This window comes from Hippoglossus hippoglossus, chromosome 6 (genome assembly GCF_009819705.1).
Source record: "Hippoglossus hippoglossus isolate fHipHip1 chromosome 6, fHipHip1.pri, whole genome shotgun sequence".
In the NCBI taxonomy this organism is placed as follows: domain Eukaryota; kingdom Metazoa; phylum Chordata; class Actinopteri; order Pleuronectiformes; family Pleuronectidae; genus Hippoglossus; species Hippoglossus hippoglossus.
In genome coordinates, this window is record NC_047156.1 from 24345507 (window position 1) to 24462383 (window position 116877).

Consider the following 116877-nt stretch of genomic DNA (forward strand, 5'->3'; position numbering starts at 1 on the left):
ATTCCCAAAGTAGAAATAAAGGGTTCATTATAATGTAATAAAAACACAACAGATTCTTACTTTCAGGTTAGCGTACAATAATGAAAACCTGATTGCCTATGATTATTATATTCCATTTCTACCTACCAATCATCCTGAATACTACATAGTGGACCTTTAGTACCCCAAACTCATCCTAATTAGTGGTGTCATACAGCAGTCCCATTGACAAGGTCACATCGCCCCGGCAACACTTCACGGGAGGACAATGCTGACAATAATGTCGAGGCTTATCAGAGCAGCATCAGGAGATAAAAAATCCACCGAGAGAGAAAACAACTATTTTCAGAAGATTACAGCCTTAGGGAGAAAGGGGGAGAAAGGGGTGGTGGGAGGGAGTGTAGGTGTGTTAAGGTCCATGTCCTGCTCCGTCAGCATCAGCACTTTGAGTCTGAACTTTGCCACAGCGTCTCTCTCTCTCTCTCTCTCGCTCTCTCTCTCTCTCTCTCTCTCTCTCTCTCTCTCTCTCTCTCTCGCTCTCTCTCTCTCTCCACTGCAGGTATCTTTTTTTGGATGGATACTTTCCCTCCTTTGAAAAAAAAATCTTCATCCACAAGACCTTTGTTTTACAAAGTATCACTGTCCAGACGAGAACACTCAAACTACCATGCCGGGCCAGTCTGTGGCGCTAAAGTCTACATCAATTATCCATCAAGTAACAGAGAAGAACATTGTGAGCATGCTTGGTGTGTTAAATCTCCTGTCAAGCAGTATATAGCCATCATGGTTTTTGTTTCTGGCACATGCTCATGACAACGTTATAGAGCCTCAAAAGCTCTGACAGAGAAACAATAACTGACATCAGGGTTGACGTCTATATTGTTTGTTTCTAGTTTTCTAACAATAGTTCGTTCTGGTTTCTTTAAACTGTAACCACATGTTTAAAAGGAGGGCAATGAAAGTTCATCTAAGTTGGAGGACTATTCGTCACTTAGTTTCACATGATTGGAAAAAGTGCAATTCGATTTTTGTTTTTGACCTGGGAAACTTTTGATTATCAGCATTTACAGTAAAAGTTCAAATCTGTTCAGAGAGAAACTGAACTCCAAACTAAATAAACTGGGACTTACATCAAACCAAGGAGCAGGTGTGATTGTTGGCAAAGCTCATGTGGTTTCACAAGAACAGCAGTTTATCATTTGTAGAGCATTTTTTAGGGAAGGCCATTTCTTTCCCTTTCTCTGTGAGACTAATGCACACAAGTGGCAGACCAGACCACTGTAATACTGTCTGGTCATACAAACAAAAAACAATAAATCAATGAATCGAGAATTCTGCTGCATGAGTGCTGACTAAGAGCAAAAAGAGAGCAAACATTACACCTAAAGTCTTTACACCCTTTAGCTCCTCCACTGATATTTATCAAAGTAAAAAATACAGGTACAAAATTCATTTAGATGTTAAAGTTGGCTCAATGTTGCTAATCTGGAAACTAGGGCATTCATGATTACTGCACTTTAGTACTTGTCAACTATTACAAACAAGTGCTTTTTTACCGACCCTGTGTGTGTGTGTGTGTGTGTGTGTGTGTGTGTGTGTGTGTGTGTGTGTGTGTGTGTGTGTGTGTGTGTGTGTGTGTGTGTGTGTGTGTGAGAGAGACAGGAAAGGAGGGGTTGGGTAATGCTCCGTATAGCTCTACAAGCATAGGCTATAAGATTTTGGTAAAATATTTTTCCGACTTGAAACAGCAAGTTTGTAGTTAAGAGGTTTTGTCAGTTCTGACAACAAACATGGCGACGTGTCTTATGTTTGTGTCATGTAGCTATTGGCTACACTGCCCCACAATTTCCGTTGATACAGCTCAGTTCTGTCTGTTTGGTCTGTGTCGGTAAGCTTTCAGAAGATGTACACAAACATGGATGCGAATGCAAAGTACGCAGAGAAGGCTCCGTCTGTTTCCTCGTAGACATCTCACGTTTGGCATAAATCAGCCTTTACTGATTGTAAATGGACAGGATCCCGTTCATTTAAAGTCTCTTTTTTTTTTCAGAAACTTTTTTACTCACTGCAAACTCTCTCTCCTGTGTGGTTTCTGCCTCTGGTTTCCTCCAGGCTTCTCTTTATTTCATTTCTCTGAAGGTGTCTTTGTCTCTGAGGTTTGTCTCTGTCTGCTCTGTTTTCTGGTGGACTGCATCGATTGATTCATTATTGATCAGTCAGATTCAGGCAGGTTGGGTCCCTCTAAAGTGCTTTGAAACTGATAACTTTACTTCTACAGTGAGAATGAGTGATACTTCTGCCTGCACATGATGTATGTTTGAGTTATGACTCTGACAGGCGGGGAAGCGTTCAACATCAAACTGCTGATGGTTACAGCAGTTTGGACGAACAAGACAAGATACCTCAACAACGAGTGTTCAGAAAAGTTCCAAAATATCCAGATCTCATTTCTGCCTTTTAGAGGACGGCCCTTCAGGTTTGAATGACTTTATGAATTCCATGCTTCACCAATCTCAAACAAAACGTATATCTTAACTAGTTATTTTAAATGTGTTTTCTCTTTGTGTTGGTTTTGCATCTGTTGCCATGTTTTTGTGTATCTTTGTGGCATCTTTACTTCTTTATTTTTCACTTTGTGTCTCTTTTGGTGTTGCAGATTTTTGTAGGTAATAAACATCTCTTTGTAATCATTTCATCTTTGTAGTTGTTTTGCACATATGTATTGGGTTGTTATGCCTCTGCGCTGGGGACAACCAGTGGCCATAGGCATGTTTTCAGGTTGTGCACCCGTCCCATTCTTGTGAACACATGATATCTCAAGAATGCTGCAAATTTGGTACAAAAGTTCATTTAGACTTAAGGATACGAATTCAGTGATCAAAGGTCAAGATCCTGGTGATCTCACGTAACATGTTTTTGGTATTGTTTTAGGAACACCTTGAGGGAGTTTCTTTATATTCTCTTGTACAAGCGTTCAGTTTGACAAAATGATGAACTATTTACATTTTGGTGGTCAAAGGTCAAGGTCACGGTGGCCTCCAAACATGTTTTTGGGCTCGTGAACATTATTTCTCACATCTGCTTGCAGGGAATTTCTTCAAATATTGACCAGTGGTCACTTGGACTTGGATTAACTGTTTAGATTTCAGTGGTCAAAGGTAAATGTCACAGTGACCTCATGTTAGTCTGGAAAAATAATGTATGTTGACTGAAACTGCTCTGGTTCGTGGAAGCATATAACCACATGGTTCTAGTTGTTTCTTTAGCTGTTCTTTCTTTGTCTTTGTAATTCTCTGTTATCTCTTTTTTGTTGTTTTGCACTTTTTTGTATCTTGTTTTGCTTCTCTTTGCAGTTGTCATGTTGTTCCATTGACATTTTTGCTTCTGAGGAACAACAAACCTTCAGAAGTCAATTACATTTGTGTATTTGCATCAATGATTACGGTTAATATTCTCCTCACTCTGGCTCCCAGGATCAGCTCTTCACTCATCAGGTTTTATGAGCGTAATTAACTGTGCTGTCAATCATCATTTATCACACTGAAGATACAGAGGCTCCTGTTTGATCTGCTGATTTGCCTGAGTCAACACAAGCTCCAGCAACAATTCTGTATTATTGATCAGGACCCGGTGTTTCCTCCTGTGAGCGGTGGCTCTCTCTAATATCAGATCAATGTGTTTGCTATAGTTGCTCAGCGGCAGCAGTGGTCAAACTCTTGCATTCCAACTTTCCTCCTCTGAAGGTAGTGTCTGTATTTTGGATGCAGTGGATGTTGGTGCAGATCTGCAGCCTTAGTGATGAAAGACAAAGAAAGAGTCACTGTAATCCTGATTTGATCAAATATGTCCATCAGGGGTTTATTGCAGAGCTATAACAGAATAATAACTGTAATGACCTGAAAAAACATGATGACTAAACTGTCTTGTCAATCTCAATCTATCAGGATGAGAGGTGGGACTGATTCACTGGAATAAAGCTAAACTACAGCAGCCCACGTTATCACACCCAGCCTTTTTAAATGCTGAAATTTCATAAAGTAACCACCTAACCTGGCAACCCTCTTCACAATACATCACATTCTGGGAGAATGGAACACATTTCTTCTAAGATTCACATGTTAATAGACACAAATGTTGGTTCACCTAAAATATGAGACTGTGCGTTCCCTGTTCCCGGGTCAATAATTCATAATCTGCTGTTTGATTCATGCTCTGCAGAGCTGGAGGAAGTCAAGTGTTTAATGGCTCACTTTCGTTCACTCGCCGGGGAAACCTGACGCCCTCGAGGGTGCAGTGTCAGAGAGATGATGTGTCTGGTGTGTAGGACTAGTTTTTCATGTCAGCACTGCTGTTTACGCCTGTTAATGTCACATCAAACATTGGTGAGACACAAAGGACGATGGGAGGGTAATTGGGTTTCTGTCGGTACCCAGATCAACTACAAGTGACAGGATAGTGATGTGTTGACGTCGTCTGCACCTGTCAGCAATCTGTCAGGTGATGTTTGATTGACAGGTGGTATTTAGAAACATTCATCTGACCTCATACCCTGTGTCTATGCTGCAGAAATGTTGTAGAAAGTGGTGCTATTTCGTCTCACAGCTTCTGAAGACGTTAACAGCTTAAACATCATCAGAAGCCACGAGTCGCCATCTGCCACTGACTCAGAGCGGTTGCTGCTGAAAGGTTAAGATCTGCATGAACCCCTTTCCCCATGTCTCAGCCAATCACAGATGTCCAGCTGACAGGTCATCAGCTGTCGTCATGTTGTCATGATGGCAGCCATGCACGGAGTGCCACCTGCCGTCGGCGCCACAGTTTGAGACAAGTAGACGCAGACTCACACAGTGGTGTGTATGTCTGCTTGAAGAGAAGAATAACAGCATAATTTGTTCCAGTAAAAGCCCCAATACAACACAATCTGTGTACGTTCAAGTTACATTCCCCTTAAATGTTAAGTTTTTGTATGGTGGAGTTTAGGGTGGATGGATTGATCAGCAAAGCACTGGACATTTCCTGTTTTAAATCAGTAGCCATGGAAACACAACCAGTAGACAATTTGTCGGGGGATGAGGGGGAATGCCATCCGCTTCTGATCCAAATGAACTAAAGTTCATCCTCATTGGTCTGTTGTGGCTGAGGGGTAGAGTGGTCGACCTCCAACCAGAAGGTCGGCGGCTTGATCCCACCTGCATGCCGAGGTGTCCTTGGGCAAGATACTGAACCCCAAATGGCCCCTTATAGAAAAAAGTGCTGCCCATAGATGCACTGTATGAATGTGTGTGTGAATGGGTGAATGGCAAAACTGTACTGTAAAGCGTGTTGAGTGGTCATCAAGACTAGAAAAGCTCTGTATAGATACAGACCATTTACCATTTACCATAACCCGCCAATTCTGCCATCCCCCTGGTAAAAACTAATAAACCACCTACTGCACAAAACTGTAACCCCCTTACGACACAACTCATCTAACCCTAACTATTTAGTTTTATTATTTTTATTTCATTTTATTCTATCTAGATTCATTTTTCAGTGATAATACGAAACGGTTATGAACGGCCGGCTGATTGGGAAATCAAATCAGAATTATCATGAAAACACACACACACAAGCGCATGTATGACCTATATTGAACACATCTTATGCACAACACCTCTGTTGTGAATCACACATGTCATAACGTAACTTCCTCACAGAAAGCCTATTGAAAAAGACCACAGAGGCAATACTGTGATAACAGTCCTAAATACAGTAAGTGGCTGCAGAACTGTTACAACCTAATGCTTGAATGGGAAAAGCAACAAACTTAAGTACTGACTGAACAGAAACAGTCAGAATCTGTGCTGAACATCTTGGCAGTATGATGGTGCTGATTGCTTTGGCTGCTGTATTAACTACTGAAATGCATTGGATCTGACATGTGATTGCTCAGCTGAGACAAGTCAGTGACTACAGTAAAGTGAGTCCTAATTTACACCCTCAACTCAGGACTATATAGCTGTGGTTAAAACTCAGTGTAAAACTAGGACTAAACCTACTAAAACCAAGGTTAAAACCCTGCTACAATGGAGTTTTAATGTAGTAATTAACCACAATGACTTGTTCCAGGAATAAGACACACCATTAACACCACTGGAGATTATGGGGCAGAGCAGGATAACCACACACATAGCTGACAAATCACAAACAGCACAGTGAAAATGTGTAAAATGACATCTCCTTAACTCTGACACATTTCACTGCAGAATATAAATGCTAGACAAATGAAACAAAGCAACAAAGAGGTAATAACATGTTGGCACAGTGACAAATCCGATATCCACACCAGCTTTCGTGGCTGTGTAGTTGTTCCCTCCTCGTTCTCCACAGACAGTTTGTTAGATGGAGCGATATAAGCCTGACAGTGGCTGCAGATGATCCTCGTCATCCAGTCAGCAGCAGGAAACATATCACTTTTATGAGGAGGGGGGCATTAATACAACTGCTATTCAGGGATTTATGGGTCCATCCTGCAGCGGCTGTTTGTGCCAGCAGGTAGTAAAACGCACCACGGTGTAATACCCTGCATGGGATGTTTAACAGCAGGCTGTAAAAGCCTGGACATGTTTGGGACACTTTGTTTCTGTTGTCCATCTCACGGATGACCGAGTGGAGCTTTTCAAGTCCACATGTGTTATTCATGTACAAGTTAAAAAATACTTCTTTATCCTGAATCAAGCTAGCTTCTAAAATAGACTACCAACATTTTAGGTGAGATGGAATGGTCTGTAAGAGGAATGTATTATATAGCGTTTTTCTAGTCTTGATGACCAGTCCTGTACAGTACAGTTTTCCATCCACCCATTCGCACACACATACAGTGCATATGTGAAGCAAGCAATAAATGGGGGAGACTGGGATCAAACCACTGACTCGCTTGTTAGTGCCACAGCTTGTTATTTTAAACATAACATTTATATTTATAACAATTTCTCACAAATCCATCAGAAACGTTGCAGGTTTAGTGTCGAACTTCATTCCTTTGTTCATCAAAAGATAACTTTTGCTTCTATTTCTACCACTCATTTTCTTTTTTGAAGTGAGCAGGCTAACCAGCGGTCCCCGGCCTACAGCCAGCCGGTGCATTGTCTTTCTGATAAATTGTAGCGTCCAGTCTGCAGTGAAGAAGTAGCTCAGAGAATGTATTATAACTTGACCTGTTCAAATAACACATTGACACCTCTTTCTAATATTTGTATTATAAGGAAGAGCAAAAAAAAAAGGATCAGGTGTGAAAGGCATCTATATCATTTTTAAATCAAGTTAATCATAAAAATATCTGTTGGGTTTAAAGTTTCTGAAATATCTATTTTCTATTCTTGTTTTTTATTTTCAGCTGATGAGTTTCCAGCATCTGTCCCCATGGCTGAAATAACCTCCAAAAAAAAGACTTTGTGAATATATTATCATGGGTTTCATATTGATTTTGCACTTTAAACACGTTCAGATTTTACACACTGAAAGAAAACAATTGTCAGATCTGTTGATAATTGAAATAATAGTGTATTTGGTTGCTGACTCACAGTTCTCCTATGATGGAGTTAGGTGACCTTGGCTGAGGTTTTGTTTATGTTGCTTTGGAGAAAAAGTGAAGCAATTTCATAAAACCCAATTTTACAAGAAATGAGCTCAACAACAGTTTGGTATTTAAAAGTAGATTTTGACAGCAGGTCTCTGGACTGGGCTACAAGATGAAGAATATAATATTCTACTTCACTGATGAGATCCTTTAAACAAATGTGTGATTAATCCAGTTTTGTACATTCTCTCATAATATGGCATGAGCATTTTCTGGCCCCTCTGCAATTGGCCTATTTGTCAGGTTGGTAATCTGGCACAGCAGCAGAGTGTTTACTCTGACTCAGGTAAATATCTGTTGCTCAGGGACTGCCAGAGGTAACTTGGATGTGATTGGTGCAGGCCCACTGAGGACGTGATCCAGAGACTCCCCTGAGCACATTTACAGCTGCAGATGCCCGCAGGGTCCGACTGCAGCGCAGATCGATGCGTCTTAGTTAGATGGAAGATGCTCTGTGATGGGTGTGTGTATCGATTCACAGGAGCCAATTATCTTATCATCATCATCTCTCTTTTCATGACTTCTGCAGTGTGTCTGAATACAAACTTGTATCTGTGCTTAGATCTGAAGATACAACCTAACCGAACTGAGACTAATGCCCGAGTCACACTATATGCATGAGCACCGTGTGTGCATCGGGCGGAACGTCTTGCTTTTTATTTCGGCAGCCATATTATCAGGTTAGAGCCGAGAGTGACGCGTGTCTCAGGCGTGTTTCCTGCATGTGACAACAGTTCTCCACGTGCAGGATGCGGTTCAGACCAAAATAGACAGGGAAAATGATGTTTCACCACAGTGTCTCTGTCTATCTGTCAAATATGTAACAAACATTAATATTTGCCACAGTTCCTGTATCAGCTATCCGAGATACACACGCACCCAGTGTAGCTCAGCCGTAAAAGTCTGTAGCTGCTCTGTGAAGCTGCATTCGGGGGGTGGGTTCACATTCACATGGTAATGACCCGTTCTGTATCAAAATATGGAGTCTAGAAAGTACTTCAGATGGTCTGATGAACTGTTAGACTGTATATTTCAAACAGGTCATTACAGATTGAATATGAGCTTTCCCCCCACATTCGAATATATGTGCAGAATTCCAACATCCATTGGGCTCAGGGAGGAAGTTCATCTGATCCAGTTGTTGGTCCAGCTTCATGCCCTCTTGACCTATCAGTAGAGTAAGCCAGTGATGATTTGCTGTTTTGCTATGAAAATTCAAATACATTCAAAGAAATTGTGTGTCATGTCAAATTTGTTCAAACTTGATTTTTGGAAAAACTGACAGCCTTAGAATGAATTAGATTGAACACATTTTTAAACCAGTTGTAACTGAGTTCTACCTTTATTGGACTGGGGTTTGACCAGGCTAGTTTAGACTAAAACATAACTGTGTTTAGGCCTGATTAGACAAGGTCAAAGTAGATTTATAACAAAGTTAGCCTGGGTTTAGGTCATAGCAGACTATTGTAGTTCTGTTTTTCCAGAGTTTAACCCACAACAGTATCTGCTTTGGGAAGTTCTGCTGTTTAAAACTCTCCAGTTTGGAGGAATTTGAATTTCCTCAGTGAACGAATCAATACTTACGATAAAATAAGATTCTGTGGAAGTCTGTAGGTAAGGCTGTCATATGGAATGAATTTATTTCTCCAGCACAGTGATGTTTTAACCACACACACACACACACACACACACACATACACACACACACACACACACACACACACACACACACACACACACACACACACACACACACACACACATTGAAGTGTAGGCCAGTGTGATCAAGCCATCAGATTACATCTCTCCTTCACCACGCTTACTTACCTGGTGTGTTCAGCTTCCTGATCTTCATCGGGATTCTCTCTCTGATGAATAACTTTTGGCGATGTGAATGTTAATCATCTGACTAATCCCTTAAAATGAGTTTTCAACCCTTGTCCCTTGCTGGTGAATGTACCCCTGCAGTGTTCAGCATCACTGTCCTCCAGAGCTTTTCTCCTTTTCATTTCTAAGCGTGTTCCCTCTCAGCTCCTCCTCTCCTCTTTCTCTAAGTCTCTTCTCTCTGTGCTGTCTGTTGTTTCTCCACTCTGCTCGGCCCTATGCACTTCACACGTTCACTGATGGCAGACTGAGATCATACCATCAGTTCAAATGATGATGACAAGTTTTTTAATTTAATAAAAATGAACAATACTGTATTTAATAGTTCAATCTGTACAATTTCAAGGTGTACTTTTTTTTTCACTGGAAACAACTATGAAATCTCAATTACAGTATGGTTTGATTTAGAGAGGCTCCCTATTATGGAATGCTTTGCCATCTCATATTCTGAATTAAATTTGCAACCTGCACAATTAAAGTTATTAAAGGTGTGTTCAGCTCTTTGCAATGTTTTCCCTATTGGCTATCATTATGTGGCAGAATGGTGTTTTGCGCTATTGATTACTAGGCTTTATCAGCCAATCACAAGTACATGGACAGGATTTAACCTGGTGCTTTGTTGTAGGTGGTAGTACGGCTGCGCACCGCAGGCCCCCTCTCCTCCTCCCTCCCCTCTAATGGATGCTACTGAGTAATCGGTATGTAACCCGCTGTGGTACCAGTTTTACTGTGGTTCCACTATTGTATTTAACTTAAGGTTCAAGATCCTAGGGACTGTGAGCCTGGGTAGGCGTTTGGCTGCTTCATTGGTGAAGCAGCGTTTGGTCTTTATCACACGCTGCAAGAGCGCTGCTTCAGTCCCGATTCATCTCTTCAACTGCAGATGTCTTCCTTTAAAACCAAACCTCATATGTTATCAGGGAGCTTAGAAAACAGACTCATGGTTTACTCCAATGAGTGACTGCGCACTGAGCCAGAAACAATAAATTCAGAAGTGGAAAAGAAACTGATCCAATAAATCACAGTGTTGAACATGAAGTGTTTTCTTATGTTTTTGATGCCACACTTCAATCACAGCTGAGCCTTGAAGAAACTTTTGGACAGCAGAGGTGTTTTATTGCAAGTGAAGGATGTGGCATCTCCACGCAGCACAGATGTCACCATGAACACTCCTGATGTCAACGCTGGTCTCCACTGCTACGCCTTCACTTTCTGCCTGGACACCCACGCCAGCTGTCACCGCCTCACCGATGTCCATCACACCTGGCAGAGATATTATTGTTCTAACGTAGGTGGGGAGAGAGAGAGAGAGAGTCTCTGTGATGATAAATGAGCCCTTTTGATCAGAGGAAAACAGAAGGGAAAACTTGGGTGTCAGACACTTTAAACATGGAAGATTCGGAAAGAGGTTTTATACTTAAACTGCAGAAGCACAATGCTAAACATCATAATTATCAACTTTCACTTCATAAACAGGGTAGCATCTCTTTAAATACCACCAGAAGTATCATCTAGCTGTATCATCGAGTATCAAGCAGCTCTCATGTGAGCTTCAGTGAACCGGCTTGGTTTTCCACATACACATTATTCACATTATCACATGATTTTATTACATTACACAAGTCTACAGCAGCTCTCTCTCTTTGGGTGGAGCAGTGGTCTGCTAGAAATGTACTTCTATGCCAGTTTGGCCCTTTCCATAAAATCCTAGACAAAAAAAAACAGCACTGGCTGAGAAAGATAAGAAAAAAAGTTGGACATTTTATCAAACTGGTGCCTCATTCTGAAACTGAATTGTTTCTCAGTGGAGACTGAGGAGCCGCAGTGGACAACAAGTACTCCTTATAAATTAGTGCTAATAGCTCACTATTTATATCAGACTAATGTGACATAATGAGCTATGCCCTCAATTACAGCATGTGTCATTATGTAATTGGATGTTCCTCGTTTCATTTCATTCAGAGACACAGAGAGAGGAGAGCTCGGTCTGCAGGATGAAAAATGATCAAAGTTTAAACAATCGCCTGAAGAAATCCAAGTTTCACACACAGAGAGAAACAATTACTCTGCTCAGAGAACTGAAGCGCCAACACAAACATCCATTCAGTTTCTACACTTTGTACACATTTACTGTGATAAGTTCAATTTAATAGTTACATTTAGACCTTAGACAGTATATAAAGATGGATGACATGACAGCTCACTAAAAGTGAAGCCAAATCATGTTGATCCACCCCTATAGTGCTGGTTACAGTACAGTAAACCCTGTCTCCTCCATGTTAGCAGATGGGACATGGACCACTCAAAAATGTGAAAGTACCCGTCAAATCTCAAAGATGCCTTCTGGAATTTTTAAGTAGTTCTCATCACACTGATGTTTGTTCAAGTGTTTTTCTGGGAAGTTGGTTTTAAATAGTATGCAGTGCTATAAACACAAGAGGAAATGTCATGAGTGACTGATTCATGACTGGTCGACTGCGTGTATCAGCAGGACCTTGATACCAAGACCAGTACTGCACAGACTGCAAATAATGTTATCAGCACAAGATGGCAGCACCCGTACTCAGGATATTTCAGCTTCATTTTTGTACAACCTGATTTATTGTGCTTTCATGTTCACGACCAGGAAAATACAAACCATCTCAAGTAAACAAGCAAACAACAACAAAGTCTGCAAAAATGTTGGTCAATGGGTTGCCAGGTTGCTGACATCGTCACGTGTAAACCAATGAACATCATTTTACAATCAGTAATTAGTAGCTGATGATGTGAACTTGTCACTTGCAAACTTTATGACCATCTCACAACACTAATTATAAGTCAACACATACATTTTTATGATGTTGAATACATTAATTGTAAGTCGCTTTGGATAAAAGCGTGCGCCAAATGACATGTAATGACATGTAATGTAATGTAATGATTAATTTGCACTCATTTAAAATTATTTATTTGACACTTATCCTTTCTCTTTGCTCTTCGTTACTATGCAAATACTGGACGGTGTTGTTTAAAAGCCCTAAATACAAACATTTAAATACAACTTTTTGTTTACACTGTCCATGTTTTGTCCACATTCTGACTTCAAAGTACATGAACACAAGGAAGTCTGAACAACGACTTCACAACTCTGGAACTGGGACCATCAGAGGAGCGTATAGTCCATCTTTATAGTCAATGGTTTAGACACTCACAAGGTAATGGTTATGGAAGATGGTTTAAAACAGAAAAAGTTAACTTTGACCTATTTGTGATGTTGAATCTCACCCCTCAGCACTGATCATGTCTGTGGTAAAAGTTGAGTTATCTCAAGATTGATAATAACTCTGACATTGAAGACCCCCAACCCTGCCACTCAGCACCCAATGCGCATTCAAGTCTATGAAAAAAATGAGAAGGACACTCAGTACAGTTCATATCACAACCAACAGTCCCCTTGTGAAACCACATTTAAATTCACTGGATCACCAGAACCATGGATTACTCTCTGAGAAATCAATAATCAACCAATCGTTGCACAATCCTGCTGACAAACAAACAAACACACAGATGAAATCATAACTTAATAATACCATAAGGCCAGTTTTCAGCCATAGGAAACAGCTGAAAGAAGCAATGTACTATTTATTCTGACAGAAACATCTCTACAGTCAGGCTAAAGTCCAGTCTGATTACAGCATCCTTCACCGACCAGCTCAAATCCCTCTGCAGCTTTCCCCACCACGCCAGATACAGCTGCCGACTGAGATCAGCTCCGTCAGATCGTCTTCCAGCTGACAGCAGAGACCAAGAAGATCAGACTCAGAGAGACGCTGGTCTGACTCCCAGTGTGGCCCGTCTGAACCTCCAAATCTGGATTCAAACAGTCTGCAGGTTCAGACAGGGAGGACATCACACTGAAATCCAACAAGAACAAACTGATGAGTCTTCACTCTCCACAGTGACACGATGCTCACCATCATTATCAGCAGTTAGCTCTCTGCCACTGTTAACAACACACTATACAGATCGATAAGAATGAATGCAGGAGGATATTTCCATAAGAGGGAGACTGATGAGCTCCGGCATACAGCACTTAGGGAGGAGAGAACAAACAAGCAAACTGAATTCTGAAGTCTTGAAGGACATCGAACAGTCCGGTTCTGAGGGTTGAACAACTGAAAATGTTTTCTCTCCAAAGCAAGACTGGGAACATGATCCGTACTCTCAGTTAATACATCTAATGTGTTTTTGTTTCAGCAGTTCAGCCAATCAGAGTCTACTGGACCAAATCACAACGCAGATTTTGATGCCTCATTTCGGTGCCTTCAGCTCTGTACTGAAATAGTTGCCCTGTTTACAGGCAACATAACATATGCACGTGACTAGTTAACATTACACTTAACTCTAGTGGAAACACAATCTCTTCATGGAGGCCACAGATGTGAGCATTTACGGTTTAATTTTAAGTTATTGTGCAGAGGAAGCAGGCAAATGTGAAGCGGATGAAGAGTAGGAGAAGAATGAAGATAAGGATGTAGTACAAGTATGTGGATGCAGAGTGTGAGCCAGGAGTGGTGGGATCGTGACGTAAACGACTTCAATCAGATAGATTTGATCCAAAATCTCAGGATGTCAACATTTTGCCCGTCCCTTCGCATAATTATGAGGAATGTTGATCTAAAGTGACGTAAAAGTAGCATTAAATTCTGATTCAGGTCCCATGGCTGTTCAGACTGAGGTCGCATTACAAAAAATCTGATCTGTATCTGATTTAGAACCACATATGAAATTGTCACATAGGCCACAAAAGGGGGGAAAAACTTGGGCCTGTTGTGTGAAAAGGTCCCACTACAGCCATGCATGTGTTCCCATGTGCAGCCATGTTGACCTGTAAACTTTGATTCAGTATCTTTTATCCTCATGCAGGTTATTTGGTTGCAAAATTTGAGTGTTTGTGTTAAATTTCAAAGGAGACCAGGCTTCTGACTAATTAAAGAGGCTGATCAAAAAATGTAATATTTATATTGCATACATTCCGTTTGGGACGATGCACAAAAAGATATCAGAGGCCATATTCACAAATGACCACAAAGTTAAAAGTTTCCTCTAAATGGCTGAGTCAGAACAAACTCCTAAAAATGTCTGGCCTGTGTTTTTAGGTCTAAGAGGAACTCGCACTAAAGCCGGAAAGGCTGTGGCTGTCTAATAATAACCAATCCAAAAACAGTTGAGATGACAGTTTGCACTACTCTATGCAGCTTGGACCCAAATACAGTTTGATGATCTCCAGAGTTCCAACTAAAACATGTGCTCGTCAGACCCTTCATGCTTCATTCAACAGTTGAGGAAACGTGCATTAAGGTGTAGTTTCAAGGTCATTGATGGATCATAGGAGCTATTTATCTGTAGAATTAAATCACATCCCAGTATGAGGTTATTTTTAATGACTGGAAAATATGGTGGAATTTATTTTTATTTAACATCCGGCGCTCCTGAAGGCCAGAGCTGTTTTTTTTTTCTTTTTTTTCTGTCAAGTAAGATATATTTATATAGTATATTAAAAACAACAGGAGTTGAACCAAAGTGCTTTACAAACCTGGAAAGAAAAAGACAATTCAAGTATGAATAGAAAGACAGTCAAAACAGTTTGACAGGAAGTTGCAATAAAAGACACATTAATATAGCAACAGAGATATTTGTATTTTTTATAATTTATAGAAGGTTCCTCATTTTTTAAAGCATTTTCATTCAATGTTGAAATTCTACAAGAGAATCCAAGAAAAAATCGGTCCCTGTTTGTATGTTTGCTTGTTTGTTTGTCTAATTTTGGCGTCTTGGAGGCAGCAAGAAACAAGCCAACGTCGGCTGCATCCTCCAACGGTCGGCTGAACCGAAATGAGACATTCTGGTCCACCTACTGCGTCAACCAGCTGTCCCGTCGTTACAGCCATCGCCTAGAAACAAACCTAGGGACGCAAATGTTCTTCGGTTGATTCAAAATGTTGAAAATCAGTTTTCTTAACACGTGTATGTGGCTTTCTAGAGTACTTACATTTAAAAATAAATTCTCCTGATGTTTTCACCTCACTTTTTGTTGCCATTACCTCTTTGAAACAGTTCGTCACTAAGTCCCAATGAATCATGGGACGAAGGATGCTGCCCCTGAATTGGGACACAGCTATAGTCACAGTTTTATGTTAATATTGGAAATTTGCTAATTTACACCTTCATCAGGTATTCAGTAACTTGGAGAAACCTCAGGCAGAACCAGACTCAGTGTAATAAGACATTGTGTCTCTGGTGTCAGTCCATTGTTCCCTCTCTTTTAGCCGATTTGTCTTTTTGCTTATTTGTTTTAAAAAGTCTTGCATTGCTATGTGGGGAGGGATTCAGGGAAATTGACGACACCTCATGCCGATTTCTCTGCTAATCAACCCTTCAGACACAATAGTTAAAAACAGTTAAAAAAATGAAACTATACATTTCATTTTAAATTCTTTCCTGTCCTCTGAACATTGTGCGGGTTTTGATTTTGGCTCTCTTTGTCTCCGTGCCAGTCCTGTTCGTTCCACACATGAATTATAAATCTGAGTCGAAACATGTTTTGACTCCTCTACGGTTCTCAAAGCCTCCAGCTCTCAGAGTCAATGACGGAGGGTAAAGAGCTGAGAGGCACTGAGTCATCAGAGCCTGAACGTCCTGCTCTTCTCCTGTTCCTCCTCCTGGACCTCCTGTCTCCTTCCATCAAGTCGTCCTGGGCTGGAACGGATGATCTGATGCAGGAAAGCTCTCACACTCACAACCGTCCATCTCTCAACAGGAAGCTATAAAAGTATCTCCTGGCCTTTCAGGTATGATGAGATGATGGGGGTCAATGGTGTTTTTTTTTTTTAAATGTGATGCAACTTTAATAGAATGTTTTGAATACATATTAGTCTTTCTTTATTTAAGATATTAATTGAATTTCTATGAATAATATGCTTTTTCTTATTCATTTTCTTTGTATTTCTTCATAATACTTTTTTAATAATGGTAATATTGAGCTTGACATGCATAAAGCAATGTGAATTAAGCTTTTTTAAAGCTGCCTTTAAGTGCATCAGGAAATGTAATGTCGTGTTTAAAGCGTCTTCACAGCACAGAGACAGAACACAAGGTGTCACACAGTACGAACAGTTCAAGGTGCTTATTTTCTGATCAAAGGTGGCACGAGGATGAGAGGAGGAAGAGGAGAGCGAGGAGGGAAGGCAGGAGAACCGGAGAGTGAATCCTGGAGGCACAAAGAGAAACACTCTGAGCGGACACGAGTAAAGACACGGGGAAAAACTCTCAATCCACTATTCAGATCGGCCAAGAACGGGCGACTACCACTGTAGCGCCGAAAACGAACTGGCGATGACTGGGAGCAGGGCAGATATCCTGCAGGTATTGAGTGGATGAGCTGCAGGTGAGGCGCTGGGCCGCAGGTGAGGCGGTGAGCTGCAGGTGAGCTGCTGGGCTGCGGGTGAGGCGCTGGGCTGCAGGTGAGGTGCTGGGCTGCAGGTGAGGCGCTGGGCTGCAGGTGAGGCGCTGAGCTGCAGGTGAGGCGCTGGGCTGCAGGTGAGGCGCTGGGCTGCAGGTGAGGCGCTGAGCTGCAGGCGAGGCGCTGGGCTGCAGGTGAGGCGCTGGGCTGCAGGTGAGGCGCTGAGCTGCAGGTGAGGCGCTGGGCTGCAGGTGAGGCGCTGGGCTGCAGGTGAGGCGGTGAGCTGCAGGTGAGGCGCTGGGCTGCAGGTGAGGCGCTGGGCTGCAGGTGAGGCGCTGGGCTGCAGGTGAGGCGCTGGGCTGCAGGTGAGGCGCTGGGCTGCAGGTGAGGCGCTGAGCTGCAGGTGAGGCGCTGGGCTGCAGGTGAGGCGCTGGGCTGCAGGTGAGGCGCTGAGCTGCAGGTGAGGCGCTGGGCTGCAGGTGAGGCGCTGGGCTGCAGGTGAGGCGCTGGGCTGCAGGTGAGGCGGTGAGCTGCAGGTGAGGCGCTGGGCTGCAGGTGAGGCGCTGGGCTGCAGGTGAGGTGCTGGGCTGCAGGTGAGGCGCTGAGCTGCAGGTGAGGCGCTGAGCTGCAGGTGAGGCGCTGGGCTGCAGGTGAGGCGCTGGGCTGCAGGTGAGGCGCTGAGCTGCAGGTGAGGCGCTGAGCTGCAGGTGAGGCGCTGGGCTGCAGGTGAGGCGCTGAGCTGCAGGTGAGGCGCTGAGCTGGCCGTGCCTCTGCACAGCCATCAGAGGGAGATGGCACACACCTGCAGAGAGGAGAAACACAAGGGGAAGGGGAAAAACACTGGGTGGGGCACAGAGGAGCTGTGACATGTCATTTCTAAATAGCAAATTATAAAACAGGAGTCAGTGAATATGAAGTTAAAGTTAATAGTTACTAAAGTTAAAGCAAATTACACTGGAATGTGATTTAATTCATATTAAATTAGACACAAGCATTTAAACACAGCATAGATATTGAGCATTTATTCCAATAGTTTATTTGTTTGGTCAGATCACAATACATGTTTTAAAATAAAAATGTTTCTTTGTGTGTTTCATGTAACATGCATTTTTCAGCATTATTGGGAGTAATTGCTTTCAATGCTCGAGTCTCTTTTCACAATTTGGCAGACATTTGTGGTCTGCAGAGGATGAATCCAACTGACTCTGTGGATCCCCTTAATTTTCCTCTAGCGCCACCATGAGCATCACAATTGTCTGCTTCTCTTGGAAAAGAGGACACAAGGAAAGTCAATGAACACTAAACCCAAATGCCAGACTTCAAGGCTTTTATTTTGTGTGTGTGTGTGTGTGTGTGTGTGTGTGTGTGTGTGTGTGTGTGTGTGTGTGTGTGTGTGTGTGTGTGTGTGTGTGTGTGTGTGTGTGTGTGTGTGTGTGTGTGTGTGTGTGTGTGTGTGTGTGTGAGACTATGCACGACACAAGACATCACAGAGATGTGGTGAGGCTGAGGTAGCTGCCCAGACAAACAAGGTCAGAGGTCATCACACGACTAAAAAAAATGCTGTGGTGGAATCTGCTGAGTCTTGCACTCCCTGTCTAACCTTTGATCTCGAGCATCCTCCAATCACACCCCTTCTCTTCCTCTCTCTGCAGTCACACTGAATCACTGATGCACCAGTTGGGACTGGTTTATGATGAAAGACCCATTCAAAACCACAGAGACCCATGGTCTGCAAAATATCTAAAAAAGAGACACATACCAGCCAAAGAGACACAAACAAAAAATACAAAACCACTACGTCTTACAAAAACACAAAATGTCCAAAAGGCGAACAAATAATTAAACTCAAGAACCACGGAGATGCAGCATAAGGAGGAATAAAGGGGTGGGGGGCCTTTTACCTCTGTGGGGTGTGATGTTCTCATATTTGTTGTCTCTTTAAAGTCCTCATAAATCCTGATCCAGATGATGTTCCTGTTTTCCCTCTTTCTTTTTATATTTATTTTTCACATCTTTTTGTCTGGTGCTTTGTAAGTTCTTAGGTATGAAATTCATTTTATAATCGTCACTGTCTTGTTATCATTTCTCTTATTATTTTCACTGCGTCTTCGTCCCTTTGCCTGTGACCAAACTGTCGCAGCTGCAACATCTTGTCAACTAGAAACTCTCCTTCATCAAGGTCATCCCAAAAACTCGCTGCCATCATCATCATTAACAGAACTGCTTCGTTTTCCAGAAACAAAAACAGCCTCGTCTGCGTAAATATAACACGACATTAAACTTCAACGGCTGAGCCCTTTACACATGCACACACTCACATCCACACACCCTTTTCCTCTGGCGGTTAGCAGTTAATAAATACAGGAAATGAGCAGAGAGAGCTCATTAATATCAGTGAAGGTGAGCAGCTAACTGCTGCTGCTGTTTATATGGGAAATGAATGGAGAGAAATGACCGGAGCTATTGCTAATGCTAACACACACACACATACACACACACACACACGAACAGCGAGAGAGAGAGAGAGAGAGAGAGAGAGAGAGAGAGAGAGAGAGAGAGAGAGAGAGAGAGAGAGAGAGAGAGAGAGACTTCTTCTCTTTTCCTTTTAGGACCTCTGTCAACAGAAAACCAAAGTGTGTGTGTGTGTGTGTGTGTGTGTGTGTGTGTGTGTGTGTGTGTGTGTGTGTGTGTGTGTGTGTGTCCGTGTGTGTGTGTGTCCGTGTGTCTGTGTCCGTGTGTCTATGTGTCTGTGTGACCTTGAATGGACTAATTATTTATATGGAGGACACAGGGGGAGAGCACATTTTTCTGCCTCTAATGATTCATAAACAATTTTAACAGGATCAACTCCATCAGGACCCTAATTAGTCTGTGTGACACACACACACACACAGAGAGAGAGAGAGAGAGAGAGAGAGAGAGAGAGAGAGAGAGAGAGAGAATTCTGTTATATTATGGTGGACATTATCATGTAACACCACCTGTTGTCATATTATATGTACTGTAAGAGTGCATTTTTGGGTCACTGTAGTGAATGAAGTGAAATAAAATAAAAAGTCTGTATTTACACTACAGAGTGTTATTTTGATAAACATTAGTACTCAAACCAACAGTAATCCAGTAAAAATACGATAAAAAAATAACGTTGTTTCTAGTCTGGTCTGAACCACAGCACCAGTGTCAGTTATAACACTCTGTGTATGTGGAGGTGCTGATCCGCACTGAGCCGGACTGATCCAGGATAAGTCTGGATGTATTTTCTGTACCTCAGCTTTGATCTGCCTCCTCCCTATCTGAGAGCGTTTCACCATGACTGAGCAGCGAGGACAAGGACGAATTTAAACCACCGTATTTCATCAAAGTATTGTCATATTCAGGCACAAAGAGCAATTTACTGATGTGCTGAGTCTTCATTGTATTTATTGTTATTTTTTTGTTATATCTTTTTTTGCTGTTTTTAAATGTGACGTTTCCTGCCATGGTGGGACAATAGGGTTCTAATGTGTTCTATAGATAAAATATGATATAATTTGCTCTATTCAACATATCTTTCACACAGCTATGGCAGCTTCATTAACATTATTTTTGCTTTCAACACCTGCTACAGCCCTGCTTTTTCAAAATAGTGTGCTAAAAATTTAAAGATTAAGCACGTACAATATATAATAAGTGCAAAATGATATGCAAAAAACCCACAATATTTGAGTAATAACTAAATGTGTTTAGGTTGGCTTCTTTAAATGTCACCAGCTGTGGTGCTTTGACCTAAATGTTAATAAGTTGTTACAATCTTAATTTTGTGTGTTAGCATGCTAGCATTAGCACAAAGTTTAGTGGAGGCTGATGGGAATATAATAATAATAATAATAATAATAATAATAATAATAATAATAATAATAATAGTAATAATAATAATAAACATTATTTATACAGCACTTTTTAAGAACAGAGTTTACAAAGTGCTTTAACAGCAAAGCAAGAAAAGTTATTATAAGAAAAATAACAATCAGCTGGATGCAATGTGACAAGGAGGCAAGACAACCATGTTTAGGTGGTCGGAACCAAGGTAATGCTCAAATTAAATTAATAAATATAAAGCTATTTCACATGAAAACTTGAACATGTTAGTAATATGACAATACAAATAAAGAAACAAGTAAAATAAAAGGTGAAAAGAAAATGATGAAAAAAAAACACAGTAAAAACCCAACATGATCGAGTCGTAGTTAAATCAGACATGTCTGTAATAATAGCAGAGGTCTGAACTCTGTATGAGTATTTAAACAGCAGAGATCACAACCAGGAAGCTAGACAAATTACTTACAAGACAACGTTTGTGGGAACCGAATTCTATTCCAGGACAACAATAAGAAATGTAGCAGACTGGTGAGAGCCATAGTCACAATAAAAACATTACCCACACCACACAAAGGGACTCTACACAGACAGAGGTTATTGACCTTGATGTACAGGCTCAAGGTCACCTGCTCAGACACCTGTTCCCTACAAAACACAACTCTGTACTGTCAATATGTTGTTTCTCACAGTAAATGTAAAACACATTTTTCTGTCACAAACTAAATATGAGCTGAGTTGTTTCAAACCTGCTGGAGAAGTCTGATTTAGATTTAAACCATTTACCATTTGTTATTTGTTGTCAAATACAAGTTCTGGGTAATTCCTTCCTCACTGTCTGAAATAAGAATACTTAATATATAACTCATGTTTGACTTTATAACTCATGTTCAACTTGATATATAACTCAAGTTCATCTCTTCATCTATTTTTGTTTTATCTGTTTTGTTTTATTTCTGAGTATATGAGCTGGCTTTTCTATGTTTTGTCTATACTGAACTTTTTTAGTTTGGGAAGCAGCCTCTAACTCTGTCTTTGAAAGGCGCTATAGAAATAACGTTTTATTATTATTAATGAAAATAAAAGGGGCGGAATGTATGTCATCATACCAGTGTATAATTGCTGCATTATATAACCATACAAATATAAAATACGATTTTTTTATATATCATACATGGGTTCCATCATTCTATTGTCCCTAAAATTCCTCCTGACAGATCTGTAGTGTAAAGGTTCTGTGTCTATTGATGAAGCTCAGATAAGTGTCCGCAGGTAGGAGCAGGTGAACGAGACACCGCTGGAAGACAATCAGGACAATCAGAGGGTGGGCGGAGCCAAACTTCAGTGCCTTAAAACAGCCTTCTGCAGAAGTGAGTGTTTCAAACAAAGACAACGCAGTGAACGTTAGACACCACAACATGATGTCAACCATCAAAGTACTTCTCTGGCTGTTCTGCGGAGCAACAGCTCGTGGCTTAAACAGGAACATTCAATCTGCAAACCTGAGATCACCTCAACCAGTAGGTAGGTCTGATCCACATCACAGCGGTCACTACTACGATCAGCATATTCTTGTCTGATGAAGACTTCTGGAAGTGTCTTGTCTCCTCTGAAAGAAACTGCATGCTAAGTGTTACGTTTTGGCTTTAGACTGAATGTGTGTCTTCAGCATCAACATTCAACAGCAGATCAGATTATTTAGGGAACATGTTGAAAAATTTAAACTTTTCTTGATGAACTAATTGTAGTGGAAAAATAATTAAGTGTGGTTGAAACCATTTTTGTAGTTGAAAAGTAAGTTTTATGACCTGTATCTAAATACATATATAACCTGTCTAAATACTTTATGACCTGAACTGTTTATGGTCTGAATTGTGTGTGTGTGACCTGAAAACTCTAAGACCATTTTATCACTTATTTACTCTCCAAAGAATTGAATTTATGTCTGCTCTATCTCCAAAGGAAACGTATGTAAATCAGTTCTGTTTTGATTCCTCTCTCAAACTGCGCCTACTGAACCAGTCTGAACTGGCTCTGACAAACAGCCTTAGTTCTCCTTTTATAAGGTCCTTACATTTTCACTCTGAGATCCCTGTGACTCTCTGTGTTGATCCTTTCTGCAGAAAGCCTCTATTAAACTACACAAAGACAAATTTGGTGTTCCAGCCTCTTGTATTTCCAGATTTCCATCCCACTAATGTTAATTAAAACTATTGATAATATCATCCACCATCTTAGCTGTTAAACAAGAGCAGCAGTCTTTCCATGAACCGTTGACTTGGAGGTTTCCAGACCCACCAGCTGAAGAGGAGTCTCAGTACCCTCCAGATTTTGAGCTGAAGACTCCAACTGCAGTGAACTCCATCAGCGCCACCTGCGGGGCGGAGTCTGTGTGGGTGGAGGTCAAGAAAGATCTGATGGGGATCGGTAAACCTGTCTTGACTGCAGACGTCTCGCTGGGAGGGTGTCCTGCCACAGGGGAGGATCCTAACACTCAAGTCCTGGTGTTTGAATCTGAGCTGCATGGATGTGGCAGCCAGCTACTGGTGAGATCTTGCAATCACACTTTCACTTCAACTAGACATGGCATTTTTATTCAGGCTCAAATCAATCTTGAATTATGGTGAGATCCAACTGAAACTGTTTTTTAATTTATTTTTTATGAATGGCTTGTGAAAAAGCATAAATCATCCTTGCGCTGGTTGTAACAGTGCAACTATGTAATTGATGCTGTTCCAATCAACCACAAGGGGCATCAATTGGCTCAGTTCCTACATGAGATGCAGTTGCACCTCTCTTGTGCTTTATGAAAAGTGGGTGAAGGTTAATATTTTGTAACATAAATAAAACTTTAAAGTTGCTAAAATTAGCACTTACTTAAATCCAGCTCTTTAGAGAATACAGAGATTTCAAATCACTAAGTTGTTTTGAATGCATGCATGCAGCTCAATTTGCTCAATGTCCTGTCCCATTATTATCTTTGCTTCAATTGTGATATTTTTCGAACAAAAATGCACAGAACACTTTCAAAGCACAACACAATTTAAGGCTTGCATAGGAACATTTTATTTGGAGCACAAAATCACAACATTCATTATCTCATGGCGCTTGTAGTAAAGTCAAACTTGCAGTAATATGGAGAAGCCCAATAGTTCCTACAACGAGCAAACACTTGGTGAATGTGAAGAGAAATGCCATATTACATCTATAATATCAGATTACTGCTGTAATGAGTGACTTAAGGTCCACATTTGGCTCTGTAAATTGGTCCATAACTCTCTGGTAGATTTGCTACAATGAAACTCTGTTTGCTCTTCAGGGCAACATGGGTGATCTTGTGCTAAAAATCTGACTGTAAAGCTCCCGGGCAACGAGTCAACATCCAAAAACTAGAAGCTAAACAAGGCTAAATGCTCAGTTTAGTACTTTTCTCTTTGGGTTTTTGTGAACTGATGTTTCATTATTTGTACAGTATCGGTCTCATTTTCTTTTGTTTCTTACCTGCAAAGGGACAACGGATGTAGATTAACATTCTTAGTAGATTCATATTTACATTTTGTATTTTAAAGTGTTCTGTCCCTATCAAATAAAATAGCGCTACACAGTTGGAAATAATTTACTGTTGGTTCACCCCGCCTGTATTTCAGATGTCGGAGGACTCGTTCATCTACGTCTTCACACTGATCTACACCCCCAGTCCTCTGGGGGACACTCCAATCGTCCGAACCAGAGACGTCTCAGTCAACATCCAGTGTCACTACCAGAGGTCAGACTGGAACCAACCATGGAGGCTCTGTTGTTTCGACCATCTCAGTGTCTGTTCCATTGAAATGTTTATTGATGTATAAACAAACTGTATTTAGATGATTGCTGTTAATGTATTTAGGAAGCATGCCGTGAGCACTGGGATGATGAAGCCGACCTGGAATCCATTTAGTGACACTAAATCTGCTGAGGAAAATCTCTACTTCTCCCTTAAACTCATGACTGGTGGGTGTTTGTTCATACTCTATTCTCTACTCGATGATCTCAAAGTGTTCTTGCAGTATCCCTTTTTTTATTTTTATTAATTTTTTTAACATGCAAGGATTAAAGGTTCAGTGTGTAGAATTAACTGACTTGTAGTGGTGAAGTTGCATGTTGCCCTCATCTCCCCCCCCCCCTAACATGAAGAAGAACCTGTGGTTACCTTCAGTTGTCATAAAAACTCAAAAGGTGCTTAGTTTGTCCAGTCTGGGCTACTGTTAAAAAAAAACATGGCAGCCTCTGTAGAGGGGACCCTCTCCCAATGTAAATATAAAGAGCCCCTTTTTATAGGGTCAAGAAAACAACAATTTAGATGAAACGCACTAGTGAAAACATCAGTAGGATTATGTTATATTCAATTTCTGCAAATGGATCAATTAAAATCTACATCTTACACATTGAACCTTTAAAACATCCCATAGCTCTGCCCGATTTTTCTTTCAGATGACTGGCAGTACCCTCGTCCATCCAATCAGTTCCTGCTGGGAGACATGATGAAGTTTAAAGTTTCAGTAAAACAGTTTCACCACGTCCCTCTCCGAGTGTTTGTGGACAGCTGTGTGGCCACCGTGGTACCAAACATCGACACCGTCCCTCGATACCTCTTCATGGGAAACAAAGGGTCAGTTCACTTTGCTGGTGATTTTTAAATCGTTCTTTATATCTCTCATTCTGCTTTTCTTGTGACATTCAGGTGTCTATCTTGTCCTGTGTTGCGTTCAGGTGTCTGTTTGATGGTCAGCTGACCAGCTCCAACTCTAAGTTCCTACCTCAGACTTACAGCGACGAACTGCAGTTTGAGGTTGAGGCCTTCAAGTTCCAGCAGGACCACAGTGGCGTGGTGAGACTCAAACTCTACATTTTGCACTTTTAACATGGCCTTTTTAAAAATCAGAGATTGAAACCCTCTTTGTCTGCAGATCTACATCACCTGCAGTCTGAAAGCCACGGCTGCTACTGCAGCTGTTGATGCAACCAACAAGGCCTGTTCGTTCTCCAACAGGTGAGACGCAGAAAATGCAACTCTCATATAACCTCTTCATCCTTAGTTGGTTTAAGTAATTATTTTCTTTAATTCTTACTTTTACTTTGGTCTGCCAATTGACCACTGAAAATTGCATCCTTTAGATTTTCAGTTGTAGTTCCTGTCAAACTGATGAAACCATTTGCTTATTTCCCTAGACTTGCAGGGTCAGAAATATTAAAGACGGCTTCATTAGTTTCTTGTTGATCACCAAACCAGATGGTATTATCTTAAATTACTAGCTTTTGATTGACAGGTGGTCAGAGGCCAGTGGCATTAATCAAGCCTGTTCATGCTGTGATGCGGACTGTGGGACAGGAGGCCAGAGTCAGCTGTCCAGAGGAGGTGAGTGGACAGGTGGGGTGCATGAGAAACCCTGACCTGTTTCCCTTTTTTCCTTTTTTTTAAAAACAAATTTTTATTCACTTCACTTGTGCAGAAGTGAATCAACATCTCAAAACAGAATTTGTAGTTTTAAGTATCACACCATCCACCTCACAAGTCAGCTGCACTCTTGAGCAGGACATTGTGTATGCAGTTTCTAATGTTTTTTAAGTTTCACCTTATCCCTTTATGTAATAAAGGTTATAATTGCATAGACAGTATATTATTCAATCCTTTACAAATTTGACTGATTTAAAAGTTTTTTTTTTTTTTTAAGATGGCATAACTGCACTTAAATTTTACCAAATGTGAAAGCTTCCCCCTTAATTGCTAGCTTTTCAATTTAAGAGATGGCTTTTGCACCATGCAAATTCAAACCTTAACATATTAGCCAATAATTGCTACAGTAGAGTTGTCATGTTTGTGTTGCAGATCCTGTGTTGGAACAGGAAACGGCTGTTGGCCCGATCGTAGTGAAGGACAAACCTCTTCGCTGAGAAATAAAAAGTAACTTGAATGAAGTGACTATTAAAGCTTTTTATCTCTGGAGACCTGAGATATTTTGTTATCAGATGGAACAGAATCAAACTTTAAGGTACAATGGGATTCCAAGATGTAACTGATGCTGCAGCCAAGTTTGCTGGTATTTATACAAATGGCACAGTTAAAGGTTCAGTGTGAAAGGGATTTATTGGCAACCATTTTATATAACATAATCCTAGTGAGGTCTTCACTAGTGTTTATCTAAATTTTAGTAAGGGGTGTTCAGCTGCAACTTCACTACTAGATGTCACTAAATTCTACACACGGAACCTTAAGGGTCACTGCATCAAATAATTATCTTGGGTGATTTTCTGCCTGTGAATGCTACAGTAAATTTAGCCATTGGTGTTTATGGCTGCGGTTGAAAAGTAAACTCAATTACTATTTCTTGACCCAGGTGGTAAATGTCCTGAGGTCGAAGCTGTAAGAGTTTTGCAAAAGGGGACCAGTGCACGAAATGCAACTACACTTGCACCTTTTTTTACTAGCTTAACAATAGATGTGTACTACAGTGACAACTCTGTGCTGTACAGCTATCCAAGAAATGTTTCCTGTCCTAAAAGTGTTTCCAGTTTATACAAGGGGAAAATTTAATCTTCAGTTACTCTATTGTTTAAAAAAAAATACTCCTGTTGAACTATGAGGAATATATGTGGAGACAATCTTCAGTCAGCAATAGTTCTGTATCATGTTAGAGTAAAACTGCTGTTTTTAGTTTTTTTTTTTTTTATTTTTTAAATTGATGTCTCTCTGCCCAGATGCAACTACGATTGTTACATCTCTTTTAAATGTTGCTGCTGCAATGACTTGTGGGATGGCATTTTCTTTCCTTAATAGCCCAAAGGTTGGTCCAGCGTTTCCTATGAGAGGAGATGGGAAGCATTGACACTCTGGTCCTTATTAAAAACATCTCTTATGGTGGCTGCTAAAAATACTTCCTGGTCATTTAACTCACTCAAACCTTCCTAAGCAAAATGGACTATTCATATGCCCCCCTCAGTGCAGGGACAGCTGCTCTGCACCTCCACCATCCATTTTAGATAACACCTGAGTGGACACAGCTGGAGAGGCTGTGTCACGATGTATCATGGACGGGACTGTTCTATATAACCCCCCCCCCCCCCCCCCCCCCCCCTCTCTCTCTCTCTGACGAGCTGCCTCATCTCCTTCACCACGGCGTAAGAGTCGCAGGTTGCAGCATCCATCACAGGCTGGAGAGGAGCTTCCTGTCTGCTTTGATCCGTCTCTGCTCCCTGTCTCCCCAGGGAGCTCAGGATGACCTCAGACTGGAGGTCACAGGGTCAGCCTGAACATCAAGGTCTTTACAATAAGTGTCTTCATCCAGAGCACAGTGATGGTATTTTATTTTTTTTACCATTACATCATTAATAGCAGGAAATACCTGAGTCCTTGCCTCCTACTTTTGAAACCTTATTCCAACTGCAGTGCCCCCTTTGGCAGAAGAATCTATTAATCAGCAATAATTCATGTCCGCAGTGGTCGATGTGCTGACCGTCAATTTAAACTACAGAGACAAAGTGAAGCTTAGAAAAGTCTTTATGATCTGGAACCTGTGGATGATGATCATGTGAGATCAGTTTAGTGATGAGAGGTTCTGGTTCATGAGGTGACTGGCAGGTTGATCGTGTGTTGTGTAAATCAGACCTCAGTGTAAGATGTACTAAATGTATTGCCATGCACTGTAAAAGATGAAAGTGATGTGATATAAATGAGTATTTGGTGCTGAGACCCCTTCTGATGTCATCAAGTTTGAAAGGGGGTGTGGCCGCATGGTAAAAGAAACCCATGGGGTCTATACACTGGTGGTGGTTGATACGATCTAGGAAGTGTTGAGGATCTGGTGAGCCGTGAATTACTGAAATGACAGCTGACAGTGACAGAGAGGAGAACAGATTTAAAGTTTGACAGCAACGACGTGGTTGGCTGATTGAAATTGTGGCAAAATCTGATTGGATGCTGTAAACAGTCATCTGATTAGAAGTGTGAAATTGGCTTGTGAATGAATAAGACAAAGCGAAAGACTTCCTGGCTGAAGCTTTCTGGACTCTGTGGTGTTCAGCTTGACATCTGCCGGGTCTCCTCAGGTATTTGCTGACTTTTTGAAGGAACTAGTCCATCTGAGGTTCAGGTGAGACAGTTACCTGTCAGGAACACCTGTCTGTCGACCTGGTCAATATTAAATGACGGAGAGCTCTGATCTTTTGACCAGGTCGTTGATTTCCTATCACTGCCCCGCAACATTACAACACTACTGTATCAAACCACCTCGAAATCTGCTCAGCATTCATCAGAGATTCAAAATGGGGATCCAGTTTAATGAGCACAAGGCCGCACAGACAAACAGGCCGAATGTCAAGAGGTTTTTTTTCTCCTTGAAGGCAGGAAATTGCTTTTCAAACAATGCAGCAGCACAGAGCGAGCCTCCTGAAAGTCAGAGTTTAAATTAATTTTATTCAGACAAAATCCAGTTTCAATTATCTGCCACCAACACCACACTAATCATCAATAACAGGTTTGAAATAAAAAAAAATATTCAGCTGCCCTCATACTGAACCTGGATACTCAGGCATCATTGAGCCGTTCCCTGCCTCCTGGACACAAAAAATAGTTGGATTTAATTAAAAGGGACACAAGTGAAGACTGAGACGTGACTTTCAGCTCCAGGTAAATTGGGAATTTATGATTTCAGGTGTTCAAGGGTCAAGCTGTTTGAGCTGAGGTCGAACAACTTCAAATGATTTGAAACACTCAAAGAAAATTCTTAAAGCATAATCTACATGCACACACACAGAGCGAGAGATAGAGCAGTGTGTGCAGCAGCAGCGCCCCCTGCTGTCTTAGGTTAAAGCCTCCCAATGAGAGGCGCTAGCAAACACAACACATCATATACATGTAGAACCAACCTGTCACAGAAATGTCTTTAAAAACTGCAGTGATGATCAGAACAACTTTCAGTTTGTCAGTGCATCTAAAAGACACATACATGTTATGGTTTTCTTTAAAAAAGATAAATAGGAAGAATTTTGTTTAAGTAATATTCCACATTAAAGTAAAATGTAGTAAATGCACTGAAGTTAAACCAAAAAACACTGATTGGTTCTTTGTACCACAAGCTAGTTGTTTTTGATTCATGCTTTTACTTTTCAGGTATATATTTCCAGTGTTGGATAATGACGGATGGAGAACGGTAGTTTCCATCTTTTAAGAAATTAATAAACTGAGCCCTTGAAATTTTGAAGGAGCTTTACAGAGAAAGGAGAAGTCACTTGTATTATAAAACAAATCAAAATAGATAATTAACCATGACAAATTAAAGCAACTTAATATTGACATTATGAATGGAGTGCCAAACACAGTTCAAAAACACTGAAGGTAGAGATGGGATTTAGAGGAAAGAGAGAATCTTAAATCAATAGAAATAATGAAAATTGCATGGCAATGCATCTAATAATTGTTGAGATATTTCTGTCAGAACATTTCATTTAGCTGACACTTTTATCCAAAGCGACTTACAGTAATTGCATTCAACTGTGAGGGTACAAACCCAGAACAACAACAATCAAGTAAGTACAATTTGCTTCAAAAAAGCCAAACGACAAGTGCTACATGTAAGTGCCATATAAGTGCAACTATATATATATATATATATATTTTTTTTTTTTTACCAAACAGACCATAACAAAAGTGGTGGAGCAACAACACTCATATCAAAACTGAACTCTCAATCATCAAATGGTGAAAGTAACATTTATGAATTGTGCTTCCACTTTAGTCAGAGTGCTTCGATTAAACCCTGCTGGTATTTCACATTATTATGAATACAGTATAGTCGACCATTGGTAATTATTTAAAAAGGGACCTTTTTAAAAACTGCTGCATGTTTTTGCACTTAATGTGATCAGGTCCTTCCCCTGATCACGAGGTTAGTCAGGTCAGATGCAACATATTTCTGATGCCTACTAGTGCTTGAAGAGTGGGGTGAATCATTTTTGCAGTACGTTATGTTGTCATGTGTGATTGTGAAATGAGTACAAAGAGGGAAAGATGCAAACATTTCATACTGATGATTATTCTGACAGTTTATATAAATCAACTGAACCTGTCAACGAAAATATTCCAGCTGTGTGGTCAAAATGCACATTTTATATGGCTAAAACATATTTCCTTTCAGAAACACTGTGAAAAAAAAACATATCAGTATCAAGTACAGATATCTTACCTGAAACTGGTGATATAGTTTATTGTAAAAGAATAACGCACGTTAGCTGAGAAGCCACTTTTCTCGTTAACAGTGGTGAAAGAAATACTCAGATCCCAAGTCACATCCACACATTCACCCTCATTGGGGTTGTTACCAGGGCCGTTGATGCCACTGCCATTTGGCTGAGTTAGATTTGCAGTGTGCAAAAGCTTAAACCCAGGGTTGATAATCCTGGAAAAGAGCAGGCTAAGCTTTGAAAAAATGCAACCGATACATTCCAATCCCCCCCTTCGACCCTCTCGTTCAAGCTACGCCCCCGAAACACATGAACCTTCACTGACTAACAACTGCTGGAAGCCAACTTTTCCAAGAGTCGGTCGCAAACGTCTGACTCTCGCCTCTGCTTCAGCACGGAAATACCCCGTGCGCACCGAGAGCAGGGGCATGGTGGGTTGATACGGCAGCCATCAGTCATTCCTTCATTAAGTGCTCACCAGTAACTTAAATTGTATTGGATTTGGTTGTTTGTTTACCCGTGAAACTGAGTAGATAATGGGGGAAATGTCCCTTTACATAACAGAATATTCCACCCAGTCAGTTAGAACCGATGCAGCATCGTGGATGAGATGAGAATAGTTACAACTCCGGTAAAAGTAATCCGAGTTTTCTGGCAGCGCCTGAACGCGCCACGTGGCCCCTCCTACATCCGGTAAGAAACCGCTATCTGTCAGACAAAAACGTCCCGAGCTGAGCTCCGCTACACGGACTCTCTCCTCAGAGGTCACCGCTGCGAGGAAGAGGCTCCTGCTTATCCCCCATTTGGAGCCTTTCAGTCCGGACACACAGCACAGGACATGTCCGGCCAGAGGTAACCCTCCCCCGGGCTGCTGCTGCCTCCCCAGCCGGCTGAAGGACGAGGCAGGACGGACAGACGCAGATGGAGAGGCCGCGCAGGCTGCTGCTGCTGTCCGAGCTCCGCGTCAGAAACGCCGCGTACGATGTGAGTCTGAGCCGGTCCCTGCTCACCTGGAAGAGACGGATCTCCAGCCCGGTGTACCACCCGTTCAGACCCTGTAAGACCCGGATAAAGATAACATGTCTGTCCGCTGCGTGTGTGTGTGTCTCTATCCCCTCTGTCGTGAACGCACCGCTACATCCTGCGTGGTAAACAAAGGGCAGAGAGGAGACAGAGGGACATGTTGGACATAAAGATAATACACATTAGTGGACAGGACAGAGGGGCATGATGCGGTCTGACCTGGGACAATAAGTGAGACATGACATGACACAAGTCCTTACATCCAGTGTGACACTCGATCTGTGGAGGTCAGAGTGAGCCTGCAGGCACACAAACCAACCCTGATTCATTTTATAGAGAAGTGTAGAGAAGAATCACATTCACTTCCCCTTCAGCATGTATCACAGAGTCTCACATTTCATGTAGAAATGTGCTGAATATTGTTCCTGCTGTGGACTGTAGCAGAAATACTAGTGAAAACCGTGTGGTATAGGGAGACAGTTGTAAGGAAGATCAAATACTTTTTATATTAATGGTTAATCCATCCACTCTAATCTGAGACCAGCACACCACTAATGATTTCAACTAATTCTGTCACCTTGTGGATGTTACTTTTGGTTGTTTTGTGGGGCACCTCTGTGGTGGGTTGGTTTAGAATTCACACCATGTTATTACATAGATTCTCGTGACAATCTCTGAACAAACATTCTTTTCCACAAATGACAACAGTCAAATGACAGGGAGAGCACAAGGTGAATTTCATTCAGAAATTCTCATTATGATGCAGTAAAATCTTAACACAGAGACATGAAACACACGTTTTTTACATTCAGTGTGACTTCCACTTTCTGAGGATATTATTGTATATGAATAAACATTAATAGATCTGATTGGAAATCATAGCAAAAAGACTTTTGACTGCAGAATTTGCCTGGGAGTCATTCATTTTTTAGTTGTCACAGTTTTTTTTAACAGAATTAAATAAACAAAAGAAACAGAAAGTCCTGTTTACATCCCTGAAGCCCCCAAATTATAGGAGCTGTAGTTCTGAAGTTTTTGACTTGTAAATATTTGTTGATTGACTCAGGAGAAGGCTGCAGTTCTTATTTCAGTTTTTCAGATTCTTATTAAGACATCTGAGAAAAGTGTATATATATATATATATATATATATATATCGACAAAGTACTATAAGTGAACAAGATGTGGAGGGTAAATGAGAAGAAAACAGGACTTTCACTCAGGAAACTGGGGTTCAACTTCTGCTGATTGCCAGACACAACACTTTAAAATTGAGTACGAACAGGGAAGTGAGTAGGACAGCAGGTTGAAGAGAACAGGTTAGGGCTGGACGAGATGGCCCAAAATCATATCAAGATATATATATATATATATATATATATATATTCCTATCAGTCGATATCGATAATTATTATAATAAAAGTGACATTATTTTTTCTCCTGGTATTTAAGTTTTAAGACTCATATTTACTCCTTAGTGAAGGTTGTGGTTTTAAACTCTTTGTTTGCAGAAAATGACACTTGATAAACAACAAAAGGTCAAATAAATCTGACTTAGATTAGATCAATGCAATTTTTTAAAATATTTCAATAATTATTGATATGGTCGAAAATAGGGCTGGGCCACAAAACAATATCATCACCTGTTTTAACCTTTTAGGTGAATTACAGAAAGTGCCTCATGTTAAATTTTGAAATGGTGAAATAGTCTGGTTTTGCACCTGTCCTGAGTATTGGTCGTCCCTCCATCTTTTTTATTTTTATGAAAGCATCCATCTGTCTGCTGCTGTGTCTCAGTCCTCAGTCACACAGTTGAGCTGTGGCAGGATACACTTGCTATATGAATATTCAAAACAGCAGAGCAACAAGGTTTTAATTTCAAATGAGACCCTGGCTGTTATGATTTCACTGTGACCTGCAGCTGAATTCATCCTAAACTGATCCAGAATCAGACATTGACCCTATACTGCTCTGTGTTTTCATAGCTTTTGTGAAGCTATTGGATCGGATGTTTCCATGATTCTTACTGTGATATGCACCTGGGAGTTGTAGTTTACTTCTCTCTCTCCCCTTTTTTATCCCGACAGTCTTGTTGTAGGCTTACCTAATGAGTTTGTCAATAAGCAATATATTTACTGATACAGTCGATCATCTTTGAAGTCGTAAAGTTTTAAATTGTATTTATGTAGCGCTTTCCTAGTCTTGATGATTATAGTGATAGTCTTGGGGTTCAAACTGCCGACCTTCTGGTTAGTGGATGACCCGCTTGTCCCACTCTATCTCCTGAGCCACAGCCACCCTTGTGTTGACATGAACCAGACTGTTGCTGCAGGAAACTCAGTGCAGTGATGGTTGTCAGCAGCTTGAAGCTTCTTCTGTCCGACTCAGTGTTGCAGCTCATCACAGTCCAGCTGTTCATCATCCGCATACATAACTTTGTGTTTTCATCGACTATACAGCTTCACAAAACTGAAGCCCAAACTGATTGATCGCCCCCTGGTGGCTGACTGATATATGGTCAAGTGTTTTTTTCCAAAAAGTCTGGTTTTAATTTATTTGATTCTATTGAAAAATGGGCTGAGAATACATGATTGACAGCTTAGACTGACTCAGGACTAGCTGTGTGTCGGTGGTACCTCGATATTGTGGCTCCACTTTTAGCCTCATGTATGTGCAGTGGGAGGAAGTGGAGGCATGTTGTCCGTCTTTATATATAGTCAGTGTTCAGTAGTGCAGAGGATCATGTGATCATGCATATTAATCATAGTACACAAGCGCAAGTATCAATGCTGTCAAGTTGTTTTAAAGCAGAAGGAACAACATGTGAATGAAGGATATCTCTGTAGTCGAGCACAGACACGATGGTCGACTGTACAACTAGACACACATGCTTTATTGTAATATAACATCACAAACATCTTGAGTTTATTTGAGAAATTCCCAGACATTCGTAAGGCTGGCCAATTTCAACGCTGCTCAGTGCTTTTTACACCAAAATGAGCAGGTATACGCACGTTTTTTTTAAACGCAGGTAAATCCTCTAAAAGGGTGTTTGATTCATGTCCCATTGCCAGAGAAGGAGTTTGTCGTTCTGTTTTTATTCCCCTGGTGTGTCATGTTCGACATTATAACACACCGAAAACTGAGGCGCACTCTCACCTCGCTGCCAAATTAGCGCGTTCACCTGGATGTCACTGCCGATCGGTGCTGGAGCCGATTTAAAAACCTGTGTCCACTGCAGGGTCATTTGAACCGAGAGTAAATGCTGATTGAATGCAAATGTCATCGCAGCGCAGGTCACATTTCCTTGTTCCGTCTCACGTGTTTTAGTTTCCCTCTGGTCGTCTCTGTGGAAACAGGAGCAGGATTTCACTCCAGAAAGTTGATCGGGTTCCCTCCCACGTCTTATGTAAGACACCAATGCATCTGTGAACATATGATACAGATACAGGAGTCAGATGGCCGACATGGAACTGAAGGTGTCATCAACACCTGGAGTATGATTTACATTTGTAATGTCAATGTGGCCTGAGGATTCACAGCAACATGTTTGAGTTGAGTGATTGTGAGGAGAATAATAGAGCTTCTTTTGAAACACAGCAAGGCTTTTATATTTGCATTGTAATCATATGTAATTATCATCATCAATTTCAAGGAATCTGTAGTTGGCAACACAAATCTCACCACTAATGTAAGGAAGTGACGCAGTTAAGTAACTAACAGGAGCAGCTGTGGTAGTGATCTTCTGATTTCCCTACGTTAAGCTGTAATCTTCAAAACAATCACTCAGTCCACTTCTCATTTGGTTATAGATCAATTATTTCAGTTCATGTCTTTCATGGCTTTGAACCTTCTGCATCACAGTGACCATGTGATTTTGTTTTGGTCTCAATGACTTCAAACCCGAAAGTTAATCTGCTGTCTGATGTATTCATTCCCTGCCAAGAAGTATTCATTCCCTGCCAAGAAGCTCTGAAATCTGATGCACAAGAGGCAGCTGCAGGATTATAATGTTAACAAAGTGTGTGTGTGTGTGTGTGTGTGTGTGTGTGTGTGTGTGTGTGTGTGTGTGTGTGTGTGTGTGTGTGTGTGTGTGTGTGTGTGTGTGTGTGTGTGTGTGTGTGTGTGTGTGTGTGTGTGTGTGTGTGTGTTGTTCAGCTGTACATCACAGTGTGTCAGTGTCAGAGATCATCTCTGTCAGAGAGGAAGAGGAGGAAAACAGCAGCAGACGAAGAGACGATGGCAGCTGGAGGAAGATCAAAGAGAGAGACGGAAAGGACTGCAGGCAGACCTTCACAGGTAAACACATCTGGAAACATACTAACACATCAGGAAACATATGCACACCTGGAAACACATTGAACTCATCTGGACACGCATTAAACTCAATTAGAGACATATTAAACACATTAAAACACTGAGAACACATCTGGAATTACAGTAAACACATCTGGAAACCCATGTAGAAACATTAAACATATCTGGAATCGCACTTGGTAACTCTCCTGAAAATCACAATAAGTAAACATGGTGACACATTCAGCAAATCCGGAAACACACCTGTAAATATGTGGAAGCATCATATCGTACCTGGAAACACACTTAGAAATCCTTTAACACAGTGGAAATATCTGGAAAAACACTTGTAAATGCATCACGTTAAACATACCGTGTTTACATGTGTCCGCAACACAAAGAACATGTGGACCCGTCATGAAGCACAATAGACAGACATGGAAACACATTGAACTCAGCTGAAAAAGCTTCTTGAAACAAACCTAGACACTCAGTCTGGAAAAAAACGTCTGTAAATAGACCAAACAAAGCTGCTGTTTGTTCACTCTGTGGCTCTTAGTACTTTCTGAGTACGGACTGAAAGAGGCAGCATCAATTCTGCAAAATATCCATATTATTGTAACGTTGTGATGTTTGGTTTTGACTTTTTTGTGTGTGTGCTTTTTGGCTTCCAGTGTTATATGTGGAGAGGTGTCAGCAGCACCGCTGGCGGTGCGCTGAGGTCACCTTCACGTGTTCAGATGGGGCACTGTGTCAACGCTGGGTCAGCAGCATCAGAGAGCAGCTCGCCTCTATCAGTACGACACTACATCAACAGTAACGCACACTGACTAACACACACCGACTAAAAGTTCGATCACACATACGGATTCAGAAATCTGTAAAGAAAAGAAAAGTTCATTGAGAGTAAATTGAGGTTTTCCGCCCAATCTCTTTGTATCCGTATGTGTGAATGTGCAGTAACACACACATGATTGTTCCTAGAAACTGTCAGTAACGTAGTTGTTGTTTACAGCCACCAGACCCAAACACCTGCTGGTCTACATCAACCCTTATGGGGGGAAGCGACAGGGCAAACGCATCTATGAGCAGAAGGTCGTCCCGCTGTTTGCTGAGGCCGGCGTCTCCACGGATGTCATCGGTAAGTCCTGCATTTCCTCTACGACTTCCTGGGTCAGGGATTCTACATCTTAACATGTTGTATCTGTTTGTTGGTTGCTATAGTGACAGAGTACGCCAATCATGCGAGGGATCACCTGAGGACAGAGGCGGAGCTGAAGAAGTATGATGGGTGAGTGTCCTGCAGCTTAGTTCCTACACAAAACACAGTTCAAAATATAAATTAGGATTCCCATGTATCCTGGAAAACCTTAAACCTGTTAAGTAATTGTTCTTTAGTTAAAGCAGAGAGAATATAATTATACCTTCTATTTGTATAGACCTTTTCAAAACAGTTTGCAAAGTGCTTTGCCTAAATTAAAAAATACAATACATGTATATTATAGAAGAAGAAATAGTAAAGTCAATGCTAATGTTTTTAAATGCTCTGAACTCCCCATCGAGTTATTTGATTTCTCCCCAAACTATGTCAGGTTTGTGAAGACAGGGCCATTTACAATATTTGCGAATATAAATCGTACAAAGTCCAATAATGTCACTGTTGAAATGTAACCGGACAACCAGGAAGTGTAAATTATTACATTTATAGAGTTAAAGAGTAACAAAGGTTTTAGAGGAGACTTCCATATTGAGGAACATGTTAGTGAAGCAGTGTAATCCCTGTCTGACACACCAGCCCCCTCCATGAAAATGTTTCTTAAAAACATTGTGAACCCTGCCATTTTATCACAGAACACGAAGCAATAGAGCGTAACAGTGCCCGCCCACTTTTAGAATGGCTGTGGTTGTATAAGTAAATTTCCCATTAATTCTCCAATGACATTTAAAGACTTAAAGAGTTTTAAAACAGCTACGAGATGAATCAAGAACATAAAACATTTGATTCGGAGCAAAAAACATCGGTAAATGGAAAAAAGGTAAAGGTACGAGACTGTGAACATAATTACTTTGAGAGTGAAGGAACTATGCATCCCATAAAAAAAACTGCAGCACTGCAGTTAGAAATAGAAATAATGATTACTCTGTGGTAAATGTGATGTAATGCTGAACCATCCGACTTTAGCTGACATGATTTGAATGGTTATGTTAAACATTTCCATGGCAACAGTGAGCCCCACAGGGTAGTGTAGTACTTCTCCTTGACATACAGAACATTTTCTTAAAGTGCAGTTGATATATATGAACGTGTGGCTTCTACAGCAGCATATAAAAATGTGTCAGTCTTGTAGTTTGTGGTAAATCTACCTTGGATGAAAATATTGTGGCTGATAATCAAAATCTCAATTCAGAAAATGAATAAGATTTGAACCAGGCTGTTGAGCTCTCTTGTGAGATGCATAATAAAAGCCCCACAGAGAACACATCCCTCTGGCTGCTGTTTCACTGCCAAATCTATACACTTTAAAGTCTGATTACTCACAGAAATGATTTTTCACCCTTTAATGGAATTGCATTTTACACTGATGATAATTTTTGTTTCACTTTTTTAATCTCCTAACATTTTACTCTGACCCTGGCTCAGTGTGGTGTGCGTTGGAGGGGACGGCATGTTCAGCGAGATCACCCACGGGCTGATCTTGAGGACGCAGATCGACGGTGGCGTAGATCCAAACTGTGCGGATGAGGCGCTGCTTCCCTGCTCACTTCGCATCGGAATCATTCCTGCAGGTCAGAAACAAATGATACGTTTGATTGGAATAAAAATCCCCATCCTTCTGTTCAGACGCCACCTTTAGTCGTAGTATAAGAGCAATAAGAGGATGAAGAGTTGAAAGGTCCTTGAGGGAGTTGTAGAGGTGTTTGGTGCACGGAGGATGCTCCTATGGTCTCTGAGTGAAATGACGTAACCTGTTGCATCATCTGTGTTGCGATGGTCACCTGCAGTTTAGCCCTCTGTAAGTTAGTTTTGGTCTTTTTTTTATGACTTTCTCTGCTGTTATGTTGGACGAGTTTTGTGTAGCTCCGCTATGAGGGTGCATTCAGACCTCAACTTAGCGCTGACCACTAGAGATCGAATCACTCAGGATGGATGTTAATACCAGGTCTGAACAGGGTCTCCGACTCCTCATTTTGTCAACATGTAAAGTTGCACAAATCAAGTCAAGTTAAACAGATGTAATAATAGTGTGTCACTGTTTATACACACAAAGACAGTATAAAAATGTCAAAACTTCAAAAACTGCTCATTCACGTATTTATTTAAACTCTTTTTCTGCTTTTTACTGTGAAAGGCTGATGTACGTACGCTGATGTAAATGAGTGAAAATATAAATAGTTAACGTTTTTAAAAAATCTCTGTGGTTTACAGACATAAATGTGTCACAGCCCCACATCACTTTACTCAGCCTGTCTCCACATCAAATATAAATAAAGATGGCGCCATTAATAATACATGCTCTGTGTACTTACAGATGAATAGACAGTCTCCAGTTGGCCTTTACCATGTTTGAACACTGATATGATTTAAATAGCCAATCAGAGAGCTTGATTCTCTGTTACCGGGATATAAATGCAGGCTGTGATTGTGGCCTCATGTCTCTGTCTCTGTGTCTCTGTCTCTGTGAGTGTGTGAGTGTGTGAGTGAGTGAGTGTGGCTTGGTGCTGCAGTTGTGTTGTTGCGTAAAATGCACATTAAAAGCTCAGTTTTATAACCCTGGATGAGACCCTCTTGCACTTGAAGGCAGAATGAGGAGAGTTTTCGTACTGATCAAAGGTCATATGAGGTATCCATCGGATCAATAGGTTAATGTGTACAAGTCTCTTTTTATAGATGTGCAAGAGACTTCAGAGATCATCATGAGACATCTGTGAAAATGAAACTCTTAAAAAGCATCAATGTATACATGTATTTCAACAGACAGACTAATGACAAAATCATCTGACTTTTTGCTCACAGTATCTCAGAATTTGAATTATTATTTTACAGTTTTTTAATTGTGTGATTAAATTATTAGAAATTAAGAACATATAAAGAAAAGTAAATTCTGAGATTTCAAGATTATTGTTTTAATATTACGGGAAGAAAGTTGTAATTAAACAAGATTATAAAAAGGTGAAAATATTAGAAGAACAAAGTCGTAATTTTACGAGACATTTTAAGAAAAGAGTTCTTCTGGGTCCAATATTTTGATGACCAACGTCATTCTTTACAAAAGAGGCAATTTCCTCCAAGTCTGTGTGGTTCTTTCTTTGGAATAGACAGTTTCTTGCATTATTTTTAATTTGGTGCTCATGTGAGAAAGATTAAGTATTTTACTATTTGTGAAACGTATAGTATAGTGTAATTCAACAAGATGCTCCACATTTAGTCTAATATAATGACTTTATTCTAGTAATTTTAAAACTTTACCCTTGTAGATATACGACTCCGATTTGTATCACTGTAAGTGACCCAAATACTGCGTCATAGACTTTGAGTTATCCACAGATCATAATGATTCCTCAATAACCTGCTGTTCTCATCAAAGATCATAATTATTCACACATTCTCTCATTATATCTGTTATGTTGGTAAAACTCCTGATCGAGCAAAGTGCCAATAAACTGCACGTTTGCAGGTTTGGGCTTATGTTGGAAAAACAGCGATTAAGCTTAAAACAGCTTAAAAAAACAACGACGGATCTAATCTGTCGAACTCAGTTATCAATACATGAAGAAGAGTTGATCATTGTCCAGGTCTGGCCGGGGCTCCATAACAGTGCAGTGTTGTTTGCTCTGTATTCTGTTATCATCATCTTCATTGTTTCCTCTGTGTTTGTTCCAGGTTCAACGGACTGTATCTGCTTCGCCACTGTGGGCACCAACGACCCCGTGACCTCTGCTCTGCACATCATAGTGGGTCAGTGACAACTTCAACTGTAGCATGAATCAATTCTGCACCACACAGGTTATTTAACAGGGTGCACACAAAACTAATGTGGAGGTTCAAGCTCAGAGGATTGTCCTGCAGTGATGAAACTTAGCGTAAAAAAAAATAAGGTAAAAATAAGAACAAGAACGTTTTGCTCTAATTCATCATTTTATCTTGATAGAAGATAAATTATCAATTCGCCGATTTTTTTGTTGTTGTTGATATATCTGTAACTCTAGAATTGCTACCCCCTGTAATAAACACACAGATAAACAATATGTGAACGCTTTTGATAAATATTTTGCTACGATTGCACATTCAAATGCTATGTATCGACATGTTCCTCGCAAATAGCTTTTACTAATTTGCACAACTTGTATTTAAAGTGGAACAAATACTCAAGTAGTCTATCAAGTAAAACAGTCAATGATCCTTCTGGTTCTCCAATGTGAGAAGTGACACTGCTTTGGTAAAACTGTTAAAATACTAATTAATAGTAAAAAATACCAATTGATTATGAAGATACAAAAAGCTTAGTATTGATTTAATATTGGTCTTTATTTATAATATGTCAATACCTAATTATCTCACCCACAGGTTATCCAAATTACATCCTATTTTAAACATGACAGAGTTGGTTCAGATTCTATATCAAGATGCTATAAATGTTTTCTTCTTCTGTTTTCAGAAGTTTTTTTTTGTTTTTTGGAGCATATCAGTTTGCCCTTCAATACAGTCATTTATAAAATGTTTAAAATGTTCTGAAAATTGTCCGACGCTGCCATCTAGTGTTATTTCAGAGAACATGCTCTGAACATTACACTTGCTGCACTATCTGAAGGCCTTAGAGCCCACATTGTTCTGGGTCAGTGCTGGTGCGGTTCTGAGGGGGCTCCGGTGTAGCTGCTTGCAGGACTAGTTTAAAAAAATATATATAATTCCAGGTTGATTTGTTGATTGTGTGTTTGCTTACGTGTTGTGTGTACAGGAGACTCTCAGCCCATGGACGTATGCTCAGTTCACCACAACAACACATTCCTGCGATACTCCGTCTCCCTGCTGGGATACGGTTTCTATGGTGACTTGCTAACTGACAGTGAGAGGAAGAGATGGATGGGGCCGGCCAGATATGACTTATCAGGTAGACACACAACAAGCTCTGTACAAACAGATTTCCCCTCAACCTCTTCACGTGCCCAACACTTAACAGTGTAACGCTGAGGCTGAAGGTAAATCTGACTGGCTACTGGTTTGTATGGCAGTACTATGAAAGCCATAGGGCCCGCTCAGTAGATCAGACATCATTACCTCTATGCCTTTTTAAACTAAACACTTTCCCTTTTTGAACATAGGACAAGATGGAGAATACGTAATGTACGTTCTGCCGCACTAATTATTGCCTACCACCAGGGGATGTTAGTTGGATGTTAGTGACCACCAGCGGATGTTAGGGACATATCTTCAGTTGTGTAGCTAATACTTATTAGCCATGCAATTATGATTCTTCTAATTACACATTGTTATCTCTAATTAAAAACATGATTTTCTTTTGCTGAAAAACATACAGGGCAGGTATTTCTTCTTAGTCCTGATTGTTCAGTTCTTTCTCTCAGTCCTTAAAAGCTCCAAACAGTGTTGGAGCAGCATTTACTGTACACATGGCCATTTGAAATTCATTTTGAAAATAAACTTTATAGTGCATGTGGGGCTGTTCTCCAGAATCAATATCAGAACTTCACTTCAAAGTTATGTTGTCATGTTTAGGCACTGAGCACCTGATTTCATCCTGAACCTCACAAATGACAAAAACAGAATTGCTACAGGACAGGACAGCAATAAATGCATTGTGTCTGTATGTAAGAGAGAGTGAGATTGTTTCTTTTTGTATGAACAGACAGCGTAGTTACAAAGAATAATATTGATACTGATACATCCTCAATCATATGTATTTTTGTAATGGACTGGTATGATGTTGACACCTGCAGGTCTGAAAATGTTCCTGACTCATCATTATTACGAAGGAACAGTGTCCTACCTGCCTGCCAGAGGCATCATGGGAACGCCACGAGACGCGGCCAGGTGTCTATCAGGGTAAGGGTTAGAGAGAGACGCTATACAGGTGTTACACCGTGTTTGAAAATCGAAATAATCAACATTCTCTGATGTTTAATTTGAACTCCGGCTGGACTCATTTATGTCTGGTTCAAGTTAGCTAGCAGAGGTGAACAGATCAGTTCAATTGTTTAGTTTATGTTAAGACAATCACCGAGTTTAGCAGCCAAGGTTTGGTCAATTTACGTAACCGTTTAGTTTAGAAACAAACTCAGTTTGGTCCTAGTTTGCTTAAGTGTCAGGTTAGCTGCTAAAACATTAAGCTTCAGGTCAGTTAAGCAACTGAAATAGTTTGGTTAAGATAAGCTGACAGTTCAGTTTAGCAGTTAAAATTGTGAGAGAAAGTTATCAAATGTTTCAGTTTAGTCCTGTTCAGGTAATCTAACAGTTGGATCTAGACACCAATCCTTTCTGGTTCACTTCAGTCAAGCTGATGCCAAGTTCACGCACAGCTAACTGCTCTGCATAGCAATGGTTCACTTAAGCAGTTTGAGGATTAGAGTCAGGTGTATGACACTTGCATTAAGTCAAGTCATTTAAGGTTCCTGTTACCTGATCTGATTATTGTTGTTTTTCTTTTCTTCTTTTAATTACGTCTGTGTGTCTGTGAATATCCAGCTGTGAGGTTTGTCAGCACAACGGGCAGCAACTTTCAGAAACATCTGAGAGGCACGAGATGGATGAAGCATCAGATAGTGGTGAGTCTAACAGCTAAATATATGTTAGTAAGACAATAAGGCAGAGATACCTGTAAAGAGAGAGAGAGAAAGAAAGAGAGAGACTATGGGTGGAAAAAGACAAATAGTTAGTGACATGTAGTAAAATAAATAAATGAATGTGGGTACAGAGAGACGGGGAGAAGTGCTCAGTGCATGATGGGAGTTCCCCCAGCAGTCTAGGCCTATAGCAGCATAACTAAGGGATGGTTCAGGACTCACCTCATCCAGCCCTAACTATAGGCTTTATCAAAAAGGACGTTTTAAGTTTAACCTTAAATGTAGAGGGTTAGGGTTAGGGTTAGGGTTATGGTGTCTGCCTCCCGAACCCAGACTGGGAGCTGGTTCCACAGGAGAGGAGCCTGGTAGCTGAGGGCTCTACCTCCCAGTCTGCTCTTACAGACTCTTGGAACCACAAGAGAGCCTGTGTTTTGGGAGCGAAGTGATCTATTTGGATAGTATGGTGTTATGAGCCATCAATAATTCAAATGTTGTCTGGTTTTCATTCATATATTTATGCATTTCAGAAGATATTTATAATATATTTGGAAAATCAAAGTGGTCTGTGACTAGAGCCCAGGGGTATACCACAGCATGGTCATTTGCACAAGAAACAACTATGGGTTCTGGTACTTTACATGATGCTGAATGTTTCATGATATGGTCATTGTATTTTACAACTGTGTTGTGAATATCAACATTATGACAACAACAACAGTGAGAAAGGTCAAAGATGTCTTTTTTTGTGGGGGGTTGTTGTTCCAGAGAGTGACGGTGAGTGGAAGATGATCCGAGGGAAGTTTCTGGCTATAAATGCTGCCAGTATGAGCTGTGCTTGTCCTCGCAGCCCCAAGGGCCTCTCACCTGCCGCTCACCTAGCTGACGGCACCACCGACCTCATTCTGGTCCGAAAATGTTCCCACTTTGATTTTCTCAGACACCTTCTGCGACACACCAGCAAAGATGACCAGGTACAGCTGAGAGCAAGATAATAAATCTGTTTGGGCTGCTACAAGTGATTATGTTAATTTGTGAATTACTTTCTCAACTAACCGATGGTTTGTCCTCAAATTGTCAGAATGAATTGAAAAATGCTCTTTAGTCTTTTCATTTACCAGCCTTTCAAGGTGGTGACTTTTGATTTCTTGTTTCATCAGACCAAAAGACCAAATTCGAGATTGTTTATCTAATATAACATAGAAAAGCAGAAAATTCCCACAGTTACAAGAGTGAATAACTTTTTTTGTTGCTTGATAAGTGATAAAAAAAGTTCAATCAACTAATCACTACAGTAAAATATCACAGTCCACGGAAGACTGACTCTTAGTTTTCTCACTAACACCAATCTGAGTGAGATCACGGCACCTGGCATAGTTGCACCTGTTTCCTCCAGATCTCCCTCATGGTCTCCTCCTTCCCTCGTTTCACACAGTTTGACTTGACCTTTGTCGAGGTCCACCGAGTGCGGCGTTTCCGCTTCACGCCTCGTCACTGCCAGAGCGACTCTGACCTGGAGCTGGACCTGCAAGAGCATGGCAAACGCCAGATCTTCAGCCAGATCTGCCGAGACCACCCGGCTTGCAGCTGTGCCCCCGCCTACAGCAGCTGGAACTGCGATGGCGAGATCCTGACCCACACGGCCATCGACGTTAGGTACCACAATGCTGCGTGATTTTATGACTTAGCTGTTTTCAAATATTGCAGCCCAGTTTGGATTTCATTTTAAGATACGTATTCCTTTCTTTTTTCCCCCAGAGTGCACTGCCAGTTGATCAAGCTGTTTGCACGAGGGATCGAAGAACAGGCAGTGTTCGAGGAGCTCACCAACCCCTGTGCAATATAGACCTGTACCCCAATTTTCCCCCATCAGACACTGGAGTCTTCTCTCTGTTTCCAGCCATCGCCTATGTTACTGCTGCAGGCATCGTCATCGCATCCTTCACCAGGAGACTCAACAGGATTTTGTATGACGTATGACAATGTAACTTCCTGGGTTTAATAATGTCCAAAATGAGTTTCCTTAAATCGCCCTGATCTGCTTTATATGTATCCCCCTTGGAAGTAGCAGCTGCTTTTAGAAATCAATCACAAAATTATAGACCCTGTGGAGAGAAAAGTTTCACCCTTAGAGTTTGGATTAGTTGTGGGCGACACTGTTGGTGTCTTGTTGTGACAGCTGAGTGGTTGCTGGGTGTCTGACACCTCAATCTTGTGGCCGCTTTAACTCTGACTTGTCTTGATCTTGTCACTTTTTGTATCAGGACTTGTGTTGAGTTTTGTGGACTCTGACTTTTCTTGGTGTCACTGGTGTTTTGACTCTGATTCGTCTCCGTCTGACCAGTAACAGTCTTTTGTGTTGAGGAGGGTGTCTGGTAGATGTAAGGGGTTTTGACTCTGACTTCAACTTGTTTGGACGTAGCTTTGACTTGTCCAGGACAAATTCTCTGCATTGTTGTAGAACTGAAGTAACATCTCCATCTAAAAAGTTATTTTCTGTTATCTCCGATTCACCTTGTACCTGTGATTGTTTTGTCTTTGACATGTCTTAATCTTGACTACCAGTTACTCTCAATTGTAACTGCAATCTTGACTTGGACTTGACCCCTATTTGGACTTGACTCTGAACCTTTTTGACTTGGACTTGTCTTGAGCTTGACTTAAATTGCCTGTTCATTCATTTCTAGATTTGTCTTTTTTGGTGCTGTAGTCTCGTCTTGATTGTGATCTGTTTTTTTATCATCTCAGATGTGTCTCTGCCTTGAGTGTGTTTCGACTCGTACTCGACTCTGACTTGTCTCTGACTCAACTTGTGAGTCAGTGGTCTTGACTGCAGCTCTTCTGCCATACAACTGGGTTAGAAACTTCATCTTATTTGCACTTTTAAATAGTTTCAATAATTTTTCAACCAAAACCAATTCCTGAATTTGGAATTATCTGTAACATGTTTGAAGGATGCCAGACACCTGCCAGTCATTCCCAGGGTCAAATTATCCCTATAGGTCAAGGGTTGATTCACAAAGTAGAACCCATGCACATGGTCAGTACTCGAAGGGAAAAGTAATTCTGACATGTGATTTATTTTTCTCTAACAGTCACTGTCTGTTTTTCAGCTGTGTGAAGGTTTCTGTTACATTTGATTTCAAAAACACATCCATTAGTGTTGTGTTTGTGTTTCCATCATTTCTCAGGAAACGATCTGAGCCCAGTTGTAGCTATCAAGTTGTATTTTTACATTTATGAATTACCAATAGTGTAGAAAAAGAAAATTTGGGAAAGTGTAACTTTCATCAAAACAAAAGTAGTCAGTCAAGCTGGTTGTGGCTGAGGATGCTGTACAGCGCACACATGAATGTTTTCAATCGTTTTGCTTGATATGCAAATCACTTCAGTCAGTTGGTGCAAACACAACAACACGTCATCGTGAAAGTTTCCTGCTTTAACACCAAACAAACTGTGCAGATAATCTTCATAGTCTTTGAAATGAGCTGAAATTGTAGCTGTAGCTTTAATTCTGAACTGGTCAGTGGGTTCATTTTTTTCTTCATAAAACCTCAAGATAATCACATGAACCTTCCAAGAATCAGGAGTAATGATTCAACAAACAAGACAAATATGTTTTTGCAAACAAATTGCTTCAGAGCAATTTTACCTCCTTTTTCAAAAACAATGTATTTGCTTTGTGTGATGTTCCTACACTACATGGCCAAATGTATCAATCCATAGCTGCATCCCAAATGTACTGTATGTTTTCAGGGCTTATAGACCAGTCAAGTTCTTCCACACCAAACTGGGACAATTATTTTCCTATAAATTCTGTCTTGTGCATGAGTTTTCTATTCTGAATGCCAATCTTTTGATCCCCACTCCAGTCCAGTAGGTGGCAGTAATGTAGCTGTAAGCTGGTCTGCCAACTGGCATTAAACCAAGAAACAGAAGTATTCAGGCGAAACAGGGAATTGGAAAAACAAAATTGACAAAAAGTTGGAAGAACACTCGTCTTGCTTAGAATATATTGGTGTGCTGTAGATTTCCCTTCATCTGAACTTAAGGGCCCAAACCAAGAAATAGACCAAAAGAAAACTAAAGCAGTGGTTCTGAATTTCTGGGGTTTTGTTCTGATATTTTTTATGTGAACTGCATCACAACTTTACAATTAAATTATTCAAATATAACAATCTGATTTAAATTACTTGCATGCAATAGACATTTGCAGCCTATGTAAGGGATCAGTCAATATACTTTTGGCCATGTGGTCCACACTCCAAAAAGGAAACTGCTTGTTTATAAATGAGTCAATCCAAATGAAGGTTACACATTTTATTGTATTAGGTTCACAATGATGAATCATTCAAAAATATAAATTATGTTTTTTTGGAATTAATATGATGGTTTCTATTTGATATATCTGGATCTTTGTTTTGTAAAATAGTTTAAACTTTGAGGACAAATCAGACTGGATGTTGGGTATCTGCACTGGACTTGCTGAGTAGAAGCTGTTTCTTTGTATTTCTGTTAGTTGTTCATTTGTTGAACAGCAGTCTTTTTTCCTGCCTGCTGATGTTGAGCTGGACTCAAACTGACGGAGGAGAGGACCTGTAGCAGCTCACGGTGCTTTTCAAAACTCTGATCAATCACGTTTTAGCTTTGTCCTGATTTTAATCTGACCAAATACCAGCTAGGGTTCGGTGATGTAGCTGTTTGTCTGTAACAGTTGTCTACAGGTCTTCACAGGCTCAATATGTTGGACCCAGTACAAAGCAGACCCGTGGAAAAACAATGTTATTTTTACTTAAGAACAGACCTGATCCAAAAAGCTTCAGGACAGTCAAAACTGGTCTTAAATAGAGGCAAGGATGATTATACCTGATCAAAAATGCCAACAGAGTAAACACCAGCATTGGCAGCAGCATGATGCTCCACTACAACAATAACACAATGCCCTCACAGACATGATGAGCCAGACTGAAGTCTCAGTTAGAGCCTGGACCTGTGAAGACCTGTAGCTCAGCTCTTTCTCTTATGTTGATTCATCTTTTCAATTCTGTGTTCGGATGAACAATCACTCTAGATGTTAAAACTTACCACTTGTGTGCTACCTGAAGATGCATGACTGAGGTGACGTTTTTATCAGGAGAAGATTGAATATCTTCTTCATATTTAGCCTGCTGAAATGATTAATAAAACAAGTTTGTGTTACAGTAGTATCATAGAATTAATCTCCGATTTGGCGTGAATAGAGGTACATTCATTTTCATGTTTTCATGAAAATGTTGGTGCTTGAAGCTCACAGTGCTAAACACGTGGCATACTGTAGCTGGTGATTACAGTACAGCTAACATGCTATTTAGCCGGGAACATGTCGGCCCATAGTCAGCCATAATATCCCACTTATCTAGCTCAATAGACAGTAGCTAATGTATGTTACTGTTCAGCCAGAATATTTAGCTGGCTTGCTACTAGCTAATGTTGCATTTACAAATTATACCTGGAGACCAAAAGGCTCAGACACAACAGAAAATGGCGTAATGAAATTCCTTTTTGCGCCTCTAAGAAATATGCAGTGCTACATGCTAGGTTACGTGGCGAGGTCTCGCAAGTGAACTGTTGTATCTTGCAAGCTAATGGCTACCTCCCTGCTAGCATTTTCGTCTAGTAGTTATTAATTTCATTCAATAAAAAGTTGTTTAAAAGGGGAGAAAGCGCTGTCAACTTATCAAAAATAAATTCAAGTCTCGTAACTGATTGTAAGCCATGTTTGTGTTTATTCTCTAGCCAAGGTGGTTAAATCAAACTGAATGACCCTGAGTTGAAGCTAAAATACAAAAATCCTGCAAATGTAATGGTTTAAAGGGATAGTTTACCCAAAATGAAAAATTATATCATTATCTACTCACATCTATGCCGATGGAGGGGTGGGTGAAGTGTTTGAGCCCACTGTTTCAGGGGTAAACAGTGTAGCAGCCAAATCCAACACAATTGAAGTAATTGGTGACAACTTCTTCAGAACAGTTTTGTGGACTCAAACACTTCACCCACCCCTCCACTGGCATAGTGGTGAGTAGATAATGATTGAATTTTCATTTTTCTGTAAACTATCCCTTTAAGGTTTGATTTTATTTTTTTATATTGGATCCTGTTTTGTCCCACTTCTCAAGAATCAGTGACCAACATTTACCAACTGGTCAGTTCAAAGTTGGATGAACTGGAAATTCCAATATGATGCTAAAAGAACAAAAACATTTGAAAACCGTTTTCTTTTTCCTTACATTTTTTGACTTGCTTTCATCCCAGTTAGCAGCTGGCACGATAGGCTGCTTATTAGTATCATGAACTGCTCTGACTGTACACCGTGCTGCACCTCTTTAGTTAAACCACTACAGCGCAGGGTTTTATGATTCCATAAGGTCAACATAATTAAGACGGTTTGAATGTTGTCACTGAACTCAATTCAATTCAACTTTTCAACTTTATTGCAGACACAAAGCTCCATGTTTTTAACACATTTAGCAGCTAATAAATAAGAAAATTAGATTATTGTGAAGACAGTATTCAGAAACAAGAGGAATACCTTGTGTCACTCTGTCGAGGCTCAGTTAAGGCCATTATGATGACATTTGTAGAATCAGTTTATCGACAAATACATTTGTACATAAAATTCCTCAAGACCGCATGAAAAGAATGAGCCTCACAGGCCAATGGAAGCAATTCTCGTACATTCTAATCACTAACAAGTAAATCCACTGATTGGAGAGAGAAGCAATAAGCAAACTTATCACTAGATAAATCCTGTCACTTCATACAGAAGCTCTGGTCCAGAGAACCCCCTGGGCCTGTTTAGTAATCCATCAGTAATCCATTCACGATCCTCTCTTCCCTTAGTACAGCTGACCAATCAGGCTGCGAAGTGAGTGAGAGGGTCAGATAGTCAGTCTGGGAAAGGTATACACACTAATACAACTCCCAACCACAGCAAGGTGTCAGGGAGGGGCTTCCTCCTGCTTTCCGACATGTGCAGTTCTCGTCGAGTATGATGTCCCTTGAACTTTTTATTCAGTCTCGTTGTCACTCCACACAGAACTGGTCATGGTGTCCAGCATCACCCCCTTGTTCATGCACTATCAGTTAAGAATGAATCTAAGCCAAAGCTTTTAGGTCAGTGATGGAGCAAACAAGAGCACAAAGGACACAGTCATAAAACAATACAAATGTGAGGATCAGTACTCTGCACTGATTACAGCTTATTAAGGAAGTCAGATAACATTAAAATTTCAGGAAGAGAACAAACTGACGCAGCGGCTGGAAAATCTGACTCCAAACTGAGCATGTTGACACTGTAAATACTCAAAACAATAAAATCTGGTCTGTTGGAGGGTCGATACCTGGGGTACAAAAGGAGATAGCGCGGACCGTGACACCCATCTGCAGGTCTGATCTGGTCCCTGAGCAGGATCTGTCCAGGGGAGTCTCTTCACACTAGAACTGCCAACAGGTCAAATTTACCCGCAGTGTTTGAAATGTACATAACTAGTGTAGTGGAAAATTCAACTGACCAGTGTCTAAGGTATTGGAAATCCCCCTGACCAGGTGTCTAACTGCTGTGATACTGTCTACCTGACAGGATGGAACCCTTATTTGGTGGTGTCTCACTGCTATGACCTTGATCAACAGGGTGCATGCCCTTATTTGGTGATGCTTTTCTTCCAACTGCTACAGCGGACGGACAGACACAGATGATCTCATGTCTTTCATGTCTTTTTTCATATTATGTTTTATGAAACACCTCTTTGTATAAGTTCTGGCTTTTGTGAACTTGCGGCCAGTTCCATTTTGAGCACCCATGCTTGTTGTGTAACCTCTGCAGAGCTTACTATTATAAAGACTCAAAGGCAACTCCAGTCTGAGAATTTCATTATTTCAAATCTCAAGATGAATTTCCATCACAAACTTGGCGTCGCGAACAGGATGGCAAATCCCTGTCTGATAAGAGAGTAGAAGCTATTGTTAACATGCCTAAACCCTTGACGAAGAAACAACTCATGTCATTCATCGTAGAACGTTCATTCCTGACTTTGCTCTTCTTGAAGCCCCTTAGGTGCTCTGTACCATGGCAAATCACTCACTCCTCACGAACGTGTCGTTTGGACTCCAGAGGCAGACAAGGCATTTGTCACACTGAAGAAGACGCTGCAGCAATCTCCCACTCTTGCTCTCCCTAACCCTGACAAACCTTTTGTTCAGGCTGTGGATGAGAGAGACCGCTGCATGACTTCTGTCCTCCTTCAGTCTCATGGTGACAAATATCGCCCTGTCGCCTACTTCTCCGCCAAACTTCATCCGGTGGCAGCTGGCCTTCCACGTTGTTTGCGTGCAGTGGCCGCCTGTGAAAAAACTGTCCTTGCCTCACGAGACATAGTAGGTTACTCTGACTTGACACTCCTTGTTCCTCATGCTGTGTCTCTCATTCTTACAGAACAGAAGACCTCACATCTTTCTGCTGCTCGCTGGTTGAGGTATCACACTGTTCTTCTTGACATGCCCAACATCACAGTGAAACGCTGTTCAACTTTGAACCCAGCCACACTTCTTCCGCTTCCGGATGACGGGGAAGAACACAACTGTGTGGCTGAACTTCAAGTCCAGTGTTCCCCACGACCTGACCTCTCTGACGAACCTCTTTCTAACTCTGACTTGATTCTGTATGTCGATGGGTCCGCCTCACGTGACCCTGTCTCTGGTACTAACTGTGTTGGTTTTTCTGTTTGTTCAGATAACGAAGTTCTCCTCTCGAGTTCTCTTCCTCATCACCTCTCAGCACAGGCAGCAGAGCTCATCGCACTCATGGAAGCATGCAAATTGGCTACTGGTAAAACACTCACAGTCTACACTGACTCCAGATATGCGTTCGGTGTAACTCATGATTTTGGCGCCCTTTGGCAACACAGAAACTTCCTCACATCTTCTGGTAAAAAGATAGCACACCACGGTCTCATCACAGATCTTCTGTCTGCCATTTTGCATTGTTAAGAGACATTATTCCACGATGGGGAATTCCTAGCAGAATTTCCAGTGACAATGGCAGACACTTCGTAAACGAAGCTGTCAAACAACTCGGTTCTCATCTAACTATGGATGTGAAAACACACTGTGCATATCATCCAGCCAGTGGTGGAGCTGTGGAACAAGAGAACGGCACACTCAAAACTAAACTTGCAAAGTGCTGTGAAGGCACAGGTCTTGCATCGACAAAAGTCCTGCCTCTGGTGCTGATGTACATGAGGATGAGAAAATGAACCCCACATTGGTGTGGATCCTCCGTCTTCTCCGCTTCCATCCACAGACTTGTGTGATCATGATATGTTGTCCTATTGCTCTAACCTGACTTCTTCTCTTTCAGCACCCGTGCTTGTTGTGTAACCTCTGCAGAGCTTACTATTATAAAGACTCAAAGGCAACTCCAGTCTGAGAATTTCATTATTTCAAATCTCAAGATGAATTTCCATCACACTATCTTTTAATGAAATATTGAAGACCCCCAGTTTTTGACTTTTCCTAAAATTGTGTTGTGTTTCGATCCTATTGTTAAATATAGTCAAGATAAATCCACATTAAAAACACAGGCATTTATACCTATAACAGCCACTGGGTAAAATTTCCCCCTATACAAAAATAAGATATAAAATGAATCTATAATCTCTGTCTCTCAAGGTGGCAGGCACAGAGGGCCCGTTGCAGTATCTTATAACATGCTGCATTTTGCTGCCATCAATGCTTGCTGTACCGGAGCTGCATGCGTGACAACGTCCCTAGAAGAGATTCATGCTTCAGCTGGCCCAAGAGCTGGATGGCACCGCGCGTGTCCCTGTCTCTGAGGAGAAGGACCTGCATGGTGAAGGCACAATGCAAACAAAATAAAACCTTCGCCAAGTGCCTGAAGTGCAGGAAAGCGGTCCGTGGAAAGTGTGAAGGCAAGGTGCTGAATGTCTGTTCTGAGTGTGTTTGAGGGACACGTAGCCATAATCGATGTTCCAATGTAGCCTTTTCACAATTCATGTGTAAAAAAAAAAAAAAAGAATGATTAATCAATTATCAATTATCAATCAAGTATCTGTTTTTTTTTTAGAGACACGTAGCATATAATCAATGTTCAAATGTTCAAATATAGCCTTTTTCGTTCATTGTGTGTAAATAATCAATTATCAATTAACTAAAAATGTTTGTTTTGTCCAGTTTATTGTTTTTAGGCTTTTTTGCCTTTTTGGTTGTTGCTTGGGACACCTGAACGCACCGTGGTCTCTGTCAGGGCTGGATTCTGCAGATCATTTGCTTGAGGCCAGACTCTGGTCAACACACATAAAACTAATAAACATTCACATTGCAGAAATGAATGAGCTCTTTCTCTGTGGAGCTTAGGGGCAAACATTAACAGGACCCTCAAAGCTGCTGTAGTCAACATTTGATATAATGGATACTGTTCAGCAGCAAACAGCAGATACAGTTAGATGGTGAACATAGCAAAGCATTTAGCAGCTAAAGAGCAACATTTTCCTCAGGAGATGGTGGAAACCAAAAACAGAGCTAAAAGCAAATTCATCAGGTGGGCACAAACAGTACTCCAAACAAACATTTGCATCGCTCTGTAACTGCAAATGTTCACAGCAACAACTTTAAAGATGGTTGATATCATTGGGTAGTCTGCCCCCAAAGGGTAAATGGTCTGTATTTGTATAGCGCTTTTCTAGTCTTGATTAACTTTACTTACATTTATGGGGGAAACTCCACTCTGTCTTTAAGAATTACATAATGCTATCATATCAATATCTTTCCACTCTGCATTTGCAAGAGCACAAAATAAAATATACCAGTGGCATTCCTTGAAAAAAAAAATATATATCAATAGGCCTACTAATCCACAGAAAACCTTCTACACACATTCCAATGTCATCATAGTGTCTGGTTTACCCACCCTCCTTGTTAATGGCATACAGTATCTGCCCATGGTGGCTTTCTGCATATCCCTCTGGATGTCATCTCCTTCGACGTCCTGTAAACACAAACACACACTGTAGTTTATATTGACTCAATCCCACCGTCCTGCTGTAAATACTCACTACAGCATCATGTGGATTCACTACAGCATCATGTAGATTCCATAACAAATGCAAATTGTTTGTTTAATCAAACCTATAGTGAAAAGCTGTTCCAGGAAATGAAAAGAGCATTATTACAAAATGAAATGTATATATTTATGCTGTTTTTAAATAATTATATCTTCAGTAGGAACCAATGAACTTGGGACTGAGAGCCACAAGTCAGAAATGTTTGCGAGTAGAGCTTAATCATATTAAAATATGATCTGGATTCACACCAATTGGAAAGATTTTGCTGCATTTTAAACGGAGACTACAGCTGCATCACAACAAGTGCTCCTACCTTCTTCCTGTAGTGGAAAATAAATAAGTGTGGTTGAAACCTATTTTGTAGTTGAAAAGTAACTTTTTGTATACCTGTCTGAGACTTTTATGACCTGAACTGTTTGTGACCTGAAACTTATATGACCTGTCTAATACCTTTATGACCTTTCTATTACTTATTGACTGTCCAAGAACTTAATTTGCGTCTGCTTTATCTTCAAAGGAAACATATGCAAATCAGTTTCCTGTGTCTTAATTCCTGTCTCAGACAAACAGCCTTAGTTCTCCTATATAAGATCCTTGTATTTGACTGTTCTCCATCAACACTCTGAGATCCCTGTGACTCTCTGTGTTGATCCTTTCTGCAGAATAAAACTATTAAAGTACACAAAAAAACAAATTTGGTGTTCCAGCCTCTTGTATTTTCAGATTTCCATCACATTCCTCAACCAATGACAGCAGAATCCGGCAGTGAGAGAAAACCTACAGACATTCTGTTTTTGTGTCGGAGCCCCACCTCGATGTTAGTGTTAACTGCACTAAGTGTGTGACACCCTGTACCTGACACGCACTGTTATTGTTGTCCACGATTACAGTGCAGTGTAAAAAAGCCCTGCTGCCCTTAAGGTTGACACCTCTTGTCCTGACTGATTCTGGTCGCTAAACGTGTAGTTTGTGTAAATACAGAGGCTGCATTTTGTCTACAGTTAATGCTAATGTTTTTGGTGGCTAATAACTTTTTGAGAGCAGTGGTTTAGCATGGCAAAACTTCTGAAGCAGCAGTGAAGGGAGTGGTGTTTTTCTTTGTCAATTATCTTTCTTTGTTCTCCAGAATCAGTAAGTCCACCTTTAACCAACCATTACCATTAACCAACTGAATAGCAACATGTCCACATGCTGTGAGGTCCAGTCTGGTGAACATCTGTAGTTCTCAGGCGGGGAGTTCCAGGGGGCTCTGAGTGCAAAAGTCTGGTCCCCTTTAGTTTTGAGCGAGGACTTAAGAACTACCTTGATCTTCATATGGTACAGGACCGGTACATTTAAGTGTATTTGGCAATTTGTAGTTATATGTACCTCTTGCAAGATTCCCAGATGTTTTGCAAGCGTTTGTCCCAAAACACCTCCCCTCATCTGGAATAGGGACGTCAGGTGGGGTAAACCGCGCCATGAACGTTTTCGAGAGGGACTGTTGTGATCTGCTGGAATTCAGCATTTATCTGACACACACACACAACATGAATAACTGCTGTGAAGTAATAAATTATTGCAAGAAATGTATTTGTTTCGAATTTATTGTCATCTTGTGTATGTTTAAGTCTTCACAGTTACAAACTGTGGGAAAATGTTCTTTTCTCTGACACATGGATCACTGTTTCTTTGTCTAAAATCATTCATCAGTCCAAGTCTCATGTTTTCTTGGCTTCATCTGTTTGCAAGCAGTGAGTGAAGGAAAAAATTTGACTTCAGCCTTTTTAGGTTTGTTTACATTTTTGGCTGGGAGGCATTCGTCCCGAGATTTGTTTTTCAAAGCTTCTGGACAGCCAATGGCTCGCATCTTTCTCCTGTAATTAGCCATTTTGTATTTTTGGCTAATCATCCAGCCAAGGTAACCAGTGGCAGTTGGTTCCTTCAAACAGGTGAATTTTTTGATTTTTACGTGATTTACTAAGTGGATTACAAATCTCAAAAATGTCAACATACAAATTCAATAACACTTGCAACTCACCTCCTGGTAAAAAAAAAAGATTAATCCTTGAAAAACAAACCTTCTAGACATGACTCATGTTTCACCTCTTCTCCTCTACCCTCAGATATGAGATTATTCTCTAATGCTTTGTTAACAATGTGTCACAGCTCCTCTGTGTTCCCCAGTTTCTCTCTCCCTTCCCTTCTCTCTCTCTCCTCTGCAGGTGTGTGTATCCCCCCTGATGACTACATATGTTCAATGGCAGATTTAATTTGTATTGCCATTAGCCAGAACAAAAGATCCAAAACCGCTACTAACAAGAAGCTAGAACATGAAGAAAGTGTCTGTGTACTAGTTCTTTTTTAAACATTATGAAAACAGCTCTTCTCTATGAATTATATAATGACAAAGTCCCGCTTCTTGTCCCCCTGTGTCGTTTGTCCAGAAGTGCTTTGAAATAGTTAATGGCTACCATTTCGTTTTAAGTATCACTGACAACGAGCTCCAGTCTGTGTGCACAGCAGTTGCCATCCTATAATGTGGGGGTACAACCCCTTTAGCCTGCTCATGACCCCACTTTTACAGCCAAACATCACTGACTCACCATCACATGTAACACCAACAAGGCACTTGGTGAAAAAGTCCTCATTTAGATCTACCCTCTTTAATGCAGACAGCAAACTTTGCACAATGCCAGCAGAACATTTTTAATTGTTTAATCCAAGTCTACAAGAAGATTGTCTCCATTGCTTATAGCGGAAATCTCACATCCAGTGAAAGAAGCCTCTTCGTTTAGACCACTTGACCGTCTAACATCCGCACATTGCTTTATCATCATGTATTTCAGAAGAGATGTGCTGCTGAATATTGTAACATGCAATATTCAAATGCAGAATGTCCACACGATTTATCTGCTGTCAATCAATCTCAAAATAATAACTTTATTTGTTTAGCACTTATCTAAACAAGGTTACAAAGTACTTCACCATAAATCCATGGCAACAAGATGAATGAACTCAAATTAAAGGTATTCAATTCTGTTAAATTTTAAGGGCCACTTCATAACTTAATAAGGTCATGACCTTAAAATGTATAGAGAAACGCAACAGTTCCCACAATTAGCAGTGCTTTGGCGACTGTGGAAAGAAAAGGCTCCCTCATTAACTGAGAGAAACCTCTAGCAGAACCAGACTCAGTGTGGGCGGCCATCTGCCTCGACCGGTTGCGGTGAGCGGAGAAAAATGGGGAAGAGAAAAGAGGTTGGTGGAAAAGAGGGGAGAGAAGAGAGAGAGAGATGAGAGAGACCAGGAACAATTGTGTTACCATTACATTTCAGCTCTGTCAGACTGGTTGTTATAATTGTGGTGGGGGCACCGAGTGGGTTAATTAGGTTTGCACAACACTGCCACCAGGGGTGCGCTGGCAGGTGGCTATAGTTTCAACGTCCTTCTCTGAACACTCATCAATTACACAAGTTCTTACTGATAACAGGCAGTAAATGTAGTGTGCGTGCCACAGAACAGGAGCCTGGCAGGGTAGAGAGTCACTTCAGCCACATACCTGTATAACCAGCAGAGGGTGAGGCTAAAGGTTCTGACTGGCCACTGGCTTTTATGGCAGTGCTATGAAAGCCATGTGCTCAGTAGATCATCAGACATCATTACCTATATGCCTTTTTTTAAACTAAACTCCTACTCTCATAGGCAGCAGAGTCACACTTAAGAAAATTACATAAAATGTGGTTGCATAAAAGTAAGATCAAATGAAATAAAGAAGTTAAAACCAGAATTACAAATCGCTAATTCTTTCCTATAAAAATATGTTTTGAGCAGTGATTTAAAGGTAGTAGTTAATGAGTTGGCGAGTGTTACGCGATGTGTGATATGAGACCTACGGTTTGTTTTAGTTCAAATATGAGCAGCAGCATTTTGAACAAACTGCAAACGAGTTACTTAGGTTTGACTAAGGCCTGTATGAAGGGCGTTGCGATGGTACAGATGCTTTTCTAAGTCAGGTAGCGATAGAACTGATTTAATTTTGGAAATATTTTGTAGATGGAAGTACTAGGATTTAATGATTTCATTAACTTGTGTTTTAAAATTCAGTTGGGAATCGAATATGACACCTAGATTTTTAGCTGTTGTTTTAATATTGCTTGCCAGGGGACTGAGAAATGATAGGAGTTTGCCTGCTAGTTGATCGGAACCCTGTATGCGGGCCTGTGCCTCTTAGCTTCCTTGTGTTCCCCTTACCTGTCTCTTTACTACAGCAATGTGTTCCTTGGTTCGACCATGTTCCATCTTTGTCTGAAAGGCCCTCTGCTGTTGCCTCACATCTGAGGCAGTAGAGCTAATGGTGCCTGTCACAGATTCTTTGGCTATAGCTTCATGCCCATAGCTTTCTCAGGACCAAGTTAACCTGACGTAAACTTGTTCCGCCTATATGATGAACAAGTCCCTTTCTCTTTGCATAACAATCCTATTATCACCAGTAGAGGTGAAATGGAATTTTCATGTGAATGCCGGACTCTAAATGGGAGAAAATAATTCCTTCGGGTGGGAGATGGCCGGTTGGTCAAGCATATGTGCAGTTGCCAGGTCCCGGCTCTTGGGACCTTAAAGCACCATTCAAGCGACAGCTTTTAAAGTTGGTAGAGAAGAAGAAGACGGAAGGGAGGCACATAACAAACCTAATAAAGCACCTTACTGCTTGTGTGATCCCCATGGGGAGACAATTGATGACGGGTTTGAATCTAGAGTATGAAACTGAAACTGTTATTTATTGTTAAATAATTGTAGATAGGTTAGGTTTTATTTGTTATGTGATTTTGTTATTTAAATTTGTTAAGAGTTTTGCATTTATTTACATTTGTAGGATACTTGAAGTAGTAACTTGTAGGAAACTGCTAATATGTTAGATTTGAACTTCCAATTGGTCTTGCAATAAAAAAGCTGTTCTTATTATTGACTATTGCTTTGTGCTTTTTAATTAATTAATTAATTTAGCAGTAATAAGCTACCAAGCTCCTCTCCTGTGGAATCATCTCCTACTTTCAGTTCAGGAGGCAGACACCCTCTCTATGTTTAAGAGTAGGCTTAAAAGCTTTCTTTTTGAAAAAAGCTTAGTTAGAACTGGTTCAGGTTTGTCTTGGACCTGCTCTTAGCTATGCTGCTATAGGTCTAGAATGTCGGGGAACACATGACACACGGATCTTCTCTTTCAAGCTTCTCCTTCCTCTTCTCCCTCCTTATCACATTAAAGAAATGAATGTCTCATCAATACATGTTACTGACTTGACTTCTTCCTCTGAGTCCCTTTGCCTTATCGTCCGCAGATCCAGGGCCGCGGCAGTGGCCACACCGTGGATTATAATAGTGAATCGCGAATCAGAGATCGTGATCGTAATGGCGGATCCTGTATCATGCTGGCTGATCGTGATAGTAATGGCAGATCCTGTATCATGTTGGCATCTGATAGTGGTGGTAGACCATGATCGAGGTGGCAGCTGATGGTGGCAGCTGATGGTGGATCCTGAATCATGACGATGGAATCCACACTGAATCATGACGATGGATTGTGGATTATAGTGGCATCCGATCGTGATATGGTGGATCCTGATCGTGGTGGCTGCTGATCGTGGACTATGATTACAAATAGACTGCTTGATATACAATATGTCTACACAGATATTGTACTATTACTGACAATATTTCCTCAATTCATTTACTTTCCATTATGCTAAAAAAATATTTTTCTGTTGTCTGCCATTACATGTGACATCTATTGCATTTCTGTCCGTCCTGGGAGAGGGATCCCTCCTCACATGTGGCTCTCTCTGAGGTTTCTACGTTCTTTTCCCGAGTTTTTCCTTACTCTTGTTTAGGGTTAAGGGCAGAGGATGTCACACCTTGTTAAAGCCCTATGAGACAAATTGTGATTTGTGAATTATGGGCTATACAAATAAAATTTGATTCATTGAAATAATAACCGAAAAAAGCCAAACAATACCCAACCCTACTCTCTGATGCATTTCACTCATTCTGAGATGCTTTCTAGTTCACCACACTTACGAGGAGTGGTTATCTGAGTTACTGAGTTCCTTTCTGTATATATGTGTTGTGTTTCTTGCCAGACATAAATATGAATCAGTACACAACCTCAGAAAATTATTTGGTTAGATGATAGAAAATTGAATGCTATCATCTCTCTCTTTATAATTTTTAAACATGATATATAAAACCAATCAAATGAAAGTTAAAAAAATTGCCTACAAACGATCCTATACGACTTCCCAGCAGATTGTTTGTTGTGGTTTTATGACGGGGAAAAGTCCACAGCAGTCATAAATCCGAGCAGATAAGCAGAGGACAGAGACGGGGGAAGATTAGTTCAGACAGGACGGACGGAGACATGGCCGTTGTTCAGCCACATTTAACTGTGAGGACGTCCTTCATCTTAATACTTCTGAGCCTGCTCCAAATGTCCAGCGGGAACTGTGAGTACTGAACTCAGCTGCTTGAGTTTGTTTTATCAGACTGATGGTGTCACTTGACAAACTATAATGGGCTCAATAACCATCTGCTAACAAGCACTTCTGGTACAGTTGTATAACTACTCACACTGTGTAAATATAGATATAAAAAAAGCAGAGAAGGAAATATGGATATGGAGGACAAAAGGGAGAGGAGTGTTGATGTTCAATATGGAAGTGCAAATTTTGATTATTTATCTGATCTATGGATTTATTTAATCACTTTCATCACAGAGAGAGGCTTTTGTTAGCCTCACAGGTAACACCCTACTTTAAGTCTCCCTATTTGGCAATTACAAGTATATGTAGGTTTAATAAAGAAACACAGAATAATGCGCTTTTAAGCGGATAAAAATGGGGCTTAGCCTCAAGTGCTGTGACGTCACCTGTAGCGAGAACCAGCCACCGAAGGTGATTGTGAGTTTTATGATGACTCCCAGTCAGCACTAACTGCTATGTTGTAACTATAGTTTCATATTAACTTACTACCTAATAGTGTGTGGGGCTACATTTGTACGGACACCAGAACTGAAATACTTCAGTAACACTGAACACGAGCCTGTGATTTACAGTGTAATTATGTCACATGAATCAACTGATAAAGTAAACCCTGATTCTTCCTGTTTTCTATAATGAAAGAGCTGTGAAATCCAACAAGACAATGGTGTAAATATCCAGCATTTTAGTGGAAAAGAGAGATTCAATTCTAATTTTTGTATTTTATAAATACTCAACACTGAGGCACACTGCCACACAAAATTTAAGTTGGGGGAAAATGGTTGTTATTCATTGTTATTCTGTACAAATAATAAAGTTACTAGGGAAAATATGCCTGAGTAGGCAAAAGCTGTTCGGGAAGACAACGGTTTAAAAATGTAATATATCATCAAAATAAATCCGCCTTCATATTGCTGTGTCATAAACACCCTCCATGTTACATTGGATTGTTTAATTTGTGTTTCCTCTCACTTAGCCCAACTCCTAGCCAAATGTTGATCTTCATACCTCTGAACCAGTGGTCACCAACCTTTTCGAGCCCAAGATCACTTTTTAATTCCAAACGTAAGCCGAGAGCTACCACCCTTTTATCTTCCAAAAAAACCACTTAGGAGGGTCATATTTATTATTTTTTGCAATTTCTGTTAAAGGCTGAATGTACAAGAAATAAATATACACAAAGAGAGGCAGTTGTGCAACTTTTTCTATTCAATGACAATATTCAAATTAATATCAATTCATATTTACAATGCAAAATATGTAGCTTCTCAGTTCCACAACATGTTCTGCAGAGGAGCTGCTACTGCAGCACAATGTTTTTACATATAGGCTTTGATTTGAATATGGCCACAAATATGATTATTGCCTTGTATGAAAGAAGTCCCTTGTACTCAAATAAATACCAGTACTACACAGTATGAAGCCGTGCATCTTTCCGCTCCTGCAAATATTTCACAATAAAAAAACCTTTTTAAACAAGGGAATGGATATCATTAACAAACTCTGGAGTGCTTTTATTTTGAAAAGGCTTACAGAAAGTGTTGCAACCATTTGTTTGTGACATAAATTCATCAGATAAGCATTAAAACTCAGGTGAAAGATCATCTTCTCTGTTTATTCTGCTGTGAACCACAATGTTAATCTGTTTATGACACAAATGTATTTACAACACTTTCCGAACACGTTTCAAAGTAAAAGCACTCCAGCGTTTCACCTTCTGAATCCACTCATTTGTTCCAACGGGGCTTTGTTTGTTATCGACAGACCGAAAGATGCGCATCTTCATACCGTAGAGTCCTGACATCTAGTCTCGTACATAATCCGACTTGTATTGAAGGAAATGCAGGAGATAAACCAGCAGCTCAGACGCCAGTAGCGGACACAGCGCGTGTGAAAAACAGACAACGGACACACAGACAACCGACACACAGCTGATCTGCGGCGCGACTACAGACAGTGAGTCCAGAGAGTTCGGGGACAGACAGTGAAGACTGTGAGATCGACCGGTAGATCGCGATCGACGGGTTGGCGACCACTGTTCCACATTGTGCCGCTTTGCCGTCGCAACAGTTGCCCCGCAAATGAGACACACACATTTTTCTTTCACTGTCGTAAAAAATAACTCTTCCTCCCAATCATTATGAAAATAGTATGTTTTCTTTCGCTTCTCTGCCATGTTTTCTTTAGTTTGGGGGTAAAAACCACATCTAGCTCGCCATCGTTGCTGCTCCCGCTAGCTTGTCTCAGCATAGAGTGAGATGGCGGTTTGACTTTTTTTTTTATTTCAAATTTCAGTTTTTCTTTTTTTTCTTCATTTTTTTCTTTTTTTTTCTTTTTCTATTTTTAATTTAGAGCATGCCTTGCGGGCGACTCGCGGGGTCCCTGCGGGCGACCAGGTGCCCACGGGCACCGTGTTGGCTACCCCTGCTCTGAACAATAGTTCTGGTTTTACCTCCACTAGCACAACATGGATATTCTCTTTTCTAGAAGACAATATCCAATTTCTCAGAAGATGGCAGTGATATGTATTGGACTTTTGAGACATAAATAATGTTTGTTGCTATGCAGAGGAGAAACAGAGCAGAACAGAGGTTTTCATGAATTATTGGGCAAATATTGACAGTATAGTTTGAAGGTGTAAAACTGGCGTCAACTTGACTTTTCCCTCTCAGATCATGTTTTTCTTCCCTTCATACAGTCTCCCTCTGTGGTTGGATTTAGGGATCAGAGGTATTGTTAGCTGCCGTATAATTATGGTATATGGAATATGGTGAGGGTCAGTTAAGGTTGAGTATTGCAGAAAAACAAAAATCTTTATTATACTATTATACTTATTCTTATAAAAAAAAGTGTCAGGAAAACGTTTTGCTAAATTCCTAAACAGTCAGTTTCTGTCACAAACAACCGGTCGCTCCAACAGAGATTCTCATCTTAAGTGAACAAAGCCTAAAATCACACCTTTGGCAAATCTGCGTGTAAGTTACTTGAAAGGTGCACTCAATTTTTCCTAAACAGCAAGTCACTGAGACTTTTAAAACAGTTTCCAAAGCACTTATTCCACCAGTACTGATGCTGGGATATGTAATGTTGCTTCAGTACATGTAGGTCTGGTCCAAGTGTTTAATACTGTCGAGTTTTGGGTTGTTATTCTGATCCATGGACTGGATAAGCATCCATTTTGTAATCTGCTTTTGGAGAAGAAAGAAACTTTCCTGGCCTTTACTTAATGTTATGACAGCTACGTTGTGCTTCTCTCCCAACAGTCTGTTCTGCTCCTATACCTGTGCAATTTGCAGAAAACAACAAAGTGGATGATGTTGTGACAACGATAACTGTGCAACCAGGGGTCACCCTGGCGCTCACGCCCCCCTCCAACAACCTATTCAAGCTCAGAGGAAACCAGCTGTTAGCTGCAATGGTGTTTGACTATGAGGTACTGCAGATCATGACTAAAAGTGCCAACAAGTTCCAAACCCATACCTCTGTTTACATCCTAAAACCTGTGAAAGACACTGACTCTTAAGCATGAAGCTTGTTTTGTTTGCAGACTGAGAAAAGACAAACAGCACGGATCACCTGCACTGTGACAGCTTCAGGCATTGAGGTAAAACTCCATATACTCTACACATGTTAAAGCAACAATATGTACGTTTTACTGAGCACAGCGCCCTCTGCAGCCACAGGTGGTGATAAACCTCTGCGATGCTTATCAGTGAAGACCCATGATAAGAGCAGGTTTGTTAATTCACCCTGACCATCACTTGACAGGCATACAGCCAGAGGGGAACATCCTGAATGGACCTGGTTGTCTTTTATTACAGAAAAAAATCATGGCTATCATGAATACATCAAGTATTCCTTAGATGGCTTTTTGTAATGAATGGGCAGAAAACGGCTGAAAGGCCACATGTTCCCCACCACTGTATATGTTCTTGAAAAACTTGTAGAGGTGCTTGAGGAGAATCCCCTGGGATGTAGAGTTCATGGCGGTTGCCCAGGTTCTAGAGGTTCAGGAGAGTAGGTTCTTTAGGGGGTTTTGTATGGAGGATTTGTGCAGATGCTTGAGGAGAGTATACAGTTTTTTTTAAAAGGAGTTTGAGGAACCTGTACAGGTCTTTCATAAAACTATGATAGTGTGAGAGGACGTCCTCTTTGTGCCTGTAGCAATTTGCAGGTTTTAGCAAATGTTAGAGGTTCTTAATGATGTTTTGGGGTTTTTGTTTTTTCCCACAATGCTGCACAGGTTAAACAAACAAAAACATGTGATATTATTTCACAGATTCAGGCTATTGATGCAGTTTAAAATGAATGTCTTTTTTTTTCTCAGGAAAAACTCGATATTTTGGTACTTCTGGAAAATGTGAATGATAACGCTCCAGTCTTTGACCAAAGCCTCTACCGAGTCAATGTCAGTGAGGTAAGAGTCTGATAATTGTTGTATAAAATTGTAGATTTGGGGTTTACTTGTATTTTCTCTGTTGTTTGGTTAATCCAGATTAAATTAAATGTCACACTATGTGTAGTTTTCTATCTTTATTTAAGAAAAGCAACATATTATTATTACTTACGTAAAATTATTAAAGAAGGTTTTTCAACTTTTTAAAGAAGCAAGATATTTTCTGTCTGTTTTTATCCCAGATGTCCCCTGTAGGAACAACAGTTGGTCATTTTGCTGCCACAGACCTAGACCAACACAACGAGCTCTTCTACACTCTGACATCTGAATCTGTAAGACCTCGTGATTTTGTCTCGTAAAATTTGTTTTTAGGACATAGCTTAGCACAAAGACTGGAAGTAGGGGTAAGATGCTAGTTCAAGGTGCGTATCTGAACGTTTTTATTGTCCTATGTGATTTCAGCAAAACAGCTTTGAACTGAAGTCATCCACCACCCCAGACCTCGTCATCAAGTCGCCTCTCGACTATGATACAGTCAAAAATGAAAAATTGGTGTTGTGCGCTCAGGTGAGTCTTTTTCACTTCTGGTTCTAAACACAGATTTCTTTCTTCCATATAAATTGAATCAAATATTGCTCTCAGTGTTATTCTCAGGCAGATATATTCTCTTCAAAATCAGTAAAGACCTCAAATGAATATGGGGCATCAGTGGTTGAGCAGGCTGCAGGGTTCGGTCCCGAGCTCTTTCTATCTTACGTCCCTGTGAATGTGATATATTAGGACTGCCAGTAGGGAATTTCATTACATCTGGTACAATTCACTTGGACTCATTGATTAACTGATTAGATCTCGATGGTCAAAGGTCAATGTTTTTGGCCTCTTGAATGTGATATCTCAAGACTGTCTGAGATATCACACATTTGGACTCAAAGCTGAAGTGATTACATTTCAGTGCTTAAAGGTCACAGGGACCTCATATGAATTTAGAAAAAGAAATCTAGAAATAAGTAAACAGAAACTGCACTGGCTGGCGGAGGCATACAACCTCAGTGCAGTAATTATAGTTATTGTTTGAGTACAGACCCTTTTATAAACAGTGCAGAGTGAAGTAAGAAAACTTTGTGTTTATCCTTCCCGTTTTTTCTGCAAAGAAGATTATAAAGTCATAAAATGAAATTGAAAAAAAATATAATAAATGTATATATTTTTATATTGTCATGTAATAATCATATCTCCATCATTGTTTTTTTTTCAGGACACACCATTGACAACATCAGATAACAGAACCTCTTTCACTGCCACCACCACCATCATGGTCACCATCTTAGATGCGGACAACAGGCCACCGTGGTTCCAGCCATGCACCAAGCACGAGATAGGGGCAGCTGTGATCTGCCAGAGTGCTGGATACACTGGCAGTGTTATCATAAATGAACAAGAGGTGTGCATCCAAAAAATCCTGTGCAGATACTGAACCATATCCACAAGCTCCATGTTTGTGCTTTGCTGGACTGTCCTGTGGGCGACCACGTCTAAAGTCAAAGTGTTTCTACTTGTTCTAAATCTCCAAACTGGAGAACAAAGAAAAAAACCCATCCAGCCTTCTCCTGGTTTCTTCCCACTGTGACCCTGATGTATGGTGGCCCTGAAAGCTCATTGCACAGAAACACAAGAAAGCAATGACAAGCATCAGAGGGGCAATGCACGCCCCGTGCAAGTACTTTGTATACCCCAAAACAGGCAATGGTAACTTTTTAATAGTGTAATAATGATAGATTTTCTCACATTGTGAAAATTAATTGGTTAATCTAGATAACCTGTAGATCGTGTCTCTAATCTCATTGGTTGCTAAAGTATTACTACACAATACGTTGTCATTTTCTGACATGATGGTATCACTCCTATCATATAGTCATAATTATTTCTTAATCTATATAAGCTTTAGGTCATATTTATAATCCTATAGGATTCAGGAATACCTCAAAAAATCTGATTGTAAACTTAGAATGACTTAATTGTCTTTTAGACGTCTTCATGACGTCACTTATCATATGACATCATGTGATTTGGAATCATTTTCTCTCTAACCCAAAGGTTCCTTTGAATGTATGTATTTTTGTTGACCTTGACTTTGACCTTTGACTGATGAGCTACAAAGTTAATCAGGGTAATGCGTTAAAAAGTACCAGATGTTTTTAAAGAGACACAAAATACAGCTGGTGTGTTTTCTAATTTTAAGGCTAGATCCTTTTTTGTTTGTTTTTAAAACTACGAATTCACAGTGTCAGAAGTATGCTTAAACAGACAGTTTTAAAATTGTTCTGTGAAAATGCAAACATTTTTGAAAAAAGGATAAAAAGGAGTACAATGGTTGGGGTTCAGGGATGCTTCCCTTTGTACTCTTATCTCTCCGCCAATTTTCTTTTGTCAATGAGGCAAGTGCAATACATGATGGTATATATTGCTCAGTAAGTGACCATTGGTTCTACACTGCTTTTCAAGAAGCTTCTGAAAACAACTGATGTGAGACAATCTGACAAACACTATCTGGAGGGAAATGTGTCCTTAAGCCTCTAACTCTTTTTTCACAACTACCAACCCTCTGTTAGACACATGATGATGATGAGAGTGTTTTCTCCACTGCAGAACGGAGCATTACCACTGAAACCAGGACCACTCTATGCCATTGATGGAGACACCGGGATAAATGAGGAGATGAAATACTCATTTCTTAGTGGTGAGCATCTTGATTAAAACATACAGAATACATAACTTGTTGATTATTGGCAGCTCAGTGTTTTTTGTGTTTTAGGAAACGAAGAGAATCTGTTTGAGATCAACGCAAACACAGGGAACATCACCATGTTGAAGCCGGCCAAAGCTTTGGATACAATCAATCTGAGAGTGCTGGTAACAACTCAACTTTCACATGATTGTATCCAGTACATTCTGGACATGTTGTCTGTGTCTTGAATGTATGTCGATTTATATTTTCATCAGTCTCACATCTCTAGAGAGCAGTATGTTCAAACCCTTTTGAGGATTTACTTTGTAGATAATCAATAGGATGCATTATAAGTTTTTTTTCTCTTTACTGACCTTCTCTTTACTGACATACTGATTTCATGTTCAGATTTTGTAAGGCTCTTATTTTGTTACTGTGACATATTTCCTGCACTCCAGCTTCAGCTCCTCTCCTCCCGCTGACACCTAAGTTCCCATAAAATACAGAGGTGGGGGAAATAGGGCGCAATCTATTTCATTTTTTGGTTGCAAGCAAAAGTGTTCCTATCATTGTTGTGGAAAATCTTCTGGTCAATGGTCAACTCATCAGTGAAGAAAGAGTTCAGGAGCCCGTTGATGACTTATGCTGAAATATTTATTGAAGCTTGGCCAAGGAGAAAATCAGAATTCATCAATACAACAACTGTGCATGATGTCCTCTCATATTCTGAAGTCTCCTTTCCTGCAGTCACACTTTAAACCCTCACAGACATTTAGTCTATGGGTCTGCTAGTTCCTAAACAATCGTCTAGGGATTATATTTTGAAAGTTTTATTCTAAAAAGTAACTATATCTGCCAGAAAAATGTACTGCAGTAAAAATGTTTCCTTGAAGCAGACATATAAATTAACATAAAATAGATATACTCCAGAAAAGTACAAGTACCTAAATATTGTACTTAAGTACAACTGATGTTGTGTTTCTCTCTGCCAGGCTGCCCAGAGCAAGAACGGTAATCAGGTTGCCACCACCACTGTCAGTGTTCAGGTGAAGAGCCGCCACCCTCCAGAGTTTCAGAAGCCTCTGTACGAGGGGGTCGTCAGTTCAGTGGGCTCCATGGCCATGGACGGGGATAAGCCGCTGTACATCCACGCTACAGATGCAGACCACAATGGGGTAAAACAAGACTCCAGACTCAATAAAAGAAAAGAAAAAGCCAAACTAATCTAAAAAGTTTGAAGCTTCGCAGTGGTGAAAAAACTGATGCATCGGTAAAAGTAACGTAAACAACGAAGTGCTATGGAAAGAGACTAAGTAAAATAAAAATGACATACAGGATGTGTGACTTAAACCTTTGACTATCTGAGGAATCTGTCAACTACAACCTACTTCAAATGAATACATGGGACAAACATTTATCTCCATCATACTTCTAACATCATCTTTATTTATCTGAGGTTTGACTTCTGTTATCTTGTGGGATCCTGTCCCTCTGTAAATACGTAATGGCGCCTGACTGGAAAATTGGTGCCTAGAACTCCAAATATTCACAGAATATCTTTAAACAATCTTCTGGAGATGTGTTTGGATTTAGAAAAATGGCTTGAGTCATCCAGTTTGTGAAATAAGACAATTCTGGATCAAATTTAGATTTTTTTTAAGGTTTCTATCTTGTAATAGTCACTGTACATACATAGGTAGGTTGCGTTTTTTGTAGCCTGCGATACTAACTTTTCCAGGATTGCCAACCTTAGCTTTAAATGTATGAGTGGGGGGTTGATGGTTTGATGACCTTTGCGAGTGTACCTAATGTGCAGAACTAACCTTTTCATTTCGGTTCAAACAGAATCCAAATCCTAACATCGTGTACACCATTAATGGGAGCAGTGATTTCTCTATCATTAACGGCTATTTATTCATGACTAAGGATCTCCAAGCCACCACATTATCCCTACAAGTAAGTTCAAAATCTAATAAAGGTTAATGCAACTGAATGATTATTTTCTGGGTATTTTCTTATTAAGCACCTGTTTTCCTCTTTGTACGTCCAGGTGGTCGCAACAGACGAGTCAAACGATCAATTTGATACAGCTCAGCTCAATGTGCAGGTGAAATCAGGTAGGAAGCAAACCCTCAAAGACGACTCTAACAAATAACACAACTATGAGGTTTAATAGTAATTTAGCTGCATCTCAATCATATCACATATCATATCACAGTGATGGATCTAATATTTTCCTAAATCAGGGGCAAAAAAGTGGCCACAATTTAATCAGAGGAGCCAATTATATGTCCAACATCCAATGTGGATTCCTCATCAGTAATGTGTACATTACAGCACACATTCCTAAAGCCACACATCATTGAACATATTTTGAAAATGGTTCCTTGTTCAAGGACAATGTGGACTTCAAAAAAGCTTAGAAAATAAAAAATGTCACATCTATTGTTAGTATTGTTAGTAAGTGACAAGTTAATTAAAAAAAAAGACTGCTGACAGGACAGAGGCTCTTCAGGGGCTGATCAGATTTTATATAGGGCCAGTCCCCCCCTTGCCCTGACCCAGGATCTGCCCCTTCTCCAGTTGTTAGGAGTAAAGTGTTTGGCAGCACCTTTCTTTCCCGAAGAAACAAATGATTCATCAGGTGGATCCTTTACAGCCCAACCTATCCCAGAATTCATTGCGCTTCAGTGACGAACCATTTTTCAAAGAGGTAATGGTGCAGGCAAGCGACAAGACATCTGATGCCTGAGTATCATGTACTAAGTACATGAACATTAACTCAACCAAACAGCTAACTATACACGTGTAAAAAAGGACACAGCCACTGAATTGAGACCCAGTTAGTCTGTGCCTACTTACGCAGTTGCACAATGCTCATACACTATGCATGTCACACAAACAGAGGGTCTGTTCAGGCACAAAGTGAAAGTGTTTCTTCTGCAGAAAAGAGTTAATAGCCATTTTAAAGAGAATGGGAAACAGCGCTGTAATTTCTTTATTGTACGCTGCACCCAAAACACACCCATGATAAATTAAGAGACTGAGTAAAACCCTGTGAACCATATTTAGCGGTTCAAATGTAATGGTTCAAACTACCTCTGCCTACCATCCCCCCCTCTCCCTTCATCTCTGTTAGACATGTTGTACATTGTATAAATACTTTAAACATATATACCTCTCCATTTATGTTAGACATTGTCTTCTAATGTTGTTGATGTGCTCTGTTACACACAAAATCTATTGCACCTCTGTCTGTCCTGGGACTCTCTTGCAACTCTCTTTTTTTCCCTGTTGAAATGTTTTTTGTTAGTTTTTCCTCAGTCTTGCTGAAGGTTAAGGGCAGAGGATGTCTCACCTTGTTGAGCCCTATGAGGCAAATTGTGATTTGTTCATATGGGTGAAACAAATCAAATATCAGTGGTACAGTGGTTGGTACTGTCATTTAACAGCAAGTAGATTCCTGGTTTGAATGACCAGTGAATGACTGTTTGTCTCTGGCCCTGCGATATGCCAAGCTCAGGCGGAGAGATTCCTTTATTTATTTTTTTTCTTTAACATTTCAAGATGTAGTCGTTTTTCAACATTTCCGTTGATTTCTCACAGAATAATTCATGTACCTTGATGTCAATATGCCAAATGATATGAACTGCATTAGTTTAGTTTCTCTTTGCTCTTAATGTGTGCAAAGTTTTGAAAGAAAAGGTTGAATTCCTGCACACTGTCAGCACTAATTTTACTAGAGACAACATTTTGGTTGTAACACTTTAGGTGTCATCCAAAGGGAACCTATTGAACATACAGTATATAGCGTAGTTGATGTGTAATGTTTCATTATGAAGAAGCAGCCAGTCTTGTAGGCTTGAGTGTGTGGGATTCATCACTGTTGAATGTGTGCAGCCGTGAGTAAGTATACGTGTGGTAAAGTTGATATTTTATTCCTTTTTATGCATGCTTTGATCAATTATGGCTTGCAGGTTGAGCTGCCATCAAACAAAAACGTAGGCAATCCATTGGCTGCTCTTAGCCAGTTTCAGAAAAGTCCTCCATCAGTCAGGTTTGAGCAAATACAAATAAATCGAGGCGAAAATTCACATTTTCCATTTCCAGTCTGAAGCAGAAACCTGGGACAAAGGGTGAAACCACTAAGTTTCAAAGTGTGCTCTTCTCCCAGGTCTCACCACCACCAGTTTCCCTTTGAGCACCACAAACATTATGACCACAACGCCCATAGGGGAATCCACCACCTCCAGCAAGACCACTGAGGATGTTGTGTCCACCACCAAACCAAATGTGACCACTGACAGCAGCATCTCAACTACCATCCCCAGTACCAGTGCAAGCATAATCTCCACCACACACCCTAGTATTTCCACTGCCACCGAAGGCAGCGTTTCAACCACTAAAGCCAGTATGACCACTGAAGGAAGCGTTTCAACCACTAAAGCCAGTATGACCACTGAAGGAAGCGTTTCAACCACTAAAGCCAGTATGACCACTGAAGGAAGCGTTTCAACCACTAAAGCCAGTATGACCACTGAAGGAAGCGTCTCCACTGCCAGCACAGCTCATCCTCCCACAGGTGGTTACAGTAGCTTCTCCTTCAAATCAAATATTGTCCTTCTGGAGAAAATTGTACCTAGCAAGTTATCAGCCAGTAACAAATATCAACACATATGAAAGTTGTTCCAGGCAACCAAGACAGAGGATACAATAATCCACCTTAAAATTCATGTAAAGAAACAATGTTTTATTGACATTCAAAGCAACCACCTACAGAGATTTGTTATGCAATTATAGCAGTTAGTTTTGAAAAGGAGGAGGACATACCCCCCAAATAACTAAAAACCTCAAAATGGGTTTATTCCTAACTTTATCGAAAAGTGTGATCTTTTACTTTGAGTGCAGGACTTGATTTCACGTTCTGATTGTGTAATGCTCTTGCTCAAAATCCTGCGCATGCACTCAAAAAGCCCCTGCTTGTGCTCAAACTGTGAGCCTAGTCGCTTGGACAGATTTCCTGCACTCCAGCTTCAATTCTTTGCTTTGCCCTTACAATGCTTTTGTGGACGTCTCTTTCTGTCTGTCTTTCTCTCTTCTAATGCATGTGTGCTGTGGATAAGTTCGTTTTTTCAGATTGTCAATTTGTTTTGGTACATTTCGCACGTTATTTTTGAAAAGGTGTTTGATTTACAAAATGCTAGTAGAGCCGATCAAAGTGTTATCAGGAAATCATTCTGCTAAATGTGAGTAGTTATTAGCAAATCAACTGTCAGCTTTGTTCTTAGATGGCCAACTGTACCTTGAACACTACTACAGCAATGTTTGGTTAGTCTGTACCCTACAAATTACTTAGCTACTAGACTCACTGGAGTTAGCCATTCGCATCAACAAAACTATAATTATGAACACTTGAATAGTAACTAAACAATGTAGTAGTAGGACCACTTAAATAAAATAAAAAAATGATTTAGTAAATTTATGAGAATAAAGTCAGAAATTGTCATTTTAGAGGGAGAATATCAGAAGATCAGTCCGTCACCTGTGTTAAAATGAGAAGTGAGGAACTTCTTGTAGTAGTAAGTACAAGTTGGACAAATAAAAAAAAAAATCTATTTTCAAATTAGCTCCACATCATCATTTGTATCAGGACTTGTGTAAACTGTCTATCCTAAAGGATCTAGGAGTAAAACTCCGGCAAGCACGGATTCTCCTTGCTTGGATTCTACTTCGTTTCTTAAGAATATAATATTTGTTCTATTTTTCATTGAATCACTAATATTACAAAATATTTTCAAAATCTCAATTGGCTTTTTTCACTTTTTGGCAAACTACAAATACGAAACACAACAAAAGACGCAAACTTAGGCTGTTTATCCCAACAAAGGTGGGTATCCCACAAGTAATTACTCCAGATGAGGTGTTTTTCCTTTTTCTTCTATTTCACATCGATATTTCAGTTTACTTCTAGTCTGATCTTGTTCAAAGAGGTTAAATATCCAATCAGTTTGACCAAAGGATTTAATGTTTAAATCTCTTTCTTTGGAAAGTTTACAATCCCTCAACCTTTTTCCTGACTAATTATGGCTGTAAAATATAGTCCTGACTTGTCATTTGCTACTCTTTTAACAAGATGAAGATTGCAGTCACATTAAAGATGCATCACCAATGTGAGTTTCAGATATAAGCATTTTTCATTGACAACTTTATAAAGTGACATTTGTTCTTGCAGTTATCATAGTGAGCACAGGCAGCTATGGGCAGGAGGACATGATAGCCCTCGGTGTGACACTGGGTGTCCTGCTGCTTGTCTGTCTGGTGGTCATTGGTGTGCTCAGCCATCGCATGAGGAAAGGCAAAGCAGACTGGAAGAAGATCTACGAAGTCAGCGTGTTTCGAAGCTCTGTGAGTTCAAAGTTCATAATAAGGCTATGTACACGCAAAGAAACATGTTCCAAACTTCCAGACTCATCCCTGCTCGTGTTTAAAGATAATGTACAATTAAGAGATACATGTTGTAATTTGATCACAGCAAACTTTTGTATTTTTACCAGAGGTCAATAAAGAGACATACAGTATATCTAATTACCATTCCGGATTCAGTCGGCCTTCTTTTCTCTTGGACGATCTTTAGGACTAAATTTCTAAACGATTTCTTGACCTTTCCTTTAGCAGTCTCATCTTCACTGTGCTGCTAAGACTGCTAAGCTAAATCATCAGGATGTTGAACTTGACTTCACGAAGCCTCAAAACTACTCCACTAGAAATTGTCTTGAGTTGAGATTGTTTAGCCAAATCAGTTCAGCAGAGGAGCTGCTACTGCAGCACAATGTTTTTTCATAGGCTTTGCCTTGAAAATGGCAATTTATTCCCTTGTATAAGAGTAGTCCTGTGTACTCAGATAAATACCAGTACTATACAGTATGAAGCCGTGCATCATATTTCACATAAAACAAAACTTTTAAACAAAAGAATGGATTTGGTCAACAGAAATGCTGGGGTGCTTTTATTTTGAAACGCCTACAGAAAGTGTTGCAACCATTTATGTTTGTAACATAAATTCATCTGATTAACATTAAAACTCCGGTTAAAGATATTTTTCTCTGTTTATTCTACTGTCAATCACAATGTTTATCTGTCTATGACACAAACATACGTATTTCCAACACTTCCCGAACCCATTTCAAAGTAAAAGCACTCCAGCGTTTCAATTTCTGAATCCATTTATTTGCTCTAACTGGGCTTTTAATGTTATGGACAGACCGGAAGATGCACGTCTTCCTACCGTAGAGTCCTGACATTTAGTTTAGTACATAATCCAACATGTATTGAAGGAAATAAAGTAGATAAATCAGCAGCTCCGCCACCAGTAGCGGGCACAGAGCATCCGACACACAGCGCAACTGCAGTCAGTGAGTCCAGAGAGTGAGGGATCGACGGTAAAGACTGTCGATATCGACCAGTAGATCACGATCGACGGGTTGGCGACCACTGCCATAGAGGCTAATTCATTGTCTGATAATATATCCGATGAGCTCTGAGATTGGGATCAATCAATGTGGCTATGTCTCAGGTGGTTCTGCAGGTTGAACATGACTTTGGTGGTTTGTCCCAGATTTAAACTAGTTACCTTGTTCTTTAACTGTTTTCTCTCCCTGATTGTATTGTCCTTCCAAAGCTGGGTCAAAGTTCAGGTGGTCTGAAGAAGGGTGTCCAATACACCAATGAGGCCTTCCAGAACGATGAAGATGGAGGAAGCACAGGCTCTAGTGGCCCACAAGGGGGAGTGAGCACGGAGGCCATTGTTAGGTCTTCACTGCCACTGCACGCCCTCCTGCCAGATGATACCAATGAGGCGGGCTTAGACACGGCCGAAAATGAGAAGGTGAAACCCATCCTGACCAAGGAGAGGCGCATTGAGGAGGGATACAAGGCAGTTTGGTTTAAGGAGGACATCGACCCCAATGCCAAGGAGGAGGTGGTGATTATCCCAGACAGAAGAGAGGATGACAGTGATGAGGAAGACGAACCTGACAACAAAACCCCAAAAGTCAATTTTGATGAGACAGATCTGGACAGCGGACTTGGGGTAAAGATGGGGGATCGGCCAGATGACTCAGATGATGATGAAGCAATGACCTCAGATCTGTGAGAGGAGACGGATGACAGGGACGTAGCAGGAACCGCCTATAATAAAAATATGATGATTCATCAGCTGCTAACGCCCTTATCACTAATGACAGAGGACCATAGAAATAGAATCCGGACTGTAGACACCTTATGTGGCGAGATAAAGAAGCTTAGTAATGTCTCAGAGTTCTTAATTTATGTCTTAAGTTTCAAAGTAAATTGAACCTTATCCAGCCTTAATTTTTTTGTATAAATACTTAATTAATTGATGTAATGTAACCTGATAAAGATGCTATATAATTGTAATTGAGGAGTTTGAAGCAGTTGAAATCAATGTTTACCAGAGCTACCTGTTCACATGGGGGGAAGCTGTAAAAGGAAATGCTTGCGGAAAATCTGTGATTCTGGCTGTGTAGTGCTGATAAATGAATACATCATGTAAAGAATTAAAAAACTTCTCAGCTACAAACAGCAGGTGTTTAAAAAGAGAGACATATGATCTGCTTGTACTGTCTAGGACAATAAAACAATTTCTGCTGATACTGAAGACTATAAAACATTATAAAAGAAATAAACAGAACTTCTAGTACATAGTTCACAGCAGTTATCACAAATGTTTGTCAGAGGTCTCACTCAAATACACATCTTGAACTTAAAGAACACAAAACTAATGTAAATAAGTGTTTATGTTTGGCCCGAAACATTGTATAGTAATAATTTTAAAAAAATAAACTGATGAAAAATGTGGTTTGAATTTCATGATTTGTAAGTTTTTGCGTTGAGTTGTTAATAACTGCTTTGTTTGATGCTGAGCAAAATTATCAATACAAAAAGGTAATACTGAATAATCATCAGAATACTATAATTAAGAAAGGACAACCTCCAGAGGGTGACACCAAAAGGCTGAAGCAGGTACTGCACAAAAACAACATTTGACAGTGTCAGTGTTTAGTGTTTGATTTTACTTAAATTAGAAAAGAAATGTACATCAAATTTTAATAACAAATATTTCATTTAAAAACTTTACAGCTATTTGTACAATAAAAGCACTTTATAAAACCCTTACATCTCAACAGTGACAGAATTGACCTAAACTGAAGGAAAAACAAAACTACAAACAACTTGAAGAAGATAAAAGAGTTATAGGTAAGATAGTGGAGAAAGATTAAATGACGCAACATTGTTAACATATTGCAAAAAGGAAGACTGGGAAAACATTTTAAAGATAAACAAGATAGAAAAATACTTGGCAATGAAAGAGCTTTGCCCTGATCACACCATAAACTGCCAGAGTGAGACTATGTATAAAAACTTTTTTTTACTATTGAAACTTTTGTATATGAAACTGCTTCCTTTATTGTTAATGTTTCATGAGAAAAAAATGTAATTTGACTATTTAGATTTTGTAATAAAAAAGCTTCCTTCGTTTTGAATGATTTTTTTTTTTTTGCCAAAATATCACATTTCTAGCAGAATAATTGATTAGTCAATTGACAGAATATTAATAATGACAAATTGGTATTTATCTTTTCTCAAGCACAGTTTCAAACATTTCATGGTTCCAGATCATCAATTGAGCCATTTTTCAGTTTTTTTTTATCCCAAAACCATTGCAATGTTTCTAATGTTTTGTGGACCAAGCAATTACTTGACTGAAAAAATAATTGGCACACACGAATCGATAACGAAAATGATTGTCAGTACAAGAATTGAAATGAAGTAAAGTTCACAATGACAGTTCGCACATTTTGTTCTTCCAAGGGACAGAAAACCACAGTTTTAGATCGGCAGTGATCGGCAAGGACCGAGACATTTAAACATTTTCTTGCACTTTTACATATTAGGAAACATTTCATTAATCTGCAAAAAACAGGATTTACAGTTAGTGCAGAAAGGTGAGAACATGATTGTGTTGTTTTAGCTTGTTTAGCTTTAGCCAATTAGGTTGATGGTGAAAGAAAGCTACTTTTGAAACAGGAGCTTAACAGAACAGAAGAAATGTCGATCAGCATCAGGTTATGATGGAAGTTAAAGCCAAAATTCAAGTGCTGTGATCAGTAAAAACTTGCATTCCAGATATTTACATTGTTTGAAATTGTTAAGCTCTTAGCCGATTAGCAATGCTTAAACAACTAGTTAGGTCAAATATACAACTTCAATTTTTCACGGTACATAAGCCTCTCAGCTTATTGGATAAAACTTCAGTTTTGACGTTGTATCTGATTCCAACATATGAACTTTTAGCTAAAACAGAAAACAGAAAAGCTGAGGTTAATTCTCTCGTTTACATTGAACGTTAAAATTAGTTGTAAAACATTTACGTTTCATAGAGTAACTGTCTCCAACCACCACATAAAAACACACTGTAATAATAAGTGATTAGAAGGCTGCTGTAAAGTACAACAATCATTTCATTCCCTGAAGACACAAATGATGAAATTAAATGAGGTTTAGACATATTTTCCAATAAGCTTTGTTCAGTAAATTGACAGTTATCATTTCAGTACTAACACTGCTGTTGATTTTCTTCTGAGTAATAATATCAGCACTAACACAATGGGCCTCATGCAGACACATTTATATTTTTATACTAGAATGTTGGAAGCCAGATTCACCGAAACAATTAGAAATTGTGACTTATATACAGGCTGGTCAAGGGCACAACCATAGACTGTATATAAAGATGGACGACACGACAAATTGAGGTAAAGGTCGTAAAGGTCATAAACCCAGCCTTCTCCATGTTAGAATGGGACATGGACCAAAAAAATATATAAATACACATTAAATAAATTCTCCTCAAAAATGGGTTCTGTCATTTTAAATCGTTCTCATCACATGTTTGCTCAAGTGTTTTCATCCACTAAGCTTGGTTGATGTTGTGATTGACAGCTGAGACTGACTCAGGATTGGTCAATTGGCCGTGTATCAGTGGGACCTCTAAACCCAATCCACTCCACAAGCACTACTGCGCAGACTCCGGCTCCAACTGGTGTCAAAGGCACAAGATAACAGCACCTGTAAACCCGGGATATATTACCTTCATTTTTATACTGTAGGAGGAAGTGGAGAGGTTTGGCCCATCTTTATGTTCAGTCTATGTGGATGACAATCACTGAGATATGAGACTAGAGAATATTACAGCCGGTGATGTTACACTGTCAGGTGTTATGACAGAGGATGGTCATGGATAGAGATCAACATAAAGGGAGTCAGGGAGTTATCCAACAGCTACTGAAATGTAGGAACTCTAAAAAACACACTCAGTAAATTGGAAAGCCATGATGATGATGATTTGGTCAACAGCATATTAATTTTGTATAGATATTTTTCTAAAATCATATCAATGGCAATTATCGAGTCATATTTAACTCCAAACTCCTTTAGATTTAACTACTATAAGCCTGTTTTCCACTGTGAAGAAAGGCTGTTTATGAGTCGTACCACAGCTCTTACCCACTTGGCATCTTTGTACGAATCGAAGAGTAAACGCTAAACGCTAATCATGAAAGCCACAAATTCTCTAAAATCACTGGTACGTGCCTTATTTCTTTCATGAGGCCCATCATGTATGCACAACTTTCCAGTGCAGTACACCAGGGTGGAAATAAAATGAAATGACATGACACAGATGACTGATGGGCTGGAGATGAAACCAACTGCTTCATCAGATAAAATCCAAATGCAGGACTTCGCTTAGATTGTAAACCATTGATTTTTACAATGTGAACAAAACAGTTTCCCTGCAGATATTTTTGTATTAAAAGCGATACCAAGTTACTGAGGGATTATTTGAAATAGAAAGGGCTGCATTTCATTGGGAATATTTTAACAGCAATTGAAAAGAAAGTGCATGCAACAGAAAATAACAAGTTACTAGTGCTCCGATTATAGTACAGGTAACCCCCACCCTCCCCCATGTTCTTTAACAAGCCTATATATGTTTGTGCACTTAATTTTAATTTCAGCTTATACTTTGATTTACAATTAGACATATCATGATGTCTTTTGTGGGAACTTTATGTATAATTGTTTGACAATAGTGATTTGTAATTCTAATCAATCTGACATGAAATCCGTAATTGAAAATATAAATTGGAAATACTTCATTTCCTATCAATCACTAATGTAAAGACACCGACTTGTTCCACTTGATGACTGATGAGGTGATGCTGACCGTAAAGAAATCAGACCAGCAGCTCAAACTGGAGTCAGCAGCTGTTACCGTACGTCCCTGGTGGAAAAAGTGAAACAGATCCAGTGTTTGTGTGAAGGCAGCCATCTTGTGAAGGTGTTACTACGTCTCTGGGCTGGTGGCTGTAGACACGGACAAGATCTTGAGGTGCTGAGTGGAGATGGCGTCGAAGGCTTCGTCTCTGTGCATCATCGCACCGAACACCATCGGCTGCAACAGAACAGAGGGAATGTTTCTGTCTCAAACTCAAGAGGAAGCCTTTCTCTACGCAGTCAGGGTATATGCTTTCATATTAACTCAAGCAGTGTACCTGTACTTCAACGTTTCCACATGTTATGCAACTTTGAAGTTCAGGGTTTCCCCTTTCCTTTAGGGCGTCAAAGCTTTTTAGTGAATATAAAGAGTCTGAGGGAAAGAGAGTCATTTTCTCTCTCAGTAAATACAGCTCCTGATTATTCAGAGCAGAATAAAGGCCCCTTGCAGATAGAAAGTGATTTGCAGGGCGTTCAGCACATTGCTTTCCACCGCCCCTGTGTTTGTGCTATGCTGGTGGCCAGCATAGCACAAACACAGGGGCAGAGTTTTCTGTTTGTTTTTTTCCCTGCCTACAACAAGCTACCTGACATAAATGTTTGACTCAGACATGTTCTAAAAATGGTTTACAACTTTCTTCCCGAGGTGTCCATATACATATAAAATAATTTCCTATAATTCGGGGAACTCACACAATATACACACACACACACACACACACACACACACACAATAGATTGTGGATAGCCGACCCACACTCAATGGGTCCCAGCCGGCCAAGCTAAGTTTGAACAAAAACTTTGAAATAAAGTTTGATTGGGTTGGTCATGTTGATTTTTAAACCTCACATGTCTGTAGTTGGGGAGATTAGGCAATAACCATGCATGTCAGGGGCAGGGTAACATAAACTCAGTGCAGCTTTATAGTAACTGCATGTTACTCGGGCCAGATTAGAACACAATAAACAGAACAGCTCTCAGGCTCGATTAGTTTTCTCTTGGGCCCTACCGGGTTAGGACAGAAAAATGGAGCCAAAGCTGCACTGTAACACACAATAATCTCCTTATATTGGATTTAAGATTCATCAGTTGGACAGAAACATGCCATTATATGTCTCTGTGACAACTGAACATGTGAATATGCAAGTTCTTATAGAGGTGATGATTGTTCACAGCAACATAAAAAAGTCAGTTATTGGAGGTTTAAGGAATTATACTTAAATTGTAATAGTGAATACTTTTTCTACCACTTATCAGATAGGTCCAGAGTCCCCACTCCCGTTATGAGGCTCCTCACACTGAGCTCTTACCTTTTGGGTGGATGGCGTTGCTATGGAGATGCCCATCCCAGATCCAGGCAGCACTGACAAAACTTTGTACTGTGAGGGACAGAGGACAAATTTTAATTATAATGAATTTTATTTGTACACTGTCACAGGTATTGTGCCAAACTAATCTTAGAAACAATTTATCCTTTAAACAGTATGTATGTGTCGTTTCATACATTGAGATAAGAATGTTGTTGTTTTACACAGTATTTAATTAATCAGTTCATTATTGATCATTTATTCCTAAACCCTAAAACACAGTGAGTTAGATAACACAAGTCAACACAAAAAAAACGAGTTCATGATCACACTGAGGGGACTTTCTAAGTCCAGACACGTCAGACACGTCAGTAATAAGGCGGCTGTGGCTGAGGGGGGTAGAGCAGTTGTCCTCCCAACCAGAAGGTCGGTGGCTCGAATCCCAGCCCATGCCGAAGTGTCCTTGGGCAAGATGCTGAACCCCAAAAAATGGCCCCTAATGGTTGCTAATTGTAAGTCGCTTTGGATAAAAGCATCAGCTAAATGACATATAATGTAATGTAATAACATCAAGACAAAGACGACTTAACAGCAGAGATTACAACCAGGAAGTTGGAAAAATTACTTTATCTGAGAGTGAAAGATAGTTTTATCTTCATGGAAGCTTTATTTTTTTTCTGCACTTTGTTGTTGTGTAACTTGGTTTAAACTTTGAAGGTTTCAATTTCTCACAACAAACGTTTTCAGTTATACCAGTTAGTAGTTTGTAGAGCAGAGGCCTAGACCTGAGTCTGACTTCAGGTTTCTATCGAACCTAATGGTGAATAAATAACCAATGAACAGAGTGAACGGAAGCATGTCAAATGGAGCATATACAGTATATACACACATGTATTTTGTCTAAAGCAGCATTACAGCAGACAGAGACCTGGCTTACCTTCTGGACTTCTTTAATGTCGAGCAGTTTGATGACTTTGTTCCTCTTGGTTGATCCAGACCTGGAGCTGGAGCTCTCGAAACACAAATGACTGAGGAGACAGAGGAGACTCACTTAACCCCTGTTCACAGACATTCAGAGACTGAGACGATAAGACCCTGTGAACGCTGCTGCTGGACACTGAGATTCTAACACTCAATCTGGACACTTTATTTCACAGCTCCACCATCAAGACCAGTACCATCCTGACTGAAGATACAGGAAGACAACTGCATAACATTTATCATGACGGTCTTTATTTTAAAACAACTGTCGAACTTATCCTCAAAAAAACATTGTTGACAACCTATTTTACACAATGAATATGAGGCATAAATAAATAGAAAGTAATTGTTATGACCCATTTGGTTTGTTTATTTGTTTTTGGGTTGAGGTGTAGAGCGAGGGGGCAGGGAATGAGTGGCACTCCACAAGGGGGGTGGTGTTAACACTCTTTCTAGTGGACAACTCGACACACCTGGCGACACACACCTGAGAGACCGAGGAGCGCAACGGCAGCTGACAGCAGGTGGCGACCCAACAGACCAACGGTATGTGGGAAGTTGACTTTGTGCTTGTTTGTTTCGCTCAAGTGTTTGAAACATGTATTTAAAACACATTGAAAATAAAAGTCCAACATTTTGTGGGCACGCTGTTCATCTGCAACACACGAGACGTAACGTGAAGCAAGTTGTGTGTTATAAAAACATGGCAGAACGATGTAGGCAGGTGAGGGCTGTAACAGCAGGAGAACTGTGAATTTGTTAGCTATGGCCAGAGATTACTAACATCTACTGTTGCCTAATTGCCCTGATATTTTGTCCAGACTGACACTCTGGGTTGTCGACCTTCGATAAATAATGAAAATACTATCATCATTTTTAGTAATAACATATATCATGTCAATATAAAACTTACCATAGTTTGTTAATCCGTAATTTTTTAACATTAACAGTACATTTTAAGAAAACACAGACTGAATTAAATGTTACCAGGTTAGCTAGCGTTGAACAGTAGCGAACTAGATAGTTTGTCAGTTTGTCTCGTAACAGTTACCTTTGAGTCCCACAGTTAGCCCTGAGTCCTGCTTAGTTATAAAAAAGTCTCTTCCACCATTTATCATCCAGAACATATCTTTTTAGATATTTGATCTGCTCTAACAAGCAGAATATTGACTTTCAGCAACATTAGATCTCTTTTCCAACAAGAGCTGATGTTTGGCTCTTCGATACCAGAAAAAAAAAAACAGGTTTATGGATTCAAATCAGATATTCTCAATCTCCCTGAACTCTCACTGATCACCTGTGTCAGATGTTTCTGTGACGTTCTGGTTCAGTCTCCTTGTTGTTCACATTGTGCAGCTCTATCTATAAAACAAAGTCAAGCTGACGGGAAGTGGATAGCTTACTTCTCAGTGACGTATAAGACACCGTTGCGGATGTAGTCTGTCGGCGTCTTCTTGTCTCTGTTGATGAGGCAGCAGCGCCAGCCGTTCTCACACGCTTAAAAACAACAACACAGTGATTAAAACACACCTGGGCGCCGTTTTTCACACATGAATCACTGGTTTATCTGGATTCAAAATGTTGATAATTTGACATGAACATCGAAATTTTGTTGATTGTTGACATGAACTCATTCTCAAATACAAATGACTTGCTTTTTTAGAGATAGCATCATGAATCATCTTTTGGTGTAATTAGCTCAATTTAATATTTGTGATCTATATATGTAAACACAATATAATGTACAGAAAAAAAGTTAGCCCACTAAATTAGAACCAAACCAATTAAGATGGAGATCTGAGCAAAAATATATTAACTGAATATGGAGCCACTCAAATTTGTGGAAAAACTACAGAATTCACTTTGCTGAATTATGTTAATGTGATAAACGCTGCTACTTAAGAGATTTTAGAAAGACTTAACTTTCACAACAAACTTATAATTATCACTGAACTTTCAGAGAAATGTTGGAGGGAACCTCAACTAACAACATCTCTCAAGGTCTGAACACATTCACCAGTTACATCTAATTTATTGAGGAAATATTGTTGAGCACAATGTTGAACAGATGCAGGCACTTTATACAAGACTTTTCCATGAATCTGTTGTGTTATATCTAATATACCTGAGGGCCCATGATCATCACTCGGATAATTGCATGAATGATAATCATTGTTTTAACTTTTCCACTAATTTAGCATGTATTTCAAAATAAGAGCACATTCCAAATATTTTATCCAGGATAAACAAAGCAATCCTCACACTGATTATAATTGACCTAAGGCAGGATAAGAAATAAAAGGACAATTTCAACCCAATTTGGTTAAACCAGTTTATATCAGCCTGATTAATTACTGATGACTATAGACTGTACATGAAGAACAACAAAGCATCGCCACTTCCGGCCATGTTGTCCATCTTTATACTGAGGTCATGTAGCAGCCCGGTTGACATTTACTTTACATATTGTAGGTAAATGACTTATTTCAGGAGTTTAGACTCTGTATTTTTAACTTTCTTTTTAAGCAATAAATAAATATTCAGTATTTTACATCATTTGTAAACTTTTGGTCTCTTTGTGTTTTATTTGAGAATAGTGAAAACTCCTCTCCAAAAAATTCCTGAAAAAGAGGAAAGTGACCCCAGAGCAGCTGAATTAATCTGAGGATTCAAGGTGGTACTTAAGTGAAGACTGATGTTATTGTCACACGATGGACTGCTTTTCTGTTTGTTATTTTTCTTCCTCATAGAAAGTATATCTATGGACTTGCATAATGTAATAAATGAGAGCTTAAGAGGTCACACTTAATAAGGCAAAAATAAGGCAAATTCAGGTAAAAAAAATATGTCACTTCTTGTTTCAAGTCTTTATGTCTGAACACCCCCCCCCCCCTCCTGCAGTTCATTGCTCACTTGTCAGGGGGCGCTCACTCTCCGGCAGGTTGAAGACTTCGTGGAAAGCTCCTCTCTTGGTGCTGTAGTATCGTCCTCCGTCCTCGTCTCTGCTCACACCTGTGGGAGCTGCAGCGCTGAGGCTGCCTCGACCCCCTGCAGCAGTGACCTGTACAGGTGGATGGGAGGGGGAGGGGGGGTGTTTGGATTAGTAAATCAGCAGCATATGAATGGGGGGTGGACACATTTTAAGCATCACTGCAGGTAGACACTGAAGCTGCTTGCAAAGCTGAGAGTCAACTCTTCTACAAAAATGCAGAAAATACAGTGTCACCCTTCAACAGTATTTTTATCATCTGTAAATGGTCGAAGCTCCTCATAAAAACAAATTTAATTAATCAAACTTCTTGTTGGTGTTGTGTGCAAAAAAATTGACATTATAGCATTTTCAGATTTCTTTAAACCCTCTGGAATCATCGGCTTTAAAAAAATCCATCAAAGAAGAAGACATATCTTTATTTACAGTGTCCTATCTTACCTTAACTTTGGCATCAGGCCTCAGCAGAGGTACATCACATACATTTGCATAAAACCTGAAAAGCCAGGTGACATTTGTCCTGAGGGTGGCGCTAGCTAGAGGAAAAGTCATGGGGTCATTAAAGTGTAAAGGGGAACACGAATGAGATCGGGACGTTTGTTGGGACTTCTCACTCTACAAGGAAATTTCACCAAACAAACAAGACTATCACTTCCACTATTGATCAGCTGATCAGTTTCATTGAGTATCTGATGGCTCTACGTGAACACTACTGATTGTGACTGTACACAACGCACACACATACAAACACAACAGGAGCCTACCTGTTCACACTCAGACAGCTGAGAGAGAAAAACAACAACTCAGACAATTGAAATCAGACTAGCGAATGGGACCAGTGAGAAAGTGTTCACTGGTGGAGGATTTATACTGTACAGCAGTTTGTAGCTTATAGTAACTGAGAGTGTTTCCGCTGCACGTCTCGAGGGTTCTTCAGGATTTTCATTTTGAAAATAAGTCTTAAGAGATTCATATGAAACGAAAACATGTTAGTTTGTTATTTGAAAAAATTTGAATTTTAACTCAACGTCCACTCTAGATGATTTGAGGAAAAAATTGGTAACAATTTTTTATATATATATATTGGATGGCTACTGTGTTAAAAGACCTTGAAAAGCAGAATATTGAAAAGCTGCTGAATTAATCCTGAGTGAAGCAAACGTCTTGATTGGTTATTAGTTAGTTGACATCGATGGCCTGCACTTGATGTGTTTTGTGCGGTGGCTCACGCTAAAACATGAAATCTCTTGATGATTTCAATCATGATTTTTTGCATTTTTCATATTAATATCTACATGTTTGACGCCAAGTTGATTGAATCAGTCTACTGTACATTGTATGTTTTGACAGAGGTGATGGGGAGACACAAGAACACGATGAATGAACTTATCTTTTTTCCTCTGGTATTTCTGCACGTTTGAAACAAACAGTAGAATATTTCATTTCAAGTTCAAGTAAATTACTATTCATACGGTATAAATACTGTGCATCTCTCTGTCTTCTTCGGTACTCTCAATCGCCATCATGGGGAAGACTGCTGACTTGACAGCTGTCAAGAAGACTAGCTGTTTCGAAGCATATTCATGGAATGTTGTCCAGAACGGAAGAGTGTGGCAGAAAACTTTCACAAGCAACAGTGATGACTGCAGCTTTGAGAGGATTGTCAAGTAAAGCCAGTTCAAGATTTTGAGAGATCTTCACAAGAAGTTGACTGAGGCTGGAGTCAGTGCATCAAGAGCCACAGTGCACAGACGTTTTTAGTTAATGGACTACAACTGTCCCATGCCTGGTATCCAGCCACTCCTGAACCAGAGACGACATCAGAAAAGTCTTACACCTGGGCTTAGGAGAAAATTAACTGGACCATGACTCAGTGTTTTGTAAGTATTAAGTGCATAAAAAAAGTATATATATATTTTCAGAAGTTGGACTTTTCTGTATTGTAAATTCTTTTTTTATTGATTTTACGAAATATAAGAATATTGTGAGATTCATAATCTTTTATTTTCATGTGATATATATATATATATATATATATATATATATATATATATATATATAATCTAAATTAATACAAAAATAGGCTATATTTCACTATTCTGTATATGTATACCATAGTGAATCTAGAATATATCAAAGCTTCCCTTTTTGAGTTAGATTACAGATTATAGATTTTTTTTAGATGTACCTGTATGTATTATTCTGATTTAGTAAACATTGGTGCTCATATTGTACCCTCACTTCATGTGACTCAGTGATAAAGTGAGCCACACACTGACTGACTCCAGAGCAGTGCAGTGCTCTGTGGGCTGCGTGTTTGGACTGACCCGTCTGTTCAGGGTGGTGCTGCTGCGCTCCTTCAGCTGCAGGTCGGTGGGCAAGTTGGTCCAGATTATGTAGGGGGTGTCGAAGCGCTGCCTCAGCTTGGGACAGCTCTTTAAGATGAAGTCGATGATGAAGAACTTTATACCTGCATACACGGCTGACAAGGGGAAGGAAGAGGAAGATGACTCATCAGACAGTGCTGATTCGGACTCTGCACTTGTATCTGATATGTGGAGATACACATGACTCCAGTGGGACGATAATATTTCTCTATGACAACTGGGTGTGTAAATATAATCAGAATACATCAGAACTCTGTGTTATCCGACTTGTTTTTTACTTTCTGACCCAACAGGTATAATAAGAAACCACATTAAAATGTCAAAAAAAGCTAGACCTATTTTATATATGTTGTTGAGTTGTGTACTCAAATATGTTTTGAGCAATTTTCAAACCTGGAGAAATCAAAGTAAGGGTGCATTTCATTTTGGTCGCCTGTCAGTGGCGTCATATGTGCATGTGTCACTTGTGGAGGTCGACCAGACTTTTTAATGTAGTTTTAAACTACTTTTTGCATTAAACTCATGAGACTTCCTTTATAAGGATAAGGTATGTTTATTAAAATGTGTGTAGTGATTGATGATGAACATTTTACTGTTACTAAATATTTCTGGAGTATCAAAATGTTGTACCTTTTTAGTTCAATTCAACAGCACCAGAATAAAATAATCAAACCATTAAATCAATACTTCATGTAGAATTGAATGCAGACGGTTGTATAAACATGAATTAACAATTTCCGCTTTGCCCAGGAACCCTATATCAATCTCCCTCCTTTTCAAAACAAAAATACAGTGCATATAAATATATATATTACAGTATATATAAAATGTACCTATGATGAATCCCACCAGTTTGTATGGCAGCAGGCAGGAGGAGACGAAGGCCACCCATAGACCAACATACAGCTTCTGAGTTAACTCTGGCTGCACCCACATGAACAAACTGAACACACACACACACACACACAGAATTATTCACTAACTTTGTATGGACCACAATTTCAGTCAGACTTAGAACAACACATGTACAGACAAACTCACTTCTTTATTTTCTCCAGGATGTTGGCCATCCTCCCAAACAGATTCTATGTGGATCAAACAAAAAAGAAAGGAAAAGAAAGGTTGGTTTTGTGTCTGAACATGTGCCCAACTTTCTCCTGTTTTTACTGGGTTTGTCATTTCTAATGACTATTCACTATTCAGTCTGATCAGAAGGCGTAAACAATTAATTCTGTCCAGCTTTCTTCGAATTGAATTTATTATTTAGAGGGTTTCTTACAAACCACCAATAGTATTCACAACAACTATTTATCTTTCTCACCACATGCAAGTTCCTCCTGTTGTATTTACCCTCGTTTCACCCTGAATTTCATTGCTTCAGGTATTTACTGTCACAATTTCAACTTTCTCTAGTGGTCAATCATTTAATTGCAGTTTACTGTCACAACTCTGGTTTTGGGATGTAGAATAGGTGGCGGGAGGTGTCTGCGGTGATGGAGAGGTTCACCTGTGCTTTCTGAGCGACGTCCAGAACCAGCTGGAACTTCTCAGACACAGTCAGGTCTTCTTTAGGAGGCTCCTGGAAAATAAAGTGGAGACGGAGCTGTAACATCACATACTGACCCGTGAATATCCCCTGACATCAACTAGACACCATAGTTCTAATACATGTCAATCAAAATGACCATCTTCAATTTCTTATCATTAAACATCATTACTCTAGTTTAAAGGCTGATGCAGAAGGTAAAATAAAATAAGATTTATAAGGTGAAGTGCGAGCAGGTGAAGAGAGTGTTTGCTCACCACTTGCTCTGAGACTTCAGGTACGATGCTCCACTGGATCCTCCAGCCTCTAAGAGCAGTGCATCATGGGTACATATGAGATCATTTCACAATCACTACACATGTGTGTTCAGGAACTTCCAGTCCAGATTTACATCCAAACTGATCAAAGGAAAAGCTTCATGTGTTTTATGATCACTGACATGTACTATATATATATATATGAGTATAATAAACAGGCCGGCATTTCACAACTCAGAATCAAAATGCTCCTCAACTGAATGTCAGCTGGTCTAATGGTTCTGTGATTGGAACCACAGTGGAACAGTGGACCCAAGTCTTGGACTTTGTGTAATTCTTGACATTTTGCAGATATGTATGACCTAGTGTACTTTATAGTAAAACTAAGATGCATACAGTGTATCAAAACTTCCCCCTGAAAAAAGGATTCAGTTTCTTTTCCTGGCTGTGTGATAAGCTGACAAAGAGTGGGCGGGGCTTTCACTGACCTGGCAATGAGGTAATTTAAGGACAGCCGGAGGATGGCGAGGAACAGGAACATGGGGATGGCCCAGCCATGCCACGCTGCATACATGTAGACCTACATTTACACACAACACACACACACACGAAAGTGAATTATTGAGACTGTGTGTTTACATAGTTAATAAGAAGAAGTGAACAAAAACACAGAGATTGTTTCAGTCTTTCACAACGTGAGATAAGATATAGTACCTTTAGCAAGATATCCATTATATCATTAAAACCTTTACAATAACTCTTCTATCTAGTAATAATAAGCAGTAATACAATTAAAAAATGGCTTGTAACATACTATAATGTTGTTGTAAGCAGATCTGTGGCCATTTCAAGTGCTTATGAATGTATAACATTTGTCAACAGTTACTACTTTTCATATGAGGGCATATTTTATATTATATGTTTTAATGAATAATCATTGATTATCAGTTTATACAGGAGCCTCCACTTATGGACACCTATAAGAAATTGATAAAAATTAAACTAACACTAACATTGGGTTATAAATTATTTATTAAACATTTGCACACTCCAGTATTTACAAGCAGTACATAAATAGAGTTGATGTGAAAAGTTTAAAAATAAGCTAAAATAAAGTTTTTCCAACCATAACCATCTCGAATTATGTCTTTATGGTTTTATACCTGCTTCAACCAGTGAAGTTGCAGGAAGTAAGGTCACAATTTTCCTTTTTCCGTTTCTCTGTTTTTGCAGACAATTCCTTTTTATAAAATCTTAATGTATAAACAATAATAAAAATCTATGTTTTATTGTTTCTGTATGTTATTGCCACATTGTGTGCACAGCTTAACAAAGAAACATAAAAATCTTGTGTTTGTGTCTTCATCCCAGCTCATTACAAAGCATTGAGAGGAACACTGACTGCTGAGGGTCAGTCTGAGCTCTGTGTGTGGACCATACACTGGATATGGTGTGGACTCACGATGAAGGCGATGGCTGACGTGTAGATGGAGTACCAGCTGGATAAGGCGGTAAGGTTCCTCTTGAAGTTGGTCACTGGTTTAAATCCCCGTTCTGGAAACAAGACAGCAGGAAAACTGACCAATCACAGGCTGAGAGTTTGTCATGACAGACAAATGCTCTGCCTTGTGGTAAACGAAAAGTAAGACAACACTGTTCTTTACAGATTTGTGGGACATTGATTCTATTTGTTAAATCAGTCACCCTCATGTGGACCCCAGCAGATTATGCCAAAGTCAAAAAGCCACTTTGGCTACACATGTCAAATCTGGACCACATTACAGATGCTATATTCAGGTTTTCTCTGCCACTGTTGTGTTTACAAGTTTAATAGGTCTTCTGAGCTGAACTACCATGACTCACTGTGTCACAAGACAAAAAGACTGGGCCAGGGCTAACTGGTTAGCATGCTAACTTGCTTGTTAAATTTCTCCTTTTAAATTAGAATTTTCTGATTAAAAGAGAGGGATGGATTTAGTTAATTTCATTCAAAATGAATAAAAGGCCAATGAACACAGATCTGGGGGAAAATAGTGACGAAACAATTTAAGTAATACTCACTGAGACGTCTCATGTTTTCAGTCAACCTGTGGAGTGTAAACCAGTAAATTATCTGGATTCAAGATAAATACAGCTCTTAACACAATAAAGACATACAGTTAGTGTGTCTGCATTACTAAAATGTGTATCTGCTGTTACTTATATAGTGAAGCTCCTTGGCATCTAAGCTCTGCAGTGAGCGGACAAGACTTTGTACTGAAAGCAGACAGATTTCCCCCCTCACCTCTTGGCACTCAGCGGCTCCTCCGTCTCCACTGTTGTCTCCTCCGGCTGGAAACGGAAGTCTTCTACATAAACCCCAAAACGGTCTTGAAGCCATTTCAGGAAACTATTGGACAGAGTGTCCTTCTGTTTGTCTGAGGAGAGCAAAAGAAAAACAGTTTTATACACGGAGGTTGTTGCAAAACTTGTATTAGTGCTAGGTTAAGGGTTCGGCAGTAACGACATCCGACTAAGTCAGTCGGAGGTCACAAAAATCAATATTGGTTCGGTGTGTAGTTATGCAAAGACAATGTTGGACTCTGTAATTTTATCTGGACCCCTGCCTAATACAATCAGTGACAGCCGCACGTGATCCTTTTACCGCTGGCTGTCGAGGTGGTGTCCACAAAACAACGTGGGCTTCGTAGACAATTGGTGAAGTTTTTGGGGAAACCTGGTCTGATTAGGAGAGATTGCATTCCTCCCACTTTGAGTTGAGACCAGGAGGCAGAGTTGCAGTCTTACACGCTTCTCTGCGCTTCTATTAGAGCAGTCACCCTCACAATATCCTATAGAAACTGTGTCTGCTCCCCGACCTCTTAAATTCATTAAATCAAAAGTAAACAGGAGAGGACTAATAGATTAAAACTTAATAAAAAAGTTTAAACAACAACTATATCAGTACCAAAAAATAGAAGGTTAAAGTGAGGATTATTAAATATCAGGTCACTCAATCCCAAATCCCTACTCATTAATTATCTGAATACTGACCATCAGTTCGAACTACTTTGTTTAAATGAAGCAACACCCCCCACTTAATTAATACTCATTTTCCTCAAAGCACAGGCAGGTGGAGGGGTTCGCAGTATCTTTAAATCTGACTTATCTATCAACCCTCAACCTTAAGGTAGCTCCAGTATAACTCGTTTGAAAGTCTTAGCTTTAGCTATTTTTACATTAAAAGGCTGAAATCGCATAAACCAGATCATTTAATTCTCATAAATCATCCACCTGCCCCTTACTTTTAATTTTTATCAGAATTTCTATCTGAGCTAGTTCTTAGGACAGACAAAATCATTATAGTAGTTGATTTCAATATTCATGTAGTAGATGGTGCCAATGAAAGCCTTAGTTCAGCATTTAATTCATTAATAGACTCAATTGGTTTTACTCAACATGTGAATAAATGTAATAATATTTCCCCGAAACCCTATTGTGTGCGACCATTTGTTAAGTACACTTGAATTTACCATTATTGACAACACTGATTCTGGACAGAAATTCTGTTTATCTGATAATACTGGGAACAAATTTAAAGAACTGCTTTGTGTGTGTGTGTGTGTGTGTGTGTGAGAGAGCGAGAAAGAGAGAGAGGAAAAGAGCGAGCGAGCGGCTGATGAATGCACACTCAGGTTCTGGGATCATAAATAAGCTAAGCAATTCTTTTATAAAATCAACCGCTCATAGTTATTAATTTGACTCGGGACAAACGTGATCACCAGAAGTTTCCACGGTAGAATTTATTAGGTACACCAGTACAGTCTAATGCGGTGCACTTCAACATCTCTTCCATAAAGATTGAACATAATTTATCTTAGTAAAGTCGTCTTTTGCGATACGTATTTCGCGCATGTCAATGTCGCGATGACGATAAACTTCCGGTACACTGTGCAGCCCTAATTGCACTAGGGCTGGGTATTGCCTACAACCTCATGATACGATACGTATCACGATACAGAGGCCAAGATACACCATACACGTTGCTTTTGAATAATGACCATGTCCTGCACAGAATTTGCAGCTGTTCTTTATTATTCCATTTAACAACAAAGGCAAAGCCTTAAGGATCGCACCACTTAAAACACTTAAAATTCTGGCCAACAAAGATCTTAAAAGTTAAATAATATAATTATCTTTCTAATACCAGTTATTAATAAATGCAAATGAAATATTCCTTTACTTTTAAAATAGCCATAATATTCTGGTTTCACTTGACTTTAAGTGCACTTTTATTTGCTGTAAGAATGTCCACAGGACATATCAGTTCTTTTATAAAAGATAAACAAAATTATGATAAAAAAAAAGGCGATGCACAGAAAGGATCTGTCGCTCACGTATCTCTTCCCAAGATCCCCGGATACGGTGTTTTTAATGTCCCTCGTAAGTGCAGAGTCTGTTGCTTGGACATGAGCGCCGTTGCACAGCTGGGCATGCAGCGGTGCTATAACAGACAGCGTAGGGGTCTTTTCTTCTGACATTACGAGTGTTGCAACTTTTAGCGGCTTCAGGGCTTTAGCCACATCCTCAGGCCAGGTCCGCTTCAGTTAAGGTCCACAACTCCTTGGCATTCTTCCGCAACTCAGTGGAGAGTAATGCTGCGCAAATTGTGGGCTGCTGCTCTAAGAAGCGCTCCAACATATCACAGGCGCGGTTCCATCTTGTAGCTACATCTGTCATGAGCTTGTGCTCGGGGAGATTAAGTAGCTTCTGCTTTTCATTCAGGGCATGGCTTGCAATTGTGCTTTTCCTAATAAAAAAAAGCCACGATGCTGCCAATTCTTCCCAGTAGACGGGAAAAAATGGGCGTCTTGAGTGCAAGTTGAGCGGCCAAATTCAGACTGTGCGCCAAGCATTTCACGTGCACTAACTTCGCCAGAGCACAGCCCTAAATTGCACTGTCAAGGAATTTTTGGAGTGGCTTTTAACTGGACTGAATAATATTGAGAGGTATTTCTTATGTGTTATCTACCACATTTAGAAACATGTGGGGGAAGAATATTAGTAAAACACCACCACTAACTCTGTGCTCAGTAATAAACTGCATTAGTACCTCAGAACATTTTACTATATTATATGTTTTGTAAAGGAAGTCTTTATGGAAGAGATGTTGAAGTGCACTGCATTAGACTGTACTGTTGTACCTAATAAAGCAGCCAGGGAGTGTACAGTATGTTAAGTAACGAGAAGATGGACCAGCACCTACTGATTTTCTCTTGGGCATAAAGCACAAATGTACTGGGAGGAAGAACTGGTAGTTAACAGAGAGGGAGTTAGTGCAGCTCACCTGTGCCGCTGCCTGACGGTGGAGGAGGGGGCGGGGCTTTAGGTGTCAGACAAGGTGAGTCATCAAGACTGTGAAGTTTTCACACAGACAGAGACAATCCATCAGTTAGAACAGGAGGAAAAAAAGCTTATAAAATTAATTTTATTAATATCATATGTTTTTTGTAATCACCTGGATTTAAGGACGTCATTGATCTTCTGCTCCAACTCTATTCGCCTGCAGCGCTCCTTCTCCAGTTCCTGTCTCAACGAATCTACGTTGGACTCCTCCTTAAATTTCCTCAGCTCCTCATCTGAAACAAAAAACAATTTTCTCTAACTGTCATTTTTTTTTCACAATCACTACTTAGGCTTGGGAAATAAAAAGCTTTATGTATTTCAGTTTATAGTAACAGGTAGGACTAATATTACCATAAAAAAAGAAATATAATGAAATCTTGATTGTCTTTCTGAAACCAAACCTGCACTGACGTTTTTCAAAACTTATTTGACTAACAGTCATGAAACTTTATCTGTGTGTGTGTGTGTGTTTGCTTGTGAGTGTATTTATGTACCTAGATTGTGAATTTCAGCAAAAATATGCAGCTGGATTTGTGAATGTGTACAGAAAGCTTTGCAAGTGAACTAAGGTTTGCAAATGTGCAAAACAGGTACACACATCTGTATATGAATGAATCTATGAATCTGTATACTTGTGTACACACATCTAGAGAACAGGATTTATGAGTGTAAAAGAACTTTCAAATCATTTCCACTCAAAAGCTATTAGTTAAAACTGAAAATATGCATCTCAATCGGGTTTTCTGTTGGGACTTTTGCTACTCTCCTGTTGCACTGGAGAAACTGCCAATGTGTGAGCCCACCTGTCTGCAGATGTTTACCCTCAGCTCAGACTCAGATATTCATGTGCAGTGGTTGTAGTTGTAGTTTTGGTGCCACAAGGCAGAATATGATGGAGTCTCAATTGCTTATTATATGTACATGTACACATTTGCAGGTTCTTTAACACACATACACACACAAATATTATTCACATTTCCACAAGTGTATGCACACTTACAGTATGAGTACATGTTAACCAATTTGTATGCACATCTAGTAATTTGTGTACATATTAAGTTTCATTTACACAAGTTTCCTTACACACTTTGCAAATATTGACAAATCTGAGTACACATATAGGAAGATAGTTTCAAGTCTCCACACACATAAATGCAATCATCATTCTGCTGCCTGTTTTAAAACCTCTGACAGTGACTGAGCAGACAATAACATGTCATTAAATCAAGACTTTTATTTAATACATTAAATACTATTTGTAGTTTTATTGAAATAGTTTTCTTGTTTTGTGTGTGTATCACATGAGGTCAGCAGGGTTATAAATAGCTGTGTGTATGTGGGTGTTACATAAAACAGATGGGCAGATATTAACGGATTACCCAACATGTTGTCGTGCTGGGGCCAATTATCATCTAAAATTAAAGGACGCACTTTACTTGTTTCAGTTTATTTATATTTCTGAACCTGAAATTTCATTCTTGACCTTGGGAACCCTAGTCAACCCTATGTTGAATCGTGGGTATTGTAGAACATTCCTCTGATATATTACATCAAATTTGATCCTTTTTTAATTGTCAATCATGAGCCTCACACTGTTACAGCAGGGCAATGCTAAGTCGGTGAAGTAATTCTAACTGTTTAGCTTCTTCTACTGCTTTCAGTCTTCCTTCCACTGAGTTTGTTAATGGTAACATAGATGATTTGGTCATCACATGACCTAAGTGTGGTAATTTTTGTATTACTTTTTTGTTGTTGTGTAGAAAAGATTTTCATTACAACGAAGAACAGGGAACCTCCTTCCTCCTCTCTGAATGGGGCTTTGGTGTGTTTTCTGAAGAGGTTAAGGGTTCAGTAAAGTATGTTTTGGATACAAAAGTCTGAGACCCACTATATGTGAAGTCATTGTATTCATTCTGTACCGGTTCTAGTCTGAAATGATAAAGATAGCTTTATGAGTACAAGAGAAACCTCACACAGTGTGCAGTTAAGAGAACTCACGTAAGAAATGTTTCTCCAACAAGGCAATTTCTAGGTGCCCTTTGACCTCATTCAAATCTGTCCTGGAGTCATCTTGGAGAGCTGCAGAAAAGGATCCTGGACCTGCCTGAATGATAAACAAAGAAATGTGGAATAATGACCAGACAAAATATAAAAGCCTACAACAATCAGTTACAAGAAAGGATGATGGCTTTTGTTGTGTGGGGTGCCACAGGCTTAAATCCTAGGTCCTCCAAAATGTACTCTCTACATTACTACGTTTACTTAACCAGATAACAACTTGTTGACATTGTAGATCTCAACACTAGACAAGCATTTTTCTGATTATTTTCTCCTAAATTTGTTTATAAAAATTATAAAGATCTCTGCCTTATTTATTCTGAAGGCTCATGCTCTTTATATTCAAAATGATGATTAAAATTCTACCAGAGCTAATGAGAATAATAGACAAAACTATCTAAACTAAGCACAAATATCCTCTAAGAACTGCATGTTTCAGTTTTCATTTTTGCCTAATTATTAACTCAACCTCTGTCGGACCAGCATTTAAAACATCAAAATGCTGTGGTTTTGAATGTTAAAAAAAAATGTATCTTCTTCATTAGGATTAGAAAGAACGTATTGTTACGTCTTATAGGTTTTGCATCACAGAACAGACAAGTGTTTTTCTACCTGAGGGTCACTCTGCTGCTCTCCCTCCACTTCCCTAAGCTCCTCTGAGTCTCTGGAAGAGAGGCGAGGTTTCATCATGACCTCCTCAGTGCATTCTGTGTCAGATGTGTTGGGCGAATCAGCCAGATCCAGGAAGTCATCCCGTCTCTGGCCCCGGAACCGGATCTTGTCCAGACGCTTCAGCATGTTGAGCGCCGTGGAACTAGCCTCTACCTGAACATGACTGACGACCAAACTGCAGAAACTGGAAGAGTGAGGACAAGGAGAACAAGAAAAAAGACAAACAAATTGTTATATTTTGTATTAACTGATAACTGACATGTGTTCTGGAATTTGCTGGTTCACCACTTTGATGTGTACTGTAAAACGCTGGATGGATTGCCATGATTGAGATACAGTTGTGGTACAGAGATATTTAATCTGATTTATTTTATGTTGTTATCTTATCATTGCCATTATAAGCATGTTTACATGCTGGTGTTAGAATGCAAATATTTTTTGCCTCATGGAGCAGCTTCATGGCTTCAGTTACACAAACAGAAACACTTGTTTGTGAGTAGAAAACTCAAACTTGGCCTATTATTCTAATAGGCTATGTTTGAAAGGACACCTCATTTCTGTGCAATATAACTGCCATTTTATTTGAATGCCCAAGTTAAAAATTTAAATGTATCCACTATAGAGACTTTCCCCAAACTGAGAGATTATTCTTTCAACACAATGTTATTCGAAGTTTTGTTTGTCCAAGGAGAATCAACATCACTCAGCCCACTCATAAAAATAATTGAAGTCATCATAGTGTTTGTTCAGGGTGGAACATCTGCTTCTTATTGTCCCACCTCTTCATGTTTCATCTCCTGATATTTCCACACTGAAACAAGGACCAGAAAACCAGAGTCTCAAAGGGATAGTGAAAAAACCTGGACTCTGGGTTTTATCCCCAACGTTTCTTTCTATCAAAGAGGCAAAAAAATACTTTTATTTGTCTTATGTGATAGTAAACTATACATTTTGAGAGTCTGGACTCTCGGTGAAAAAAAGAAATTTAAATACAGTATCTTGAGTTTATTCTATCAGGTACTTGTCATTATTTTCTGACATTTTAAGAGCAACGAATCAAGAAAAGGATCTAACCAGGTAAAATAATTATAGAGTGAACCCCTAATACCGTCATGAGGCAAAGTATTGGACACAATGAAATATGACTTGATGATATCAATATAGTTGTATCGCATTGTATTTACGCCTTTCACTAATATGCAATGACCAAACTTTGGTTTTAAAACTGTACATAGAAAGTAAAGGGATCCCCAAAGTTGGTAAAATTCATCCTAAAAGGGGAAAAGTTGTCAAGAAATGTTACTCTAAACAACAAATATGAACCGTAAAACAGTGCTAATGTACCAGAAAAGTCAGCAGGATTCACAACATGGCTAAAATATGTACCGACTCTGTATTTCTAGGAAAACGTTGTGGGTTTTCGCAATCACTTTATATGTATGTGTTATTTGTACATTGATATATAATCAGACAAAAGTACCCTGCGGATTGTATTGTACTTTTGCACCAATAATCCTGTACAACACAGTGCAATGGGCCATTCTACAGTACTTTTACTTTTAATACTCTTAGGGACATTCAGTACAGTCAGAGCCTGACACGAAGGCATACATGTCGTCACCTGTAGCTACAGCCCTGATCTTAAACACAGTCAGTGAAGACAGCCGACTGTGAAGGATTTAGGGGGAAGGTGTGTTCAGGTCACTGAGCAGTCTGACTGGTCTTACTGCATCTGGTGGTGGGAAAAAAAAATACAGATTTTGTACTTATGTGACTAAAACACTGTCTGAACAAGTCAGAGCGATTGACTGAATGGAGCGATAGAACCTAGCGAAGCACTTTTCACTCAAGTACTGAACGATTGTTTTATAAAATTCATAAATTCTACCGCACATTGTACACAACGCTAAAATCTGATTTCCTTTCTCTTAATTCTAGGACAACAACATGCCTCATACTTATGTTTTAAGACACAGTCAGTTACTGCGTTAACACTTTTTCAACTTGTTTAAGTGAAGCCAGGATGTGTTTGAACTGCTCAACAGAACATAAAGGAGATTAAAAGCATCAGGTGGTGGTGCATAGCAGGCCCATGCTGTATATAACCCAATAAGAAAATGCATTCTAGTCCTAGAGATACCTGGAAACATGCATTTTTTAACTATGCACGACGTCATTATCTAACTTCTTTGTGAATTCCTCATAACGTCACTTATCACATGACAAGTTTTGACAAATCATTTTCTGATCAATATACGCTTCTGTCTAGCTATATTATTGGCATTATTTTTTATCTTGTTTTGGGGGGGGGGGGGGTTTACGGGCCACATTTTTATTGAACTCGATCTTTCACCTTGACTCATCAGCTCCAAAAGATAATCACGCCACACCCCCAGTTATGAAAACAATACCCTGCATGCTCTGCCAGCACCCGGACAAAGAGTGACTGGTCGGACAGCTTGTAATGATTATCATCTCATTCTTCACCGACACACACTACAATACTCTCTGCACATGTGAGACAGACAGTTAACATGCCTGAAGGACTATAACACTGGTATTAATAGACGGATTGGGTCAAAATGCCTGAAAGAGAGAATTACAAACTGTTCATTGACTGCCTACTGACCATGACCTGATTAACCTCTTATTGATCACATAACACCGATCACATAACACTGTTAGGGGGTATCCGATCAATGCCACATTCAGTCTGCAGCAGGATAACAGGCACAAACCTACAGCCGCAGTATCTGGGATCATAGAGACGACAGACAGTGAGACAAACAGACCTGTGACAAGCTCTCTGACAACCTTCCTGCCAAATACCTGAAAAACTGTTTGCAGGTTTACTGAGGAGAACTGGTGCTGTTTAAGGATGGTCACTGTAATTACTGATTCTATTTTGTTTTTTCACCTTGCTTAACAATGTAAGTACAGCTCAGTAACCGCCCAGAGGCCCACACACCCTCAGCTTTGGTCAAAATGTCATAAATAGCAAATTTGTATATATATTAGCTCTGATGTGTCCTCCTGCACCATCTTTTGGCCTGTTCTTTAGGAGAGTTTCTTCACTGAGGATCTTATTTTATTATTTTTGTTAGCTGTATTTGTTTGTAACATTGTGCTTTATCCAACTGCTTCCTGCTTCTGTCATTAAATAACTGGAGCTCAGGAAGGGTCTGATTGTTCTCTCCCCTCTTTTCCACCAACCTCTCCTCTCTCCCTTATCTTTCTCTTCTTACCCCTACCGGTCCAGGCAGATGGCCGCTCATATTGAGTCTGGTTCTGTTAGACGTTTCTTCCAGTTAATGAAGCTCTCCACAGTTGTCATATGTTCGCTCCTTGTGAGAACTGTTGGGTTTCTCTATAATATTTAGAATAATAATAATAATGACAATTATTATTAAAACAATTATTATATCATTTAGAGAGTATATTTCAACACAAAGTGCTGCACAACAAGAAAAAGTGAAAATACAGAAGGAAGAACATCAATAATAATGGTAATATTAATAATAAAAGACCAAAATAGCATCGCAACATAAGTAAATTAAAGGCACAAGCTGAACAGAGGTAAATAGTAAATTAAAAGAATAGATATACAGCCTGAAGCCAGGTCATGAACAGCATTGAAAGTAATGAATACAATTTCAAAAATCAATCCAAGAACAAACTGGGGGACAATGTAAACACAATGTAAATATGACAGGTGTGATGTGATGTCTAAAGAACCTTGGATTGTATAGGTGAGTGTAGGATAGATAAGGTTAGTGGTGGATAAATGAAAAACAATTTGCTAAACCTTTTGCTAAAATAACTGTACTTGTCTTCATAGATCTATAGAAATGCATATATTTCTGTTCATTGTTTAAAAAATAATACAATAAAATATTAAACATTGTGGGCCCTAATGTGTTTGCTGCGTTATGTCTTAAGTCTAATGTATACATGCTAATTTTAAAATATTTATGCATAATTTGATATTCTTATGTAATTGTATTTTTAAAAATATTAAAAATGTATATAAGGTTATATAAAATACACAAACATGTTTATATTACCAAGCACACATTATACTTAAACATTATTTTATATAAAAATGAATCTCGCATGTTAATATTGAGTTGTGAGATTTTGGTCCCCCCCAATGTTCACTTCATGACTATGGCCTTGACTTTAGGGATTAACTAGTTAATCAAATTGTCTAGAATTAAGTTTCAATTTGATTAATCATCCTTATTTCAGCTGTACAGTAGCTACTGATTGACTGATTGAGGATATAATGAAACTGGGCACGTGGTTCAACCTCAGCCATGAAATGAATTGTGCAACAAATAAATAGGAACGACTACTGGTTGTATGTTTACTTCCAGGTCTTCAACTCTTTGCACAGTGAGGGAACTGGATTTAATACTTCAGATTGATCAAGGCCTGCAGCCATCTGGACGGCTGACAGCCAATCAGCTGGTCTGTACCTGCGGACCTCAGAGAGGACCTTGTAGGAACCTGGCGAGGCCGTGACACCCCGATTGGACACGTGGACATTTTAGGACAGATTTAGATTAACAGCGTAGGAAGCAAGGAAGGAAAGGCAGGAAGGAAAAGAGGTGACAGAGGAGGAGTGTCTCACCGTGAGCCGAAACCGGAGCAAACTTTGCCTCCCTCTCTTCAAACCGGGTCAGACCCGCTTCAGACCGTACTACTCTCCCCTCGGACCCGTTCCAGACCGTCCTCCCTCCTCTGCACCGACAATAGCTCCAGACATGGAGGAGGGTTGTAGGTTCAACTCCGGACCCTGTTTCCCTGCCTGGCACTAATGTCCCCGCTGAGGGCGGGGCGACCAGCGGCAGCACAGAACCAGGAAGTGACGCCATCACGCTGCGCTCTTAAAGCGAACGTCAAAAGGCGGAACCCAAATACAATTCAATGAGAAAAAGAGATGTCAGGGAGAATGGGCCAGAGGAAAGAAAGGCAGGTACTTCCATAGTATTCAAAAGAAAGTAGGTGAAGAGAGACCAACCACCAGACATACAAAGGAAGAGGTGATCGTATAAAGAATGAGGTTTGGTCACACAGGGCTAAACAGCAACTTGAAGATAATGAACAGACATGACACAGGCAGATGTGGCTGTTGTAATCAGCTGGAAACAGTGGAGCATACATCTTTAGTCTGTCCACAATAAAAGAGACAGACACTTGAAAACTCACTCCAAAAAAAAAAGGCTTAACCTCAAGTCTAAGAGAAATACTACAGAGGGACTCGGGTGATGCAGGATATCAGATATATTCAGGTTTCTAGAAAACACCGAACTCTATAACAGGATTTAGGTAAATATCCATTCTGACTCACACTCCTTTCCAGACGGTGGCGGTAATGCACCGATAAGTTGTTTGCCAACCGTCATCAAACATCAAGAAGGAACCTGAATCCTCAGCTGGAGGAAAAGGACGCCATCTGTATCAAATAAAGCAGAAAGTGGGAGGGATGAAAACAATAAGGAAAAACACTAGAGAACAAACAGTTATATCAATTCTAACAATAGGAGACACAGGACTAAATAAATCAATGCCCTTAATAGGGAAACATCCATCAGGACAGTGTGAATGTGGCTTAGGGGAAGAAACTGTGGAGCATGTCATCTGTCACTGCCAAAATATAATACACAGAGAGAACAACTACAGAAGGAAATGAGGAAATGTAGGGTGGAAGAGCTAAACCGGAAGAATTGGTTTAATATTGGAGAATGAACCTATAAAGTATTTTTTGAGTTTCTAAAAGAAATTGGTTTAATGAAGACGATTTAAGTTTAAGTTAGGGTTGGGTTTTTATTGATATTTAATATTTTTAAATTTTTTATTTTATATATTTGTTTTTATTTATTTATTTGTTTTTATTTCTACTTATGTATTTCCTCCTTTTTATATACAGTCTATGATTTCCGCAGACCAAACACTCTGACCCACACTCCAGCATAGTAGGTGGCGGTAATGCACCTTTAACGTTAGGTGTCACCCGCCATTAAACAAGAACAAGAAGAAGAAGAAGAAGAAGAAGAAGAAGGAACCTAAATCGGCAGCTGTGTGTTTCTGGGGGAAGTTTGACGGGACAGCTCAGGTTGTAGTTGGCAGAAGTTGTAGTGATTAGTCGTATATTGGATGTTTCTAAAATATATTCGACTGCAGGGTGTCATCATCTGAGGGGCGGACATGGTCTCCACGGTCCTAAACACCGACGTGAAGCAGGTGAGACTGACTCCGCCGAGTCTCCAGGACTGAGTTCACCACACACACACACACCTCAATCCCACTCTTTACTCAAGTGTAAACTTGTGTAAAACAGGTTAAACTGGTTTGGAATCGTTGCTGCACAGAGTATCTAATAAATTACAATTAATAACAGTGCAGATTTTGGGTTTTGGACATGTGAATACAGTGGTTGTTGTAATGTGTTGTGTTGAGACTATGTGGAGTTTCAATCAGTTATTCCTCATTCATTTATACGTCATTCCTGCTTCATTACAATTTTGGAGCAAATATTGTACTTTTTACTCAAATACATTTGGTTGCTTTGCAGACTTTATATTAATAATTCAGAATTTAACAAACGTATTAAATGTTTTTATTATAGGGTAAGTTAATATATATTTAATTGATGGTAAGGGAGTAATTTACAACTCTACCAGCTGCAACATTAAAGTGATGTACACATGAATGCATTGATAATTTATCATCTAATGATATACTGTTTCCTGATTGGGTCATTCGGCATTTTGTATTTTCCTCATATCTTGATGCAAATACTTTAACTCTCTTAAATTCTGTTTGGATGGGTAAACATTTCTTCTAGGCACATCACCACCAAAGGATGCCGCAAAAATCGCACTATCCTGGTTAAGTTTATGCGTTAAGCGAACGCCTTTGTAGCCAGCCTGCTTGTTGGTGTATGAACATATGGGGAAATACAAGTCGAACGATATGTGGTTTGAGAATGTCAAGTACTTGAGGTGGTTAAAGCCAGCGCCTGCAGCTTAGGAAGCAAACTGCACTGTGTCAAACTTGGCGAGACAATGGCGATCAAGGCCATGGAGTCGAACGGACATGAATATATGTTTGTTTATAATTTACAAGTTTGGGCTTAAAGTTTAATTTCAAGTGGTATTAAAACAGTCTTAAAATGTCTTGAATATAACTTGAATTTAGTTGTAGACATTTTAAATGAACAACTTTTACTTGTATTTCTACATTGTGGTATTGGCACCTTTTTATTAAAGATTCAAATTGCTCCTTCTACCTCTGGTTTTATAGTTAGCTTTGACATAAAACTGCTTTTTTCTCTACGGACCCTCTGATTTAATGGTAATATTTATAGAAATTACAGATGAAGATGCAGGTTCTGTGTCTTGTCTGCAGAAGGATGCTGATCGTGCAGTGGTCGTCGCAGTAACATCTCGTGCAGTGTTTGAATCCGGAGCTGAAGGCGATGATGGTGATGAGGTGTACAAAGTGGGCACGGCGTTCCCACTGCTACAGGTCAGAGTTTGTGTGCGTGTGCGTGTGCGTACACACATTTTTTATATTCATCACTTCAATCTTGGTAACATCTAAAAAATGTAAAACGTCTGGTCACGAAGCAGAAGTTGATGAGTTATAATGTCTTGTTTTGTTCGATCAGGCCTCCAGGTACTTGTGACAACAGATTGTTTTTTGAAAGGCTCAGATCGTACTTTTTTCTTTGTCAAATGACTGAAGCAATTGATTAAATGTCAGAAAAGTTGCTGATTATGTTTCCGGTTGTGCTTCTCAAAATGTATTTAGCATTTTATTAAGTCTTAGTCTAGTATCAAACCCCCTATTAAACCTGAATCCTTGTCAAATTGAATCAAGTCTACCTTTTATCATTCGCAAGTAACTGGTTTATTAATAACTACTATTCTTCTTTTTCTCTTCAGGCGCTCCAGAGAGTGAATGAACGTCTGCTGGAGGAGAATCCTGCTGAGTCGCTGCTGTTTGATGTCATCCTGGTCACCACTGACAGGGAGCAGCAGCAGCAGAGCTCCCGCATCATCAGCAGCACCAGACATTATGGTGATGGTGAACTTGAACAGTCATCAGCAGACAGATTACAGCCTGAACCTGATCCGTTTTGAAGTTTCTCATCTTTTCAATGACATTGTTGACTTCATTGTTGCTCTGTTACAGGTCTTGAAGTCAGCAAGTTTTGTTTTTCCGGCACAGAGGATTTCGTCGAGAGTCTGCTGACAAATAACGTGCGGCTCTTCCTGTCAACAGACAGAAACGAGGCGTCACAGGCATCACAGAATGGTCAGTAGGTTTAGTGTTTTCTGTCATTTATTATGGCTGATGTGAAGCTCTGCAGGTTTCTGAGGAGTTCTCTCCACTGATCACAACAACTGTCAGATCAAAGAGCCTAAAAATTGGTATTTGGTAAAAGAGGACAGGACATAGAACACTTAATCAGGGGATAATAGCTTGATATTTTGGAAAATAAAACAGGTTTGGGGCATATTTATGCCTCCAACGCAATATCTCAAGAATGCCTTGAGGGAATTTCCTCAAATTTGGTACAAATATTCACTGGGAATCAAGGATGAACTGATTAGATATATTGTGGTCAAAGGTCAAGGTCATGGTGACATTACAAAGCACATTTTTTGCCTTGTGAGGAAGGCACAACAGTCACTTGGACTCAAGGATTAAGTCACTTAATTTTGGTAGCCGAAGGTCAAGGTCACAGTGGCCTCACAAAGTATCTTTATGTTTTTCTTGTACATGATATCTTAAGAGATTTAGTACAAACATTCACTTGGACTTACTGATAAATTGATCAGATTTCAGTGGTCAAAAATAAGTTTTTTGGCCTCTTGAATGTGATATCTCAAGACTGTCTTGAGGGAATTTCTTCACCTTTTGACCAGTTGTCACTTGGACCCAAAGATAAAGTGATTATGTTTCAGTTGTCAAAGGTAAAGTTTACAGTGACCTGAAGCCACATATGTAATTTTACCCTGAAAGCTCAGATTTGTGAACCATCCTTCTTATCATTTTTCCAGGTGTTCTCTCGGCACTGCTGGACCAGAACTTGGCCTCCTGTCCATCAGAGCAGCTCAGAGTTTTGTTCTGCGGAGACGCCGACATCCGTTCCAACATCAGCCCAATGCCAGTGAGCCAACAGGCCACCCAGGTGCTCGTGGCAACATCCTTCTAAAACTGGGGATTTTTTCCTGGACTGATTTAAAATCGTAGAGTGCACCAAAAGATTTGTTAATTAAAGGATCATTTACTTTCTTCCTCTGCAGAGTTTCTCGGCTCAGCTGGGTGAGATGCGGCAGCGGTTCAGCATGTTCGACAGCCCTCTCAGCATGGTCCTGATGATGTCACGTGGAGGCAGGGATAGCTGCTCCGCCGCCCTGCTCACATTGCGGTCCCAGGGCGTTAGCGTGGATGAGGCATACTGCCTGGCCGGGGCACCTAGGGGCCCCATTCTGTCCCTGATCCGACCTCACTTCCTGCTCAGCAACGGCCTCAGTGACCTGGAGGAGTGATGACATCATTAACTGTCTCATGACTCGTGTCTTCCTTTATTGTGTCTTAAGGACCAAATGCCAAATCCTCAGTCAGGACCATTTAGTCTCTTTTAACCTCAGTGGTTGTGAATAAGAGTGTTCTATTACTGGTCTATGCTTATGTATAAAAGTATCTATTGCTCTTTATTGCTTGTCACTTTATTGGAAACTCAGTACTTTTGTCCCTGTTGAAATGATGCCTTTAATTCAGTAATCTGACTGATCTGAAGTCAGACTGTAGACAAGTTTTAATGTGATTCTCTGAGCTGAACCTGCTCTCATTAAAGTTCTGTTTAATTTTCGAGAATCCACACTGAATGTGAAGATCATTGTGGGATTGTTGGATGCTGTAAGAAAGTCGGAGAGTTGATTTTTTGATTTTAACTTCCTGTGTGAGGATTGTAATGGAAAATGTTACCATTATACCACACTATATATTATCTCTGCTAAGCATACTATTTCTGCTTGTGTAGCTGCCAAGAGGACATCAGGGCCACAAAACTGAGACTGTGCTCGTCTCCCCCCACCAAGAGCTCGAAGAAGCCTTCAGCCTGTGTCTGGGTTTTGGCTTGACCAGGAGGCCTTCAGCATGTGTTTGTGTCTTATCTCCTGGGATTTTACTATTCACTCAGTTCACACACACAGTTCACATAGGTACACACACAACACACATAGTTCACATAAATAAACATAAACACACACACACATCTCTTCACTGCATCTGCATAAAAAGCATACGCCTGCAACTGTTCCTTTGTCATTCCCTCTGCAGAATGCTCTTCGCATGCTGTATGATTGTCTGACCTTCCTTGCAAGGAATAAAGTATACTTAAAAGACTATGATTCTCTAATCTCTTTATTTCAGAAGTCTCACCAGGTCAAATGTCCATCACAGGATCCTCTCAGGTAAAGAGATGCAGATGGGTTAACTGTTGTTACAGGTTACGGACGTTTGCAGGTTACAGAAAAAAGACTGTGTGCATGGTTTGTTTTTGTTGCTGTGATGCTTAATGTTGACCAGCAGGTGGCAGCTTCAGTCAGTAAAACATGCAACGGTTTATCAATCAAATTCAATCAAATTTTATTTGTATAGCCCATATTCACAAATCACAATTTGTCTCATAGGGCTTTATGCTGTGTGTAAGACAAAGAAAAGGTAATTATGAAAGCACAGCTCGCTGAGTAGATAATGTTTATACAGAGGATTGTTTTAAGGTTGGAAGTGTGGGAGGTTTTATATAAAATGCTGGATGGCTCAAAACTTCTTGCACTTAAATATTGACAAGACTGAGTTAATGAAAATTGGCCCTGACACTGTTAATACATACACATTGAAGCACCTAGGTTCTCTGTCACAAAACATGGGGTACAAATGTGAAAAATCCTGGTGTCACCTATGATACTGACCCTACCTCCTAATCAGGTTCACACAGTTGTCCAGTCGAGTTTTTTGCAGCTCAGAAAACTCAAAGATTCATGCCTTAATTTCCTCTTATTTGGATTATTGCAATTCTCTCTTCACTTGCCTGAGCCAACAGAGTAGACCACTCATCCAAAACGCAGCAGCCAGACCAAATCTTTTAAAATAGAGCAAATTGGACAGATTTTAACTTCTCTTTATAGATAATAGATTTTAAGATTTTATTACTGACATTTCTGGCCGATTGTGGACTTCCACCGGGAACATTTGAGATCTTTTGACACGGTCGCGTGCCCGGTCCAAACCTGAGGTCCTCAGCGGATGTCATGTGATCTTCAAATAGCTTTTTATTGTTTGCCTTTAATTTTTGTAACTTGTAAAGCACCTTGTAACTGTGTTTCGAAATGTGCTGTATTAATAAAGTTTATTATTATTATTGTTATTATTTTATTGGAGTTTCCAGAATGTTAGAAGCGATTTTAGACGTCTTCTAGTGTGTAAGGGCATTGAAGGAGGTTCCTTTCGTTCATTCGAAACATTTTAAGGGCATCAAATGAGATTCAAAAGGAAACCTGAGACCCAGGCGGTTTGTAGGGGACCCATAGAGGATTCTGGGAAACCTCAAATGGGACCAGCAATCAAAGAAGTGTTGGGGACATTAAAGGATGTTATGCTGGTGCTTGAAACGTTCTTGGTGTTCTAAGAATGTTAAATAAGGGACAGTTAAGGAGTTATTAAGTTTTAAATTGTATTGTGAGTCCCTTGAGAGGTTCCAGAAGTTCTTAGGTATGTGCCAAGGGCAATCGTGAGGGATGTAGGGGTCCTTGAAGAAGCATCATTATGATGTCCCTCTGTGTCCTTAAAGGGATAGTTCCCCTAAAAATGAAAATTCACTAGCTTCTCACCACTATGTTGATGGAGGGGTGGGGGAAGTGTTTGAGTCCACAAAACACTTCTGGAGTCTCAGGGGTAAACAGCGTTGCAGCCAAATCAAATAAAATGGAAGTTTGTGATCAATATTTCAAAAAGAAAATAACAACATAAAATGCCTACTGCTCCTGTGATGTCATCCAAGTGTCCGTAAGCCCCGACAGTCAAATTCAACTCGAAACGGCGTCATTTACACCAAGTTTTAAGCTAAAAGTCCACGACCGGAAGTAGCAATGCTAGCTGAAGTAGCGATGTTAATGCTTCACCCACCCCTCCATCGCCATAGTGGTGAGTAGATAATGAGTGAATTTTCATTTAGTGTGAAATCTCCCTTTAAGGCCTTTTCAGGGATCTTTGAAGTTTGTCCTCAAGAAGGGTCCTTGTTGCAGAAGTCCTTGAGTCTAGCTGTCTACTTCTATTGTGTTGACCATTCTTCAAATGCAGCTGATTATGCTCTTAAGGCTTTTGGTTGTTGTATGTACGTATGTATGGATCCAGTGGTCCTGGAGAGACTTCCGAGGTCCTTGAGGATATTCCAGTGCTCCTCAGGGCCATGTTATAGATGGTAAATATAATCAGAGCAACAGCCAGAGACAAGAGTGTACCTGGAAAATCCAGCATGTTAATTTGATCAGTCTCAGTCATCACAGGATATAAAACAGCCGAAGGCTTAGGTGATCATCAGGAGGCGCTGACTCATCTCCGCTGCCGCAAATTAAAACATGTTCAGTGAAATGAAGCAGGCCAGTGCGGGCGCCTGTTTCCGACAGTCTCATATCTGAATGTTTGTATTCATTATCTCGAAGTGAGGTTTCTGATGAATGCTGCCTTCATCAGCTCTGCCTCCTGAACGCACATGCACATATTTCATTTAAAAAATGAAGCTGCGGGAGGCTCAATTTCTGCTGCTGACACAGCCTCGACTGCCAGATAATATGTTCAAATCCTCATGAACTAATTCAGCCAGTTAACAGACACTTCACTTACTCATTTGGGGCTCCATTGTAACAATCAAGGATTTAAAGGGCATAGAGTAAGTGCATTTAAGGTGTTAATCATGGGTGTGTCTGGGGCGTGAAGCGCAATAAACCAATTAGAGTATCATCTCCCATTCTCTTTTAAAGACCTTGATGGACTGCTAGAAATAAGAAAGATTTAGGTACTAACACTTCTCTTAACAGTTTCATAAACGAGTAAAAAATGACCTCACCTGGACACTAAACCAGTGTCCTTCTGGAGATTTCAGCAGACCTGCAGGAGGAGGTAGAGGTCACAAGGTCCTGTGGGTTCCAGCAGTCCCAAGGGTGTTCACAGACGTTCTGTGCTTTAGAAGGGCTATGGGGCTACTTAAGGATGTTCCAGTGGTTCTTGACAGTTCCAGGTAGTGTTTACTTTGTTAAAGTATAATTTCACCCCTAAATTTTGGCTGAAGTGTCTCTCCGTGGAGCTGGCCCTATGAATGCAGCTGGGGCTAAGAGACACCTACCTACCTTAAAAAGGAACTGCTTGACAGATTCCCACTCACGATCAGTCACTGGTGGCAGGGAGCTACAACTAGAGGGTGTTCACTTTTTCAGATATATTAATGTCATGACATAGAGACATGCCAAAGGGTTGATTCTATGTAAGCATTGGTCCAAGACAGTTTGAAACACTAGGTGGTGTTGTGAGCATGTTTAAACCATAAACAAATAAAAATAAAAAACACCAGTATAATTGTAATTATAATTTAATTCACAGCTGGAAAATATGTTTATGTCTTTATTAAAATAGACATAAAAAACCAACATCATTGAGTGACTATGTCAACAGGTAATACAATTAATGATATCAGACATTAAGGCTTTAAAAATGAACTTAGATTTTTCTTTATGAAAAAGATGAGACAACAGACTGTTGTCTCATGTCAATGCAGTTTTTCCATTTCTTGTTCTGCAATCAGGACGACACCCGCTGGCATCTTACAACATGGAGCACATTGTTTTTCATTCTGGCTATAATATTATGTATTGTATTGTAACAAACTCTGGACAAAATGTCATTTAACAGTTTATATAATATTCATAAACATGTCTGATTCAGAGTCCTTGAGATGTGTCACTTTGCAGGGGTCCTCCTAACTAGATTTAGAGTAAACACAAAAAAATCAATAACAAGATCAGTGTCACTTTTCTCACGACTGATGATTCCACCAAGCACTAAAAGTGTAAATATGATTTAGGCAAAACAATACACACTATAAAAAAACACAAAAACATCTGAGTTTTTAAAATCAAGTGAAAACACACATGGAACCTCAAACCAAAGTTTCCTCAAAGTTCAGGTTCTGCAAGAAACCAGTTCCCAGGTTGGTGAGTTCTGTGAACAGTGATGCTCGGGTTGCAGCTTCTTGCAGAACAGTACATGTACAAATAGATAAAAAGTCACGACATCATGAGAGTGATATCGTGTGAGTGAGAATGAGTGAGAATGATTCCCCTCTTTTCTTTTGTCACCTTGTGCTCTCATCCACAGGCAGGAAGGTCAGACGTGATGATGAGGAGGACGAGGACGAGTTGGAGGACTAGGACGAGGACGAGTTGGAGGAGGAGGGAAAGACCTTGAAGCATCTGTTGGATCCTGAAAGAAAATGAAGGGCAGCAGCTGTGGTAAAATGACTGTGATGAAAAATGGTAAAAGCAATCAGAAAATGTTCCACATGTACATATGAATTGGGCTGAGCAACACTACAGATGGAACCAAATCGTGGCCCAGTGACCCTGTGTGAAGAGCTGGGAAAATCTGGCATTTAGGACAATGATGATTTTAAATTAATTAAAAGGTGGGGGGGAAAAAAGAAGATAATTAGTCTCTAGTCTAGTCTTCAGTCACTTTAAAATAAAAAAAACAAATGTAAAAAGGTATAGCCCCTCTATAATGTCACTCAGTAGAGTGTATACCTCTGCCAAGGACCAACAGTCCTCTTATGACACCACATCCAAATTAGGCTAAGTAGATCCACATTTTTATTTGAATCTGCACCAGATTTCACACACTCATTAATATCAGTCCCCTGTGTTTATTTTAAATCGAGAACCATGAATTATTTTCTGACAAATCAAGGAAAATGTTGAAAACCTTCCAATTTCACAATGTTTAAGAAAGTGGCAAAAAAAATCCTCACCAAAATGTTGGCAGTTTTGTGATAATCCATCCAGTTGTTTTTGTGGAATCTTGCTCAAGAACAAACAAACAAACAGACAGTGGTGAAAACTGCCTCCGTGGCAAAGGTAATATTTTCCAACATGATGATTGAATGTTAAAATAAATGTATTTGTGGTAGAATCTTTATTCCCTTCACAATGCTTCAAGATGTAGTAATCCTAATTGTCCCAGAGAAAACACAGATGACTTGACTTCCCATTGCAGTCTTTATATTTATATTTTTACAAACTGCAATTTGATTTTAAACGACAGCTACAAAAATAAACTTTAGATGATGGCTCTTTTATTTTTACTAAGTAGGTGAGGACCACATTGATTTGTAGTCTCAGCTGATTACCACACTGATCTCAGGCCGAACAATCAGCAAGAGATGAGTGAAAAAACAGAACAGAAACAATCTCACAAATATATAAGAGTAAAATGTATGGAGCTAAACAACATTGCTGTATGAGTATATGAAAAGGTGAAAATACTTTTTTTTTAGTTCAGTCACTAGTTCAGTTGTTCTCCATAAGTGTAGACATCTTTAATATTTCAGAAACAATGACAGTGCTGTTTTCTAATGCTTAGTAAACATCTTTGATCTTTGTGTCTATCTAGGTATATATTCATTATGTAATCATTTCACTGATGCACCGTTACAGAGCATATATTTGAAAGGAATGAGCAGTAAAACACATGCCCTTCATATCGTGCAGCCTACATATCTTTGAACTCTTTTTGACCAGCTCCTGAAAAATAATTAGATTTTCCTCACGGAGCGGAAAATCACCTCAGATTGATCAAAATATGAAAAAACTGCTGAATTCCTCACATTCTATACATATACAATATATACATCCTTTATGGTTGAAAGTGTGTAATGATGTGGAGTTTGATCTTTATGTAGCCAGGTGCAGAAATAGTATGCATAAGCAGAGATAATATATAGTGTGGTATAATGGTATAATTTTCCATTACAGAAAGCTGCTATTGTTGTGTAGTATGTGTTGAGAACTGAAGTTCATTAGGCTGTTGTTCCTACAGTAAACACTGTCACTCTCTGTATTATTGTCCATACTGTGAAGCTGGAAGTGGATACTAATGCTGCGATCCATTACACCCGGAGCTTGGAATGTCGTCACACCCGAATAACCCAAGCCAGCTAGCCATTTTTAGCAAAAACATTTCATAATAACGCATTACGCTGCATTTCACGCATACTAACGCTGTAGTAAAACGTCCACAGACAGTAATTGACAGTACTATGTGTAGTACACATTTAATGACAGAAGTGCTAATAAATCAATCAATCAATCAATCACATTGTATTTCTATAGCCCATATTCACAAATCACAATTTGTCTCATAGGGCTTTAACAGGGTGTGACATCCTCTGCCCTTAACCCTCAACAAGAGTAAGGAAAAACTACTAAAAAACCCTTTCAACAGGGTAAAAAGAACGTAGAAACCTCAGAGAGCCACATGTGAGGGATCCCTCTCCCAGGACGGACAGAAGTGCAATAGATGTCAAGTGTAAAGGAGAACATCATCAAGATAAAGGTTTTAGCAGCATTGATAAGGGTAAAGATTTTGAAGCATAACTGAAGGTCGATGAATTGATGGATTATTGTCAGGAATGGTCAAGTGTCTGAGGAGAAATACTATATATCGAGCAGTCCTGCTGCAATCATAGTCTATGGTCAGCAGCCAGCAAGATCATGATCCACCATCAAGATCAGATGCCACTATAATCCACAGTCATGTCCACTGCCACCATTAGGATCCATCATCAGCTGCCACCTCGATCGTGGTCCATCCCCATTATCGGATGCCAACACGAAAAAGGATCCGCCATTATTATCACGATCAGCCAGCACGATACAGAATCCGTCATACTGGATCCACCATTACAATCACGATCTCTGATACGTGATCCACAGATCTTAATCCATGATGTGGCCACAGCCGCGGCCCTGGATCTGCGGACGATAAGGCAAAGGGACTCCGGGGAAGAAGTCAAGTCAGTAATATGCATTGACGAGATATGAATTTCTTTGATGTGATAACGGTTGAGAAGAGGAAGGAGAAGCTGGAAAGAGAAGCTCCGAGTGTCATGTGTCCCCCGACCTTCTAGACCTATAGCAGCATAACTAAGAGCAGGTCTAAGACAAACCTGGACCGGCTCTAACTATAAGCTTTATCAAAAAGGAAGGTTTTAAGCCTACTCTTAAACGTACAGATGGTGTCTGCCTCCCGAACTGAAACTGGGAGATGATTCCATAGGAGAGGAGCTTGATAGCTGAAAGCTCTGGCTCGTACTCTACAATAAAGCTTTCACTACTGTTGATAAACAGAGGGGCCATCTTGGATTTCAAAGTTGGGGTAATGAGGTTCCTCCGACCTTCTGAGTCGAAATTCCGACTTGAGGGGTTGTTTCAGTTGTAACTTCCAACTTGACAGGGAATAAAAGAACCCTTACACAATTGAGGTTTGTGTCTGGTCCCATCATTCTTGGCCAGGCCACATTTTTAAAAAAAAGAAAAAAAACAGGACTGACAATGTCACCTGGAAACAGGGGATATCATGTGACTGAATGATATCATTTGATCCCACCTCATGTCTCCTGAGAAGTAGACTGATGCTCAGATGTTGAGTCTGACCTCCACAGACTTTTTCACTCAGTCCATTCAGTCCATTCTAAGAAATATGTTATTGAAACATTGCGTTTCGTACTTCCTCCCCCATATGATGTCATTCGGGATCGCACTTGTCTCTCAGCCCCACCTAGACGGTACCAGTCCAGCCTCCGAAGAGGCAAGCGAAAACAGCCTGTTCTGTTGTTTCGACTTTAAACCACTGATATATCATCTTAGGGGGACCAATACCTCGTGAAGGTAATAAAAGATGAACATATGCAGCAGGGCCTGAGTTAGTGGGGCAGGAGCTTTGTCAAGCCTC

At 39.9% G+C, this 116877-nt stretch overlaps 5 protein-coding genes and 1 long non-coding RNA gene across 7 annotated transcripts; 5 read left to right on the plus strand and 1 right to left on the minus strand.

The window, feature by feature from the left end:
• The first annotated feature begins 16830 nt into the window (after nucleotides 1–16830).
• On the plus strand, nucleotides 16831–17727 carry LOC117763038. Its single transcript, XR_004614111.1, has 3 exons — nucleotides 16831–16888; nucleotides 17500–17537; nucleotides 17684–17727. It is a non-coding gene; the product is annotated as an uncharacterized LOC117763038 (long non-coding RNA).
• Nucleotides 17728–22093: 4366 nt separating this feature from the next.
• On the plus strand, nucleotides 22094–26769 carry LOC117763037 (zona pellucida sperm-binding protein 3-like). The gene is made up of 9 exons (XM_034587876.1): nucleotides 22094–22304; nucleotides 23019–23326; nucleotides 24428–24546; nucleotides 24667–24770; nucleotides 25251–25428; nucleotides 25530–25647; nucleotides 25727–25809; nucleotides 26087–26175; nucleotides 26647–26769. Exons 1-9 carry the CDS (start codon nucleotides 22199–22201, stop codon nucleotides 26709–26711), a joined length of 1170 nt encoding a protein of 389 aa, XP_034443767.1. The 5' UTR covers nucleotides 22094–22198; the 3' UTR covers nucleotides 26712–26769.
• A 4813-nt stretch (nucleotides 26770–31582) lies between these two features.
• Nucleotides 31583–48385, plus strand: LOC117763413 (ceramide kinase-like). The gene is made up of 14 exons (XM_034588508.1): nucleotides 31583–32052; nucleotides 36176–36316; nucleotides 36988–37110; nucleotides 37329–37454; nucleotides 37538–37604; nucleotides 38955–39100; nucleotides 41196–41270; nucleotides 42271–42423; nucleotides 43268–43373; nucleotides 44013–44092; nucleotides 44876–45081; nucleotides 45543–45763; nucleotides 45866–46410; nucleotides 46452–48385. Exons 1-13 carry the CDS (start codon nucleotides 31917–31919, stop codon nucleotides 45951–45953), a joined length of 1668 nt encoding a protein of 555 aa, XP_034444399.1. The 5' UTR covers nucleotides 31583–31916; the 3' UTR covers nucleotides 45954–46410; nucleotides 46452–48385.
• A 5541-nt stretch (nucleotides 48386–53926) lies between these two features.
• cdhr5b (cadherin-related family member 5b) lies at nucleotides 53927–77734 on the plus strand. Its single transcript, XM_034588200.1, has 15 exons — nucleotides 53927–53996; nucleotides 65000–65169; nucleotides 65284–65340; nucleotides 66064–66153; nucleotides 66375–66464; nucleotides 66595–66699; nucleotides 67388–67573; nucleotides 68779–68869; nucleotides 68945–69042; nucleotides 69850–70032; nucleotides 70703–70813; nucleotides 70908–70974; nucleotides 73032–73439; nucleotides 75090–75262; nucleotides 76536–77734. The coding sequence occupies exons 1-15, from the start codon at nucleotides 53927–53929 to the stop codon at nucleotides 77007–77009; spliced, it is 2373 nt and encodes a 790-aa protein (XP_034444091.1). The 3' UTR covers nucleotides 77010–77734.
• A 194-nt stretch (nucleotides 77735–77928) lies between these two features.
• LOC117763042 (GRAM domain-containing protein 4-like) lies at nucleotides 77929–103658 on the minus strand. The gene is made up of 19 exons (XM_034587893.1): nucleotides 103430–103658; nucleotides 98737–98980; nucleotides 98065–98170; nucleotides 96179–96299; nucleotides 96008–96075; nucleotides 92966–93098; nucleotides 92743–92768; nucleotides 92144–92235; nucleotides 91170–91261; nucleotides 90682–90730; nucleotides 90386–90457; nucleotides 89920–89963; nucleotides 89712–89821; nucleotides 88819–88973; nucleotides 86416–86563; nucleotides 84906–84999; nucleotides 83459–83549; nucleotides 82525–82593; nucleotides 77929–81392 (listed from the first exon to the last, which is right to left on the minus strand). Exons 2-19 carry the CDS (start codon nucleotides 98920–98922, stop codon nucleotides 81285–81287), a joined length of 1764 nt encoding a protein of 587 aa, XP_034443784.1. The 5' UTR covers nucleotides 98923–98980; nucleotides 103430–103658; the 3' UTR covers nucleotides 77929–81284.
• A 1120-nt stretch (nucleotides 103659–104778) lies between these two features.
• LOC117763043 (cytosolic 5'-nucleotidase 1B) lies at nucleotides 104779–108690 on the plus strand. 2 transcript variants are annotated; one of them, XM_034587895.1, is made up of 6 exons: nucleotides 104779–105042; nucleotides 106213–106329; nucleotides 106749–106884; nucleotides 106999–107121; nucleotides 107871–108001; nucleotides 108117–108690. In XM_034587895.1, the coding sequence occupies exons 1-6, from the start codon at nucleotides 105007–105009 to the stop codon at nucleotides 108360–108362; spliced, it is 789 nt and encodes a 262-aa protein (XP_034443786.1). In that variant the 5' UTR covers nucleotides 104779–105006; the 3' UTR covers nucleotides 108363–108690. The 2 variants fall into 2 exon arrangements, with proteins under 2 accessions (XP_034443786.1, XP_034443785.1); XM_034587894.1 differs by having other exon boundaries at nucleotides 104783–105042; nucleotides 106210–106329.
• The last annotated feature ends 8187 nt before the right edge of the window (nucleotides 108691–116877 follow it).

Coding starts and splice junctions, on each gene's coding strand:
- LOC117763042 (XM_034587893.1), bottom strand. CDS start 98,922: ATGCTGAAGCGTCTGGACAAGATCCGGTTCCGGGGCCAGAGACGGGAT. Junction 85,000..86,415: donor GAGTGAGCGCCCCCTGACAA/GTGAGCAATGAA, acceptor GTTGTTTTTAAG/CGTGTGAGAACGGCTGGCGC. Junction 82,594..83,458: donor ACATTAAAGAAGTCCAGAAG/GTAAGCCAGGTC, acceptor TGTCCCTCACAG/TACAAAGTTTTGTCAGTGCT.
- LOC117763413 (XM_034588508.1), top strand. CDS start 31,917: ATGGAGAGGCCGCGCAGGCTGCTGCTGCTGTCCGAGCTCCGCGTCAGA. Junction 32,053..36,175: donor GTACCACCCGTTCAGACCCT/GTAAGACCCGGA, acceptor TGTGTTGTTCAG/CTGTACATCACAGTGTGTCA. Junction 41,271..42,270: donor TGCTCTGCACATCATAGTGG/GTCAGTGACAAC, acceptor TTGTGTGTACAG/GAGACTCTCAGCCCATGGAC.
- LOC117763037 (XM_034587876.1), top strand. CDS start 22,199: ATGATGTCAACCATCAAAGTACTTCTCTGGCTGTTCTGCGGAGCAACA. Junction 25,429..25,529: donor CTCTTCATGGGAAACAAAGG/GTCAGTTCACTT, acceptor TGTTGCGTTCAG/GTGTCTGTTTGATGGTCAGC. Junction 25,810..26,086: donor GCCTGTTCGTTCTCCAACAG/GTGAGACGCAGA, acceptor TTTGATTGACAG/GTGGTCAGAGGCCAGTGGCA.
- cdhr5b (XM_034588200.1), top strand. CDS start 53,927: ATGCTTCAGCTGGCCCAAGAGCTGGATGGCACCGCGCGTGTCCCTGTC. Junction 66,154..66,374: donor ACCGAGTCAATGTCAGTGAG/GTAAGAGTCTGA, acceptor TTTTTATCCCAG/ATGTCCCCTGTAGGAACAAC. Junction 68,870..68,944: donor GAAATACTCATTTCTTAGTG/GTGAGCATCTTG, acceptor TTTGTGTTTTAG/GAAACGAAGAGAATCTGTTT.
- LOC117763043 (XM_034587894.1), top strand. CDS start 105,007: ATGGTCTCCACGGTCCTAAACACCGACGTGAAGCAG. Junction 106,885..106,998: donor CAGCAGCACCAGACATTATG/GTGATGGTGAAC, acceptor GCTCTGTTACAG/GTCTTGAAGTCAGCAAGTTT. Junction 107,122..107,870: donor GTCACAGGCATCACAGAATG/GTCAGTAGGTTT, acceptor TCATTTTTCCAG/GTGTTCTCTCGGCACTGCTG.